General features: G+C 50.0%; 2 protein-coding genes, 2 long non-coding RNA genes and 1 other non-coding gene across 6 annotated transcripts; 3 read left to right on the top strand and 2 right to left on the bottom strand.

Annotated features, from left to right (window-relative positions):
* Window positions 1–28,409: 28,409 nt before the first annotated feature.
* Window positions 28,410–54,423, bottom strand: C26H10orf143 (chromosome 26 C10orf143 homolog). 2 transcript variants are annotated; one of them, XM_070363330.1, is made up of 4 exons: window positions 54,038–54,380; window positions 39,143–39,316; window positions 38,989–39,051; window positions 28,410–28,946 (listed from the first exon to the last, which is right to left on the bottom strand). In XM_070363330.1, exons 1-4 carry the CDS (start codon window positions 54,104–54,106, stop codon window positions 28,917–28,919), a joined length of 336 nt encoding a protein of 111 aa, XP_070219431.1. In that variant the 5' UTR covers window positions 54,107–54,380; the 3' UTR covers window positions 28,410–28,916. The 2 variants fall into 2 exon arrangements, with proteins under 2 accessions (XP_070219431.1, XP_070219432.1); XM_070363331.1 differs by lacking the exon at window positions 28,410–28,946 and adding an exon at window positions 35,640–37,720 and having other exon boundaries at window positions 54,038–54,423.
* Window positions 54,253–69,142, top strand: LOC138985776 (uncharacterized). Its single transcript, XR_011462730.1, has 3 exons — window positions 54,253–54,318; window positions 67,057–67,149; window positions 68,611–69,142. It is a non-coding gene; the product is annotated as an uncharacterized lncRNA (long non-coding RNA).
* A 2,877-nt stretch (window positions 69,143–72,019) lies between these two features.
* TRNAC-GCA (transfer RNA cysteine (anticodon GCA)) lies at window positions 72,020–72,091 on the bottom strand. Its single transcript has one exon. It is a non-coding gene; the product is annotated as a tRNA-Cys (tRNA).
* A 1,475-nt stretch (window positions 72,092–73,566) lies between these two features.
* Window positions 73,567–104,805, top strand: GLRX3 (glutaredoxin 3). The gene is made up of 11 exons (XM_070364006.1): window positions 73,567–73,692; window positions 79,323–79,431; window positions 87,617–87,691; window positions 88,370–88,571; window positions 93,357–93,529; window positions 93,998–94,059; window positions 96,157–96,214; window positions 97,491–97,543; window positions 99,753–99,792; window positions 99,900–99,992; window positions 104,545–104,805. Exons 1-11 carry the CDS (start codon window positions 73,604–73,606, stop codon window positions 104,593–104,595), a joined length of 1,005 nt encoding a protein of 334 aa, XP_070220107.1. The 5' UTR covers window positions 73,567–73,603; the 3' UTR covers window positions 104,596–104,805.
* A 7,419-nt stretch (window positions 104,806–112,224) lies between these two features.
* On the top strand, window positions 112,225–125,814 carry LOC138985801 (uncharacterized). Its single transcript, XR_011462768.1, has 3 exons — window positions 112,225–113,012; window positions 123,717–123,875; window positions 124,810–125,814. It is a non-coding gene; the product is annotated as an uncharacterized lncRNA (long non-coding RNA).
* The last annotated feature ends 16,091 nt before the right edge of the window (window positions 125,815–141,905 follow it).

The following is a 141,905-nucleotide window of genomic DNA, read 5'->3' as shown; positions in this document are numbered from 1 at the left end:
GTTCTGCTCCCTTTGAAGAGTGTGTGGGGATGTGAGGTTGACTTCATGAAAGGTCATCGTCTCTGGTGGTCCAAGAACTCCCAACCCAGGGAGCAGGGAGGGCTGTGGCACTGGTCTAGGGCAAGCTGGCCAGTCAGATGGGAATGGCCCTCTGAAGGCACGGGCTTTCCAGGTCTACAGAACAGCTGTCACTGTGTCCCCCATCCCGGATGCCTGCAGGGCCTGGGAGGACCTGCTGGACCCAGCACGGCAGCATCTCTCATGGCTCCACATTGGCCAAATGGCTCCAGCAGCTGACTTTGGCTCCAGGCCAGGCACTCGCCCAGGCCTACAGAGAAAGGCCAGGCACTCGCCCAGGCCTACAGAGAAAGGATTTCCAAGTGACCAACATTAGCCTGTGCTGTGATATGCTTAGTCACTCAGTCGTGTCCAACTCTGTGGTCGCATGGACTGTAGCCCACCAGGTTCCTGTGTCCATGGGGATTCTCCAGGCAAGAATACTGGACTGGGTTGCCACGCCCTCCTCCAGGGGATCTTCCCAACCCAACCCAGGGATTGAACCCAAGTCTCCCACATTGCAGGCAGATCCTTTACCATCTGAGCCACCAGAGAAGCCCAAACATTAGCCTGGTGGCTTCTAAATGCCATCCCGGAGCCAAGCGAGCCCTGAGTGACGGTGGCAGGAAGCAGACCCTCCAGATTTACCTGCCAATCCCTCACCTTTCCATGGGCAATTCCTTGTCCTCAACTGCCCTCCAATGACTCATCCTGGCCGATGAGTCTCTGCCCTGAGGTTTTGGACTTGGAGTGCTGTTGACCCACTTGGGGGCCACTGGCAGTCACGTGGGGAAGGCTGATGTGAAGCAAGGTGAAGGAAGCCAAGTGCAGGGAGCAGAGCGGCAGCTGGAGGGACCAGAGGCACCGGTGGCCGGGGATGTCCCATCCAGGCCTGGCTCATTCTTGCTCTTTAGGGGCAAGTGGCTCTTGGAGACAACTCCAGGTCCTAGCGATAAGTGCCTGTCTGCTTAGCCAGCTCCCATTTCGTTCCAACCACTTGCAGACAAATGAGTCCTATTAAGTCGTGATTAAACAAGCACGATCTAACCTGAGTGGTCAAAGGCGCAATAAATGTAGAGGAGAGAAAGGGCCAGGAGTGGCTGGGGGACCACAGCCTCAGGAGCCCCCTTCTGATCTGTGGCCCCGCCGTTCTGGGCTTGGTTTTGCCACCCCTGCCCGGGGGAGAAAGCGCCTGCTTGCCTTCTGTCCCTAGGGAAAGGAGCAAGAAAAGAAACACCTTCAGAAAACATGGGACTTAATATCACATGCTGCTTTGGGGTATTTCAGGGATGAATGGCAGAGTGAGAAATAAGTCCCCCCCAACCTGGGGCAAAGGGGACTGCTGTTCACAACAAACCTCCGGCACAGGTTGAACAGTGTCTCCCCAAACCTCTCACGTCTACCAGGACCACGGAGGTGATGATGTTCAGACGTAGATCTCTGCAGGTGTAGTTGGTTAAGATGACGTTGTTCTGGATGGGGGGGCCACATCCAGTGACTTGCGTCTTTGTAAGAGAAGACGGGCACAAAGGGACAGAACACGCAGGGGAGACGGCCACGTGACGAGGAGGCAGCTGTGACCCGTGGAACCCCGGCCACCAGCAGGAAGAGCCCGTGCAGCGTCCTGAGGCCTCAGCCCTGACCACACCGGGACTTCTGCCCCCCAGACTGCGAGAGAACAGAGATTCTGTTGTTTTAAGGAAGGCTTCTTCCTCTGGACTCCCTTTGCCTTGTGCAGAGGCCGCTTCAATGACGGCCTCTGAGGGCGTCAGTGCCCGAGTCTACATCTGCGTCCCTCGCCCGCTGAGCTCCTGGTGGTGACCCTGGCCCCCGCCACCTGCACGCCTGGCTGGAGAGGCATCTCCTGAGTGGGTGGCCAAGTCTGCTCATGGGTGGAGCAAACCTCGGACACACTTAAGGAAACAGCAGGTGGGGCTTCGCTGACAAAGCCGGGATCTGAATTGTTCCTGTTGATCATGTGCTTGACGTACATCAGCCATGCTGCAGACTCCTGTTGCCTGGTGGATTCATCTCTCCTGCTCTGATCCCCATTTGCTGGGTCAGGTGACGGAGGCCCAGCAAGTCCATGGTGACCCTGGCATCCCTGCCAGGAGCTGGGACCTTCAAGCGGCAACTGAGGTTACAGGAGGTCATGAGGTCATCCACCAGGACTGGCATCCTTATGCGAAGAGACACGGAAACACAGAGAAGAGACCTGGGAGGACGCACACATGAAGACGCGGGAGAAGGCGGCGTCCACAGGCAGGGACAGAGCCTCAGGGGACCCAGCCCTGCCCACACCTTGGCCTTGACCTTCCAGTCGCTTGGACTGTGAGAAGATCCATTTCTTTGCTTAAGCCCCCAGGCTGTGGCCCTTTGTTACAGCTGCCCTAGCAGACAAATACTCAAGCCTCCCTGATCTTATTTGTCCTTAACATTCAGTTTTTAACATAGATTCGTTGATTTTCTGCCATCTTCCAAGATGGATATCAGATCAGATCAGTCGCTCAGTCGTGTCCAACTCTTTGCGACCACATGAATTGCAGCACGCCAGGCCTCCCTGTCCATCACCAACTCCCGGAGTTCACTCAGACTCACGTCCATCGAGTCAGTGATGCCATCCAGCCATCTCATCCTCTGTCGTCCCCTCCTCCTCCTGCCCCCAATCCCTCCCAGGATCAGAGTCTTTTCCAATGAGTCAACTCTTCGCATGAGGTGGCCAAAGTACTGGAGTTTGAGCTTTAGCATCATTCGTTCCAAAGAAATCCCAGGGCTGATCTCCTTTAGGATGGACCAGTTGGATCTCCTTGCAGTCCAAGGGACTCTCAAGAGTCTTCTCCACACCACAGTTCAAAAGCATCAATTCTTCGGCGCTCAGCCTTCTTCACAGTCCAACTCTCACATCCATACATGACCACTGGAAAAACCATAGCCTTGACTAGATGAACCTTTGTTGGCAAAGTAATGTCTCTGCTTTTGAATATGCTATCTAGGTTGGTCATAACTTTCCTTTAAGATGGATATAAGTGTTTCAAAATCTATGTCAACAGGTCGAGGGACACCATGGACGTTTTTGGAAGCCCCCTCCCCGCCCCGGGTGTGAGAACGAGGCTGTCTGTCTCCAGCACGTGGCTCAGGTGCCCAAGCTGTGCACGGTGGTCCCACGGGTGAACAGTGTCTGCTCGAAGCCCTGATGGTGGGTCACCGGGGAGAAGATGTCACGACCCCACGTGGACGGGTCACAGGTGTCATGTCCGGGGCGTTGGCAGTGTTCCTCGGGCTTCACACGCTTGCCTGGTTCACAGCAGAGGGTTCTGACCTCTGAGCGCTTCAAGTCCTTCACCCACAAAATCTAGGAGGCACCCCCATGCCCTTGCAGAGAATTCTCTGTCAGGCAATTCCAAGGGATGTTCATAAGGGAGACTTTTCCTCTCTCTTTAGAAACGCACTTGGAAAGGGTTGTGTGGATGAGGCTGGGGATTCCAAATGCTCCCAATTACTGGAACATTCCCCTAATTTGAAATATTTTCCCCTCAAGCTCCCGAGGATTTGTGCAAACGTTCCCAGCATTCAGGTTTGGATGCTGGTGGGAAGCGGAGCAGGTAATTCAGCGTTCTGTTAAGGTGATAAAGACCTCCCCGCGCACAGAGAAATACAGAAACAGGGCACGGGCCCAGCAGTCAGCAGCTAAAACGTTGCCTTGTGGGCCTCAGCGAGGAAGAGGCCTGCTAGTCCCACGGATGCACGGAGGGGACTCCAGTGATCCAGGACCTCGTGCTGGGGTCCTCCGGGCTTAACTCCTCCTCCAGCGATGCTCCTGGGCAGGGGAGGGCTTGTCTGGGGACTTGCCCACACCTGACCCTCGCTGGCCATAAAGGAGGCCCCGTGAAGCCCCAGACCACTGAGTGTGAACAAGTGCCCGTGGCAAGGACTCCAGGCCCAAGATGGGCCACAGACCACCGCTGTCTGCCAGCAGGAGGCACGTTCCCTTGTGACATCGGCTGACCACACAGAACAGTGGGGCACGGTGACTCGCAGCGTCCCAGCCGCTCACAGGACTAAGGAGTCCTGAGTGAGGGGAGAGCCGCATGCCCTCACCCCCAATTCCTTCGTACCATCCACCATGCTCGCAGCCCTCGGGGCTGTGAGATGAATGTGGAATGGTGGTCTAGGGGATTGCAGGGCGACTGAGAAAAGGGGAGTTCATTCGTGGGAACAGTTTTCCCTTTGCAAGATGAGGAGCTTTGGAGACTGACTGCACAGTCGTGCGAACGTACTCAGGCCTGGTAAATTACACCAAAGATACTGAACTTTAAGTGTGCGCACATGCTCAGTCGCTCAGTCGTGTCCTACTCTTTGCGACCCCATAGACTGTAGCCCACCAGGCTCCTCTGTCCATGGGATTCTCCAGGCAAGAATATTGGAGTGGGTTGCCATGCCCTCCTCCAGGATGTTAAGTGTATTTCCCCATAATTAAAAATTAATTTAAAATAACAAGACCCAGCTATAACAGTCATCTTAAGTAGGTTCCTTTAAAATAGTTACTTGAAATATGAAAACTTGGGCTGAGCATAAATCGATGGAAAAAGACCTACCCTGAAACCAGGAAGCAAAGAGAGCTGGTGTGGTTACACCAAAATCACACAAAATAGAACTCAAGAGAGCTGTACAAGAGAGAAGGAGGGGCATCCCCAGAACTCTGGGCTCTGGGCTCGTCAGGCACGTGGACTCAGAGCTGGAACCCCGATCACCACCTGTCCATAGGTAGTGTCTCTGCCTGCTTTCCTGCTCTGACCCCTGCACCCCAGGTCAGGCAGAGTGGTGGGCTGACCCCTGCACCCCAGCTCGCTGGGAGACAAGCTTTGGCCATGTGTCAGGAAGGATGCCCGGCAACATCACGAGAGCTGGCCCTGCTCCCAGGCTCGCCCCCAGCCGGCCTGCTCGGGCCCAGCGCCCCAGACTCGCAAACAGCATTCCAGGTGCAGCCCAGAGCGAAAACCAGAGGGGCTGGGCAGCAGTGGCCAGGCCTGCCAGGGCCAGGGAGCTCCTGGAGGCTGTGCCCTGGGACGCAGAGGGACGTGGGAGAAGGGGACAGCCCCAGTCCTCAGTCTGGGGTTTTCCTTCCTGTCTTTAGTCAAGGCAGGTAATGGCGTGTGAGAAGTGGACTCAGCCTGACGTGTCTGCCCCTTGGGGCTCTGAGCAGGGTGGAGGGGTGTGCACGCCCCTCACTCAGTACTCAGGGCTGTGGTGGAAACAGCATAAGGTCTTCAGGGTTTATCTGTGTTGTAGGTTGTGTCAGGATTTCCTTTCTTTTTAAGGCTGAATAGTGTTTCCTTTGGAGAAGTCAATGGCACCCCACTCCAGTACTCTTGCCTGGAAAATCTCATGGATGGAGGAGCCTGGTAGGCTGCAGTCCATGGGGTCACGAGGAGTTGGGCACGACTGAGCGACTTCACTTTCACTTTTCACTTTCATGCACTGGAGAAGGAAATGGCAACCCACTCCAGTGTTCTTGCCTAGAGAACCCCAGGGACGGCGGAGCCTGGTGGGCTGCCGTCTATGGGGTCGCGCAGAGTTGGACGTGACTGAAGCGACTCAGCAGCAGCAGTGTTTCCCTATATGTAACAGGCCGTGTACATGTAAAACGCACCATGCTTTGTTTCTCCTTCCCTCCACTGATTGACAGATGGGCTGTCACCCTCGTTTGGCTATGGTGACTAATGCTGCTGTGAATATAGCATCTGTTCATGGCCTTGACTTCCATTCTTTTCGGTATGTATGCAGAAGTGGCATTGCTGGATCATATGTAACTCTATTTTTGAGTTTTGAGCAATCACCACAGTGTTGTACATTGTAAACAGCTGCCCCTGACGGTGCACAAGGACTCTAACTTCACATCATTGCAACCTGTCCCTTCCTGGGTTTTTGACTGTAGCACCCTAGTGAGTATGAGGTGTGGGCCTTGCTTTTTAAAGTCCATTCTGACAACGTCTGGCTTTTAATTGGCATGATTAGTTCACTAAAATTTAACATGATTTTTGACGTGGTTGGATTTAGGTCTGCTGGTTTATTATTTATTTTCTCTTTGTCGTCTTTGTTTCGTGCGCCTCTGCTCCTCATTTTCTGCCTTCTTCTGGGTTTCTTGAATATTTTTTTAAAAAATCCGCTTTAATTATCTATGTATTTTACCTGTATCTCCGTACCTTACCCTGTTGGCTCAGTGAAGAATCTGCCTGCAATGCAGGAGACATGCATTTGACCCCTGGGTCAGGAAGATCCCCTGGAGAATGAAATGGAAACCCACTCCAGTATTCTTGCCTGGAGAATCCCATGGACAGAGGAGCCTGGCAGGCTACAGTCCATGGGGTCACAAAGAGTCAGACACGACTGAGCAACTAACACTGTACCTTAGACTATTAGTTGTTGCTTAGGGATTAAAATATACACAATACCTCCTTGACTTTTCAGTCTAGTTAGAGTTAATACTGTGCCAGCCTTATAACTTTATCGGTCCATATGTAACCCCAGACCTTTAATCTATAGTTGTCATGTGTATTATATCCATATACATAATAAACTGCAGAAGACAATGTTATAATTCTTTGCTTTAAACAGTCATATATTTTAAAGAAATGAAGATTTCAAAATTCATTTACATTTTCCCATGTATTTCCCAGTTTTGACATTCTTCGTTACTGCCCTAAAATCCAAATTCCTAACTGGCATCATTTCCCTTAAAGAACTTCTTTTAGTATTTCTCATAAGTAGCAACAATTTCTCCAAGTATTATTTAATCCGAAAATGTTTTCCCTGGTGAAGGGACGCTGTCCCTGGACTCCTAGGTTTAATGGGTTTGTCTTTCAGAATCAGACATGTTCCACTGCCTGCTGGCTTCCATAGTTTCCAATGGGAAGTCTGCAGTCACCCAAATCCTATTTTTGCATAGTATATGTACATCAGTTCAGTTCAGTTCAGTTCAGTCACTCAGTCGTGTCCGACTCTTTGCAACCCCATGAATCGCAGCACGCCAGGCCTCCCTGTCCATCACCAACTCCCGGCGTCCACTCAGACTCACGTCCATTGAGTCCATGATGCCATCCAGCCATCTCATCCTCTGTCGTCCCCTTCTCCTCCTGCCCCCAATCCCTCCCAGCATCAGAGTCTTTTCCAATGAGTCAACTCTTCGCATGAGGTGGCCAAAGTACTGGAGTTTGAGCTTTAGCATCATTCCTTCCAAAGAAACCCCAGGGCTGATCTCCTTTAGGATGCACCAGTTGGATCTCCTTACAGTCCAAGGGACTCTCAAGAGTCTTCTCCAACACCACAGTTCAAAAGCATCAATTCTTCGGCGCTCAGCCTTCTTCACAGTCCAACTCTCATATCCATACATGACCACTGGAAAAACCATAGCCTTGACTAGACAGACTTTTGTTGGCAAAGTGATGTCTCTGCTTTTGAATACGCTGTCTAGGTTGATCATAACTTTTCTTCCAAGGAGTAAGCGTCTTTTAATTTCATGGCTGCAGTCACCATCTGCAGTGATTTTGGAGCCCCCAAAAATAAAGTCTGACACTGTTTCCACTGTTTCCCCATCTATTTCCCATGAAGTGATGGGACCAGATGCCATGATCTTCGTTTTCTGAATGTTGAGCTTTAAGCCAACTTTTTCACTCTCCTCTTTCACTTTTATCAAGAGGCTCTTTAGTTACACACACATATACAATGTGTGTAGTTCGGTCTTCCCTAGTGGCTCAGATGGTATCTGTGTATAGTTTTTCTTTGGCTGCTTCAGAGACCTGCTTTCTTATTTCTATTTATCCTGTTTGGGGTTGACTGAGCTTTTTGAAACTCAAATTTATATCTTTCACCTAATTAAGGAAATTTCTTGGCCACTATAACTTTGAATGTTTTTTCTCCTACATATCTGTGTTTTGTCTCCTCTTGGGACTCAAATTTCATGTGTTAGACCTTTTGATTTTGTCCTAGAGGTTTCCAATAATAATTCCTTCATTATTTTCAATCTGTTTTCTCTCTCTTTTTCAGATTAGATCGTTGATATTCATCTATAGTGAAGTTCACTGACTCTTTATTCTGTTATCTCCATTCTGGTAATAAGCTAATCTCCTCCATTTTTAATTTCAAATACTGTATTTTTTCATTTCTAGAATTTCTTTGTGGTTCTTATGTTTACATTTCTATTTCTTAGTTGAGATTTCTTATCTCTTCTTTCACTGATAGCATATTTTTCTTTACTTAATTGAGTATAGCTGTAATATCTTCTTAACAGTCATCTCCTAAATCCAACATCTTGGGATCATCTCAGGATTATTCTCAGTGGATTGACTTTGTCTCGAGCCTGGGTCACATTTTCCTGTGGGTTTTTTGTGTTTTTTTTTTTTTTTTTTCATATCTCAAGTGATTTTAGATTGTATCCTGAATGCCATGTGTTGGGACTGTTGTATTGCAGAAATCCTGGAGTCTACTCTAATCCTCCAGAGAATGTTGACTTTTTTGTTTGTTAGTTTGGGTAGACAATTAACATGATTGGATTCAAACTGCAAACTTTGTGTCTTTAGCATCAGCTCAAATCACAGTACAGATCTTTTATTTTACCTAAACTGCCTTGAGTCTGCCAACAACCCTGTGTGGGTCAGGGACCAGTCAGAGATTTGGGTAGAGTTTTCTTTTATTTTGCAGAGTTTTTAGTTTTTATGTGCAAGAGGGTTACGTCCAGTAGGAGTTTACTTGGCTGTACCTGCATGCTTGTTTCTAAAGCAGAGGTGTTTTGTACGCCTGTCACAAAGCTGGGAGGCCTCTGAGCAGGTAACTTAGTGATGGGTAGAAACACCTTCAGAAGAGATTAAGGAATAAAATGCCAGCTTTGGGCAAGCCTGCCTTTATTAGTCTGCTCAGGCTGCAACCACTTTGTGGCTTAAACAACAGAAAATTATGTTCTCACTGTTCCAGAGGCTCAAAGTCCAAAAGTAGGGTGTCAACAGGTTTGTTTTTTTCTGAGGTCTCTCTTCCTTGGCATGTACTGGGTTAGCCAAAAAAGTTGATCTGGGTTTTTCTGTAACACCTAACAGAAAAATCTAAAAGAGTTTTTTGGCCAACCCAATGGATGGCCATCTTCTCCCCGCGTGTGTCTTTCCCCTCTGTGTATGTCTGTGTCCTAATCTCTTCTTATAAAGACAATGGTTGCATTGGATGGGGACCCACCCTAATAAACCTCATTTAATCCGAAATACCTTTAAAGACTCTTTCTCCAAATAGAGTCACATTCTAAATTACTGGTAGTTAGGGCTTCAGTGTATAAATTTTGAGAAGGAAGGAATTCATCCTGTTACACCACCCTTCAAAGGCTAAGGGCCACCCTCTCTTTAAAGACTGTAGTTAATTCAGTGGATCCACTCAGTGGTCCCATGCTACCCCCATATTCTGGTAAGGATGCAGGCTCTGGGAGATGCAGCCATGGAGCTGCTGAGTGGCACATCTGGTGCCCACTTCCCACGTCAGCCTGTCTGACCAGGAGCCCAATTTAGGTGTTGGGCTCTGGTCCTCCAAGCCCAGTAGGTCATGAGCACCACCAGATCTTATAACCTCCCATCACAGATCCAAAAGTACCAGGTGGGACAGTTCCTGTGTTGGACAGAGGGGTCCAGATGGCTCTGTGGGCTCTGTCTGTAGCTCAGCACTGCCTCCTGGGAGCCCCAGTAGCCTGATTCAGAGGCAGGCAGCTCTCTGAAGCTCCCAGAACCAGGGCTGGAGCCTGTTTAAAAGCCCTGCCTGGTCCCTCACCTGAGAGCAGGGCTCCTTGCTCATCAGCAGCTAACTCCATCCATGTCTCAATGGTCCATATTTGATGTCAAGACAGAGAAGTAGCTGTGGCTCCATGTGGGTGTGAATCACTATACAGTGTCTGAGTCCCTAGAGCATGGCCTGGCTTCAAGACAGCTAAACAGCTCACTCCAGGGAACAGCCACAGAAATGAAAACTTCAAGAGCTCTGCCGTCTATGGAACGGGGTTGGCTCTTCTGAGTTGCACGTGGAGGGAAGAAGCAACACCTGGAATGAACAGAATTGGAATGTTTTGGAAAACTTGGCTTCAGTGTCATTTCCTTCTCCAGGGGATCTTCCCCACCCAGGGATCAAACCTGGGTCTCCTGCATTGCAGGCAGATTCTTTAGCATCTGAGCCATCAGAGAGGTTTTAAAGTGCAGACAATATTGAAGAGCACAGGCCAGCCCTGAGCCTCCAGAGAGTCTGGGTGGATGGGCGGGAGAGGATGGACAGGCAGAAAGCCTGCTGGCTGTTACAATTCTCTGCAGCCATGTTGCTGGCTCATTTTAATGTCAAAGAACACTTTTAACCAGGCTTGATTCATGCACCCATATTGATGCAGCATATTTATGCCATTTGCCTCAATTACACTGTCTAGGGACCAGCTTGACAACCCATTCATCCCCTGGTAAAATATTTGATAAACAAAATCAGAGATGGATCACTTAAAATCCTGAATTTCACTCCCATTTCGCTCCCATTTTCTGAAAAAGGAGTCAGAGTGCTTGACCTTCTGGGAGGAGGCAGTCAGCTTTGTCCTGTGTCCCAAGAGCCTGGCCTCCCCACGGTCTGGCCACTGCCAAGTCACCCCTGGCTGAGGAGGGGCCACCGCATGTACGCGAGTGCCTTGCCACCAGGTAACTGTAGCCCAGCATGTTGCCCGGTGTAGGTCACAACAGGAGGATGTGCAATTAAAGGGACAAAAATACCCCAAGGAAATCAACGCGGGACTTATTAATATCAGACCCGTAGGTGACAACTGTCAGACAATCGGTCAACAAGGGGCCCGTGTCTGCATGATCCCGGCTAACCCGTTATGATCTTTATGAAGTGTCCTTCTGGGGGGTCTGGATCTGCAGATATGAGGGGGAGCCCCTTCCCTTTTATTAGCAGCTAAGCTCTTTATACTTGGACCATATTGCAGCAGGTTAGAAGTCTAAGCTTTATTGTCTTATGTTATTGAAAATCCAGATTCCGGCAGGCTTCTCCCTCAGGTCACGCTTTGTCTGCGAATACATTCTCATTTTTCCATGTACAGAGACCGTCTGGAGAGAGGCAGAAAAAGATTAGGACTGTAATATACTTAAATCCAATTTATTTGCCAGGCCAGAAACTTCCACCCTCCACAATTGCTTCCAACTCAAGATGCTGTCTTTAATTCTTTCGTGACAGGGAGAAACACGGGCGCCAGCTCCGCTGGGTCCAGGCGAAGAGGAAGGACCGGGTCCTAAGGCGTCCGGGCCAGCGGGGGGCGGGGGGCCCAGAGGGGGTCCAGACTGAAGTTTCTGGTTCAGACCTTCTCATTTGTTTTTGAGAAACAAATCTTCAGTTGCGTGTCATTCATCGGAAGAGAAACGTGCTCATTAGAGAAGAAGGCAGGTCCGGAAAAGCCCGCTGGCCTGTGAGTCCTGTCCCGGCCGCTCCTTCGTGCCTGATGGCATCAGGACCACCTGGCCCCTCGCCCCAGCTCCTGCCCAGGTGTCAGCCCAACCAGCAGGGTCCCTACGGCCGCTGCCAAGGTCCATCTTAGCCTGCAGTGACTTTCCCTCCAGACTTTGCCTCTGGACACAGGCAGGAAGCCTGGGAGGGAAATGATCTGTGTGGGTTTTTTGTTAGCTAGTGTGCTCATTTTAGGACTTTCCAGGCTTTACCACGACTCAGATGGTAAAGAATCTGCCTGCAATGTAGGAGACACAGGTTTAATCCCTGGGCTGGGAAGGTCTCCTGGAGAAGGGATTGGCTACCCACTCCAGAATTCTTACCTGGGGAATCCCATGGACAGAGGAGCCTGGCGGGCTCCAGTCCTTGGGGTCAGAAAGAGTGGGACACACCTGAGCGACTAACACTTTCAGCTTTTTTGTTTGTTTGCTCAGCGTAAATGATAGGATACCAAGGCCCACAGGGCAAGTGCGGAGGGCGAGGGGGTGCCCTGGAGGTGCCCTTCCCACTCCCGCCAGGCCGAACAAAGTGGGTCCCTGCCTTAGCCCTGGACAGCCCAGGTCGTGAATTTGGCCTGGGCGGCCCCCGATTCCTGTCTGCTAGCCCTGCCTAAGTCAGTCCAGTGTGGCTCAGAGCACACCGACTGTGTGTGCCCTTCCATGCCAGGCTTTGACAAAGGGAGGATGCAGAGATGGCAGCCCAGACAGAAGTGATCCACTGGGGGCCTCTGAGCTCGGGGAGGAATGGGGCGTGGGGACGGTCCCAGTGGCAGGCAGCACCTAGAGAGGAGCTTGGGAGCTGCTGCCTGGTGACCAGCTGGGGCCGGCTCGCCTGGAACATCCCTGTAAACACTGAGAGTCACGGGTCCCAGGAAACGCTCAGTTGAAGACAGATAGGGCAGTCAGCCGCCCTGGAGCCAGAACCCAGCTCAGTGCTGCTATGTCCCGTCTGCCCATCTGGGTGACCCTGGAAGTCAGCTCACGACCTGGGCCTGTTTCCACATCCAGAGACCGCAGACGATAGGAGGCCTTTCACCTCAAGGAGACCTCTCGGCTTTTCACACACTGCTGTATCTGGGCCCGTGGCCTCCCCCCGTGCACTCTGGACGCCTTTAAGGAAGACGGTGGGCTACCATCAGTTTGCCATCGCCAGAGCGCCGATGAGCGTGATTCATTCAGAGATGCGGCAAGTCACACAGCCTTGATGGTCCAGCGCTTGGGACGGGACACTGGCCGGCCTGGGAAGCAGTCCACGGTCAGCAGGAGACAGCCTGGGAGCTCCAATCTCTCGACAACTCAGCCAGTCAGGGGGCCCAGGTGGCCTCCTGTCCTCTGCCTCTCTCCCTCTTCATGGGGCGAGGGTGAGAGTAGACACACAGATGAAGGCACGAGCAGTCTGAGCCTGGGTACCTCCTTTTTAGGGAATGCTGGGAAACTCAGTTGCCAGCAGCACAGAAGGCCCAGGTCCCTGCACCCTCAGCCCCTCGTCCCTTTTGAGCTAAAGGGCGGCCCCTGCCAGCCAGCCTGTGCCGGCAGTCCACAAGGAGCCCTCATGGCTGTGTGGCAGCATCTGCTGGTCTCTGCAGTGCAAGGCACATGTGAACACTGGGGTTTCTCCAAGGTGAAGGTCGTGACAAGGCTGCTTTTACAAAACATCTCAGGCAGTGGGTCATTTGGCTCATGGACTTCAAATTCTGTACCAGCATCACATTCTCCTTACTAGAAACGACAGCAATGGAAGTCCTCGGTGATTCTCCCCTGGCCTGGCCCACGTCGCCTGCATCCTATGGAATGGGCCTTCTTCAAAAGAACAGAAGGAGAAAAGACCGCGGGAGTGAGCTGGAGACCCACAGAGAGGGGGCCCTGAGAGCTGTGGGGGACTGGGGGTCACTGCATGGTCTCCTGGTCCAGAGCACCATTCCTGGGCACGGGCCGACATGCAAAGGGATACTTGGGTCTTGGTCAGACCTCCGTGAGGCCTCCTGGGGTGGGTGAGGGATGCTGTGCCCTCCTACGTGCTTGCATCCCTTCCTGCCACCAAAGGGCAGACTTGGGGAAATCTGTTCCACTTGGAAGGAGACAGGCTTCCAGGCTGACGTCCTGCCAGGAAGATGCTATGTTTGAGACAGAGACGGGACATCTCGAGTGCAGGAGGCTTCACAAACTGGAACCTCCAGGGGCCTTGACAGGTGTCATTGTCCCCACATAGGATGTTTGACCCCAGAAGGGAAAGAAGACAGTGGTCCCTTCCAGAGGCTCAGAATGCAGCTTTGGGCATAAACCTGTGCACAGAATCAATTTTTTAGGAGGGTGACGAATTGAGCCAAGAGTAGGGGCGTTTTACACATCAAAAGATTTTGCCGAATTGTCTTCCAAAATGACTGCAACGCTTTTCTTTGCTCTCAACAAGGACTGAATGCCAGCATCTTCACCAGCACCGAGTGTTTTACTTTTTAAAACTTCTTGCCAACTTGACAGTAAAATATCTAATAGCTCTGACTTTCATTTTTAAACTTACAAGATGCAAAAACAAACAGCAAAAACTCAAGCATCTATCAACAGGATACCAGCAACATGAATTATGGCTCATATAATTATATGTGGGTCTTAAAATAACGAGCCATATCTGTGCTGATGAGCTATGCTCACAGAAGGGACATCCAGAACATAGTGTTAAATGGAAATGGAAGTTGCAGGAGCTTTATGTATAATTTTAACAGTCTACACACATGTACACACACACTCATGTGTGTGTGTACACGTCACACTCATACACACGCCCTAGGCGGAGGCATCATTGGGGATCAGGTAGCGGGGAAACATCAGACAGAGCTGGCCCAGCATGAGGGAGGCCATTGCCTTGGATGTCAGGGCTGGACTAGTGTCGGTGTTAAATCAGAAAAAGTGCTTGGAGTCACCAGATAGATGCAAAGGTCATCCTGCAAGTGTTAACCAGGTAGGGCAGTTTGGAAGGAACCAAGGTAACTGACTGAGGAAATACACTAGAAAATGCAAAATCCACCAACGGTATTGAACATACTTTCTTAGAAGAGTCTGTAAATGGATACGCATGAGTGCATTCCTGCTGTCACTGGCCGAGGCTCAGCGGGATATGCCGCGTCCCAGCGCCCGCCCCGCAAGAGGGCTGGTCAGGCCTGCCAGTCAGGCCCCCAAACTAGCATCCTCTGCTGCCTCTTCTCTATGGGCTCCAGGGCTCATTAGACCGTGGGCAGGGCAGGGGGCCTGTCCCGGTGAACAAAGCCCACCCCCTGGAGAAAGTGTCGGACCCCATTCAGAAGTTTTGGCTTTCCTGGAGGGCGGGGGCCAGCTCCGTCAGCTCAGGCCCAGCCCCTGGGGGCTCTGATGGCCTTCCCTGCAGAGCAGGCCGTGAGGGAGGCATCTCGCCTTGAACTTGCATGAAAGGCATGCCTCTTCCTTCTTGCAAGGCTCAGCCCATGTTCCTCAGAAGACGGCCTTCCCAAACCATGACAGCAGGGACTGCTTCCGTGGGCCAGGCTGTGCCGCCAGCACGTTTGAGAGCAGAAGGGGCACTCTACATGTGTTGGGGGTCTGGCACTAGTCGTTGATTAAAATAGCACGGGCCCCACCCGGGTGTGCTGATGGCAGGGCCAGCCACAGCCCTCGGGCGCTCCAACACTGGACTCGGCATTTCTGCGGCACCCCGCCGGCCCCGAGCCGGCATCGTTCGCTTAGAATCCACGGCAGAGCGCCGATGGGAGCTGCGTGAAGACCTTCATTCCAGAAACGTTTTTCTTCTGGGGAATTTTCACTCGAAGCAGAGGCTTCAAAAAAAATGAATGCAGACAAGCAAGTGTGATGAGGCAGCTCCAGCGTGCCCAGCCACACCCACACGATGGAGGTGAAGTCACGACTCAGAAAGCTATGTCCAAGAGAGGCGGGGATCACGGATGCAAACACTGGTGTGTCTCGTTTGCGAGGCGACCGTCCCCTAAACATATCAAATGCACTCCCGTATTCCCAGGCAGACTGATAAAGTAGTTTGATACAAATCAGTTGTAGATTAGATTCTGCAAAGCACGTTTTCCTAGGAAATCCAATTGCACCTGCTTTGGTTTCTGGGGCGGCATCCGTTATCCGGTGATGGTACAGGAATTGCGCTGCAGCTCTTTGAGCGGGAAGGGCGAGATCCTTCATCCGACGGGGTGGGATGAGACTGCTCGAGGGGGTTCCGCAGGGAAGGGGCTCCAGTGGGCACCCTTGGGTCCCAGGCTGGCTGGGCAACCTTGCCAGGCCCCTCGGCTGGTGCCTCCCCCACCAAGACCCACCCAAGGGGCCCAGCCTGCAGGCCATACATCCGAAGGCAGGCGTTCGGTGGAGCTCCCCGCAATTTATTTTAATTACGTGTGTCATAAAAAGACCACCTACAGATGAGACAATGCTGCCGTAAGAGTCTCAAGGTTACTGTAGGGAATACTTCATGACTGAAGTGTGTTTTCCCCAAGGACTTATACTACCATTTGATTTAATTTTTAATTTTTACATTTTAATCAAAAATAGATCAAATGGTGGTGGTCTCTCCGGGGAAACATACTTCAGATAGGAAGCCGGCCATGCTCCTTTTAAATATGTAAAGCTGCCATCCTCCTATAAGTCACGGACGGCGCCGGCTGCCAGCCGCCCCTGCCACGCGCTGGGCGTGTTTCCCGAGCATTGAGGCCGCTGGCAGCTCCACCTGCTCCAATGCAGCATGAGCGTTAGACAAAGGACGAGAAGGTCGTTCAGTCAGTCCCCTCCGCACCGCGTGTGGCCTCAGGTCTCCAGGGAGAGGCCAGTTGGGTCTCCCACGGGGAGGCCCCTTACCTTTCCAGGGTGGGGTGGTGGGCAGTGTGAATTGCATCTCAGGGGTGTGTGTGTGCGCACACCTGTGCACACTTGCCCTGTGTTCTGAACGACAGGCAATAAAACTCTGCAACTGCAAGGAAAGGCACACACTCTCATCCAGATGGGTCTTCCACCCACGAGGGCCGCCCTGCTGGTCACATTGCCACCTTGCGGGTGACCGCACACCTGCTGATACCCAGGTGGGCTCCAAGAGCAGCCACTGACCTACCGCGTGACCTCAGATGACCCACATGTGCACTCTGCAGCCTCTCTGGACTTGACGTTCTCACCTGTAAAGTGGGGACAAAGCTGGCATGTGCACTGTCGTGCGGCCCAAGCGTCCATCAGGGAACGCGATCTTCCCGCCGCCAGGGTAATAAAGGTACCCTGCTGTTTCTCTCCTCCTGAGTGTCCCCACAGGACCCTGGAGGCTCTTCTCAAGGCAAGGCTGCGTGCCTGGTGGGGACACAGCCAGCAAAACAGGGGGCACCAGGGCCCCAGCAGCCCTACGCTTCCCAGGGGCTGCCTCAACCCTGGGCAGTGCCCACAGCTCTGCACCTGCCTGGGTCTCCCGTTTATAAGTAACCCAGACCCCAGCCCTCCAGGCTTCCAGGCTCCAGCTGCCACTGCAAAGCAGACCCCAGGAAGCTGGGGGGACGCCGGGAGGGGAGCGCCCCACCCATCCTCTAACCCCTGTTGCTGAGACTGGCAACACCCTGGCCACGCTTCCCTGTGTACATTTAACACAGCCCTCTGGTGCCCCAGGTGATGCAGTGGTAAAGAATCTGCCTGCCAATGCAGGAGACACAGGAGACAGGGGTCAATCCCTGCATCAGGAAGATCCCCTGGAAGAGGGCATGGCAACCCACTCCAGTATTCTTGCCTGGGAAATCCCATAGACAGAAAAGCCTGGTGGGCTGCAGTCCATGGGGTCACAAAAGAGTCAGACATGACTTAGCGCCTGAGCACACAGGCGCTGGAGCCCCAAGTGGGGATGTTCCCCACCTCCCGTCAAGGTCATTTACATAAACATCCACTGGAGGCGTTTCTTCGGAATTAGCTCCAGGGAAATGATGCAGTTCTGAAGAACGTGTGTGCTTCACCTCTTCAGACCCTCGGGGCACATAGCAGACCACCTCTGTGCCCTAGAAGCCCAGAGAAAAAGTTCCCGCTCACGTCAGCGACCTGGCGCCCCGGCCCGTCTCCTCCGCCCTGGTGCCCGGTTCGTTGTCTGCCTTCATCTCGGAGCTCGTCACAGACGAACTTTGTGGTGGGCTGCCCAGCGCCCTGTGGCGGCTGCAGGGCAGGGAGGCGTGTGAAGGCTGGTCTGGCCGTGTCCCTTCTCTGGCCCTGCCCACCAAGGCTGAGGGGGCAGCCTGCCTCTCTGGGCACCCCACCCGCTGGGCAGGCCGGCAGGTTGATTGGGGGCAGGCAGCCTCTTCCCCTCCGCCCTGCCCGAGACCATCACCCCTGCACCCCGACCCCATCACCGCCCCGGCAGACGGGCTGAGTCCCCTGTGCCCGCTGCTGGGGCCACCACAGCCTCTTGCATTTGCTCGGGCTGCGGCCCCGGGACAGCTCTGTGGGCCCCCGAATCGGGGTGCAGGGTGAGAGGGTTTGGCTGTTGCTCCAGACGCGGGGGTCGGGGGAGGCTAAGGCCTGCAGGGAGCTCAGTCAGCTTCAGGCCCTGAGGACCACTGGGATCCGCCTAGTCACACAGGTCCCCGAAGTCCACGGGATTTTCTCATGGAGGTACACAGCCCGTGCGTCGTGGAGAGAGCTCACGCGTGACACAGGGAGCTGGGACACGAGCTCTTACTGGACTGTGTTACTGACGCAGAGGCCCCCGGCTGGACGCCCTGGAACTGGGGCTCCACCCTCAGCGCGGTCCCAGCTAAGTCCCTGGGGGCAGCCAGGGTGGGGAGGAGGCCCAGCCTGGGCCCACACTCTCCTTGCGTGTTTGATCCCAGCCCTCGGGGCCGTGAGGAGCAGGCGGGCACCTAGCGCGGCCTGGACTCCTGCCTCCAACCACCTGGCCCTGGGCCCCGTGTGCTCTGTGTTCCCGGCCTCCGCAGTGCGCACGCGCGGCTTTTCTCAGCAGGCCAGGGTCACCCTGGACAGAGGCAGGGAGGGTCTGGGGACGGGAAGCAGGTGGTGGGCTCGGCCGGGAGGTTGGAGCTGTGGGAACAGGACCAGGAGCCGGACCGGCCTCGGAGGGCCCCTCCCAGCAAGCCTCCAGCCCCCGCTAGCTGAACACACAGCCGGCCTGGGCTCCTGACTTTCAGAAGCTCATTAGAAATCAGTTCTCCAGGCTCCCCTGCCGGCTCAGTGGTAAAGAACCACCTGCCAATGCAGGACAATCAGGATTGAGCCCTGATCTGCGAACATCCCTTGGGGCAGCTCAGCCCGTGAGCCACCACTGTGAGGCTGTGCTCCAGGGTCTGGGAGCCGCAGCCCATGAACCTGCAGCCCATGCCCGAGCTCTGCAATGAGAAGGCCATAACCCACACGGACGAGGAGCCCCAGCTCGCTGCAACTAGAGAAAAGCCTGCCTGGCAACGAAGACCCAGCACAGACAAGAGTAAATTAATAAATTTTTTTAAAAGAAATTGGTTTCAGTTGACCTTGCAGATACTCACTGAAGCGGCCTGGGGCCGGGAGCCCTGCCCAGCTCTGGGGCACCGATGAGCGAAGCACCATCCTCGCCTCCACTCAGCCCGAGCAAACCCCACCCCCACCCTCCAAGGCCAGCCTCCCCCAGGGCTCTGCAAGGGGACCGGTAGATAGAGGTGGACGGGCACCCTGAGACTGGATGGGGTAGGGGGCAAAGACACCGTGACCTGGCCTCATCCATAACTTACAAACATCACTGAGCCATAAAGGCAAAAGGAGAAGGGGGCGGCAGGGGAAGAGATGGTTAGATAGCATCACCCACTCAACGGGCATGAGTTTGAGCAAACTCTGGGAGGCGGTGGAGGACAGGGAAACCTGGCGTCCATGGGGTCGACAACATACAGGCAAGGTGGAGGAGAAAACTAGGTGTCATCACAGTAAGACGTCAACACATACGGTTTGTAAAAGGAACAGAGAATCCACGTGGCGGTTTCTGCCTCAAAGAAGACGGAGCCACGTGAACTCACTTCACATAAGCAGTCCAAGAAACACTGAGTCTGAGTGCCACGCGGACGGCACCCTGGACCGTCTTACACATTTATATGAATTGTCTCAATGTCTTTTTTGTTAAGACCCAAGTTTCTAAAGAGAGGCAGAGCTTGAGAGGATGTAAATGAGGCTCAGTGGCCTTGGGGCCTCTGGGAACTGCTGGGCCTGTCACCATTGTTCATGTGGTCTTGGGGACACAGGTCTTCCAGGGGGAGCCTCTGGCCTTTCCCAGAGCAGGGTTCAGACCGTGATGGCCCTCACTGGGGTATGTGCATCTGTTCAGGTTCTGCTGTTGAACGTGAAGTCGGAGGCCCAGCTTGCTGGCCGTGGGATGCGCTGTGGGCCGGGTGGGCACAATGGCCAGCCAGGTGGCTCCAGAGCCTGGACCTGTGGACCAGGGGTCGTGAGCGCCTCTTTCAATTACCCCGGATGCCAAGGAAACCACAGCCTAAGTGGAACCATCTGGGGGGACAAAGAGGCTTTGTGGAAAGTCCCCTCCCGCTCTGGTTGAGGAGAAGCCACTGACCATGCGGAGAGGGTGGAGAGGGCCTTCGGCGGCCACCATGGAATGCAGGACCCAGCAGGGAGGGGCAGCACCGGGACTCAGAGCAAAGACCAACTGCGAGGGCAGCCCTCCCCGCAAGGGCCCCGCGCTCTTTCTAATTTTATTGTGGTGAGAACACTCAACATGGGATCTGGCCTCTCCAGGGCTTCTCGTGTGCAACACACACAGCATGGTGGACGCGGGCACTGTCGTGCAGCACAGCCCCGGGGCTCGGCTGCCCTGCAGATCCGAAACTCTGCCCGCCCGGCACCCACCGCCCTGCATTCCTCCCCCAGCCCAGCAACCACCATTCTGTTCCTGGCTTCTATGAGCTTGACTCTTTAGTTTCCTGATATCGGTGGGATCAGGCAATATTCATTCTTCTGTGACTGGCATATTTCCCTTAGCATAATATCCTCCAGGGTCATCCATGTGGTCACACAATGCAGGATTTCCTTCTCTTTTAAGGCTGAGTAATATTCCACTGTGTGTACGTACCACATTCTCTTTATCCATTTATCAGCTGATGGCCATTTAACTGGGCTTCCCCAGTGGCTCAGGTGGTAAAGAAGCCACCCGCAATGCAGGAGTCGCAGAAGACGTGGGTTTGATTCTTGGGTCTGGAAGATTTCCTGGAGGAGAAAATGGCAAGCCACTCAAGTATTCCTGCCTGGAGACTCTCATGGACAGAGGAGCCTGGAGGGCTACAGTCCATGGGGTATCAAAGAGTCAGACACGACTGAAGTGGCCGAGCACTCATGCACGGCCATGTAGCTAGTCTCCACGCCTCGCTGTTGTGAGCTGTGCTGCAGTGATGATGGGCGTGCTCTCATTTCGAGGTCCTGACCTCCATTCCTTTGGCTGTATACCCAGGACTGGCATTGCTGGATCATCTGATGGTTCTATTTTTAATTTTTTAAACTTTTACTTTTTTTGTTCATCATGGATTTTTTTTGCATCAATTTAAAAATATTTTAAAGCTATTTTTTGGCCACACTGTGTGGCATGCATGATCCTAGTTCCCCAGCCAGGAATCAAACTCTCACCCCAGCAGGGGAAGTGTAGAGTCCCAATCACTGGACTGCCAGAGAAGTCCCTCTGTTTTTAACTTTTGGGTGAACCTGCATACTATTTTCCACAGCACCTGCATCATTTTGCACTCTTATCAACAGTGCATGTTTCTAATTTCTCCACATCTTTGTGAACACTTAGTATCTATTGCACCCACTCCAGGACTCTTGTCTGGAAACTCCCATGGATGGAGGAGCCTGGTGGGCTGCAGTCCATGGGGTCGCGAAAAGTCCACACGACTGAGCGACCTCACTTTCACTTTTCACTTTCATGCATTGGAGAAGGAAATGGCAACCCACTCCAGTGTTCTTGCCTGGAGAATCCCAGGGATGGGGGAGCCTGGCGGGCTGCCATCCATGGGGTCACACAGAATCGGACACGACTGAAGCGACTTAGCAGCAGCAGCAGCAGTATCTATTGCTCCATCCCAGCAGGAGCTCAATGCTATCTCAGTGAGGTTCTGCTTTGCATCTCCGTGATGATCAGTGATGTTAAGCATCTCTTCATACGCATCTCTTCATCACACTTTCTGATTTCAAAATATATTACAAAGGTATGTAATCAAAAAAAAAATATATGTACTGGTATTAGGGCAGACGTATGTAGCAGAACAGAGAGCTCAGAAGTAAATCCATGCACGTAAGGGTCAAGTGACCCTTGACACAGGTGCTGAAAACACAGAGTGGGGAAAGGACCGTGTCCTTAACAGATGGTGCTGGAAAACTGGGTATCCTCACACAAAGTAAGAAAGCTGGACTCTGGGGAAAGGACCGTGTCCTTACCAGATGGTGCCGGAAAACTGGGTATCCTCACACAAAGTAAGAAAGCTGGACTCTGGGGAAAGGACCGTGTCCTTACCAGATGGTGCCGGAAAACTGGGTATCCTCACACAAAGTAAGAAAGCTGGACTCTGGGGAAAGGACCGTGTCCTTAACAGATGGTGCCGGAAAACTGGGTATCCTCACACAAAGTAAGAAAGCTGGACTCTTATACCACACACAAATCACCTCAAAATGGATTAAAGATCCAAAACTGCAAAACCTCTAGAAGAAAACATAGGGGAACGCTTCATGATACTGATCTTGGCAATGACACGGTGTGGCGTGCAGTGAAGTGAAAGGCACTCAGTCGGTTCTGACTCTTTGTGACCCCATGGGCTGTACAGTCCATGGAATGCTCCAGGCCCGAATACTGGAGTGGGTAGCCTTTCCGTTCCCCAGGGGATCTTCCCAACCCAGGGATCAAACCCAGGTCTCCCGCACCGCAGGTGGATTCTTTTCCAACTGAGCTATCGGGGAAGCCCCGTATGGCATACGACACCAGAAGCACAGGCAACAGACGCAAAGCTAGACAAGCCGGACGACATCAGAGCCAGAAAAAAAGAAGAAGAAATAATAGCGTTTGCAGCGACATGGGCGGACCTGGAGACGGTCATGCTAAGTGCAGCGATCAGACACCACGTGGTATCGCCTATTACGTGGAATCTAAAAAAATGATACAAACGAACCTCTGTATCTGTAAGAAGGACTTACAGATACAGAAAACAAGTTTATGTCTACAACAAAAAAGAGGAAAGGTGGGGGTGGGATAAATTAAGAGTTTGGGGTTGACATATACACACTGCTACACAAAATAAACAAACAGCAAGGACCCACTGTCCAGCAGGAGCTACACTCAGTGTCTACAACCACCCGAACGGGAGAGGCGGCTGAGGGAGGACGGACACCTGTATACATGTAACAGTCACTCTGTGTGCATCTGACACTGATACAGCATGGTCAGTTAACTATACTCCAACATAAAATAAATTTTTTTAAAATAGTAGGAGAAAACATTACTTTCAGCACCATTGTTTTGCTACGAATATAAAGAAAATCCATTTATGTGTATAGGTTATGCTTCAATAAAACATTTCACAACCTCCCCTCCAAAAAGAAGAATTGGTTAATATTTGGAGAAAAACAAAGTTAGATATATCGCCCTTTATGCCCTAAAACTCTGTAGCTAAAGCACAAAGTTTTATGTGTTAAAAGTGAAATCAGGGGCTTCCCTGGGGGTCCAGTGGTTAAGACTCTGTCTTGCAATGCAGGGGACACCAGTCTGTTCTGGCCCAAAAGATCCTATATGCCAGGAGCAGCCAAGCCCGAGAGCCACAACTACTGAGCCTGTGCTTTAGAGCCCGTGGCTCACAAGAGACCACCTCAGTGAGAAGCCTGCACGCCGCAAGAGCAGCCCCCGACGCCACAACCAGAGCACGGCCTGCTGACAGTGATGAGGACCCAGTGCAGACAAAAAGAAAGTTTAAAAAATGAAATCAGAATCATGCAAAAATGTAGGCCATAATTTACGTATCAGTTCATGTAACGCACATCATCTTGGGGAAAGGAAGGTCTTTCTTGAATGGCTCCAAGGCTAGAAACACGCTACAAGGAGGCTGAGAGTTATGACGGCTAAAACCGTCCAGGAAATGATGCCATGGACATCACTGAAAAGAAGGAGAAAAATTATAAATGGGGAAAAAATACGGGCAACAAATGAGAGGAAAACAGACCTAACAGCCTTAATATCTAAAGAACTCCTCAAAATATAACAAAGAGAAGCACCCCAACAGAAAAACATCCAAAGACGGGTCATTCACAAAGGACAAACGTGGCTGATAATACACATCAGAAATGCAATATGGGACCCACACGTTAAAACCACAAAGTCAGTGCAAAGGTCAGGCTGGCAGGGATTAAGAGAGAACTTTTGCCAAAAAAATCAAAATTGAATCTGATCAAGCTTCTGGATCAACAGCAATTACAGTAACTACCAAGATCTCAGTTCCCTGACCAGGAACTGAGGCAGGCTGATGTTGCTGCTCAGTGGCTCAGTCGTCCGACTCTTTGCCACCCCGTGGACTGCAGCACGCAGGCACTCCTGTCCTTCACCATCTCTGGGCCCATTGAATCAGCGATGCCATCCAACCATCTCATCCCCTGTCACCCCCTTCTCCTCCCACCTTCAATCTTTCCCAGCATCAGGGTCTTTTACAGTGAGTCAGCTCTTCATATCAGGTGGCCAAAGGACTGGAGCTTCAGCTTCAGCATCAGTCCTTCCAATGAATATTCAAGGTTGATTTCCTTAGGATGGACTGGTTTGATCTCCTTGCAGTCCAAGGGACACTGAAGAGACTTTTCCAGCACCACAGTTCAAAAGCATCAATTCTTTGGTGCTCAGCCTTCTCATGGTCCAATTCGCACATCTGTACACGACTACTGGAAAAACCAAAGCTTTGACTATACACACCTTTGTTGGCAAAGTGATGTCTCTGCTTTTTAATACACAGTCTAGCAGTGACAGGCTTTCTTTTCTGTGTCCAAAATCACTGTGGACGGTGACTGCAGTCATGAACTTAGAAGACACTTCTCTTTGGAAGGAAAGGAGCAAGGAGAAACCTAGACAGAGGCAAGAGCAGCAGGTAAACTTGGGAGAGGCAAAGAGCGACATTTCGACACAGACTGTACGAACAAACTAGCCTCCTGAAACTTCACTGCAGAGGAGTAAAGGGGGAGGAAGAAGACCCTCGATCAGAGACTCAGGATGGATCAGCCAGCCTGGTACATGGACCCTGTATGCATCCAACTCAAACACGCTGTGAAAAACCGAACAAAATGAAAACAATCATCTATGAAATTGAAGAGGCAGAGGGATTTGATCAAAGACTAGAGATTTCATAAATAAGGAATTATTGTAAATTTTGTTTGAGGGCTGACTATTGTATTGTGGTTATGCTTTTTATGCCGCTTCTTTGGGAGGACAGATGGAAATAATTATAGCGGAACTAGTATTATGGCTAGAGTCTGTTCCCAGGGCACAGGGAGGCAGAGGCGGCGGGCAGGACTGGCCACGGCGACCTTTGTTGGCAAAGGTCAAAGGCTACAGGGTCTTTGTACTATTGGTTCTGCCTACGTTCCTCTGTGTTCGAGATGTTCCAAGTTAATAACAATAAAAAGAGTGGGTTCTATTTGGTGTTGGTGAGTGGGAAGGGACATGGGACCACCTTTCCAGATGGCAAAAAATCTGAGTAGACCCACTGACGCAGCAGCACAACTTCCAGAATCTTCTCTTACAAATTCAAAGACCTTATAAAACTGTATACCTAAGACTATTTATCCAGCAATTTTTGTAACAGGCAGATGAAAAAAAGGACGAATGAATGAAAAGAACATAAATTCACATTAGGGAGCCAGTGGGGAAACACACTGTGCGTTTCCAGTCTGTGGAATTAATACCGTGCAGCATCCTAACCCAACCTTTTTTTCCTTTTTTGCCTCGATGCATGGCCTACAGGATCTCAGCTCCCTGACCAGGGACAGGCCACGGCAGTCAGAGCACCAAATCCTAACTACAGAACCACTGGGGAAGTCCCCATGCTGACGTGAGCAGACGTACGTGACGGTAACACCCAGAGGGCAGGTAGACATGTGTGCTCACACAGAAGTTTTGTGAAGATACACAATGAAATGTGAGCATTAGTTATCTTCGTGTAATACGATTATAAGTTACTTTTATATTCATATTTCATTTCTACCTACCTATGGAAATTTGAGGGATCTTTGTGCTTTTTTTTTTTGGCTGAGCTGCATGGCACGTGGGATCTTAATTCCTTGACCAGGAATCAAACCCACACCCCTGCACTGGGAACGCGGAGCGTTAACCTCTGGGCTGCCAGATCAGTCCCATGGTAACATTTATGGAATATGTGTAAAAGACAAATTTGAAGACTAAGCTACATTTTAAAAGGAAGCAAATCATTTCAGGTGATGCTAATGTGTCTGTGATAAGCATTTACCATGCTTCTGAAGTTTCTGAGAGCTTTGTAAGTTGTTTCAAGCTTTAGAAACCAATATAAACATATTTTGTTAAATGATAAAAGGTATGTATTGGTATTTTCATCTCTACACAAAAAGCAAGGACAGATCATGTTTAAAGAACGAATGGAAAATTTAATGGGTATCAACTTATGTGTAAGTGTATTTAATACACACACAAATGCCTGGTCTGTTTCCTAGGGTGCTCCTCTTTTTTGGCAAGAACACAGAGACGGAGCACTTTCAAGGTATAATCACATTTCATGCTTGTCCCGGGTGTGTCAAAACCCAGTTTCATGGAATCGGTGCAAGTTTTGCGTCTGCCTAACCTGTTTCGGTACCTGTGGGGCTGACAGATTGAGGTGCCGGGAGAGGGGGTCCCTGTGTGAGGTCTGGGCGGTGGGTCCGCCTCCTGCCTCTCACAGCCCCTCACATCCAGGCAGGACAGAGCGGCTCCCCGACGCTCACCTACACGCTTAGAGCCAGCCCTTCCCGACTGATGGCAGTTAGTGTCAGAGCCGTGAAGGTGACGGCCGCTCGTCCAGAGGCGGGGTGCCCCGCCACTTTTTTTAAGTAACATTTTTTACAAGTTTTACTTATTTTTAAACATTTGTTGGCTGTACCCTTCAGCACGTGGAAACCTTGCTCCCCGACCAGGGACCAAACCCACACCCACTGCATTGGAAGCGGGGAGACTCCACCACCGGACCACCGGGGAGGTTCCCCTGCCACCTCTTAAGACGATGCTTTCCCACAGTGACGTGGAGCCTATTCGCTCGGTAACATTCGGCTGGAAATAAAGAAGTCCGTATTCGGACGGGGGCGGCCCCAGCAAGCCCAGGGTGGACACGCGGGGTGAGGTGGGCTGTTCTCTCTCTCTTCTACATGAACAAGCATATTTTTATAACCATAAAAATGCCAATTAAGAAAGTTTTACCAAAACACCCTCTCCTTCATCCGTTTCAGACTGCAGGGCCCAGAAGGAAGTGGGCTGACGGGAGAGACGGGGACGATTAGGGGGTGATTCTGGGGCCTAGTGAAGGCCAGGCCAGTAAGGCAGAATGCCCACAGGTCGCCCCACTGGACTTTCTGTGCCTGGGGTCTCTCTGGGCGAGAAGGCCAGATGGCAGGCTCCAAGGGGCACAGAGAAGGTTCCGGAAGCCTAGACCCTTGGCGTGATCTGCTGCAGGCCTGTTCTTAGTGAACAGAGAATGGAGGCCACGTCCCGCAGGGCCCACCAGCTCCGCCATGCTCTCCTTCCCACCTGAGAACTGCAGGAGTTCAGGATAAAGCTGCTGGCTCCCACATGCCAGCTGGCTTTAAAGCACCCCTCTCGTCGGATTCACGCTGTTAGGTGCCCTCATGTGCGGCTTTTCCATAGAAGACCCACTGCTCTGGCCTCAGAAGGGCCGTGGGGCCGGGGCCGGATGCCCAGCAGTGGCCAGGCCTCGTGTACTCAGGTCTCATACCAATGACAGCCCCTGGGTCCTCAGACCCTTGCATACTTGAGAGTGAGGCGGAGATGCTGGCGGGCGTGGGGAGGTGAGTCCGCCTGGCTCCCCCGCAGGGGTGGCTGTCCTGCACCAGGCCAGATGCTGCACAGGGGCTTCTTCTCCCCCAAAAGCTTTCAGTCCATGTAAATGGCTGGGGTGACCCGTGTGCCGTCTCAGTGACCAAACACTCGCTGTACCTATGTGGACACCCCCTCTCCCCACGGATCTGGGGGGAAAAGGAAGAGCTTATACACAAAACACCAGGTTGGGATCTGAGCACCTTCATGTCTTCCATACAAATGAAGATGTCGATCTCATTTTGAGGAGAAGCAAATTAACGCATTTTAAAAACGTCTTTTTAAGGCCTCGAATCTCAGCTCCTTCTCTCCTGTGGCCTGGACCTTGCTTCATCCGGTCACAGCTCTGCGAGCTTATTTGGGGTTCACTGTCCAGTGGCTCCAAAAACGCTGGGGGCAGAAAATGCTTTCCGTCCTGCGGCCTGGCAGCACCCTGTGCCTGCAGGTAATCTGTCCTACAGACGGGGTTTGCTCATCTCCTTTCTGCAGCCTGTCTTCTGGCCTCGTCTGTCCAGCCTGAACCCCTCGCCCATGACTGCACACCACGATCGCCTACAGATCAGGCTTCTGAATGTGGATGCTGTGGGCCGGCTGCTGGCAGAGGACACGGCCACGTGGACGGCCCAGGAAACACGGAGAGCTGGGTGGGAGGGGAGAGGGCCTGTGAACAAGCTGCCGCCTGGGGTTTCGCTGGGACCCGTCTCGAGGTGACAAGGGCATCCTGGAGGAGCCTGCAGACCCCAGGGAGCACGCCAGTCTCCACAGTCAGACCAGACACTGAAAACCCAAGAGAAGATAAGAAACTCCCATTTTAATATAAAAGTGGCCCTGCACCTGGTAACTTCAGTTGGGGAAATCACACAGAACAGATTGGATGCTAACATTTAGGAAAATTCAGTGTAAAATTACAGAGCATTTTCAGTATAAAAATAAGACTTTTAATTAAAAAAAGAGCACATAAGCAGCTCTGGATACACCCTCGAAACAACAGAGAAGTACGGAGCTGGGCTTTCCATTTGGACGTGGACTCTCAAACCGCACACGACGTTTGATGCCGGATACTTTCAACTCTCAAATAAAGCCATGACCTTCCCCAGCAGGCTGCGCTGGGAAGGCAGCTGCGGGAGGAGCGAGGTCTGCAGGCTCTCTGGCTCTGGAGTGAGGAGGCGGGACCTCCCGCCGGGAGCACAGCGGCTGCTGTGGGGACAGGGGGTGCCAGGTCCAGCCAGGGGAGCACATCTGCCGCTGCACGAGGGCTCGAAACCATGACTGCGCCCTTCCTCTCCCGGCGCGGTCCTCTACCGGTCCTCCGTGTGGTTAAAGTGTCCCTACAACGAGAAAACAGGGCGTCGTGGGAAGGAACCTACCTTGGCTTCAGGTTCACAACACTGAGCTCTGCCTTTCAATTGGCTGAGCTGACACACACTCTGAGCTAAGCACGTATTTACAGAACATATATAAAATACCATAATTAAGATATTTAAAGTGCTTCCTACAGTGCTTGGCACATAGAATGTTCTCGATAAATGTTACTTCTCTCCTACAGTTCTATGAGAGGGGAAAAAAGAGAATGAAAGAATCATTTATAAATCCATAGTTTTTTTTCTAATGATGTCTGAATACTGAATATGGATTCAGCACAAGTGCACTGCAGCAGGCTCCTTGCAGGGGGCCCGGGGCGGGAGGTAACCCAGCTTCTCGAGGATCCCACTCGGGCCTGGCCTCCCTGCCCTTGGAGCAGACTCCTGCCTCCCCACCTTCACACAGAAGTGCTGAGATGTCTCGTTGAGCCACCCCACCCCACCCCACCCTGCCTGGATGGGGTTTGTCTGGAGACACACTGGAGGCAGAAGAAACAGGACACGGGACAACCAGACACACGGACAAAGAGAGGACCAAACCTAGACTCTCCTCCACAAAAGAACCCACAGGAACCACTCACTCAAACCTCTCACCCAGTCTCCATCCCCTGACACGACCGCATTTTCCAAATCCTCAGGCTTTTCTCCCCAGGGCCCAGTTTGCCGATGTCCCTCTCCAAGCTTAGACCCCTGTCCCTGATGCAGAAGTGAGGTCTCGTGTCCCCAGACTCTGAGGCGGCCACTGGTGGGGACCAGCCACTGGAGCCATGTCTGATGCAGGGTCTGGGCACTGAGCCCAATCTGATAAAGTCACGAAGGAAGAGGACAGCTGTGCCTTAGACGTCAGTCTCACTGTTGGCAAGCCGTATGTCCACTGCCTGGCTGAGCAGGCTTGAGAAGATATTAACGCAATGGTGGGAAATACGACACTTCTGATAAAACAGTTTCAGTATTTTTCCACCAAGCAAGAGAAGAGTGTTTTTTTTTTTTCTTGAAGAGAGTTTTGTTTTGTTTCTAACACTGGGATCAAAAGAGAGTAAGGTCCAAAAGACACCTAGGTACTTTCGAGTAACACTGTCAAAACCCAAGGCGTCTTCAAAGTGGAAAGAAAGAAATGCCACATCAGGCTCAAGGGATCCTCAACAAGATTGACAGCTGATTTCTCAGCCCAATTCAGAGTGCTGAAGGTCAACCAAGGATTTTGTATCCAACAAAACTATCCTTCAAAAATGAGAAATTAAGACACTCCCAGATAAACAAAAACAAAAAACCTGTCGTTAGCAGACCTACCCTACAAGAAATACTGATGAGGCTCTTTCAGGTTAAAACTAAAGGACCTTAGATGGTAACTCAAGTCCACAAGAATCCATGAAAATGGCATTTTTCCCCTAATTACCACCTATGAGTCCCCCCTCCACTGAAGCTGTCTCATTTCAACAGCACTCTCTCTGCCTTGGGTCGAAGCTTCTGAAGGACCTCCTCTGGCTGCACCTCTCCATGGACGCCCCCCGCCCCACCCTCCAGGTCCCGTCCCCTCCAGAGCCTGTCCCCTGGCTGGGAGAGCCTCCCCACCAGGTGTCCTCTCCTAAGATCAGAGACCCTCTCTGACATGCTTGCTGCAGGCTGAAAGGTCCACTGCTGGGAGGTGGGAGTGGAATGCGGATGGGAAAGGACACGTCTGTGTGCCTAAGGCCTCCTGTCAGTCAAGACAGGGCCTGGGCTGGGAACAGGGTGGGCCAGGGGCCAGCTTTCCCTCACTGCACCGGATCCCAGCATGGAGCTCCAACAGAGTCCACGATTCTCTATTTGAACCTCGCCTTCCACCTTGTTACGAAGGCTTGCTGGTCAGTGTAAGTCTGCAGCAGCTGGAGGCGTGCAGAGCACACACCAGGGAAAGAGAAGACTGGAACCCTGAGGGCAGGTTCTGCCTCCGCGCTGGACGGTCCTGACGCTCCCAGGCGCTGGAGCCCGTCCCAGCCCAGTCCACAAATAGCCTTCTGGGGCGGAAGTGGATGGTGGGGACAAGGCTTAGGACTTATCGGTGCCCAGCAGCAGCTTCTGGCGAGCAGCTCAGAACAGCAGCCAGCACGCTGTTCTCAGTCTCCTACCAAGTATGTCCAAAGGGATCAAGCCTGGGAAGCGATGCATCTCGACCAGGGGAAGGACACGTGGGTGGCACGGGAGTCAGGGGGAGGTGGGCTAGAGCAAGGGGACACCCCATGACCATCTCTGCTCCTCGGAGGCTGAGTCAGGGGCTCAGGCTGGGAGGGAAGAGGAAAGCACAAGCCCAGGCCCGGGATTCTGAGGGGTGGGCCCCCCTGCCACAGTGCTGTGATGGGCAACACTCCTGCCCCAGACACGCAAGGATCAAGAGCTTCACAGAGGAGCTGTGGACAAACAGGCAACTCTAAAAATAGGGTATAAACATGCATGTATATTCCAGGAAAAGCCTTGAGTTTAAAACTAAAAAAAAATTGTACACACAACTTTCCTGGACTTCCAAGGCAGGCATGGAGGACACTCTCCAAAATCCACTCAGGCTGTTCTTGTGCATAAATTCGTGTTATCTCAAACTCACCACCGTGGGCTGGAAGGGAGGGACGGCCTGGCTCCTCAGCAGAGATGCTGACCCTTAAGAGGTCTGAGGACCCTGCTCTGCAAAGAGTCTGAGGGGCTTAAAGGGCCCACTTACCCGCTGCTGCCGCCGCTTTTAAAACAGATTCTTGTTGCTGTTTTCATTTTTACCTTTTGACTCCCTTCACCAATTGCTCCCACCCCTCACGCACTGTCGCTGGCAACCACCAATCTGTGAGCCTTTTTTTGTTTTGAAGATTCCATGTGTAAGACAGAATCTGTCTTTCTCTGTCTGACTAATTTCATTTAGGACAACGCCCCCAGATGCCATCCATGTTGCTGGAAATGGCAGCATCTCCCTCTTTTATGGCTAATATTCCACTGGATAAAGAGCACAATATCTCTATCTCCTCCTCCATCCTATTTTTGCAAGCTCATCTTATGGTCAACAATCTTGCTGAATATTAGTTTTAATAGTTTATCTGCAGATTTGCTTGGATTTTCTATGTAGATGATGTCAGGAAATAACAATTTAGTTTTCTTCCCCTTCTAATTCTTATAACCATTGTTTCTTCTTCCTTGTTTAACTGTCTGAGTTAGAAACCCTACTAAGCAGAAGTGGTGATGGCAAACAAATTTGCTTCTCTCTTCATCCAAAGAAACACTCCCCCTAAGTGCAGAGACCTTTCAACATCACCAGGATAAGCCCTCTATTTATGGTTTTATCTTGAGTGGGATTTGGAGTAACTGAGCAGTTGCTGCCTCTATTAAGATGACAGTTTGATTTGTTTCTTTTTTTCCTCCTTTGATCAAACAATGTAGTTCTTTTTCTAAAGCAAGTCATCTGTATGTTCCTTTAAGTAGAATTTCTTTTAAACTATAAAACCATCTGGGATGGTAGCTTTTGAGAACTTTCCCAAATTATTCCATTGGGATTCTCTCTTCTGGAGTTAGTTCTGGCAACTGAATTACTGTGAGGGCAAGGGAATTCCCACTGCACTGGTCTCCCAGCTCTGAGCATGTTACAGACACATGTTCACACGGGACAGTCCCCTTAGCATCGCACAGCATCATTCCAAGGTCCTTGGCGTCTGTAACTAATGGGTGGTCTGCTGTCACTCAAAGCACTGTTCCCTCATGGCCATCAGTGGTTTCTCTCCAGCAGCTCTCCAGAATCCTCTTTCACCATGATACATCAGACATGCAGATACATCAGGTCCAAGACTCACCAGGCCTTTTCAGGAATACAAAAAAGTATAGACAGCAATATAACAAATATACACGAACCATTACGTGGCTTATGAGATAAAATGCCACAGGTGAAATGTCATCCATTCTCACCGAAGTGTATATTTACTGAATAAATACATGCCAATCCACTTACGTTGGCTCAGTTGGTAAAGCATCTGCCTGCAGTGCAGGAGACCCAGGTTTGATCCCTGGGTGGGGAAGATCCCCTGGAGAAGGAAATGGCAACCCACTTCAGTATTCTTGCCTGGAGAATTCCATGGACAGAGGAGCCTGGCGGGCTGCAGTCCATGGGGTCACAGAGTCAGACAGGACTGAGCGACTGAGCCACGTATCTCTTCTCCTGACAGGTGTGGATGTGGTTTCTGGCTTTTTGCTAAGCAAACAGCGCCCAAGTGCTCTGCACACATCTCTGCGGGCCGACTGCAGGACCAAACCCAACAGAGCCAAGTCCTGACAGAGCCTCGGGAGCACGTCTGCATCTGCTGTCCTGCTTCTCTCTTCATCTATGACATGATTAACAGCGTACTTAATGTCCTTATCTGTAGCATACATTAATTTAGTCCCACACGCGTGCAGGAAATCTAAACTCCATTTAAAAAAAAATATTAGCTTTTCTGTGAAAATCCGTTTCACTGTCTCCTCATAGTATAACATTTTATCCCCAGAGAAAAAAGTTTTGGTTTCGTTCTTTAGTCACCTGAAGGCTCTCTACTCCTTCAGAACCTGAAATGATCTCAACAACACAGTAAAAAAAAAATTTTTTTTTAACTAATTTTCTGGCATCCATATTCAGAGGAAACATTGTCAGAGATTCTATCGGAAGATTCTGTCGGCAAGTCTATGCAAACTCCTCTATTTGACTACACCAACACAGCCAGACTCCTCCTTGGCCCGCTGCCTCTCCCACCGTCTGGAGGACTCAGCCCTGTCTTGGCCACAAAGCCCTCACGGTTCTGGGAAGGACGTCCACGAAGCCCTGTGGCCTCACAGCTGTCTGAGCGCATCAGAGTGGGCCGCCACCGTGCCCGGTGCAGAAGTGACGGGGCCACAGACCAGCCGGGACAGCGGGCACAGGAGGCCTACACTGCGGGCTCGGAGCCCGGCCTCCCCACTGACCACAGCGTGGGGCGGGCCGGTCACCCGGCCCCGCAGACCGAGTTCCTTATCAGCAACCTGACCGCTGACCGCTGGGGTCCCTGCTGAACCTCGGGGAAGTGCACTGGGCACTCTGTTTCCTAAGGAATGATCAGTGAAATTCCCGGTGATCCCTCTGTGACTGTTGTCTTCTCTCAGGACGTATGGATAAAGGGCTGATTAGATCTAGCTGCTGCTGAAACAGAGAGAGTGACCTGCTGCGCACGCATCTGTGTTAATCCACATCAGAGTCTGCCGTGCCCACCCCGGCCCTGGCTCTGGGCCTGACCCCCAAGCCAGGTGGCACTGCCCCCATCACCACAGGCAGGGGGACAGAGACTCCTGTCTGCACCGGCTTCTCCCCCACCCCTGGGTCAGGGCAGTATTTATAGATGCTGTGGATGCAGGGAGCAGTTGCTAATGAGACAGACAGGTAAATAAAATAGAGCAAATACTTTAAAGGTCACCTGTGTGGAGATAAGATGTAGTACAGGGGAAACAGGCATCCATCTGGAATCAGAATGACCATCCTGGGGCACCTCCCTCCGCCCCCAACGGTAGGCTGGGGACCCCTCCCCGGGACCACCCCTCCCGCCCCCCGCCCTCCACTTCTGTCCCCACATCGCCCACCTCTCTTCTCCCAGCCCTCGTCAGCACCCCTTTTTCTGAGTGGCACCTGCCGCTGGTGTGCTGCAGCTCCTCAGGGAGGGGCCACTCCCAGACTTCATGGGTCAGCGTGGCAGTCACCCTCGGCGCCGTTCCCTCCCCTCGTCTCCCCCGACCCCAGGCAGCCTCCCCGCCCCTCCTTCCAGGGTCCCAGCTCCTGAGGACTTGGCCTGTTGTCAGGAAATGGGTTTCAATGTCAAAAAGGGAATAACGTAGAAGCTCATTGAGATGCTCCCCTAGTTTTTGCCCTCAACACTAATGAACAGGCTGTTAGCCAAACCAATTTGTTGGGGATTGGGAGCAGCGGGGTCCCCAAAACCAAAAACATCATTTTGCATGTTGGCTCTCACGTAGTAACTCACTATCGGCTTGGGTAAAAACTCAATCAGATCAGATCAGTCGCTCAGTCGTGTCTGACTCTTTGCAACCCCATGAATCGCAGCACGCCAGGCCTCCCTGTCCATCACTAACTCCCGGAGTTCACTCAGACTCACGTCCATCAAGTCAGAACCTGAGAAAAACTCCAGCAGAGGGGACCGGCTCCCAGATGCTGAGCTTGCTGGGCGACCAAGACCCCAGGCCTAGTTAAAGACTGCAGGCTTTCTGTTCTCAGGAAGATCTGTCCACTCCTTAGCTGGTTAGCCCAGGTGGGGTCCAGTCAGAACAGAGACTCAGGTGAGGAATGTGGGCTTCAGCGTCACAGATGACGGAAGAAAAGAGGATCCACGGGGGGAGGGAGGCACGTGTTCCCCCAGGAGGGGCCCCCCTCCCAGCCTGGGGGCAGCTGGGAGGATAAAGGGAAGAGATGGGGTGACCGCAGAGCCCGAGGGCTGCCACCCAGAAGGAGCTGGGAGCGAGGGGGCCAAGTCCTCAGGAGCTGGGACCCTGGAAGGAGGGGCGGGGAGGCTGCCTGGGGTCGAGGGAGACGAGAGGAGGGAATGGTGCCGAGGGTGACTGCCACGCTGACCCATGAAGTCTGGGAGTGGCCCCTCCCTGAGGAGCTGCAGCACACCAGCGGCAGGTGCCACTCAGAAAAAGGGGTGCTGACAAGGCAGCACTCCCCCTTGGCCAGCATCCTGAACCCGTTCTTCCTGTGGCTTCCAGCCTGATAATGCCCCTTCCAAGCATTTTCATGTGGTTATCCTGCAGACCTCTCACAGCCTCACGAGGATGCATTTAATGGGAAGAATTTCTAAGAAGAGCATGATTTCATGGCACACTTGGCTACCATGAGCCCCTGGGCCAGGACTGCTGAGCTGAGCAAGGAAGGAAGTAGGCTGCATGACAGCCCCAGCCTTGGGAGCACTCAAGGAAGGAAAGGAGCCTCCTGCAGGTGGAGACCAGCGCCCTGACCCTGTAGCCTGGATGGTGCACAGCAGAGGGCCACCCACCGGGCGGCAGAGCGGACATCCTGAATGACATAACACCACGTCCCAAGAATCAGGGATGGCCTCACCCCAGCTGTCAGTACCATGAGCGGGGTGACGAGGAGCTGCTTCTTAATAACAACGTGTACTAGGAGCTGAACCTGAACACTGATCACCCTAAGACATCATCAGTGAGCTGCAACGGGCCAAATGGGAGGTTCGTGTGTCAGCCTGGGGAGTGAGTTGGAGAAGGTCTACAGGAAAAGTCCTTGCAAGGACTCACGATAACAATCAGGAAAAGCTTCGTGGGAGAAAGACAACAGGCCCAGGCGGTGAGCTGAGACGGCCACGTGAGAATTCTGAGCAGAACCAACTGGGTCAGCTGATACCTGCTGCGGTCAGAAACACAGCACAGAAGGGGGACCCGAGGAGGTTCTCAGGGAAAAGCGTCCAGCTCACCGAGACACCAAAGCAAGCTTCCTGTCAGCGACTCCCCGTGGGGTTCTCAGGGGCGCCATGGTGAAGAATCTGCCTGCCAATGCAGGAGACGTGGGTGCAATCTCCGGGTCGGGAAGACCCCCAGAGAAGGAAATGGCAACCCACTCCAGTATTTCTGCCTGGAGAATTCCATGGACAGGGGAGCCCGGTGGGCTACACTCGCTGGGGTCACGGAGTCCGACGCGACTGAGCACGCACACACAGGGCTCCCACACAACCCCCAGCGTGACCCCTGCTGCTCTCTGAGCCAAGCTCACCAGCGGCATCAGCCACGGGAACGGCGGGCCTGGACAGGCAGGCTTCCGTGTGAGTAGGGCGCACCCGTGAGCGGAACCCCGCGTTTAATGAAGTCTTCTGAAATTTGGAATTGCTGCCCATTGGTGATTTACTGTTAAGCGCTTCTCCCTGGGATCTTGCATTTCTAAAAATACTATTTGCTTTTTATTTAACACTGAGCCTCTTGATGTTCTGGAATACAAAAATAGTGTCTTATTATTTTAAAAGCTTAAGAGAGAAACTAGCCATATTATTAGAAAAAGAAGATATATGCAGCTATAGTCTGTTCAAATATCAAGAGGTGTGACTTTTCAAATTCACATTTCAATCTTTATTTACATAAGACTTTTAGAAATAGTGGGTGTAAATATTAAATCACCCAAGCCTGGGTGAAATTTTATTGAGAATAACTACAAATAAAGGGAAACTGATTTTTTAAAGTCACTTTCTGAAAATTTAGATGAAAAGAATATCGAGCATTAGAGAGAAAAATTATATATTTACATATCAATATAGGTTTTCCACGCACAGATTCATCTCCTAGGAAACATACAGAGGCAAGCTTGGGGAATCACAAGGGAAGGAAAACCCTAATCAAATAGGTGCTGTTGTTCAAACAGAACATTAGCTTAAATGATCCAATCAGCTGCTGGAGCCAAATTTTTTTTTTCCTTTAAGCTGTTCATGCCAGAAGACAACCTCTTAGAGCATTAAGAATCCGTATTACGTTCCAACTGTTCGCCCAACAGATGGGGGATTTGAAAGACACACTCCATGGAAATGTGACGAGAACGAGGAAGGTTTGGAGTCAGTCACCAGCATAACGCGCTACCCACAGTGGGGTCACGAGATTAATGATCACAGTCCAGGGCACGCTTGGCAGTTACATGAATCAACCGAAATACAGTTTACGTTGCTGGATCTTAGTTTTAACATTATTCAGGATTATTGGTGGCTCAGTCGTTGAAGAATCACCTGCAATGTAGGAGACCTGGGTTCGATCCCTGGGTCGGGAAGATTCCCCTGGAGGAGGGCATGGCAACCCACTCCAGTCTTCTTGCCTGGAGAAGCCCATGGACAAAGAAGCCTGGTGGGCTACAGCCCACAGGGTCTCAAGAGTCAGACATGACTTAGCAACTAAACCACCACCACCTCCACACCACGAAATGCAACAGGACCTGCGGAAATTTTCCTGAGGATGGAGTACGAAAGTAGGAAGGCACATCTCCATGGGCGGGTCTACCTGGCCTTGGTCTTCATACTTATCTAAGGACTTCAGAGGCTCCATGGTGGCTGGCCTTTGTTTAAAACAAAATCACTGCCTCCCCTACAAAACAGTCACCCACAATGCACCACATGAAGACTCTGCAATTTACTGACTCAAATGTTTGCTGATCAAAAGCAGCACTGAGTTTCCTCTAAAGATCTTTAGGGGGAAATCCTGAAAACACTCACTCACACACACACACACACACACACACACACACGCTCCTGGTTTCTATGTGGAAATTAAACACAATTCTATTTTATTGCAATATGAAGACTGCAAGCTTAAAATTAAAAAAAAAAAAAAGAATTATAGAGGTTTCAAAGCTCTTATTATTAGAACAAGCCCAAATTTAGGAACAAAGGTATCATGATGCTAATGTGAAGGACAGGAAAGCTTGGCGTGCTCGGGGTTCACAGGGTCGCAGAGTCAGACACGACTTAGCAACTGAACAGCAGCATCGTACACTTCCTGATCTTCTGCCCAGCATAGGGGACTGAGAATCTGACTCTGGCGACACTAAGACGTCCCATTCCTTTGAATTAATGGTGTGAATGCTGTTCATCCTTCTGAAATTTTGGATTTATGTGAAGTGTATGCAAATAGGAAAGAAAAGCTTAAGGAGGGGAAAGAAAAAGCAACACTGATTCCCATTTGGGTAAGTAAATGAGTTAAGGACATTTCTCTAAGACGTCCGCAAACTAGCTCTATTTTAACCATTTCCAGGCCCTGTTCCCTTCTCTAAACCCTGTTTTTAGAAAGAATTTAAAATGTATATTCAATTTGTAGTCTCAGTCTGAAGCTGGAAGAACATCAGTTTGCAGCCGAGTAGAATGCTCAGAAAACCAACCTGTACCTTTCAATTTACACCCCTCTTCCTTAGGAACGAAACGGCCGTTTCTACCACCCTTGTCCTACAGATCCAGGATTTAAGGACAGGTCTTTCACGTCACAGCGAGCAGGGGAATGCACTTACAGACTCTCCCGCGATGCACCTCGGGCAAGGCTGGGCCCGGATCCTTCCGCCATCCAGAGGACCCTGTTCAACAAATCACAGCCACGGATGAGCCAGGGCAGCGGTGATTCACACTGAGCAGGTAAAGGCTGGTCTGGTGGGAGCAGGAACCTACCCCCACGCCTGGTCGGCCCTGGCCGCTGTCGGGCCATGGTGACGGCAGGCGGCCTCTGCGCTGGGCATCCAGGCACTCGGGCTCCTCGCTGTCCCCGGACACTGGGATGCGCACCCTCAGCTGGGGGCAGTCCCGCTCGGGCGCCACGGCGTCCAGCCTCCTGCACAACCGCTTCTGCAACGACAGTCTCACTTTAGATGGCCTCGGAAAGCACACGGCGCTCTGACTGAATCTGCCTCTGAGAACCTCGCTGCAAACACAGACCCCCGAGGAGCTCAGAAAGTTTACAGGATGTTGGGAGAGACAACTTCCAACTTTATCTTCCAGGAATAACCACCATCACTTAACCTCATTACTTCCAGCACAGTCTGATATTTACTTAGCTTTACAAGTTTAAAATAATCATTTGAAGCAATTTTGGTCAAAATTCTTATAATAAACTGTTGTGACTGGTTTATCAATATCGAGAATGTACAAAACCTACGAATTTTTGTTCAAGAATCTAGTCATGCGCTTCGATACTTTTGCCAGGTAGGTACTTTCTTAACACAATATCAAGCTATGTGCTTCCTTAATACGATATGAATAATCCCATGTGGATAATTCTTTGTCTTCCTGACACTGAGGAGTGGGCTGGTTTTATTTATTTCACAAGCTGCACACACAGCCCATAAGGGATAACCTGCAGGAAAGGCATGTGACGTTGGCATTCCCGTGAACTAAAGACGAATTACAGAAGCAGCCTTCCAAAGCTGAAGGAAATGGCTGACTCTCCACGTTCCCAGTCTGTGCTCCGCGGGGTAAGGATGTGTTCCGCGACACAGAGCAGATGGGTAGGAGGCCTCTGTAGGGGACAGAAGGTCCACCCTGTCCTGGGTCCCCGCTGCTGGGCGGTGCCCGCCAGAGTCAGGAAACACCCCTGGTTCACGGGTGGTCCCACACCCTCCTCAGTCACCGGCAAACCATCGTCATGATTTGCGCCAAATCTGTTCACGATCCATTCCATTATATTCATTATTTTCTAAATGGGCTTTTTATTTCATGGATTTATCTAATATAGAAACCTGGTGTCGAGTGCTAGTTTTACTCCTCCCTAACTAACATGTCTTAAGATAGATACCTGAGGAGGAAAATGGTAAATGCTGACCTCTGAGCCCCCAAACCAGAGAATATGCCCTGGGGTAAATACAGTGCAGGCTCCGGGAGGCTGAGACAAGGGCAGGGCAGCCAGCCCCCCATCACCCAGCGCCACAGTCCTTCCCAAACATAAGGAAGTCCAGAAAGGTCACAGTCACTGCTGCAGAACCACACCCGGGCACAACCTGAATCAGAGAATGCAGACATCAGAGAATATGGCCAGGGGGACAGAAAAGCCAGGATCCCAGCGCAGGTCCCCTCCGCTCCAGCCCACACCTCCAACGTGGCCCTGCCCTGAGAAGGGCAGGAGGAGATGCTGTGAGCGGGACAGGACAGGGTCACCAGCGAGGGAAAGGCGCCCGGATGCGCAGCGAGGAGGAGCCTGAGCCCCCAGAGCCCAGAGGCGGGCAGGGGCTCCACAGTCTGCACAGTGAAAATGGACAGAGCACTTACAGAGGTTCTCCTCCGAATTCAGCTCCTGGGAGGGGCATGGGCAAAGGGGCGGGCCAGTGCCCCTGGGGCTGGGTGGTGGCGAGGAGAAAGAGAGAGAGGGCAAGTTTGGGGTCTGGCAAGTGAGGGTGCCCATCATACCAGGGGGCTCACCGCCACCCCGTCCACCAGCAGACACCTGCTCTACCTGCGCTCAGCCACACCCACAGCGGAGGTGCCTAACGGCAATCTTTAAAAAATACCCCAAAACATAAAAATTCCTCCTGAAAAAGACATGAGTCAAAAGGAGATTGTAATACTCTTAAAAACATAATTAGACACTCAAAAAAACATGTGAGGATATGAAAAACCACCCTGAATTAGCGATGTAAAAACAGAAAGGACAAAAATGGGGAGAAGCCAAGAGAGACTTGGATGATTCGGGAAAGCAGTGGAGGGAAACGAGGTATAAACTATAAAGTGCACTGAAGGGGATAACTTCAAGTGAAAACTAACAGAGGACACCAAAGAAGGGCAGGAGCACAGTCAAGAGAAGGAGAACGGCATAAAGAAAACAGGGGGGCTAAAAAAGGGCAGCAGCAGGAAGGGAAGAAAAAGCAGCAAGAAATGTTCGCTGAGTCAGAGTTCCGCAAAGAGGAAAGCAAAGTAACAGCAAAGCTAAGGCTGAAAACTGTAGCCCGAGAAAGCTTCATGGAAAGAGGAGACTGACTGAAGCTCAAAATGGAGGCTCACACGGCACCTGGGAAAATTAACCCGGAATGAGCAACACGGAGACGTCCTAATAAAACCAGGAGACTTCAAAGATGAAGACGAAATCCTCAAAGCCCCTGGGCGCGCAGGTCCATGAGGGTGAAAAGGAACTGGAACGGCATCAGGCTTTCCAAGGCCACACGCGAGAGAGACGATGGAGAAACACGCTTTCAAACTCAGTGAGAGAAACACAGACCAAGAATGTAAAATCTACCACGCTGTCCTTCAAATGTCAAGGTTACAGAAATAGCATTTCAACATAGGTGAATTTAGAGACCACTACAGCCGTGAGCCCTTCCAGAGGATTCTACGTGAGGGTAAGCTTCATCTAACTAACCAGTGATGACTGGGGAAATTCCAGGGTAAGGATTTTTCGTAAGCATCTGAAGGTACTAAGATGTACATCTCAGACTAAATTTAAAATAAAGGTGGAATTAGGCTGACAGACAAATGTGCAAATGTTATGTCCTCTGACATGGTGGAAGTAATTCCACTAAAACACGAGAGATGAAGGGAGAGGGAAAGTGGAAAAATTCTGTAGTACAGGTCAATACTGTACAGTGACAGTCGTGTATCAAAGGGCACCAGGAAAAAGATTAGTAAGTGTTAAATGAATGAGGGAAAGACAAAATCATCATGAAGTAAACACACAGTGAAATGTATTTTAGGCAAGATTTACTAATAGATGCTAACTCAGAAGGCAAAGGCTTAAGAAGAAATACGCTTTCTCCCCCAAGGTATTTATTAATTTACAAAGTTTCAGTTTTATACATAAAACTGTTTTACATATAGTTTCAACAAATATTTTCATGTTTCAACGTATCTCCCCCAAGGTATTTATTAATTATAATAAATAATTATAATTTAATTTTATAAATTAAATATAATTTAAGTGCAGTTTCAACATATCTCCCCCAAGGTATTTATTCATTATAAAGAAAAGACTGGTAACTTTACAGGGTATGAAACCATCTTCATCCAGAGACAAGGTCAGCATCACAGTACTGAGACATCTTGGCATCACAGTCCCCATAAGATGCACGAAGAAAGCATAACATCACCTCGCGATACTCGTGCCAGAAAGGACGAGGTCTTAACCTCATCACAGAAGATGCTGGACAACCCACATGGACGGAGAGTCTTCTGCCAGATAGCTGACCGCTGCTCCGTAGACGTGCCAGGGTCAGGAAACCAAGGACGTGTCAGTGGCTAGAGGGGTGAGGACTCAGCACAGTGTGGAGTCCTGGAGGGACGCGTCAGTGACTAGAGGGGTGAGAACTTCCTGAAAGGACATGTTGGTGACTAGAGGGGTGAGGACTCAGCGCAGTGTGGGGTCCTGGAAGGACGCGTCGGTGACTGGAGGGGTGAGGACTCGGTGCAGTGTGGGGTCCTGGAAGGACGAGTCGGTGACTGGAGGGGTGAGGACTCGGCGCAGCGTGGGGTCCTGGAGGGACGCGTTAGTGACGGGAGGGGTGAGGACTCGGCGCGGTGTGGGGTCCTGGAAGAGACCCAGGACAGGAAAAGGGTGCGAGCGGGACATGAGGCGAGGCCGGAGTACGGCTGGAGCCCAGGCGACGGCTGTGCACGAGGCGAGCCTGGCCGCCTGCCAATCGTACTGTGCCCACGTACGTTGTTCACGTGAATTCTCTATATTACAGCTGCTTTTCCCCAACCTTTCTGTAAGTCTAAAACTACCTGGAAATGAAGTTTTAAAAATGAAGATAAAAAACCTCCTGCACCTGCTCTAGTGTATACCACACATCTAGGAATGAGGATATAAGCCAAGTCACCTTTCCACAAGCCTAATTTTTCCCTCCCGAGTGACATAAAGGGTGACGTGTGTAAGACAAAAGTCCTTCCCACGTGTGAAGATGGTTCTTGGATACCTCTGAGGCTGCTTCTCTCCGACCAAGCATTCCTGCTCTCTTTCACTCTCCCATATCCGAGAGGCTTTCCAGAATCTTCCTCTTCTAGACACCATGTCCTAGAGTTTCTAAATCGTCATTATTCCTCCTGAAACGAACCATGTAAAATACCCCCAACACGCTGTCACCACCGCGGAGGAGAGCAGAGCTCCCCCCTACCTCCACGACGTGGTCCCAAGTCCGCAGGGAAAAACTCCGGCTGAGGGGCCCCAGCAACCTGCCACCTGGGTCCACACGAGGCCGGCACCCCCCCAGCTTACGTCTGTCTCCCCTAGAGGACGCACAGCCCGTTCCTAGGGACTACTGAGGGTCCTTCTGGTTTAAATTTAACGCCAGGCTCTGCTACGTAACCCTTAAGTTTAGTTTCCAGGTCTAATCTGATTTCCTTGCTATTTTCCAGTGTATCAAAGTACTGCCAAATACCGCCATCATCATACGAATCGCCTTCGTAATTGGAAATGGTGCCGCCTTCTGTGTTCCGCCTGAGTCAGATGGAAGGGTTGAGGAAGAAAAGACCAAGGACCACGACCTCCGGTTACTCAGGATCTGCTCAGCCTTCACATTGTAGAAAGGGGCATGCTGTGTAAAGGGGTGTCCTGCCAACTCCCAACTATCTGGGCGGGACTTGCCTGGTGGCCCAGTGCGTAAGCCCCTGTGCGACCACCGCAGGGGGCCTGAGTTCCATCTTGGGTCGGGGAATAAAGATCGTGCATGCCATGCAGTGCGGCCAGAAAAAATCGGGCAAAGAGAAGTGGGGATACTGGCTGTGCCCCGCGTCATCCACACGCAGGATGTGACTCTCCTCCTGTGGTCACATCACAGCCCCGTGCTCCTTTCTGAGGAACATCGCTTGCCAAACAGGAGGGCAGAGGGGCGTGGACGGGCAGGAAGTGTGCTTCTAGAGGAGGTCTCACACTCCATGTTTCTTGATGAGTTAGACGGATTCTAACTTCTTTGTGGGGTCAAACAACACCTGGCACAGCGGGTCAGCAGACCTGTGGCCACCCACGGTGGACACTCCTCAAGAGGCTCCGGTGGCGGGGGCTGGGTCCCCACGTGGCGGGGGAAGGGGAGCCACACTGACCAGTCAGTCGTTGAGGGCTGGGCTCCTCCAGGGAACATGGGGCCCTCCGCTGGCCGAGGGGATGAAGTCATTCATGTTTTCTGCTTTAAACAGGGATTAGTGAAAGCTGGCTATATGTGACACTGACTCACATATTTACTCGGCAAATATTCCAATTACCATGGACTGGCCTGGACCACGGGAAAACTGGGGCTGAGAGGCACTGAAGTCCAGGACGCGTGTGTTACATGCCTCGCTCTCCCCCACTCCCTTCTAGAGACGCTTCAGTCAGCCTTCATCAAGGCACGTGAAGATTTACCATCTGGCCGCAGACAGTGACTGCAGCCATGAAATTAAAAGATGCTTGCTCCTTGGAAGAAAAGCTATTTAGACAGCGTATTAAAAAGCACAGATATCACTCTGCCAACAAACATCCACCGTCAAAGCTATGGTTTTTCCAGTAGTCACGCAAGGATGCAAGAGTTGGACCATAAAGAAGGCTGAGCACCGAAAAATTGATGCTTTCGAACTGTGGTGCTGGAGAAGACTCTTGAGAGTTCCTTGGACTGCAAGGAGATCAAACCAGTTAATCCTAAAGGAAATCAACCCTGAATATTCATTGGAAGGACTGATGCTGAAGCTGAAGCTCCAATACTTTGGCCACCTGATGCGAAGAGGCAACTCAATGGAAAAGACCCTGATACAGGGAAAGACTGGGGACAGGAGGAGAAGGAAACGACAGAGGATGAGATGGTTGGATGGTATCATCAACCCTATGGACATGAGTTTGAGCAAACTCTGGGAGATGGTGAACGACAGGGAAGCCTGGCGTGCTGCAGTCCATGGGGTCGCAGAGTCAGACGTGACCAAACAACAACAAATGGCTCTGGCGCCGTGTAAACAAAATTCAAATCCTGAATAAACACAAAGACCCCGTTACTTAATACCTACAGAAGATCTATCAAGCAGCAATCTCGCCAGAGAAGAGCTGAAAAAGAAACACAGCTGAGTAAGAGAAGACCCTTGACAGGAACCCCCTCTGGAAACCCGTTTCCCGACTTTGCAAACAGAACGTGGAGGGTAAAGAAAGAAGAGGCCAACTTCCTTGAGTGCTTTGACAGAAACATCCTGTGAATTCTCTTCAGTCGGCACAGCAAGGAAGTGGCAGGTTCTTGAAAAGCCTTAAGTCAAGCACTTGTAATATATACGCTAATATATGTTAAGCACATATACTCTAAGTTAGAATACCAATGTAAATTGTCAGAGTTGGTAATGCAATTAAAGGTAACTCTCCAACTACACACATACACGCACAATAATCTCATCTTTCATTTGAAGGTATTTTAAGGATTTTTATTGACCAGTGGAATTTATTCTAAAGATCACTTGCATCATAAATGTGTGATGCTGACTGAGTCCCAGTTATCAGAAAGTTGCTGAGTGAGGTATTCTAGTCTAGTTTAATCTCTGTCACAGTAAAGAAAGTTCACTTTGGCTGGAGTAGCTGACACGGACATCCACCAGCTCTGAGACAGAACCGCTAGGGCTGAAGAGCAGGATTGAAGAGGCCTGCAGACTGTCGCCGAGAAAGAAAGCGTGCAGAGATCCCCCCTCAGGGACAGTCGCTTGGAAATGACCTTGCGCTCTTGGGGGTGTTGCTTTCTGCAGCACAGACCGAACCACAGAAACCAGCAGAAGCAAGGGTGCCTACTCTCAACCCCGTGTGGCCAGGTGCCCTGGGACTTCAGCCACAGGGACCATAACATCGGGATGCTGTGCATCATCAGCTGCCCTTTCCAGGAGACTCCTCCCCGTCCCGGGCACGGACCTGCGTCCACACCCCAGACAAGTCCTGCTCAGGAAAGAGAAAGCAACCGATGAGGAGACAAGCGAGGTAAGCCGTGGGCACCACTGTGATTCCATGAAAGCTGGCTCCCCAGAGGAAGGTGGTGGAGGAGAGCAAAGAAAAACCACTCTTTTACTTTCAATGAAAATGAAAAGACATAAACACACACTCTAGACTGAGCACTAATTTTGCATGCATGATTTACAAGGACAGTATAAACCTAAATTATAAAAAAATCTATTTACCACAGGTGGGACCTAGTAACTGTCCTTGCAATGATTAAAAAAAAACTACAGCATGGAGTGTTTCTATATTTGTTATTTCAGTAGCAAAGTAGAGCCCTGTGCTGCCAAAGCAGGGCATTTTACTTCTATTCTGCACGTGAAGAACGTGAAGTCCACCAACCCCAGCTAACTTGCCTGAAGTCCAATGACTGGAAAAGCCAGACCTGGGGCTCAGCGTGCGTTAAGTCAAACTGGGCAGACAAGACTGAGACATGTATTAAAGAAGCACTAAAAACTGAAAAATGCATGAAAAATATATCAAAGCTTAACATAAAGCTACAGTGATCAAGACAGTGCAGTAACGGCACAGGACACACACAGAGACCAATGGAACAGAAACGGGAGTCCAGGATAAACCCTTCCGTTTACCGTGAACTAACTTTTGACAAGGCTGCTGAGACAACGCAACGGAGAAAGAAGAGCCTTCATAAGAAGTGGCGCTGGCGTAACTCTATCCACATGCAGAAAGAGGAATTCAGGGCCCTAACCACACAGAGATGAACTTGGGATGGATCAGAGAGCTAAATGTAAGAGCAGAGAACATTAAATTTTTAGAGGAGAACATAAGACAAAATCTCTGTGATCTTGAGCTTGGCAAAGATTTTTTAGATACGACACCAAAAGCATGACTCATAAAAGAAACAAATTCATAAACTGGATTTCATCAATATCCAAAACTGCTTACTGTACGCACGCTAATGGACTTGTCTCCAGAATATATAAAGAAGTCTTTCAACTCAACAAGATGGCACAATTTTTTAAACAGGCAAAGGATATGAATAGGAATTCTGCTGACAAAGATATACATATGGGCAGTAAGTACATGAAAAGATGTTCAACATCATTAGTCATTACAAAAATGCAAATCAAAACCACAACGGGATACCATGTCCCATCCACTGGAATGGTTATAATCCAAAAAAGTGTTGGCAAGGACGTGGAGAAAACAGAACCCCCATTTGCTGCTGGTGGGAATTCAAATAGGGCAGCTGTTTTGCAGAACAGTTTGGTGATTCCTCAAAATGCTAAGCACAGAGTTACCTAATAACTCTGCAATTCCACAACGAAACACCTGCCCAAGGGAGATGAAAACACACGTCCACACGGAAAGCCTGTACCTGGACGTTCACAGCAGCCTTCCTCAGAAATCCCCGAAGAGCAAGCAACCCGAACGCCCATCCACGGAGAAATGCTTAAATAAAACGTGGCATTATTCATACAATGCAATATTTAGCGACAAGAAGAAATAAAATACTGATATGTATTTCAATATGGATGAACCGCTTACGTTAAGTGAAAGAAGCCAGTCACAAGAGACCAAATATTGTGTGGTTCCATTTACATGAGATGGCCAGGACAGGACAGTCAGCAGAAGACAGAAAGTGGACTGGTGGCTGCTCAGGGGTGGGTGAGCAGCAGGACCGGGGACCAGGCTTCTTTTGGGGTGATGAAAATGTCCTGAAATCAGGTTGTGATGGTGTTTACACAACTCCATACTATACTAAAACCACTGATCTGTGCACTTTCAGAGTGAACTTCACTAGGATACAAATCTGCAAAACTCCCATTTATTATATATATACTTATTATTTATTTATATAGGTATATATGTCTAGTCAAGACTATGGTTTTTCCAGTGGTCATGTATGGATGTGAGAGTTGGACTGTGAAGAAAGCTGAGTGCCGAAGAATTGATGCTTTTGAACTGTGGTGTTGGAGAAGACTCTTGAGAGTTCCTTGGACTGCAAGGAGATCCAACCAGCCCATTCTAAAGGAGATCAGTCCTGGGTGTTCTTTGAAAGGAATGATGCTAAAGCTGAAACTCCAGTCCTTTGGCCACCTCATGCGAAGAGTTGACTCATTGGAAAAGACTCTGATGCTGGGAGGGATTGGGGGCAGGAGGAGAAGGGGACGACAGAGGATGAGATGGCTGGATGGCATCACTGACTCAATGGACTTGAGTTTGAGTGAACTCCAGGAGTTGGTGATGGACAGGGAGGCTTGGCGTGCTGCGATTCATGGGGTCGCAAAGAGTCGGACACGACTGAGCGACTGAACTGAACTGATAGGTATATAAAAAATATGTACATTACACACAGACACACACACATATACATAGTCATTCAGGTGACCAAAATGTATTTTTAAGATACATCAGGTTCCTGGACTGCAGGTCCCCAAACCCCTGGAATTTCTAAGCGACCAGGACAATGGGGGTATTTTCTGTCGCAACACGCAGTCTCTAGTCCTCAGTTCCTGAGGTCACTTCAGAGCCATAAAGGTGAATGGGTGCCCTGTTACTCACGCGAATGAAGTGACTTTTGGCAGGCACCTGAGGGGGTTGGGGGGACTGGCTGCCTGAGGAACCAAGAGGAGCTGCTTGGGACTTTCAGTGCTACCCTCCAATTTCTGGGGAGTGGGGAGGGGACAGAAGCTGCATCACAGAGGCCGCCGTGCAACCCAAGAAAGAGGGGTTCCGTGTGCTTTCAGGACAGGACCGGGAGCCGGTGCGGCGTGTGGCCGGGCCCCAGGAGGACAGAGTTCCTCTGGGCCGGACCCCGTCTTCCACGTGCCTCCCACGGCTGTGGACTCACATCTTTCGATACCCTTTACAGATAATTCATCATCTGGTGAGTCGAGGGCTGCCGCAGTTCTATGAGCGGCTCCAGAGGTCACTGGATCTAAGGAGGGGGTGGTGGGGACTTCTGACTTACAGCCAGTGGTAACAACCTGAGCTTGGAGAATATTGGAGTGGGTTGCCATTCTCTTCTCCAGGGGAACTTCCCAACACAGAGGTCAAACTCAGGTCTCCTGCATTGCAGGCAGATCTGAGCCACCAGAGAATGTATGTTAAAGTAACTCCTTCAGGAAGAAAACCAAAAATTAAACCAGATGGAAATAAGAATATACAAAAGACTGAAGTGCACTGGAAATGGTAACTCTGTGGGCAACCAGTATTCTGCCCAGAGAGCCTGCTCTTTACAGAGCTTTTTTGGAAAAAGAGTCTTTAGGGAGATAGAAGGCTGAGGCGTAGACATGAATTTTTGGGCGTCTGGGTTGACATATCCATTCTGAAAGGTGCGGTGAGTGTGGTGGTTAGGGACTGCAAGGAGCCAGGCACTGGATGCCCAGTCACAGGGTCGACCTAAGCAAGGCCTCACTTCTCTTCTTCCAGAGCCTAGAACAGTGCTGGTACACAGTAGGTGCTCAGAAAAAGAATTTGTAAAAAGTCTATGCAACAGAAAGGATAAGCACTACTGCTATGTAACTGCCACCACATTCACTGACCTCACCATCATCAGGACACTCCCCAGAGGACAGGAGAGACTCCTGGCCCTGGCTCATGAGAATCCTCATTCCAGAGACGGTCCTGGTGGCCGCAGCTCCTGATCTCTTCTGCTGGCTTTAGCACACCGGGTGCAGAGCCACTGGGCTGTCACAGAGGTACGAAGGGACTCATGCTTCCCGAGTAACCAAACTCTGAACAGGTGTGTATGAGAGAGATGGAGAACGAGAGTGGAAAATGGAGGGAAGAACATGGCTACTTTATGAAGCTCAAGCCAGATTGTCAGATCAAAAACTAGGACAAAAACAATGTTGCAAAAACAATGCAACATAAAGGAGGACTCTATCAGATCAGGAGACAGGACACACCCCAGCACTGCACGCCCTCATCCTGTCTGGTAACAGTCTGGAAGTGCTGGAGCCTCAGCCTGGGCACCTCATCCCACCAACTCCAACCTGAAAGATCACTCAAGGTTTCCTCTACTAAGCCTTTCCTGTTTCCTCAGATCAACAGTGACCTATGGCTCCCATCCCTGACAGTCTGGCGCATCATACCTTTCATCAGTTTATGGCCAACTTTGGACTTCGTTTTCAAGTCTCATGTTTTAGTTCCACAAGCCCCCTGGAGGAAGCTGTATAGCCCAGTGGTTAAGAACACAAGCTTTGGAGGGCGTTGGTAGGGTTTAGGACCTACTACCACTACTTGCGGTAGTTACAACTGCACTCATCTCACACGCTAGTAAAGTAATGCCCAAAATTCTCCAAGCCAGGCTTCAGCAATATGTGAACCATGAACTTCGTGATGTTCAAGCTGGTTTTAGAAAAGGCAGAGGAACCAGAGATCAAATTGCCGACATCCGCTGGATCATGGAAAAAGCAAGAGAGTTCCAGAAAAACATCTATTTCTCCTTTATTGACTATGCCAAAGCCTTTGACTGTGTGGGTCACAATAAACTGTGGAAAATTCTGAAAGAGATGGGAATACCAGACCACCTGACCTGCCTCTTGAGAAATCTGTATGCAGGTCAGGAAGCAACAGTTAGAACTGGACATGGAACAACAGACTGGTTCCAAATAGGAAAAGAAGTCCGTCAAGGGTATACATTGTCACCCTGCTTATTTAACTCCTATGCAGAGTACATCATGAGAAACGCTGGACTGGAAGAAGCACAAGCTGGAATCAAGAGTGCCGGGGGAAATATCAAAAACCTCAGATATGCAGATGACACCACCCTTATGGCAGAAAGTGAAGAGGAACTAAAAAACCTCTTGATGAAAGTGAAAGTGGAGAGTGAAAAAGTTGGCTTAAAGCTCAACATTCAGAAAACGAAGATCATGGCATCCGGTCCCACCACTTCATGGGAAATAGATGGGGAAACAGTGGAAACACTGTCAGACTTTATTTTTTTGGGCTCCAAAATCACTGCAGATGGTGACTGCAGCCATGAAATTAAAAGACGCTTACTCCTTGGAAGGAAAGTTATGACCAACCTAGATAGCATATTCAAAAGCAGAGACATTACTTTGCCAACAAAGGTCCAGCTAGTCAAGGCTATGGTTTTTCCTGTGGTCATGTATGGATGTGAGAGTTCGACTGGGAAGAAAGCTGAGCGATGAAGAATTGATGCTTTTGAACTGTGGTGTTGGAGAAGACTCTTGAGAGTCCCTTGGACTGCAAGGAGATCCAACCAGTCCATTCTGAAGATCAGCCCTGGGATTTCTTTGGAGGGAATGATGCTGAAGCTGAAACTCCAGTACTTTGGGCACCTCATGCGAAGAGTTGACTCACTGGAAAAGACTCTGATGCTGGGAGGGATTGGGGGCAGGAGGAGAAGGGGACGACAGAGGATGAGATGGCTGGATGGCATCACTGACTCGATGGACGTGAGCCTGAGTGAATTCCGGGAGTTGGTGATGGACAGGGAGGCCTGGCATGCTGCGATTCATGGGGTCGCAAAGAGTCGGACACGACTGATCGACTGAACTGAACTGAACTAACCACCACTTGCTAGTTGATTCATCTCTCTGTACCTCAGTTTCCTCGTTGGTCATATGGGCATCTCAACAGGCTGTTGTGATACTGATAACCCACATGGTGGCCACTGGAGGACTGGCAGAATCTGCCACACCTCAGCTAAATGTCTCCAAGATGTCCCCTCCTGCGGTGACAGCACCACTGCACACCCAGGAGCTCGAGCCACAACCCTGGGGGTCACCTGGACTCCCCCATTCACACTCCCTGCCACACCCACTCACCAGCAAGACCTGCCGGCTCTTCCTCCAAAACCCACAGCCACGTGTGTGTGCTGCCATTACACTCCCCTCAGGCTGAGCCTCTGACACCTCTCACCATCTATATATTGTGCCTCCCCTCTGACCACCATCCCCTTCATTTCCCACAAAGCTGCTCTGGGGAAAGGGTGGCCCTTTAAATGTCAGGATGATCGTGTCACTTTCCTATTTACTTCCCACCGTCTGGAGGATGGGGCTTCCCAGGTGGCTCAGTGGTAAAAAATCCACCAGCCAATGCTGGAGACACAAGAGACATGGGTTCGATCCCTGGGTCAGGAAGATGCCTTGAAGCAGGCAACCTACTCCAGTATTCTTGCCCAGGAAATCCCATGGACAGAGGAGCCTGGCGGGCCACAATGCACAGGGTTGCAAAGAACGAGACACAGCTGAGAGGTTGAACACACACGTGTCTGGAGGACAGGGGGCTGCTGAAGCCACGGACAGAATGAGACTGGGTGCGTGGATGTCTTTGATCTGGGTACCACTAGAAGGCACGAGGAGAAGGGGATGACAGAGGATGAGATGGTTGGATGGCATCACCGACTTGATGGATGTGAGTTTGAGTAAACTCTGGGAGTTGGTGATGGACAGGGAGGCCTGGCCTGCTGCAGTCCATGGGGTCGCAAACAGTCCGACACGACTGAGCGACTGAACTGGACTGAACTGTTCCACTGCCCTGGGCTCACCTCCATACTGCTATGCACAGAACCAAACTCCCCTCAGGTCTGAGCCGGGATGGTGTGAAGTCTCCCTGTTACAGAAGCTTAGCCTATGCCCTGAGGTGGCACCAGGTGGAGGGGCGCTGCATCAAGAACATAAGTGAGACTAGCTCACGGTCAGGCAGCGGGCAGCGAAGAAAGAGGCTTCAAGGGAGAAAGCGCCTCACTCCTGACAGGCTGTGCAAAACACTGGAGAAAAAGGTTGCCTGTTCTAACTGGGAAGGCACACGCCATGCTTATGGAGCCGGGAGGAGTCGAAGAAGAATATAAATAATTCTGTTGCTCGGTATGGCGGCACATGGCTGCTGCTCTTAGAGGGATCCCTGAAGTAAACAAGACGAAATCAGAACCGGCGATTCGCAGGCAGAGTTGTTGGACAAGAGCGCAGCTCAGAGGCTCTGCCCTCATCCCAATCCCACAGGGCTTCTGTCGGTTCCCTACGTACTTCCTACCCACACTAATTTTCCCTTCAAGCCTCGCATAGTCTCGACGATGCACCCACCCCGAGCTTGATTAGGGACCCTCCCATTACCCATCACCTCTTACCCTGCTCTTTCGCAGCAAACGACTGGAGTGTCGGCTGGCCTGGCACCCATACTACACCCAGCCCAGCGCCTGCACGTGGCGGTTTGACTCAGGAACAGCTGCGCGCAGAAGGCGGGAGGACCCTTGACTTTGGACACTGAACCTCTGAGGCCTCCGCTGCAGCCCTGAACCATGTGACCAGCCCTGGGTTTCCAGGACACCGAGGTGCCCGGGTCTGCATCTCTGCGCAGGCGCATCCTGAGGGGCGACCCGCCCCACCCAGGCCCCACACAAGCGGGCGCACACCGCCCGCCCTGGCCCGCATCTCTGCGCAGGCGCAGTCTGAGGAGAGGGCCGCCTCATCCAGGCCCCGCCCACTGCACTCCGCCCAAGCGGGTGCGCTCTGCCCGCCCGGGCCCGCAACTCTGCGCAGGCGCGGCCTGAGAGGCGGTCGGCCCCACTCAGGCCGCGCCCACTACGCTCCGCCCAAGCGGGCGCGCGCAGCCCGCCTGGGCCCGGCCTCCTCCTGCTTCAGGCGCCAGTAGTCGCCAGACCCGGTGGGCGTTTGCCCAGCGCTGCCGTCTTCCCTTTCGCAAGGCCCGGGCCCCGGGGGACTCACCGCGTCCCCCGGGACCTGCAGATCCTCAGGCCTCCGCCGTCGCCATCGGCCCAGCGCCAGGGTGTCCATGCGACCCCAGGCCCCAGGCGGCCGGGCCTTCCAGCCGCCGATAGCGGTCAGGTGCCGCCCTCCCGGCCCAGCCCGGGCTGCCGAGACCACGCCCTCTTAGCGCACGTGCCCCAAGGGAGCCAATAAAGTGCTGGGGGCGGGGCGCCGCCAGGAACTCGCGAGCTCTGGCTGGCGCGGCGACAGGCTGGAGTAGCGGAAGCCAGAAGTTTGAGGTGATGAGGAGATTTCCTCCCTAGGTCGTTGGTTCTGTTACTTTTCTAGTCACTGTCACTCCCCTAAGTCGTTGATTCTGTCATTTCGCCGGTCACCGTCACTGCCCTAGGTCGTTGATTCTGTCTCTTCTCCGGTCACTGTGTCGGCCTTGGGGCTCCAGAGAACCTGTTTAGGGTTTCGCCACGATTCGACTTCGGGCCTGCGATCGGCAGGAGGAGCGCCTGCCTCTCCTCTTGTGATTGGTCCCTGAGCCCCGTCTGCTGTCGCTGGTTGGCTGATAGGTGGCGCAGCGGGCCTGTCAGAGCGGAGGAGCGCTGGCGTCTCTGGGAGTTGTAGTCCTTGGGAGTCCGCCTCGCTTCCGGGCGGGAGCCACGCTTCAGCGCGTGGTGTTCTCCAGCCTGGTATTGCCCGGTGCACGGTGGCTTCTCGTCCAGAGGCGCTGGGAACACCCTCGGTTATCTGAAGCCGCAGCTCTGAGCTGCCGGGGCCCTCGGGCCGTGCGGAAGGAGCAAGCGAGGTCGTGCTTTCCGCGGCCGTCGTGCGGTGTGGGATTCGGGTCTTGTGCCGTCCCACCCGCGGAGCCCTGGGCCTAGCTGCGCCTCCCTCTTCTCAGAGGGCCGAGGCGCAGGAGTCCGCCAGTATGTCCAGGCTGGACCGTGCATCCCACCGCGGAGCCCCCGCTACGTTCTGCACCAAAGCGTCGAGCCTGAGATCCTTTATGCTTCATTAAAGTTGGTATAAGCTAATCCTTTGACAGTGATGGGCTGATGGGTCTGTTGGTGCACGGCTGTCTCTAGGACAGATGTTCTTCCCTGTTTAAAGAGGGATGTGCCCCCAAGGTCCCCCACAGTCTATGTACTGAGCTCTAACTGACTTTTACTGTTCTGTTAGTTTACTGTGTACAATGCAATGATCTGATATATGTATATACTGCAAAATGATCACTAGAATGAGGTACAGTCAACATATCCAACACCTCACACAGTTACAGTGTGTGTGTGTGTGTGTGGTGTGAAATGGTTTAGAACCTACTTTTAACCATCTTTTAAATACACACTACAGCAGTGTTAACTATAATCACCATGCTGTATATTACAAGCCCAGAGCTTAATCACCTTGTAAAGACCGGGAGCTTACTGTGGCACGGATCATGAACTCCTTATTGCCAAATTCAGACTTAAATTGAAGAAAGTAGGGAAAACCGCTAGACTGTTCAGGTGTGACCTAAATCAAATCCCTTACTATTATACGGTGGAAGTGAGAAATAGATTCAAGGGATTAGATCTGATAGACACAGTGCCTGAAGAACTATGGACGGAGGTTTGTGACATTGTATAGGAGGCAGGGATCAAGACCATCTCCAAGAAAAAGAAATGCAAAAAGGCAAAATGGTTGTCTGAGGAGGCTTTACAAATAGCTGTGAAAAGAAGAGAAGCGAAGGTCAAAGGAGAAAAGGAAAGATACACCCATCTGAATGCAGAGTTCCAAAGAGTAGCAAGGAGAGATAAGAAAGCTTTCCTCAATGATCAATGCAAAGAAATAGAGGAAAACAACAGAATGGGAAAGACTAGAGATCTCTTCAAGAAAATTAGAGATACCAAGGAAACATTTCATGCCAAGATGGGCAAAATAAAGGACAGAAAAGGTATGGATCTAACAGAAGCAGAAGGTATTAAGAAGAGGTGGCAAGAATACACAGAAGAACTATACAAAAAAGATCTTCACCACCCAGATAATCATGATGGTGTGATCACTCACCAGACATCCTGGAATGTGAAGTCGAGTGGGCCTTAGGAAGCATCACTATGAACAAAGCTAGTGGAGGTGATGGAATTCCAGTTGAGCTATTTCAAATCCTAAAAGATGATATTGTGAAAGTGCTGCACTCAATATGAGAGCAAATTTGGAAAACTCAGCAGTGACCACAGGACTGGAAAAGGTCAGTTTTCCTTCCAATCCCAAAGAAAGGCAATGCCAAAGAATGCTCAAACTACCGCACAATTGTACTCATCTCACATGCTAGCAAAGCAATGCTCAAAATTCTCCAAGCCAGGCTTCAACAGTACGTGAACCGTGAACTTCCAGATGTTCAAGCTGGATTTAGAAAAGGAAGAGGAATCAGAGATCAAATTGCCAGCATCCATTGGATCATCAAAAAAGCAAAAGAGTTCCAGAAAAACATCTACTTCTGCTTTATTGACTATGTCAAAGCCTTTGACTGTGTGGGTCGCAACGAACTGTGGAAAATTCTGAAAGAGATGGGAATACCAGACCACCTGACCTGCCTCTTGGGAAATCTGTATGCAGGTCAGGAAGCAACAGACCTGAACGTGGAACAACAGACTGGCTCCAAATCAGGAAAGGAGTACATCAAGGCTGTATATTGCCACCCTGCTTATTTAACTTACATGCAGAGTACATCATGAGAAACGCTGGACTGGATGAAGCACAAACCGGACTCAAGATTGCCGGCAGAAATATCAAACCTCAGATATGCAGATGACACCACCTTTATGGCAGAAAGCAAAGCACTAAAGAGCCTCTTGATGAAAGTAAAAGAGGAGAGTGAAAAAGCTGGCTTAAAACTCTACATTCAGAAAACTAAGATCATGGCATCTGGTCCCATCACTTCATGGCAAGTAGATGTAGAAACAATGGAAACAGTGACAGACTTTATTTTGGGAGGCTCCAAAATCACTGCAGATGGTGACCGCAGCCATAAAATTAAAAGACACTTGCTCGTTGGAAGAAAAGTTATGACCAACCTAAACAGCATATTAAAAAACAGAGACATTACTTTGCCAACAAAGGTCTGTCTATTCAAAGCTATGGTTTTTCCAGTTGTCACGTATGGATGTGAGAGTTGGACGATAAAGAAAGCTGTTCAGTTCAGTTGCTCAGTCGTGTCCTACTCTTTGCGACCCCATGGACTGCAGCACGCCAGGCCTCCCTGTCCATCACCAACTCCCAGAGTTTACTCAAATTCTTTTCCATTGAGTTGGTGATGCCATCCACCCACCTCATCCTCTGTCATCCCCTTCTCCCACCTTCAGTCTTTCCCAGCAGCAGGGTCTTTTCAAATGAGTCAGTTCTTCACATCAAGTGGCCAAAGTATTGGAGTTTCAGCTTCAGCATCAGTCCTTCCAGTGAACACCCAGGACTGATCTCCTTCAGGATGGACTGGTTGGATCTTCTTGCAGTCCAAGGGAATCTCAAGAGTCTCCTCCAACACCACAGTTCAAAAGCATCAATTCTTCAGTGCTCAGCTTTCTTAATAGTTCAAAAGCAGCTTATGAACCAACCAAAACCAGCAGCCCACCAATCTTCAGATTTCTTGTCTCATCTCTGATATTTGAGTCACTGTAAGTTTACTCTTCTGCAGTTGGAAGCTGTTTTGTTACAAAGACCTATCCTTATCCATTGTGGTGAAATGCATGAAGCCCTACTCAGCTGGGCTACTTGCTACATGATACTCAGCAGGTTAAATAGCTAATTACCTCAGTTTTCTCGTTTGTAAAAGAGGATGGGCTTCTCTGGTAGCTGAGTTGGTAAAGGATCTGCCTGCAGTGCAGGAGACCCAGGTTTGATGCCTGGGTTGGGAAGATCCCCTGGAGAAGGAAATGGCAAACCATTCCAGTATCCTTGCCTGGAAAATCCCATGGGCAGAGAAGCCTGGTGGGCTGTAGTCCATGAAGTCGCAGAGTTGGGCACAGCTGAGCCACTAACACTTTCACTTTCACATGGTATTGGGAGGATTAAATGAGGTACTTACATAAAGTACTTAGAACAATGACTGATACAAACTGAATACTCGATAGTACTGGTAATATTTCTAGGACTACTAGTTAATCCTGTGCCAACAACCATTGGGACCTTCCAGTGACGAGGAAATTAAGTTCTGGGCTTGTAATATACAGCATGGTGATGATATGGTTAACAGTGCTGTATTATATGTTTCAAAGATGCTTAAGAGTACGTTTTAAAACATCTCACACCACACACAAAAAATGTAACTCTGTGAGGTGCTGGATGTGTTAACATACCTTGTTCTAGCAATCCCTTTGCAGTATATACGTATATCAGATCATTGCCTTGTACACAGTAAACTAAGAAAATAAATGTCCGCTGCTGCTGCTGCTAAGTCGCTTCAGTCGTGTCCAACTCTGTGCGACCCCATAGGCGGCAGCCCACCAGGCTCCCCGTCCCTGGGATTCTCCAGGCAAGAACACTGGAGTGGGTTGCCATTTCCTTCTCCAATGCATGCAAGTGAAAAGTGAAAGGGAAGTCGCTCAGTCATGTCCTACTCTTAGCGACCCCATGGACTGCAACCCACCAGGCTCCGCCATCCACGGGATTTTCCAGGCAAGAGTACTGGAGTGGGGTGCCACTGCCTTCTCTAAATGTCCGCTAGAGCTCAGTAAATATGCGTGTGGGGGACCTTGGGGCCAGATGTGGTTTTGGAATTCAAAGTTTTTTGGATTCTGTTTTAAAGGGCAGTATATATACAACAAGAAACTTTCAGTGGGGTCTGGAACCACATATAATCAAAGACAGTATTTCTGTAGCAAAAATGTGTGAATAGTCACAAATATTACCCGGAAATGGGATATATAAAGGCTGTAAATAGTCTCAGTCTCCATGTTAGTTCAAATGAGTTTGCTCCAAACTTAGGGCCTCCCTTGTGGCTCAGCTGGTAAAGGATCTGCCTGCAATGGAAACCTGGGTTCGATCCCTGGGTTGGGAAGATCCCCTGGAGAAGGAAAAGGCTACCCACTCCAGTATTCTGGCATGCAGAATTCCATGGACTGTATAGTCCATGGGATCGCAAGGAGTCGGCCACGACTAGGCGACTTTCACTTTACTTTCACTTAGGGGAAAACTTCTAAGTCTTAGAACGTTTTGCATTTCAGAATTGAAAGTAAAGTATTATTGTAGACCTATATTACTACCTCTACTTTAAAAGCTTTGTATGTGTCTTGCAGTTGAGATTAAATGACCTGCTTGGTCATTCAGTTTCACTGCTCTTTGCACCTAGGGCTGCTTTTTCAGATGCTTGATCCAAACGTTGGCTAATAGGGGCACAGAAGCTTAGTCCCTGAGGAAGGAACAGGTGGTCTCCTTGACCAAATTCTAGTCAGGCTTCTCTGAATCCTCTTATCAACTAGGCTGTGACCTTCAGGCTCCCAGGTTCACCCCTGCATTTTCCAATTTTGGCACAAATTCTGCTGAGTCAACTTAGCCGGAAGCCCTCGCCCCTGGTCTCTGATCACCCTTGGTCTCTGATGGGGCTCCTCATCCTCCACCGTCCCCCAGGGGATGTCTGATCATGGTGCTCTGCGTTCAGCAAGAATGCTGCTAGGTTAACTTAGCCAGAACCTCCCCTTATACATGATGTTTCCTCTTAGAAAGTTTCCATCCACAACCCCACTCTCCCTACCATGCTCCTTGGCTATAAATTCCCCCTTTCCCTTGTGTTTAGCGTTGAGCCCACTCTCTCTGCGCTCACAAAATTCCATTTCAGTAGTCCCTATACCTGTCCCAGTGGTCCCCCTGCATTAAGGCCGCCTTATTCTTTAACAAGTGTCACGATTCTTTTTTCCTTTAATACAATTGGTATGTTTGGAACGACACAGTTTAGTGTAGCACACTACCAAACACGGGCCATCTGGGTACCAACCAAAAGATGTGCACTAAACCTCTCCTGTTATTTACCTCATATATTTAGATTCTTGTATCTTAAAACTTAAGACTTTAAAAATACAAAGTATCTAAAAAGTGATAGTTTGAAGTATTCACTATTCTAATGTATTACATACAATAACAGAATAAAACAGGAGAAAGCTTCATGACATTGGATTCTTGCATATGATGCCAGAAACAGTCAATAAAAGAAAAATTAGGTAAATTGAACTATATAAAAATGTAAAATTTTTGTGAAAAGATGCTATTGCACAGTGAAAGGCAACCCCCAAAATGGAGTAAATATTTGCAAATTATATATTTGATAAGGAGTTAATATCCAAAACACATAAAGAACTCCTACAACTCAGACAACTTGATTAAAAAAAGGACAAAGTACTGGAATAGATGTTTCTTCAAAGGTAATATACAAATGGTCATGAGAAGATGTTCAACATCACTAATCATTAGGGAACATGCACATCAAAACCACAATGAGATACCTCTTCATACCCATTAGAAGGGCTATTATAAAACTAACAAGTGTTGGCTAGAATGTGGAGAAATTGGGGCCGTTGTGTGTTACAGATGAGAATGTAAAATGATGCGGACACTATTAAAAATAGTATGGTATGTCCTTAAAAAGTTAAAGATAAAATTACCATATCCTGCAATTCCATTTCTGAGTATCTACACTGAATAATGAAAAGCAAGGAGCAGCACCACTCACAATGGCCAAGGGGTGGAAGCAACCCAGGTGTCCGCAGGTGGGTGAAGGCGAGCAAAACGTGATCCAGCCATACAATGGAATATTATTCAGTCTTCAAAGAAAGGAAATTCCAGCACCGGTTTTCAACATGAATGAACCCTAAGGACATTATGCAAAATGAAATAAGCAGGTCACAAAAGGTCAAGTGCAAAAGAATTCTACTTCTGTGAAGTAGTAGAGTAGTCAGACTCACAGAGACAGACAGCAGCGTGGTGGCTTCTGGCGACCAGGGGAGGGGGATGAAGAGTTTAACTGGGGCAGAGTTTCAGTGCAGTTCAGTCGCTCAGTTGTGTCTGACTCTTTGCAACTCCATGACCTGCCGTACCCCAGGCTTCCCTGTCCTCCACTATCTCCCGGAGTTTGCTCAAACTCACGTCCATTGAGTCGGTGATGCCATCCAACCATCTCATCCTCTGTCATCCCTTTCTCCTCCTGCCTTCAATCTTTCCCAGTGTCAGGATCTTTTCCAATGAATTAACCCTTCAGTTTATGCATGTGTGTATTTGCCAGTTCATGGCAAATAGAAGGGGAAAAAGTGGAAGCAGTGACAGATATTCTTTTCTTGGGCTGCAAAATCACTGTGGATGTCGATTGCAGCCACGAAATTAAAAGATGCTTGCTCCTTGGAAGGAAAGCTATGACAAACCTAGACAGTGGGTTAAAAGGCAGAGACATCACTTTGCTGAAAAATGTCCATATAGTCAAAGCTATGGTTTTTCCAGCAGTCATATATGGATGTGAGAGTTGGACCATAAAGAAGGCTGAAGTGAAGTGGAAGTCACTCAGTTATGTCTGACTCTTTGCAACCTCATGGACTATATAGTCCATGGAATTCTCCAGGCCAGAATACTGGAGTGGGTAACTTTTCCCTTCTGCAGGGGATCTTCCCAACCCAGGGATGCAACCCAGGTCTCCTGCATTGCAGGCTGATTCTTTACCAGCTGAACCACAAGGGAAGCAAAGAAGGCTGAGTGCCAATGAATTGATGCTTTTGAATTGTGGTGCTGGAAAAGAGTCTTCAGAGTTTCTTGAACACCAAGGAGATCAAACCAGTCAATCCTAAAGGAAATCAACCCTAAATATTCATTGGAAGGACTGATGCTCAAGCTGAAGCTCTAATACTTAGGCCACATGATGCGAAGAACCAACTCATTGGAAAAGACCCTGATGATGGGAAAGATTGAAGGTGGGAGGAGAAGGGGTGACAGAGGATAAGATGGTTGGATGGCATCACCGACTCAATGGACATGAATCTGAGCAAATTCTGGGAGATAGTGGAGGACAGAGGAGCTATGCGGTCACAAAGAGTCAGACACGACTTAGTGACTGAACAAGAACAATCGTGTGTGTGTGTGTGTGTGTGTGTACTGTCCCTTCTGTAGTGGGGCACTCCGAGTTTACTGTGAGACCCTGTACAGTGCCCAGCATGATGTGTGGTACTTGGCACGTTTGCAGTTCACCGTGGCTGGTGGGAGGAACCTCTAGTCTTTCCTAGCCAGGCACTGGATCATTCAGAGTCCAGGAAGATTCTGGAAAGGTTCTGTCTGCTTAACTAGTGAGGTATGTTGAGAGGAGCGTTCACAGCCTCAGTCTCCTCATCTATAAAATGGGAGTAAAGCCTCTCAGGGATGTCAGGGCTTCATGGAGTAGCTGTGGGTTGCCTTTGATAGCATGCTCTTCACAGTCTTTCTAATGGGTGGGAGGTTGTGTGCACACATACATGTCTTGTGTGTCTGTATATGTCTTGTGAGAAGGGGGTGAGAAACTTTTGATTCACCTGTTGCAAAGTCATTACTTCTACTTTTCCACCGACTTAAACTTCCTCCTTTAAATCTTTAATGACATTTGTAAAAAATAATACTGCAGTGGGTGGCCATCTCCTTCTCCAGGGTATATTCCTAACCCAGGGATCAAACCCACGTCTCCTGCACTGGCAGGTGGATTCTTTACCACTCAGCCACCAGGGAAACCCCTGTTTTACATACTGATGGCCAGAAGCACAGAGCCTGGCACATAGTTAGTATTTAATAAATGCTCTTTCCTTTCTTCTTGCCCTCTTATTTTAAAAAATTTCCCAGAACTTCCTTGGGCACTAGTATAGATTATTGACTATTTCATTCCTTTGAAATTCACAATTTCTTTAGATATTCTGTGACAATGCTGTTTATCATCTTTGCCTGGAAAGGCGTCTCCCTAAAGGGCAATAGCTCTCCTTATTTTCCGGAGCTTGAGGAAACCATCCCCTGCTGAGAGAAGCTAAGCCCCACCCCCACGCCGTCTGCCTGACTCCAGCCCCCAGGGCAGTCGTCCTTGGGGAGCCAGCTTCTTTCTTTTCAGTCCAGTGATGGTCTCTGTGCCCCTGGAGGGCTGGCCTCCCCGGGGCGGAGCCTGGCCTGCAGTCGGCGCTCGGGAAGTCCCCGCCCATCGGTCGTTAACCATCTTTAGTGGTCACTCCTGCACCCTTGATTTGCTTGCTGTCATTCTCGCAGCAAGGCTGCATATTTCCCTGGTGGCTCAGACGGTAAAACGTCTGCCTACAATGCGGGAGACCCAGGTTCCATCCCTGGGTCGGGAAGATCCTCTGGAGAAGGAAATGGCAATCCATTCCAGTACTCTTGCCTGGAAAATCCCAAGGATGGAGGAGCGTGGTAGGCTACAGCCCATGGGGTCGCAAAGAGTCGGACACGACTGAGCAACTTCACTTTCGCAGCAACGCTGCAGGTCTGTCTGCAGGTTCGGATAAAGAAAGAGACGTCAGCCTCAGAGACTCGGCTGCACAAGGTTGAAGGGCGGACCTGAATTCAGACACAGCTCCGTCTGGATGTCTTCTCCTGCCCTGGCCTTTCGTTCCCGTGGAAACCCTCCTCCTTTTGTCGCAGGTCTTCCTGAAGCCCAGTGAGTTTGGCCAAGCAAACCACAGCAACAATTCAACAAACAAAACAGCTCTGCTAGTTGCCCCAGGGGCCTTGATGTCCCCGCACGAGGTTCCAGGCACGGCTGGTGGGTACAGAGCCCCCGTGGGCTTCCTCAAGGGGTGCCTCTGCTGTGCACGGACGTGAATAATCTTTATTCTGACCCACCTTTGTGCTCAAGGTGGTTCGCGCGTGGGAGTGTGCGGCCAAGGGCTTCTCTTTCTAAAAATCTGTGTCCCCAGTGCCCAGCACAGAGGAGACCCAGCGAGGGTGCTCAGGGCTGAGCCGATGAATGAATGCGTTCAGCAGAGGTAGTTGTGTGGGGTCACCTGCCCACTCTGGGCTGTTTTCAGCTAAAGACAGCCGACGTTTCTGGGATGTTAGGTGGGACAATGAAACAATGGGAATGCACAAGCCATCCACTAGCTCACTTCTTGTCTTTGTGATTTTATCTTATGCTTCCATGCCCCAGTCAAAGTGTTACTAAAGAGTGGCTGGTCAGGACTGCCTACAGGGCCCCACGGTCAGCCGCCTCTCCTGCCGTGGTCTTCAGGTGGACAGCACATGGGTACCTCTAGGGTCCCATTCATCATGGACAGCTGCTCCATCCCAAGGCGATTAGAGTCCGAAGGATGCCCGTCTTTCTAGAAAGTCAGCACATGTTCGTCTTCCTAAGGGTCATGGTTTTGTCTCCACATTATTTTCTCTCAGGTTATTATTATTTTTTTTATGGCAAGACTCAGTATAAGATTTTTCTAAATGCAATCCTTATAATGATCCAGGTTTATTTCATTAAGGCAAATCATAATGATAATAACAATAATAATAAACCACCATTTTCAACTTTCAAAATAATGCCCCTACATGGAGCCCTTTGGGATCTAAGCCATTTCCCTATATTATTTCCTGACATTGTACATGTGCTCTTCAGGGATGATCAAAAATAGAAAATTATTTGAAAGGCTTTACAACTAGTGCAAATTAGAGATTTGTACGATATTGTAAAACATATGTGCCTCCATCCATCCCATAACGGGACTGTAAAGACTTGCTACATACAGTGGGCAGGGATTTTATAGTCTGTCATTTTGCATTTTCTGCATAGGTGCTGTATAAAAATTAAAATATTAGTAAACCACATATGTGCTTGAAAAAGTATTAACTTTAGATTTGAACATTTTATCTCATTCTAACTTACCTCTGCTTCTAATTGCTGCATAATGATTGTCAAATGCAGACACGAGTGTACTTTCTGTGCTGTGCTATGTTTCGGCAGTAGGTGGAAACTTTAGCACGATGTTATATATTTCATCCTAAAATTTTTTTATTTGCAAGCGTATGAAGCCACATTGGCTATGTTTGACAATCCATTTTTGGCATGTATTTTCATATAAATTATAGGGTGTTCTTGCCTCTCGGCTCTCACAACATAGTAAGGAGAAAGCCCCAGGCTGTGGAAATATGACTGAGGCTGCGTTAGCATGTGGGTTGGAAATAATAAGGATTATAAATGACTCGGTAGGTAGAGAAAACAAGGGGAGAAGACTTATTGGGGAGAAGTAAAACAGCTTGCTCTGTTTATGCGCAGCTGAAAGAAGGCTCCCTGAAAGATATATCACTAGTCACCTTCTTTTTATTTCTGAGGGGCTTTTATTAACCCCTTTTTATCAATCAAAATAAATTGATTGCCAGTGAATGCCATCTTTTCTGAGTGTTTGAAATTATAAAACAAAAGCAAAGGCACACAAACTCACATACTACATCTTTCGGTAAAGAAGAGACAAATCCCTCCATAGGGATTGCTAAATAGTGTTAAATCGCTGTCCTTAAAACAAAACATCTCATTTAGGGATCGGAGTAGGCCTCGGGATTCTTCTAAACTCAACTCCCCTAGCTGCGGCAGTGGACGGGAATTCCAGAACACTGTTATTTAATATTTATGTCCCGTCGTAAAAGGACATGTTTCTGTAGGGTAAATACAGTTATGCCAAATAATAACTCGGTGCGGGGTAAGACCTGATACAAGGGGAGAAAAAAAGCAAGGTGGCCAGGAATCCCTGTGATGCGCATCTGGTCATTTCTAGCTGTGAAGCTGCGACAGAGGATGTGCGGAAACTGGAAAACCAGCCTCTCATCCAGGTGGGCAGGAGCCCCCTGCGGGTCCTCACCCGTCGGAGAGAAAGGCCTGAGAGTTTGGGGCAGTGGGCGTCCGACACAGCGGTGCAGGAGGAGGGGCTTCCTGGGGGGAGGGGCTGGGGGCGTGGCGTAGCAGGACCTCCCTGAGGCCCCCGGAGCCTTGCTTCGTCCTTCTCAGCCTTGGGGACGCTGCGGCCTGACCTCTGAGGGGCTCGGCGCCTGGCAGAGCCAGGGCTGGGGGCCGTGTTTGCTTCCTCCCTCAGGTCCACACCGTAAAGGGCTGCCTGCTGGGAGGTCCCGACTTCTCCTCTTATCTTAGGAAGGAGACCTTCCCCGCCGTGTATCTCAACAGACCACGGACTGAAAAAAGAACGTGTGTCATAGCTGGAAAGTCTGAAGGTCATGTGGGCATCGACATGTTTCTATGAGATATTTATTCTGATTAAAATAGTCAAGCTTATTTCATAAGGTTTCTGCTTTGCTCTGAAGGAGGTTTGGCTGCTTTATCATGAGAACGTGAAATCCTGACCCAGGTTTACTTTTATCTTTTCAGACTTTTGTGTTTTATTTCAAAGGTTGAAATAAGACAAAATAAAGGTCCGCCAAGTCATAGGGAAGGAACATGAGGACACCGAGGGTCAGGAAAAGGAGAATGGTGGCACTGGTACAGACACGGCAAGAGCAGAGAACTCGAATCCCCTGGATAAAGAAACAAATGGGCAAAATGTGTTTTGAATATAAGTTAAACTTACTTGCTGTTCAAGGTGATAAATGCTTGCAAGAGAGCACTCACCACCCCCAAAATGTGTGTGTTTGGGAGGGTGGACACTAGTAATGGGGCAGGAACCGACCCATTTATTTTATATACATACTACAGGGGACTTCCGTGCTGGCTCAGCTGTAAACTCAACTCCCTAGGTGGCTCATTGCAGGCTCAGCCTGCAATGGGGGAGATCTGGGTTCAATCGCTAGGTTGGGAAAAGAAAAGGAGGAAGGAGAAAGGAAAGGCTGCCCACTCCAGTATTCTGGCCCGGAGAACTCCATGGACAGAGGAATCTGGTAGGCTACAGCCCATGGGGTTGCAAAGAGATGGACAGGACTGAGTGACTTTCACTTTCACAGGGCAATAGAGCCTAAAGCATCATTTAAAAATCATTTGCTTTTCCCTTTCTTGTTTTGTACTAGAGGAAGAAATTTAAAGTCAGAAATTTTTCTTTCTTTTCTTTTTTCTTTTTTAACAGAAAAATCATCCTAGCCATTGTAATCTGAGGTGGGTGAGCCAGCCGAGAGACCATGGGAACTGGAAACGCTTTCAGAATCTGATGCAAATCCAGGTCTGTTCCCTTCACGCGCGGTTATTGTACTATTACACCACCTTCCTGGAGTTGCCCCTGAGCTGCAGCAGGAGCAGCGGCTGCCACACTGTGGGGCGGGGGGCTCCCACAGCTGCTCAGCGGGAGACCACCAGCGTCCCTGCCTGTCCTGCCTGCTGGACTCCAGGGGGCTGTGGCTGGCCAAGGCTCACACAGCCTGCCCGACAGCACTGGAGAGGTTCAAGAATACAGATTTCTGAGTCGTATTGATGGGTGGCAAAAACCATCACAGTATTGTAAAGTGATTATCCTCCATGTGAAATAAATAACAGAATACAGATATCAGATGATTAAAAAAAGATAGTTGGTGTTCCTTTGCCCTACACCTGGAGGAAATGCCACCGTTATTGTTTAGGTAACAGAGAGGCTGGGAAGAAGGCCTTTGTAGGTGTGGCAGACTTGTGAGGCATTTTGTCGAACATAGGATTGTTGTGTCACTGGTTAAACCAGCTAGCTCTCCCGGTTGGGACGGCTCTGTCCTCGTGTGGGAGAATCACCGACTGGCCGTGGCTTGGCCCCCAGCACTGTACAGGAGGGTGTATTCTTTAAGGGGTGTGTGTTCTCAGCATACCCTGAATTCCTTGCACAGGTAGGAAGGGCCAGCTCTGCTCACGGCGCTTGCCGGATACTCCAGACATCGGCTCTGTGAGGAGAGAGCTAAACGCAGAAGTGGCCCTCGAGAGAGCCAAGGTCAGTGGGACGGAAGGCCTGTGAACTCCAGGGTGGAAGGGTCCCCTCTGAGACAGGACATCTCAGAGCCACATAGCCCCAAGGGGCTTACTGCTTAAGACTTCTTAGCTCGCTTTAGAATTACCTCGGATTTTACAAGGGATCTTGTTTGTGACAGCAAAGCCATTTATATCCTTAAACAAGAATTACAAACAGCAACAGAAAATTAACTCCAAAATAACCTGGAGAATAAATACACAGACACACCTGCACACACACACACACACCACTGTTTATATGTAAAATGTTTGACTCAAGATTACACACAGCTGCGGACAAACGTACAGTGACTCTGTACACTCATGATCAACAAAGTGCCATTACAGCTGTATCTGGGTGGTCACGCAGAAAACCAAACCGTCAGGTAGACAAAGGTGTGCGTAGCAGCGTGTGCGTGAGTTTCTCTCCCCTCTCACCGCACATCCCAGCCCCGGCCCCCGTACCAGCCTTTTTCATCTGTACAGGACAGACTCAGTACATTTTACAGCACCTCACATACGCTGCTGGTTGAACTGAGAAGGCAGGAGAAGGTATTAAAAATTGGCAGGTCAGGGGTGAAGCATGTTTTCGGAGGATCGACAGAGCCTCTACAGATAGAGCATCAAGATAGGGCATCAGTTTGGGTTAGTTCTGAATTGCGGCGTCTCCAGGTTGAATAAAGGAACCACTCAACAAAGGATGCTCCTTCCCCAGGCTGAAGAAGCGGCTGGTGCCACCTACAGCCTGGAAACCGGCTCTACAACCCGCACCTGCGGCCCTGGCTGGTCCCCGAGGAAGACAGATTGGAACCGATGCAGAGGATGGAAAATGGGCTGTCTGCTCTCAAGACAAATTTCCTCTGATAAATTGCTAACAACTAGAAGTGTGTTTAAAAATGATTTTGGCTAAAGAGATTCTGAAGATTGTAGCAATTAGATCAAGGTTTGTGAACTTCATTTCTTGTAAATATATTTCTTCTAAAGTGCGCCTTATGAGATGTGGTCACATCTTTTTTTTTTTTTTTTGACATATAGCACTCCCAAATCATTCAGCCTAGTCCTGGATTAGGTTAGTGGGCACATACGTATCCACACTGTCCTACCTTCTTAGGGGAAACGGGATTACTAGGAAACCATCAGAGAGCACACACTTCTGAAAAGAAATGAGATGTATTTTTATTGGCGGAGCCAAGATGAAGTATGTCTTGAAATCTGTTTTACAAATAAACTTGCCCATAAATTGTCCATTCACTGCTTCAAAATCTTTTTTCACATTTGAGGAGCTGTCACAGGGTCCCTAATAAACATGAGTCTTATTTAGTTTACTGGATATGTAATTCTTCTTTTCTTTGAAAATAATTATTTTTCAAGCAAGTGCAGCAAAAATACAACCAATAAAAATCTTGCTATGGCAGCATAAACAACCTTTATAGCCAGCATATACATAGAGTTCTTCCAATAAAAGCAGTTCCTGGTAAGGAAGGGGACCGAAAATTGGCCAGACTTTGCCAAGATCGCATGCAGGGCTCCCAAGGGTTGACAGAGGAAACCTCACACCCGTTTCCACCTCCCTATCCCAGACTAGTTCTTGGCTATGAGGATGACAGTTGGAGCATCTCAGTTGCCGAGGAGGCCCTTGGGCCACAGAGAACAAGGGGTGGTCACTTGGTGGGACCCCCGTGTGTCCAGTTTATCTCAACATCATTTGTGAGGCAACCTTCCCAAGGCCCATTCTCAGAGCCCTCAAAGCTGATGGATAGTGGGGTGCAATTCCCTGGGGGCTCCCAAGGGGCAGAACACAGACCGTCCACCTCTTAGTTACCTCATTCTCATTCCAGGCCCCTCAGCAGGATTGTGCCCTGGTGGGTGGCAGGGCTGGGGCCGTCCAATGGGGGTGACCCTTTGGGGCTCCTAGGGAGGAGCGTTTGCTCAGCCCTCCCAGGCCTGCGGCCAGCTGTGGTCTGTGGTCACACCACCACTACCCCCCCAACTCGGGGCCACCCCAGGGGACAGCCCCAGTCCGGGAAGACGCCTCCGGGAGCAGAGGTGCTGGTGCTCATTTATGCCTTTTACAGTAGCTTGAGAAGATGTTATCGCAGCTTGAGAACAGAAATTAAAGCATGTATCCTTCAGGTGCAAATCTACTGTACTTACAGCTTTACTGTTTCTCGGCAGGGGGGCTCCATTAATCTTGTAACAGTGAAATTCCTGAGGAAATTAGTTTCCTCCAGTTGGGTTATCCTCAACTGGTCTTTGGGGGAGGAGTAATTAGGATTTAAGACTCCCTCTTAAAGCAAAGGAAGTATTGGCCATTTTACCAGAGTAACAACACTTTTCAGTGCCATGCTTTGCCCATTAAAAACCTGTGTGTCTCTCAGCTCCTCGACACAGGCTCTGCAAAGATTTAGCCAGGTGGGAACCCAATTCCAAGTCCTCATCTATCGTGACCAGGTAGTCTGACCCAGACTCCGCCTGGGTCATTTGTGCCCACCTAGCACTCAGCACTCTGCCCTGCTGGGGAGTAACCCCTGGGCCCAAGAGGGAATAATGTGCTCTCAAAAATGGGATGGCTAAAATGCGTCCTCACCTACTCAGAAGCGCTGAAATGTTAGCTGTCACCAAACATAATTACACCTCAGCCACACCCACGTCTCTCTTTGAACTGGGCTCAGTTCACAGACGCAGGGTGCCGCACTTTTGCTTCAATAAATGCTGCACTTTTCTTTCCCCCACAAAGAGGGGGTGTAGATTGGCTACCTGGGGCCGGTAGATGGGCTTTACCGTGGGCAGGCAAGCAGACCCAAGTCTGGTTAGGTATCGCAGGCAGTGATGTTTTTGCATCATGGACTGGAAAGAGCAAGGGCTTTGGAAGTCTGAAAAGCACCCTGTAGCTGTGTATAACCTTGTCTGCCTGTAACTCACATGTGACAAGCCCTGGTACATGATTAGGGCTCAGGGCTTCGTGGAGTGGTTTTTATTGCCAAGCTCAGAGATTCACCTGCTGAACATTAGACCTGTTGATGTCAACAGTGGTAACTGCAAAAAAGGAAGACTGTTCCAAGGAGAGGACATCCCCGGTGGTCAGAGGCTAAGATTCTGTGCTCCCAATGCTGGGGGCCTGGGTTTGATCCCTGGTCAGGGAACTATATCCCACATGCTGCAACTAAAAACGTGTATGCCACAACAAAGAGCCAAGATCCACTGTGCCACCACCCCTGAGACCTGGCACGGTCAGATCAATGAAAACTAAAACTCCCCTGCTCTCACTCTCCGGGAGCAAGCTCTCCTGACTCCTTGGGGGCACATCCTTCTGAAGACGTTTTCTTTGCTACATTCACCTATATAGTAATATGTCGTATTTATATAATTCTGTTTAAAGTTGGTCATCAGAGCAAACATCTTGTGTTGCAACATGCTGTTTTCTCCCCTTTTGTTGCATTTTTCATAGTAATGTCTAGATTTTATTTACTTTCTAATAAAAATAATCTTTTTATTTAAAAATAATTGTAGGGTCACATGCAGTTACAACCCATTCTGGTATTCTTGCCTGGAGAATCCAATGGACAGAGGATCCTGACAGGCTACAGTCCACAGGGTTGCAAAGAGCTGGACATGACTGAAGCGACTCAGCATGAAGACAGTTATAAGAAATAACACGAAGAGATTCTGTGTATGTTCTTCCCCAAGGACAGCATCTTGAAACACTGTAGTATAATATTGTTATTAGGATGTGGATATTCATACAATCTGTCCATCTTTCCTCCATTTCCTCAGCTTTACTTTTTGTGTGTTTTTTTGTTCTATGCTATTTTGATCACATTCAGGTAATTTACCATCTTCAGTTGCATCTTCTCAGGCGGAGGCACACATGTAACTAAAGGCCCCTTTCAGTCACTGGCACAATGCTGCCCAAGAGAAAACACGAAGTGAGCCTAAAACGAGTCACCTGCACACTTTAAAAATCTCTAGCAACCACGTTTAAAGGGTGAAAGTGAAAAGTGAAAGTTGGTCACATAGTCATGTCCGACTCTTTGCGATCCTATGGACTGTAGCCCACCGGGTCCTCCGTCCATGAAATTCCCCAGAGTATTGGAGTGGGTTGCCATTTCCTGCTCCTGGGGACCTTCCCAACCCAGGGATCGAACCTGGGTCTCCTGCATTGCAGGCAGATTCTTTACCAACTGAGCTACTAGGGAAACCTCATTTAAAGGGTAGAAAGAAGTAAATCTAATTTTAATAATACATTTCACACAACCCAGTATATTTCGACAGGCAATCACTGTAAAGACTATTCACCGGATACACTGCATGAACTTCTTTTGGCAATGAGTCTCCGAAACTCCATAAGTCCACTTCGCCCCCCCTCCCCCTGGTCCCAAGTAGAGAACATGGTTCACAGCACCTAGGAGGCTCTGGGATGGAGACACAGCTCCCGCCCTTGATGCGAGACCACAGACGCTTCTAACACCGTGAGGTGTGCCCGCAGCCCAAGGCGTGCAGGAGCCCTGAACACCTGAGGGCGGCTCCACGGGGTCTGTCCTCCAACCCGGTACAGAGCCAGAAGAGCCCAGGAGGAGCCCCACGTGTCTGGGTTGAAGCAATGGCGGTAGTGAACCTGGGATCCAGGAGGAGGGGCGCTTTGGAGACAAGGCCGGGGCTGGTCTGGGAGGAACCTTAAAGAGACCACCCCTCCCACCCCCGGCCCTCTCCCAGCCATGGGCACCGGAGGCAAGGGAAGGCGCTCTGCGGGAGGTTTCCCTGGCGATGGAGGCTACCGGGACCATGGACAAGGTCACTCCAGGAGAGGAGTGCGAAGCAGTGGTGGAAAGGTGGGAGGGGACACTGCCTGGAGCACCAGCATCAGGAGGTGCCGAGGGAATCCGGGGGAGGACTGAGGTTAGAGGGGCGCGGGGCATGGGCGAGCGGGTCCTGGAGCCTGGGTGATGGTGGGCCACGTGCTGACGTGGCTTCAGGTTCTTCAGGGCCCAATTCGAAACTCCTTGTCAGCGTTGAGGTTCGGAGAGGGCTCAACCTCCCTTCCCCCGATCTCCCATTCTTCCATCCCTACCTTTTGGATTAAAATTTCAGCTTGTTAAATACACGTTTCCCTGGTGGCTCAGATGGTAGAGCGTCTGCCTGCAGTGTGGGAGACCTAGGTTTGATCCCTGGGTAGGGAAGATACCCTGGAGAAGGAAATTGGAGAAGGAAATGGCAACCCACTCCAGTATTCTTGCCATGGAGAATCCCATGGACAGAGGAACCTGGTGGACAGAGGAACCTCGTGGGCTGCAGTCCGTGGGGTCGCAAAGAGTCGGACACTACTGAGCGCCTTCACTCATTCAAATATACACTAACATCACACGTACACACACACACACACACACACACACACACGCATACATCCTTCTCCCAGCTGCCTTTGGAGCTTCTAGGATCGCAGGAAGCCCTGACTTCCAGGAGCTCCGGAGGGGAGCTTCCTGAGAGTCCAGAGCCCCGGGGGTCAGGGTCCTAACTGGCCGGCCGGCCGGACGCCGCAGCCCCAGGGTGTTCACCAGCTCGGGGCTGGCACGCGGCCCTGGGGGGCGGGGCGGGGCAGGGCAGGGGGCGGGGCCGCCGGGACGGCTGGGGGCGGGGCTTCCTGCGTCACCGCCCGCGCTCCGCCCCCATCGGCCGCCCGCGCTCGATTGCTCTTGTCTGGCGGCGGCAGCATGGCGGCGGGGGCGGCTGAGGCAGCGGCGGCGGTGGTGGAGGTCGGCTCAGCTGGGCAGTTTGAGGAGCTGCTGCGCCTCAGAGCCAAGTAAGCCAGGCGGCGGGCGGCAGGGGTGAGGGGACGCGGCGGGGCCGGCCTCACGGGCGCACTGCTCTGCTCCCTCACGCGCGGCCCAGCCTGGGCGGCCCGGACCCTGAGTCCGGGTCCCCGCCCCGGTGAGGGAGCAGGTCCACCGCAGACCCAGGTTTCGAGGCTCCGGGCGCCCCGCGGCGCCAGGCCCGGCGGCCCCGGGGGGCGGTGACGCGGGGCCCCAGCTCCCGGCCGAGGGTGGGCGCGGAGACCCCGGCCCCTCGCCGCGTCGTCCCGGGCGGGCGCTGCAGGGAGGCCGAGCGGGGCGGCAGTTGGCGTCTGAGGGCGCTCGTGGTCGGGCCGCGCTGCCTGCCCGGGCGCTGGACGGGCTCTCCCGCCTCCTGAGCGCACTCCGCCGCCCTCGGTTCTGGTTTGGCCCGGCTGCCTCTCGCCTGGGGGGAGGCCTCAGGAGAGCCGCGGGGTGCGGTGGGCCCGTTCGGCGGTACCCGGAAACACCGCTCCCCGGCCCCCGACTTGCGGGTCAGCGCCGGCGGGCGCGCGGGGCCTCGGGGCGGTCTCTCCGCCTCGGCTGAGTCGAGCCCTCGCCTGGGCACCCGCCCGGCGCTCAGCCCCCTGCCAGCCCTGGGCCGCCCCTGCGCTCGCGCCCGGGTCGGGCCGCGGTGTCCTCTGCGGTGAGAGGGGTCAGGGCCGCGGGCGGCGCGTGGCCGGCGGGCGGGAGCGCCCTCGGAGGCTCCGGGGGCAGAGAGCCTGCGCGGAGCTCAGGGCGGTGGGGCGTGCGGACCTGATGCGGCCCCGAGTTTGAGCTGGAGGCCGCTGGGGAGCTCCCTGGGAGCGTGGCAGGGGGCGGGTGCCGAAAAGTGTTCATCAGAACTGCTGCTTCGGCGTTTCAGGTTCACTTGGTAAATTGTTGAAAGAGGTGGGCCCGGGGAGGCGGGTGCGTGGGGAATGACGTTGACTCATTGATGAAACGGGATGCGGCCCGGAGGCGGCCTCTGGAAGGAGCCGGGCTTGTGTGGATCTGTCCTTAATAAACGGGCTTCCCTGGTGGCTCAGACCGTAAACTGCCTGCCTGCAATGTGTGAGACCTGGGTTCGATCCCTGGGTCGGGAAGATCCTCTGGAGAAGGAAATGGCAACCCACTCCAGTACTCTTGTCTGGAAAATTCCGTGGACGGAGAAGCCTGGTAGGCTACAGTCTTTGGGATCGCAGAGTCGGACAGGACTGAGCAACTTCACTTCACTTTACCCATCTTAAGTAAACAGCGCCTGACGTCATGAGGACAGAAACCCGAAGCAAACATAAACGCGGTCACCCTCTCCCGGTGAGGATGGAGACTATTTTGCTGTTTGTGTGTTTGGCATTTTTGATCCTGTGTTATTTTTTTTTTTAACGTAAAAGTCCTTAAGACGTCGCAGTCGGTTAAAATGTCAAGTGTTAATACCGTTTGGATGCGTTCTTACCACTGGCCTGTAGGTGACATGATCCAAGTACAGAGCAGTGGCAAGAACGCATCCAAATGGTATTAAGTGAAATGATGCCTTTAGATGGGCACGTGGGAAGTGGTGCTTGGCATCTGGGGAAGGAACAGATCTCTGCTCCTTTTGGTGGAAATGGCAGCATTTCAGAATATGAAGTAGTACTTGTTAATGCTATTTAACGTCTGTTTGACAGATCATTGCTTCTCAATTTAAAAATTTCATGTGAATTGAAAATGTATTTTGCCTAAGTTATCACATGACTTAGGTTTATATGTTTATATGGTTTATATGTTAGTCTACACAGTTGGGAATAATTAAGGTTTGCAGAATAATTAAGGTTTTGCCCATTTGTAAAATATTTAATATAGTCTAATACTACATGATTTTAATACATGGTAGTTAGTGTTATCTGTACAGGAATAACTTCAGGAGCAGAACATCTGAAATAACAGTGAGACAGCAGTTTATTGACCACTAAATATTTTACTGACAAAGAACGGAGGTTCATTACATTGTTTAAAAGCACAGTAGTTAGGATTTGAGAAGGCAGTGGCACCCCACTTCAGTACTCTTGCCTGGAAAATCCCATGGACGGAGAGCCTGGTGGGCTGCAGTCCATGGGGTCGCTAAGAGTCCACACGACTGAGCGACCTCACTTTCACTTTTCACTTTCATGCATTGGAGAAGGAAATGGCAACCTACTCCCGTGCTCTTGCCTGGAGCATCCCAGGGACGGGGGAGCCTGGTGGGTTGCCGTCTGTGGGGCCTCACAGAGTCGGACATGACTGAAGCAACTTAGCAGCAGCAGTTAGGATTTGAACCTCGTCTTCTCTTAAAGGTTTTTCCTTAAACAGTGCACCCTGCACATTGAGCTGTCCCTGAAGATGGAGAGAGCAGTGGGCCATCAGGAGAGGGTGACAGCATTTGTTTGTTTCAGGTTTATGTCCTCATGATATTAGGCGTTGTTCACTTAATTGGAAAGTAGAAGTTAAGCATCTAAATTTGAGAATAACGTGGATAATTTAAAAGAACATTAATATCATTCTTTAATATTTTTAAAGGGCTTACATATTTTTGTTTGATTTTCCCAACCTCTCAGGGTATTATTGCTGTTTCACAGATGTAGAAGTTAAATTACTCTTCAAAGCCGCGTTAGTAATGATGGAATTTAAGTTGTATATGTGTACTTTTTCTTTTTACTTACGTTGGCACATACTATTAAAAAGTTTTGTAACCTATTTAATTTTTTAAAAATGTACTCGTATTTTCCCATGTTATTAAATGTTCTTTGAGATACAATTTTTAATGACTTTATAATATTTTATGACCATTAAGAAAACTATGTTGTTGAATAATAGATTTTTACAGTTATTTGCTATGTAAAATACTGGGGAAGTAGTCATATACATACATCTTTGTCTCTTTAATGACTTCTGTAGGATAGATCCTTGAAAGTGGTACAAGAAATTTGTGAAAGTTTCCAATTGAACTTTTACCAGTGGGATATAAAAGTGTTGTCTCACTTTATTCTTTTTATCATTGAATATTTTGATTTTAAAAATCATTTTTCAGTTTGATAAGAAGTGTTAATGTAGTCCAGCTTCATGCGTGAGAGGAAGAGGAATCAGTAACTGGTGAAGTATCAGTACTTCCTCCATCGTCTCTGCCCATGCGCCGAAGCTCCTGAGTTCTAGCTCCAGTGGGGCCCGTGGAGTGGGGGCCTGACTGTGTGTTCCTCCCCTGCCTTCGGTGGCTCTTCCTTTGGAGCGTCCTGCTTTCTGTGTCCCAGGCAGCTGTCCCTTCTTCCTCTGTCCTGGCTGTGGCCCTTGTCCTCTATTTTCCTTTGTTTCAGCACAAGACCTTGCTTCCTGCCTGGGAAAACAGGACTTCAGTAGCCTCATCAGGCTGCTGCTTCTACTTGCCCCTCCCCCAACACAGCGGATTTGCTTGTAGCTTTTCCCACTGTAGGGGCTTCCTGGTGCCTCAGACGGTAAAGAATCTGCCTGCAATGCAGGAGACCCAGGTTCGATTCCTGGGTCAGGAATATCCCCTGGAGAAGGAAATGGCAACCCACTCCAGTATTCTTGCCTGGAGAATCACGTGGACAGAGGAGCCTGACGGGCTACAGTCCATGGGGTTGCAAAGAATTGGGCACGACTGAGCAACTAACACTTTCTTTCACTTTACCCATTCTTGATTCCTTTGTTGCTGACCTAGAGGAGACTGTCTTCTCGTGTTGAATTCTTCTCTGCTCTAGATTTCCCTGTCCTGCCACCTCTGAGAGCTTGAATCTCATGTCTTCAGCCTCTCCCTCTCACTTGCACTGTCCCCTCACAAAATAAACTGTGAAGATGTTCTTGCATTGATAAAAGCCCATCCCTTGATCTGTCTGGATCCTCGCTTTCTCTCTGTTAACAGCCCAGTCTCTTACCTAGTAGGTTCCTAGCAGTTTCCTTCTTCATTCTCAGCTCAGTGGTCCACACACTGCTTCTCTCACCTGCTGAAATGACTGCCCACTGCTGGTCACTCTTCCTGCTCTGTTTGATGGTTGTCCCCCTCCCTTCCTGACTCCTGTGAGACCCCTGAACCTTCTCTGGTCTACTGCCAGGACTCCTTTCCCTCCGTCGCTCTTGACTTGGTGGTGACGAGCCCCAGAGGCTCTGCCCTTGGCCCCTTCTTTATTCTCCGGCGTGGATGAGGGTGGTGCCCGCTATCTCTTGATTCGGAGATCTGCGGATCAAGCGTGGACTTCTCTCCTGAGCTTGACTGTCACTAACAGCCCACTAGACTTCTTTCCTCCCAGGTTGCCAGCTTCTGGACTGTGAATCGTGGCGAGTGCCACCACGACCTAAGTCACTAAGCCAGAAACTTGGCGGTACTGGGCCCCTTCTTTTCTCAGCTGTATTGTTTTAATGGTTTAACGGTTGATTACTTCTTTCCTTGCCCAAGTTTAATTGTCCTTGTTTTTTTCCTCCTTGTAACATATTTTTCAATGTGTTTTCCTGAGTTTTCAGATTTTTTGTAGTTGAAAGTGAAACTCGCTTGCTCAGTCGTGTCCTAAGTCGGGTCCTACTCTTTGCGACCCCATGAACTGTATAGTCCATGGAATTCTCCAGGCCAGAATACTGGAGTGGGTAGCCCAGCCCTTCTCCAGGGGATCTTCCCGACCCAGGAATCGAACCGGGGTCTCCTGCATTGTAGGCGGATTCTTTACCAACTGAGCTATGAGGGAAGCCTTTTTGTAGTTGAGAGAGATTGTATTTGAATTTGAGTTTCCCAGGTGGCGCTGATGTTAAAGAACCTGCCTGGCAATGCAGGAGCCATAAGAGACTCAGGTTCTCTCCCTGGGTCGGGAAGATCATGGCACCCACTCCAGTCTTCTTGGCTGGAGAATCCCGTGGACAGAGGAGCCTGGTGGGCTCCAGTCCATGGGGTCACAGAGTTGCACACGACTGAAGCAACTGTTTGAATTTATAATTCTGTAAAAGTGAAGGGTTTTTCAGTTGAGTATGAGGTTAGACTTAAAGGTATCTTTGCCAAGGTAGTTTTATATGAAAATAGTTAATAGATGTATACTGAGATTTCTAAGGATTTTATCAACAGTTTATTAGTCCACTGTTCTGTCTGTTCATACTGTCAGTTTTTAGAAAATACTTTGTAGCATAAGAAAGTTTGTATAAAAAGCAGTTCTATTTTTTTCCTTGTTTTCTGCTTATATACTTCATTTGCCCCATTTTATTCCTATTCCTATGATCACTTCATCACAATACCATGTTTAAAAATACTAACATTAATAGTAGTAACGCATATATCGTCATTTTTCACAAACATTGTGCCCTGACTGCAGAAATCTAGTTTCCACAGGGTCTCAAAATAGAGTTAATTTACATGGCTGGTAGTTGAGGTGGATGAATATTCAGAACCACTTCATGTGAGCTAAGTATTAATTCAAAAAATGTCATTAACTGGAAAATTCATCCAAAAGAAGTCCTTGAAATCATATTTCAGCCTGTGTTTAATACAAGATTCTAGCAGTACAAAAACAATTCAGGCGGTCCTTGAAAGGTTTCTTTGGTAATAGAATTTATCCTCATTTGCTTATTTCTAAAGCTACTGTGTTTTCAAAATCTGTGTTTTACGGATTTACAGGTCCCTTCTTGTGGTCCATTTCTGGGCACCATGGGCTCCTCAGTGCGCTCAGATGAACGACGTGATGGCAGAGCTCGCCAAAGAGCACCAACAAGTTTCATTTGTGAAGGTACTGTGTTTTCAGTGTCATGTCTTAGGGATTTAATTCTGATTTATGGGTTAGACTACATTTTATTGACATAGAAAGGAGCGGTGGTGTGGGATTCCTCATATTCATAGGTAGTGTTGGAATCTGTTATTTTCACAGTAGATTATTCTTAAAAACCTTAAAATGGTTTTATATTTTTCAAGCAGGGAGTGGTGTAAAACTCACTACCCTTTCCTGAATACAGGCTTGGGTGGGAGGACAGGATGGGCAGTCAGGAGAGGGTTTATGTGGGCACTCGCAGGTGAGATCATTCATTGTGGGTAATTGTGGTTTTGTACAGTAGAGATGTTAACAAGACTTGCTTCATTGAAAAGCTAAGTGGGACGTGGAAAGTGATTCAAGAAAGGTGTGTGAGGGCTGCAGGGAACAGGGGGGTAGGGGGAGCTCGCTGCCAGGGGTCCGGTAAATGCAGGCTTGCAGGGAAACCAGAGTCTCTCTGTCGCGCTGGGGAAGCAGAGGGAGAAGGAAGCAGCCTGGCTGCCTTTGTTTTCATTCACTTTGCGTGTAGCCTTCTTTGTCCTTGCTCTGGTGCTCCAGCCTCCTCATTCCTGGTGTCTTTCTTGGGTGGGCAGGGCTAGGATAATGAGAGTTACAAAGGACGAGCTCACTTGGTTTTAGCACATTTAATGTATCAGTCAGGACTTAATTGAGGCAACATGGCCAACATGTGAGTTGAGTGTTTTAGAAATGAACTTTTGGGAAGGGAGGCATACCCTATATTCAGAAGCTGAATCTTTAGGTTTTAAAAAAGCAGACAAAAACCCTATTTTAAAAAATAGCTAGAGGATATGTTGGCAAGTATATGGAGTTAAAGGTGATGTCAACTGTATTTGTATGTGTGCCTCTTTTTATGTAGACTGAAGACCCAGAATTCTGACACATTAATTTATTTGTATAGCAGCTGATATACTTTTCAGACAGTTTCTGTTTAAATATGTGTCCTTTGAACAGGTATTGATTGTGTTTAGATGGTTCAAAATCAAAACACTGCAGGAAGAAGTCCATTGAGAAGGCCCAGCCCACTCCCTCTCGCCAGCCTTGCCGTCCCATCCCATAAGTAGCTCTTCTATTAATCTTGTATGAATTCTTGCAGTGTTTCCTTAAGCAGATAGAGCATGTATGAATAGTTAGCTTTTTAAAGTTTAAGGACTTATTTAAAATTCCAATGAAATGTGTAATGTAACCTTAGAATACAACCTTAAAATGTCCAATATAAATAATAGAAGTGGACATTAAAACTGCATGTTTGGTCAGTGATAAAAGATAACGATTACAAGTGAAATAAATGATTAAACATTTCAATCGTAAGATTAATCAAGACAATGGTAATTGTTGTAAGTCTGCTTTTATGTGTATCACGTTACTGGTTTAGGTAACGCATTGTTCTTAGCTGCCATTTGAATGATTTATTTAAAGTGACTATAGGATTACTTCTCACATCAGTACCGGACTCGGCAGTGAGATTTTAAGTTGTTCAAGTGCTTAAATGTCTCGGCAAGCCAAGGGTTGGGAGCCCTTATCTGCTGGGGATACCTGACCCCGACTGTACCTGCCGTTCAGAGAGGGTGGCAGGTTTCCATGGGTAGTTTGCGCAGGTGTTACTTTCTGGGAGGTCACTCTGTGGCATAGTGTTTCTTTTCTTAGACACCTTCAGAGGCAAAGATCATTTGCATGGAGTTCGGAAGGTAGGTGATTTAAAGGGCACAGTGCTGAGCAGTAGCCAGCCTGGGAGAGGTGAAGTGCTTGAGAGCGGCGGTGGCATTTTCCAGAGGAGGGGCATGTGGTTCAACTACACACAGCTTACTCGGTGAGAGCTCTGTGACTCTTCCAGTCTATAGAAGCGACATCCTGGTACTCTCTGTTTCTCACAATTTGATTTCTTGGTCTTTTTATTTTTTTAATGACTGCAGTTGTTTGGCATTTTTGACTTGAAGTATAGAGATTAGTTCATTCTGTGACTTAGATTTACAGAACCATTGCATAGAACGATCTTAAGCACTGTGTTTTTAATACTTTAATTCTAAAGTTTTGTGATCATCAATTCCTTATTTTGTAGAACATGGTAAAATACCATCTGAGAAAACCTAGCATACGTTTTTTTTGTTTTTTAATCCTAGTAGTTTGTGCCCATTGGAATAGGTTGCTGAAAGGCAAGGTTTTCACTTACTGTGTTTGAATCCCCTCACTTCCTGGACTGATGATACGGCGATAAAGAATGTGTGCTCCTTACTGTTGCCACGTTTAGGCTGCCTGCCGTTGTGTTCGCCTGCATTGGCTGCCCCGTCGGTCGGGTCCTGGGGCTGGGTTCTTCCCTGACTTCACACCTCCAAGGGCTTGGAGGACATAGGTTAGTTATGTCTGTTGCTTGAAGTCTCACAGAAACCTTAAATTTATTCAGAATAAGATTAAATAGCTAATTAAAATGTCAAGTGTCTTTGCATTTCAAATTATGTAAAGTCAGTTTGTTAGCACTTTAACAACAACGGGATACACATTTATCATTAAATCAAAATTGTTTGGTCAGTAGACTATTTCAGGATACAGTGTCTGGTGGTGGTGTGGGAAAGAGGAAGAATAGTTTTGGGTGGTGAAATTGGGGCCACTGGTCAAATTCATGGTCCAAATCAAAGCCATTTAAAAAAAAGTTAAATTCTTATATTTGGTATTATTATTACTTTTGCTTTTAAAGTAAAGATTGTGTGTATTTAAAGTGTACAACGTGATGATTTAAATCAAACCCATTTTGTGTGATGTCTTTTCTGTGTACCCCCGTGACTTTTTTTTCCCTTTCTTCTCTGAGCTCAGTCTGTTCCATTGGCTGGACTGTCAGGGAGTCTCTTGTGTTTTCATCGGCTCTGTCCTTGCGTTTTGTCCCTGTTTTGTCCCCTTCTTGACTAGGTGGTGAGACGCTTGAGGGCGGGGCCTTTACCTGGTTTGCTGTGTTTAAGTTGCTTTTCTTTGTGCAGGTGGCTCCCACCTCACGTGCCAGCCCTTTCTCCTCTTTATTCCCTCCCCCTAATTCTAGCTGAGGCCTACTAGGCTCTGATACTGAATGTACCATATATTGCACTTTGGTACAGAAATTTATTCTTGAAGTCAGACTTAGCAACGACCTGGTTGGTGAGATTTAGTATTATTGTATTTCATTTACTATTAATCTTGTTTGTATGGTAGCTGTTCTTGCATTTTATGTGCATGGTATCTTCAGATATGAAATCAAGAGTACAGAAGGAATTATATACTTACATTTTTTTTTTTGATTCCTTAAAAAGGAATCTTTATAGTTTGATATATTCTTAAATGTGCCACCATCTTAAAGAACAGCTTACACTGTAATTTCTAAAGGTCTGTACAGTTAGTATAGATAATTTCTGTAGCTTACACTGTTTAAATTCGAAATAATCTTTGTGAACAATGTGTTTAAGCAGAAAATGTAGGGCAGTCTCCAGAAGGGTGCCAACTAGCTGTAAAACTAGGTATTGGCTAACTGGCTGTATAATTAGGTATCGGCATCGGCTAACTGGTTGTATAACTAGGTATCAGCTGAGTATCTGAACTTGTTTTTTTTGTGTGTCAGAATATTGATCAGTTTATTTAGTGTCTTACAGAGCATATGTAGGATTCCATTTTTTAGGAACTATAGAAATGTCTCTCAGATAATTCTAGTAGGATGGTTAAATCTTAAAAATAACCTAGTTTTAATCTGTGCTGTCTTGGTAAAAAAAACAAAACAAAACATAATTAACATAGTTTATTAGCTGTTACTGGGTAAAGTTTGGCAAAGTATTATAAAAAGTTATTAGAAATGTTCATTTAAATACTATTTTGAAATTTATGTTTGACTTTCTGGCAAACAAAGAATTTGACTTTGAAAAACTCGCCTTTCGTAGCACGTCACAGAGTGAAAAGAAGTCCTGTGTGAGGCGTGACAGAGAGTCCCAGAGTGTCAGGCGCTTTTGTTTGCTTGCTTGTTTCCTTGAAGTCTAGTTGATTTATATTGAAAGGTTGAGTTTTCTCATCCTTGCCTTTACCTTGGAGCCTCTGCCGCCACTGGCGAGTAGTCACTTGTGTTTTTGGCTTAGGAATAGTGACTACTGTTCAGCATTCTGTTTCTTGGACACTCAATTGTATGCCACACCGGATGCTAGTTACTGGGAATGCAGGACAGTAAGGGTGTAGACAGTAAATGGGTAACACAGTGCCAGGGTAATCTCAGGTGGTGGGAAGTTCAACAGAAGAAATAAATAGGCAGGCTGTGAAGAGGGGTCTTGGGTAGGCGGGGTGCTTTTATGTAGGTTGTGCTGAAAGCGTGTATCTAACAAGTGAGAGTTAAAAAACGCAAAGATGACAGTCACTGGAAGTGCTGGCAGAGAGCCTTTAGGTAGAGGCTTAGCAGGTGCAGACCTCAGAAGAGCAGTGGGCGGCCAGCGGGGCTGGAGAAGAGGGAAGGGGTCGAAGCCCTGACCGGAAGCTGCAGAGGCAGGGAGGGCCACGTGGCCTTGTGAGCCATGGTCGAGTTTTGGTTTTATTGCAAGTGCAGTCTGATGCAGTCTGATTCCTAAGTCGATTACTGTGGCTGCCACATGGAGAATGGTTTGAAGTGGGTAAGAGTACAGACTAGAAGCAGGTCTACCAGTTAGGAGGCTGTTTCACTAGGCCAGGTAAGAGATTTCTTGGACATTAGTGGGGAGATTGTTGAAATGCTGTTGTTGTCTGCGTCGGCTTATATTTTAGAGGGGGCACCCAGGAGACCTCTTGATGGATTGGATGTCAGGGTGGAGGAAATAGATCAGTTAAGATTGTCTCCTTTTTGATCTGAGCAGCTTGGTGGATTAAATGAGATCGGGTCTGCCCTGGGGAGGAACAGGTGCAGTGGGAAATGTCTAGTGGGGATCTGCGGGCAGATGTCGAGTGTGTGGCTTGGAGGTGAGAGGAGAGGTTTGTCCTGGGTAGAGGTTGGGTGGCGGTGCCATACTGGAGTTCCTTAGAGCCAGGGTGTTGCCTGAGACCACTCTGCTAGGAAAGTGAGTATAGGTAAGAGAAGCAGGTGCAGAACCAAGTCCTGGGATGTGCAGCAACATCGTGGTTGGCAAAGGTGAAGGAGGAAGCCAGACACTCAGGCCAGGAGTTAGAGGAAGAGAAGACACGGAAAGCCAAGGGAAGGGAATCCGAGAAGGCAGCTGTGGTCACGCTTACCGAGTGAGACTGCAAGGTCAGTAAAATGAGAGACGAGGAGGAACCATTGGGTGTGGTGAGCTGGTAACAGGGCTGTGTAGAGTGGACTGTGCCTAGAGCCAGACTGCCTCACCCCCCGCTCGGCAGTGAGGGACCTAGAAACGGGCTGCGATGACAGCACCCGCCGTGAGGGCCCCTGCGGGGGCTCAGACGGTGAAGATCCTGCCCGCGGTGCAGGAGACCTGGGTTTGGTCCTTGGGTTGGGAAGCTTTCCCCAGAGAAGAGATTGGCTACCCACTCTAGTATTCTTGCTTGGAGAATTCCATGGACAGAGGAGCCTGGCAGGCTACACTCCATGGGGTTGCAAAGAGTCAGACATGACTGAACGACTAACGCTCACTCGCTCACTCACCGTGAGGATTAAATGAACTCAGTATGTGAATGCACTCAGAATGTTGTCTGGCTTAGAGTACACCATAGCTCTTAGCCATTACCATCACGGTGGTCTTTGGGGACCCCTGATATATCAAAGGAGATGATGGAGATTCCTTCCGTCTGGATTCATCCTGCTGTAGTAGAGCTCCCCTGCCCTCCTCCCCTCTCCACAGACACACAGCACCCTGGGTGGGAAGGGTCCAAGTTTGAGATTGACGGTGTAGGAAGCACGTGGTTCCCCCAAGGCATTCTGGCTGGGAATCCATTCTGGAAGTGTCCATGTCTGTCTGGTCCTGAAGTCATATATAATCCTGTCTTTTAAATTTGCTGTTTCTTACTTGTTGTGGTAGAAAAGGTAACCGTAGCATAATGAGAAAAGCACAGGGTTTGTCGTCAAACAGACATGGGTTGGTTTCTCAGCTCTCCTGCTAATTAACTGTGTCTGGAGTGACCTCTCTCCTGGCCCCTGTGGAGCTGAGATGATAACGCGGGCCCTGCTTTCCAGTTGTGACAAGTCTGGTGTACAGCACAGAGCAGGCCTCCAAGGAAGGTAGCTCTTATTGGCCATCTTTGGTCTCTTCAGAATGTAGAAGAAAATTGAAATTAAAAGTTTTGAATATGTATGCATTTATCTTCTACTTCCATTGTTATAACTGTTATGTTGCTTTACATCCATCAGAAATATTTCCAAGGAGTTTTAGTGCTGTGAAGGTTTTCGGACTTCAGCTGCCCTTGCTATTCTGGGGAGCGGCTTTGCCTTTAATGGCCCTCCTGGTCTGGACTCAGGAGGATTTGCCTGTCACTGTTGCCTTTGTCTTATTAAGCTCCGTCTTCTGGGAGCTCATTTGAGGGGAGGCACGTGTAGTGATCCTCCTGGCTTCAGCAGGAATTTTGAGAGCATCATTTGCTTCCCAGAAGAGTTGTCAGTAAGGGGCCCTACTGGAAACCAGCAGACATATGAGAAGAGATCAGCTTTTAAAAGCATATAGGAATTTGATTTTATGAGTCAGGATGTGACTTGTTTTGTTCTGTTTAAGACTCTGTTATCTTGCTTCTACTTAGTAGCACCTGTTTTTTGATTCGTATTACTTTTCTGTTAGAATCCCGGAGTGCGAGTGATGGGGATCTTCACTGAGCCTGGCCCAGTGCCCAGAGTGTGGGGGGCACTTACCAGACGTTAGTGCTGCCTCGGTCACCACCTTTCTGCTCTTCTTTGGTCTAGTGTGGAGTTGTCTGAAAGAATATGGTACAGAAGTTCCTTAGACTTTAGAAAGAGTATCTTCTGAATAGCTGTCTCCAAATGCTTAACCTTCTCTTTGTTCTTTTTTTCAGTTTTATTGGACAGTTGACATTGATTTTAAAATATATGTGGTTTCTTACATTAAAAATGAAAATAATTTAAAGTATTGTTTCAAAAGGGTGTTCTAAAGAAAATAGAATTAAGGCGGTAAAAGAGCACCCAAGAATATACGAGATGGACGATACAAGCCACAGACATGGGATAGCCTCCCCCTGTGTCATGGTCATTTTTATGGATAGAAACAGTGGATTGGTTAAAGCTCTGGATAAAGATAGTATTTTAAGCCCAGTGGAAATCTTTTACTCTTGGAAAAACACAGTGTATATATTTTAAAAATTCTTTAATAACATAATTTATCAATAAACTTTATTTCCTATAGGTATAATGTGGATACAGATTTTTATTGGTTTTAAAAGTTTGTATTAGCATTGACAGTCCTGTGAGGGAAAAACACAATATATCTTGATTTTTCTCAAAGTATCTAAAGTCCACATAAAAAGCTTATAGTAATTTTATTCTCATTTAGAGAACGTGTTACTAATAAATATGTTTATGTGTCAGATATCACATCAGATCTTGTTGAAGGGCTTCAAGGAAATTTTCAAATAGAATGTGGTCATCTTATTTAAAATGCATTTAAATGTATGAACAGACCCAGAAGCAAGTAACCTAGCAAGATATCTATCTGCTTAGGGTTCAGCAGCCTTGCAGGAGTTAAAAGTAAAATTTATCAGACATCAATAGTTTATTGAAGAAATACTCCTTTTTGCTTCATAATTTGCAGAAGGCTGCAACTGTCAGTCATGATGTACTGCCTCTTGAAATTAGTCAATAGAGCAAACAGCAAGAATTGCTGTGGGCAGAAAATAAGCACTGTAATCATGACATAACTGGGGTCAGTGATTTATGGATTTCAATATAGTAGTAGCTGCATATGATTGAAAATTTACTAGGTCACTAGTGCACCAAAAATTTTATTCACAGCCTCCAGGCATCTTTTGAAATGTGCAACAAAATAAAAACCTCTGAACCTGTTTTGACACCGCAGACTCAGTGGATGACATGCCAGCCCAGTGAGTCTCATTTAAATGTAAATGTGTCATAAACTTTTGTACTGTGCTCTTTTAAAAACGTCAACTACCTGAAGGGATAATGCATGTGAAACTGATTTACATGTGAAGTAGTTAAAAAGAGAAGACCTTTTTATAATCATGCTTAAATTCTTTTATTTTAAAGTTGGAAGCGGAAGCTGTTCCTGAAGTATCTGAAAAATATGAAATTAGTTCTGTTCCCACCTTTCTGTTTTTCAAGGTAAGGCTAAAGATGGTGGAAGAGATTGCGGAGTACCGCGGGGCTGCCTTCGCCGGTTCCTTTCCCCTTTCCCCTGATGCTGAGCACCAGGTGTTTGCCTGCTCCTCGCCCTGACCTGTCTTGTAGTCTCACTGCTTGCTTGCCCTTGGGGTCCTGGGAAGGTGACACGGACTGTGGAGGTCCACCCACCAGAAGGCATGGCTGTAAACCCAAACTGTTCCCTGAGTTGGGTCAGAGGTTGGTTGGTTGGGGCATGTGCTTGGGTATGATGAAACATCTTGCTGCTTCTGGTTTGATTAGTGACTCTCTTAGGAAGTGGGTGCAAATCTGTGTTTCTGGGCACCCCTGGGTGTCACCAGAGTTCCCCAGGTACCTCATCTGTACTTCATAACAGCTTGACCGCAGCGGGGGTGGGGAGAGCCTGTCTGATCTGGTTTCAGGAGTGGTGCTGCCTTCCCAGTGTTTCCAAAAAGGAAAAAAGAAACCAACTATTCATTTCTAAAATTGACATGCGTGGCAGGCAGTTTGTAATCCAAATTTCAAAAAATTTCTCCAGTGATAGTGTTGACCTCTTTAAATACTGGCTAGAGCTATGGACTTGTGCTTGTTATAATTTTGGAGCCTAAAATAGATGATGAAGAAATGTACACATACTCTGAATGACTTCTTTAACTTTAGAATTCTCAGAAAATCGACCGATTAGATGGTGCCCATGCCCCAGAGTTGACCAAAAAAGTTCAGCGACATGCGTCTAGCGGCTCCTTCTCGCCCAGTGGTAGTGAGCACCCGAAGGAGGACCTCAGCCTGCGCCTGAAGAAGTTAACCCACGCCGCCCCCTGCATGCTGTTCATGAAGGGGACGCCTCAGGAGCCGCGCTGTGGTAAGGGCCTGCTCCAAGCTGCGCCACATGTGGCTTGGGCTCGAGACCACGTGCTCTGTGCAGACTGCGCTGGACACCTTCTACCGATGCTTGCGATCAGACACCCTTAGAAGAGCAGAAAGGTTGTAATTTCCAGTGGACTCAAGTTAGGTGACGAGAACTTGTTTGCAGTGTAGACTTGGGGAATGTTGAAATCAAAAGACATCTTGGAAATCATCTAATTCAAAACCTTTGTTGTCTGCCTAATTCCCAGTGAAGGCGATTTGCCGTCACTGAGTAGCAGAGTTGGGATTGAGTCCTGGCCACTGTATTGCTGTCTCCATTAATAGGCTTTTGGTCTGTTCAGTTAATCTTGCTCTTAACACTTACCTTCTCTTTCTTGGCAGCCTCCTTTTATTCGTATGGTTCAGATTCAGCAGTTCAGAAATGCACAGAATTACGGTAGTGTTCCAGTGTCCACCCTGTATGCTTTTGCCTCCTGTTGTCTCTCAGTGTCTGATGACACTGTTCACCCATTGCTGTCATTTCCAGTTCATTGCTTCTCGGGATTTAAAGATTGCTAATTCTGTGGCTGACAGTCACTCTTCCCGTCTTGCCTCAGATGTGCATGGAGTGTTGTCCTTAAGTAACTTTCAGAGTCATTTGGCCCCTCAGGTGTTGGATTCATATTGTGTTCTTTTTACTGTGCCTCGTGTAACATTATTATGCTGCATAATCGAGCATTTAATGCCTTTCGATGATGCTGTTGAGAATCTAAGAATGTTGCTTTAACTGCGCAGGAGGGATTTGTTAAAGATAGGTGGCAGGGAAATTAAATGTGTTATTGATGTCATTACTGCATGTCCAGTGTGACTTTATAAATACAGCCAAACTTCCACTATAAAGTTAGTTACAAATTCTTCCCTGTATAGTTAGCAAATTACCTATTAAATTATGAAAAAGTCTAGTTTTAAATGTAAAGTTTCACGGTGAATTCTGTCTTAGAGAAAGAAATGGTTCCTTTCTTTCTCAGTTCTGCTTGAAAATTTTCCTTGCCAGCAGTTACGTGTCAGATGCCTGCTGTGTATATACGGAAGAGCTAACTTAGTCCGTGTGAGAGTTAACCAGAGGGAGCCGCAGAGAGGCTCTGGGTGTTGGTGGTTTGTTCTTGATGGATGCTGGTTCGCCTCTCCCCGTCAGGCAGGGGCGCTGTTTCTGGCACTCTCTGTGCTGACCTCATGACAGCAGTCCCGTGGGTCCCAGTCAGGACCGTTATCAGGCTGTACGGCGCGGAGCAGCCTGCATGACAGGTTATGCACAGTAGGCCCACAGTAAAACCAGTAGCATGGTATCTTCTTTGGGAGCAGAACACTGATACTCTCTTAATTAATCTTCTGAATGAAGAGCTTCCCCGGCAGGTAAAACTGGCAGTGGTGAAACTGCAGTCGGGGAAGGTGGTCTGAAGCGGCAGCGGGGAGGGGTGTCCTGGGATGCCTCGCAGACCGGATGCCGGGGGCAGGCCGCCTGTGACTGTGCTGCCCTGACACCTCCAGCTTCACGTCGGCCACCCTCCTCGTGCCTGCAGTTCTTTCTTCATAGTGTCAGAGGTTGGAGTCAGCCTCGGAGAGCCATCCAGATGCGGAATGAGTATTCAAATAAAATAGAATTACACTTAGAAGTAATCATTTTTCTGCTTACCATTTACTTTATTAGGCTGAATTTATGAGGTATTTCTAGCCGTCTTTATATTAACCGCCTGAGTGGCATTTAGAAGGCTGTACAAATAATGAGTTAGAATGAAAAAGAAGCTTGGAAACATTTCAGAGCAATATATTATTGCTTTATATTATACACTATAATATACACTATATTATATGCATTTAGATAATATTTGGAAGATATAAAAAGATTTTTAGATACATATGATAAACACAGTTTCATTCTTCATTATTTTTATATATATGTTATATAGAATGTTTATAACTACATTTTAGTAGGCTTTTCTGTTTCCCAGTATTTTGGTTTCTGTGACAGCATGTCTTTCTATCACATATAGTAAATAGATTATTTTGGAGTATTGGTATTCTTTACAAAAGCATCTAGTTAAGGCTTAGTCGGGAGTCTTCTGCTGTGACTGTGCCCTGCTGCTTCCTTCACTGGGGCTGCTCTCTAACTGTTTGCCCTTGTCTGTGTGCATGGCTCCATACACTGTCTTTATCTTGAAACTGTTCTCTTACAGGAACATACACAACTTTTACCCTCTTCCTTTCTGAGCTTGTTTAGTGGAAAATTGCTTTTGCTTTTCTGATGGTACATTAGAGATGAGGCCTAGGAAAACTCTTCTTTATCAAAGAATGGCCATCAGCTCCCATGAACTCAGGTGGCTGGTATTTCCATACTTCGCACAGAATTCACTTTGAAAGCACTACTGTCATTAACACGCATTACTCCCTTTGGACTCCCTTTGGGAGTAGAGCTACACTTGATTTTTGATTAGCGGGTCCACACCTTGCATTCAGTAAAACAGAAAACCGTGAATGAATAACACTTAAACTTCCTATCAAGGAAACCTTGAAAGCCGTTTGAGCGTCTGCCCTGGATTCTCCTTGGACTCAGCCCAGCCCCTGCACACTGCACATCTGTCTTCTCAACCCTAACTTTTGGGCTCTACCTGTAGTATGCTTAGTGTCTCAGGAGCCTGGCATGCTGATAGGGTCTCAGTCGTCAGAGGATTAGACTGTCCTTTTTCTGTGCTGCCCAGGAGGACAGGAAAGAAGGCTGTCGTGCTGTAGGATGATTTTTGAGGAGCACTGAGATGCACATCTTTTAAAACAGAATGATACATCCTTGATCTTGCAGGTTAATTAAGTTATCTGGGAGCTCTCAGGTTTGTTTGCTCTGACAGCGCTTTTAGTGAAGCAAAAGGTATTTGAACCACAGTGCAGATATTTTCCTGCAGTGAGTCATCTAATTGGGTTTTACTTTTTAAATCAGACATGGAAACATTACAGATTCCAAAGCATTCTTTAGGGTTTTATTGTTGGTAGATAGTGATGAAATGTGGCAGTTAGGCTCCTTATTCATGTCATCTGTCATGAGTGGAAATGATTGTGGAGAAAAATGGTGGTTCTATAACAGTTAAACATGGTTTTTCTATTTCTAAATAGTTTTACTGCATTCATGCATTTTTCTTAAAAAAATGTGTGTAAATATTTTGTTATTAAAGCCTTCTATTTTATCCTTAAGCATAACATTTCCAGTCTGTCACTTTAACCCTTAAAAATGAAACACTACCAGTCAATCTCTCTAGTCTGCATGTAATTGCCTAAAGCAAAAATAAAGCTTTTTCTCAGTCAGTTACAGTAGAAATGAGTTAATATATTGGCAACAGAATAACCATCAGCAATCAGCCGTTAGCTGTTTACTAATGAACTCCCAGATGAATGAAAAAATTTCAGAATCAGTGTTTTACTTCAGGCTGTACATGAACTTAACACTTCAGTTGTGGGAAAAGCAACTTACATGCTATACAAATAAACACTGGTGCTTCATCCCAGTGAATGGCAGATCTCAGATGTCTGGAGCTCAGTTATAGATCCACATTCTAATAGTAAAAGTGCTTTTGCATGACATCAGGTAAAGCCTATTCATGATTTGATTTTATTTAAAAATAATTGCAGATGCTATTACCTTCTAGGAATTTTGAATCTGAAGAGTAGTTTATTTTCCAGTGGATTACGACTGTATTTGGGAAGAAGAATGATGGAATGTGAATGAGTGGAGTACAGAGTGTTGAAAAACAATCAGGAAGAATTAGCTTATAGGAAGAAAAATACCCTCTTTTCAGACAAGACTAAATAGGTTTATAAAAGACTGATATGCACACTCTTATTCTTCAGTACTAAGGTCATAGTAAGAAAATGGTGTCAAAAAAGCACAGAACAAAAATGTGTCACAAAAGTGTAATAAAATCAGGGAACATGAGATCGTCACTACAGTGTGGTTAAAAAGAAATCACATTACGTGCTTTGGGGAATAGAAATAGTTTTAGAAAAGAAACTGTCAAGTAATGACACGGGACGAGAAAGGATACTGCCAGTCTACTGACAGTTCATACACAACATAGAGGAGATGCCTTTGAAATTCAATGTGCTATGTCATTTTAGACTAAAAGAGAACATATTGCTTTCTTGATTTTTGATGTATTCTATTTAGGGATGATGAAAATTGAGAACTATTGAAATGGATGCACAGGAAGTCGTAAAAGGACAACAGAGACCAGACAGAGTTGGGTTTCCCAGTGTGGTCCAGTTGTAGTGGAGAATAGCAGTTGTAGAGTTTTCTCTTCCACCTACTGCTGCTTCTCACAGATTGACAGAACAGCAGAGCTTGGGGGCGGGGGCACTGGATGGGTGCCCGGGCCAGTCTCCCGATTGATAGCAGAGTGCAGGAGGGCGAGGTGGCCTCCAGGCCTGCACGGGGCCTCCGCTCGGTGAGCGCAGCTGGGCGCCTGGGCTTGAGGTCTGTGTTGTTGGGCCGGCACCGTTTCCTCTGCTATGAAAACATACCTAACATTGAAGAGGAACTCGGATAAATAAACACACCTAAAAAAACTCTGGTTCAAGGCCAGAGAAGGGGTTCTTAGAATTGGTTTCCTCCTTACACACTAGTCAGCCATGCTAATCATCGGTAAAACAGAGGTAGATTGTCTGTGTTCAGTAGGTAGTGTACACTCTGAATTAACATAAAATTGTATGTATGTGAGAGAGAGAAATAAAGTTCTTTATTTTCTTTTTCTGTGTGCAGGTTTCAGCAAGCAGATGGTGGAAATTCTTAACAAACATAACATTCAGTTTAGCAGTTTCGACATCTTCTCAGATGAAGAAGTTCGTCAGGGCCTCAAAACCTACTCCAGCTGGCCCACCTACCCCCAGCTCTATGTTTCTGGAGAGCTCATAGGAGGACTTGATATCATTAAGGTTAGAAGTGAGAAGACCATTGTAAAGAATTTTCATGTTTATTGTTGTTTAGTCGCTAAGTTGTCTCTGACTCTTTTGGGGCCCCATGGACTGCAGCTCACCAGGCTCCTCTGCCTGTGGGATTTCCTAGATAAGAATACTGGAGTGGGCTGCCGATTCTTCCTTCAGGGGATCTTACCAACTCAGGGATCGAACTTGTGTCTCTTGCAATGTCAGGCAGGTTCTTTACCACTGAGCCACCAGTTTGGTATTTTCATATTTAAGCGTACTTTTATAAGTGCTGTATTAAATCAAAAGTATACATTTTTGTAGAATCTACATTTATGAATCTGGAATAAATACAATATTTCTGATTCACTCCTGTAAATTCACTAATGAATTTACTAATAGGTGATACACTGATATTATGGTATGACTGAGGAGATTTGTTACAATAAATGTATAAATAAACATATGTGTTTATTTTAGGAGCTAGAAGCATCTAAAGAACTAGATACAATTTGCCCCAAAGCCCCCAAGTTAGAGGAAAGGTAAGTGTGTTTAAAGTTTCAGTTTGCTATTATTTTAAAAATATTTTTGAGTTTTCAGTTTTTGTATTACTCTTTCCATATGGAAATCAGAGGTTTGCTATTGTATGCCCAGGTCATAATTGTTACATTGTTACAAAGTTAACCGTGCAAACTTGGAAAGGTCTCATTTGGACTAGAGAAAATGTTGCACCAGTTTGATGATTATGTGGAGGATATTCTTGGTTTTGTAGAAACGTCACTGTCACCATGCAGTGACCAAATTGCAGTTCTCCTCTGCATTTTGGAGCTGGGCTCCAGTCTTGGTGGTAGGTTTTAGCGACAGTTCTGCTCACGGCTTGAAGCTGCTCATGGCTTGAAGCTCACGGCCTCGGGCTGGCTGCTGTCTCCATCTTGGTAGAGCTCTGTGAGACGTGTTGAATGTGGAAGGCAGAGGCTGTGCGTGGAGGTCATGTGGAGACTCTGGGATTTCTCATTGCCGTTCTTAGGACCGTAGTAACTTAAAATTGAAGGAGGTTTTGTTTGGAGCTGTGAAATTGCTTTGTCTTATGAAGGGTCTCAAGCTGCTTTTAGAGATTCTGTCTTATAGAAAGTTTGGACTTGGGTCTGTAGGATTTTAATTTTAATAAATATTAATTGTAGTAAGTAGTTATAATAAATATTAATGTAGAGGATTAAAAAGCAGTTTATTTTCAAATACAGCAGCGTATCAACCATTCATAGTTGGGGCTTGAGTTTATAAGGTAAAACTTTCTCTCGTAATTAATTTTCTTCTCATTTAACATTTTGGGATTTTCTGCACATGTTCACTTACCTGTTTTGGGTAGTACAGTGCTCCTCATAGTTGGCGTGTATGTCGAGCTGACCTGGAAGTGCCACGTGCTCTCAGATGGCGTGCACCCTCAGGTGGCGTGCACACTCAGCGTGCACCCTTTGTGCCTTCGTGGCAGGCAGGTGCGGCTCCAGGCCCCTGTGGCACTCTCGTGTCCTGGGCTAGGGTTTGCTCAAAAGCCTGGGTGGCTCGACGAGGGCCGTGGCCTCAGAAATCCGTCTCCAGATGTACTTGTGTTTTCTTAGTTTACTTCCCGTGTGTTGAGCGCACCTTTGCTGTTGTTTGGGTCCCTGCTTTCATTAGGCTGCTCTTTCCTAATTTGCTGTGTTCAGGCACTGGAAGATGGCTGGCTGGAATTATATAGAAGGTAGCAGGCAGTACATTTTGAGTCATAATTTAAAGGGCTCCTGGAAAGCGCGGTGTCGGGCCCGAGTCCCTGGCCTCGGCCACGTCTCTGTGGCACAGAGGGGCCTGTTTCGGTTCCCTGGATCCCAGTAGTTGGATCTCCAGGTGAGGGAGTGGGCGCTTCCTGAAAAGTGGCTGCTTGCACCATGTGAGAGCGTGTGTCACGCAGCTTTGTGCATGATTTGCGTGCTTCATTTGTGAGACCATTTTCCTCTGAGGAGATTCGGAGCCGCGAGTGTTCCAGAGTGTGTGGAAGGAGGAGAGCGCAGTGCTGTGACTCCCGTGGGGCCCCTGGTCCTGATGGAGGTGGGCCCTGAGAGCCACTGTGGACTCCAGGGTGTGTGCAGATGGTCAGCGTTCCGGACAGCAAGCTGGATCAGGAGGTTTGAAAGATGGTATAAAGTTGAGAGGAGAGCATTAGACTTCAGCAACTGATGCTGAGCGTGTCTCCCTGCGGGTGGGACCTTGTGGGTGTGAAGAGTGTGGGGCTGTGCTGGCCTCGTGATGGGAAAGGACACACGAGTCTAGCTCTGGGAATTCCGGGCAGGCTCAGCCTGTACGTCCCTTATTGAGCAATTCCTTACTGAGTTGGTTATTATTATTTTTTTAGTTCTGTGAGTTGATGGGCTTAAATTTGCAATTTGAAGGCACATTCGTTGCCTTAAAAAGCCATATCGTGCTTTACAGTGGCTTAGGGAGACGGTGAAATAAGGGGAATGTCAGTGCGTTTGCTTGTTTAATACACTCAGTGCTGTGAACTCTCATCCTGCCGTCCCTCAAATGTGCACGCTATCTGCGAAGCGGAGCGAAAGTGGTGTTTAATAATTGAGCTGAGCCCTTTCATATCAATTTTCTCTCTTCAGGCTCAAAGTACTGACAAATAAAGCTTCTGTGATGCTCTTTATGAAAGGAAACAAACAGGTAAAGAACTCAAAAATGGTTTTATTTGTAATTTCTTTTGATGTTAACATCTGCAACAAGGGGACACTTAAATCTTTTTTTCCTAGCTGTAGCTAATGAAGCTGTAGTGGTAGCAGGAAGTTATCCAGGCCTTAATTGGTGCTTATGGAGATCAAACAAAGTAATCTACATTTTCCTTGACTTTATCATCAACATCTCAGCGGGGTGCATTTCTTTCTGCTGCCAAACTTTGTCAGCGGACGTGGTCAGCACTGCTAGCACTGGGCGGTTCCGTTAGCTGCTGTCTACTCCCAGAGCGTGCACTTCGGGGCTGGGAACCTCACGGTTTCTTGGTTTGCAGCCCTGGACCGTGGTCTAAAGTGCTGGCAATGCAGAAGGGAGCAGGGCTCAGAACTTGCTTGGTGGATGTGTGGGGCGGTTTGACAGGTGTGATTTGTGATTGGGTGGTTCTTGTTGCTCTGATGGATGAGAGTTATGTTGATTGTGCATCATTCTGAATATCAAGTTTGATAGCTCACCCCTACTGATAGGGTGATCAGAACCATCTATCCTGAGTATCTGAATCAGATGGGTGATCTCTAGAAGCCAGCCCCTGTTACCATCCTTTGTTCTAACCAGGCGCTGAGGCGGGCAGGGTTGGCAGAGGACAGGTGGATCTGGAAGGCTGGGCGGAGGCGGTCAGGACACTGCCGATCGATCTGCCTCACCTGTCGAGTGGGGTGTGTTGGGCAAGCCACTCGCCCCAGAGCTGCAGTGTCTCCTATAGAAAAGACAGTGTCCCCAGTCTTTTCTATAGGACTGGGATTTGGGATCCTCTGGCATGAAAAAACCTGTTAGACTTTTCTATAACCTCAGAAAAGTTTGGTACTCCATAATGTAAACATACGTTTAAAAAGTGAAACTAGGAAAGGGATGATTCCAACCACTTAAGAAAGGAGGCGTTGTGGCTGTGGTCTGTGTGAAGTGGAGCAGCGGCAGCAGCAGCAGCAGGGTTTGACTCTGGAGGTTTTTGATCACGAGGTGACAGTGTCAGAACACATCTCCAGTCGTGACAAGCCCAAGTCAGGCTGGGGGCCGTGCGCCTGGGGTGACGTCTGGATGGGTCCTTCTTGAAGGGGCGGGTCTCATCAACCTACCGGCTCTGGTACGAGGAGGCCCTGGGAGCCGGCCGTCTTCTGCAGTGCCGTCCCCCGGATAGAGCCTCAGACAGGGCCGTGCTCATGGGCTGTGTTGGCATGCAGTGCATCCTAAAGTTTGTGTTTTTTCCTAAATTTAGGAAGCTAAGTGTGGCTTCAGCAGACAGATTTTGGAAATACTAAATAGTACTGGGTAAGTAAATCTCATTTTCAGAGGGTATATTTAAGAAATTCTAACTTTTCAGTTCTGACACTGATTCTTCTTAGTTGCTATATCTTTTCATGTATTTTTATCTATTTATTTTTGCTGTAGCATTTTGTGAATGCTTTAACGTAGACCACAGTAGAATTTTTTGACCAATGTCAACGTATTGGTAACATAAAGGAGGTATTTTGGCAGACATTGAGATAGCTATTTGTCTACTTTCCCAGAGGAAAATTAATAACTGAGTTCTTAGCATGCATAAAGATATTTTAGCGAAAGTGTATTATAGGTTTTTAATTTTCTTTAAAAAAAAATATTCTAGTTTCCGAATAGTTCGTGAAACAGGAAGCACATGAAGGTCTGTTATCTGGATCTGAGAGGTGGTGGGTTAGACTGTGGTGCTCGTGCTTTTGATCTCAGTGATCTGCCAGGTAGGAAAACTGGAATTGTGGTCAGACCACTTTAGAGATACTTCGCACATGTTCTGTGTTGCGCACTGTTTTTGCTTATTTTTCTTCCTTATTCTCAACTGCCTCTTTTCAGTATTGTAAGGATTCTAACTGTAGCTTTAGATAGACTCGCCAACCCTATGACATGACAGGGAGAGTCACCTTTGAAGTGTGTGGGCATTCTTGGGCTGGACTGAGTAACACAGCCCCAGATGCAACTTTGGGGATAAAAGAACAGTCATTCTATTCAAGTGACTTTGATGCTTCACAGAGGAGAGACAGGTCGCTGTTGTGCTCCAGCCTCCAGCTGCCCTGTCCTCACCCTGCCCTGGGCTGCAGGAGAGGCTGGCTCCGCTCTGGTCACTTTCTTCCCTTTGCCACATGTCCTGTGAGTCACCCTCAGGCCACCTGTCCTTAGCGCCAGCTAGTCCCCTGGGGTTCTGAGACCAGGATGGGACAGTTCTGGGCCCATTACAGCCTAAGTATTTGGTGGAAAGTCTCCATCACTTACTTTCTGTCCCATGTCTGTGTAAGGCGGATTGGGTTGGAAGCGCCAGTTCCCCCAGAGCAGGGAGCTTCTTGGGACAGAGTACCCTCCCGACTCCAGGCTGGCTGCACACCTCCTAGGGTCTGCTAACGTGGAGGACTGTGATCCTGCTGGAGCTGTTGGAATGTAGGGGGCGCTTCTAGCGCTCTATTCCTTTCCTCCATCCTTGCTCTTGTCTGTTCCTTCCATAGAAAAGACATGTGCCCCGAGGGGCTGAGCACCCAGTGTGCATTGGGGTGTGGGAGGCGCCCTTTACAGGGAACTTCAGGAGGCGTACTGGCAGCTGTGACTCGGTATACCTGTGTACATGTAGGCTCAGCGCTTCTTAGATCCCTTATATCAGTGGGCAGTTCCAGAACTCAGTATTTTTATGATACTGTGTCAATTAGGAGATCTGCCTCTTTAGTTCAACTTGAAGGGAGACTTAAACTGTGGTTCTGTTTTTCTTTTTTTAATCTCTTTTGCTCTTCTTTCAAACATTACATTCTTGATACTTGTTGCTGATTTATCCTGTCAAGTTCTTTTTTTGACTCTTTCTTGCATTATGGACCATTTTCTTTGGAACTTGTGTATTAAGTAAACAGGATTTCCCTATGAAAATGGCTTTGGTTTTATGGACAATGAAATTCATTTTTTCATATGTGGCATTTTCTTTGGCCAGGTTTTGAAATTGCACGTACACTCAGTCTTCCTGCAGGGATCCAGTCATATATGCTTACTAATTCCTTGACCACCTTGTAATGAAATTCTCCTGAGTAGATGTGGTTGAATTTTCACTCATTTATACAAGTAGCGTTCATCACACAGCATAAAGCCACAGCACTTGCACTGGTTGTGTGCGTCGTGGAAATAGCACGTGTGTTCTGAAGTAGGTCATGCTCTGTGGAAGGCTCATTTCCAGAGGGGAGCTGGCTGGGGGTGTGTCCCCCAGCTGGTGAACTCCCAGCCTCCATCCCTGGGCGCCGCAGGGCTGCTCCCTCCTGCTCCCAAAGCAGAGAAAATCCAGAAAAATTTGTATCTTGGGATGACTTATTCTGTCAAGTACAAGACAGATAAAGAAGTAAAATAATTTGTTTTCCCCCAAATTTTGTTAGCAACAAAATAGTTTTACTTTTCTTGACTGTTTTTGAAACACCAAATAGAGTTTATAATTTTTGTCTAAAACTGTATTTCTTGTTAAAATGTTTTCTCCTTTTTGTAGGATTGAATATGAGACATTTGATATATTGGAGGATGAAGAAGTAAGTTCTGTGTTTTAGGTTTTGTCTTTTGTCTTAGTTTTAACCATTAGGATTGTCATTTATTCTAATCTGATAGGGCCATTTCAGAGTTCCTGTTGTTTCCATAGGTTCGGCAAGGATTAAAAGCTTACTCCAATTGGCCAACGTACCCTCAGCTGTATGTGAAGGGCGAGCTTGTCGGAGGACTGGACATCGTTAAGGTGAGGTCAGGAATCACTGGGAGCCTGAAGGAATGAAAGCCTGAGCGTGTATGAAAACTGTCGTTTCACTGGACTTGTCCTGGGCCTCGTGTCTGATCACTCCAGCCCAGAACTACCATCTCTCCGACAAGAATATCTTGTCTCTTACCTCTCACCTGAGCCAGTCACAATCCGCCCCTCACTGTGTGGCCTCTCCTACCCACTAGGCCCTTTGCTCTGGCTCTGAGCAGCTGCCAGCCAGGGTCCCCAGAGAGACTCAGCACTCAGAGCAGCTCTGGGTGTGCCCAGTCTCCAGCCCTGATTCACTCACACTGTACTACGTTCTCCCACGTTTTAGCTTCTTTCCACCCTGTCTCTACTTTGAATTTCCTTGCATAGTCCATATTTAAGTATGCTTTCTGTATCCTTCAGGCTCGTCTTGTCTGTGAATCTTAGATTTTTTCAGCCAGAAATGTTTGTTTTGCATCTGCTTCTGAAGTTCTCCTGCCCCGTTACATTTCTGTTACTATAATTTTATTACTTTCTGGTGTCATTTCAGTCGCCTTACTCACATGTACTTGGTGACGGAGTAGAGAGTGCCAGGCCAAGGGCCGGGGCCTGGGACACAGTGCTGGCCTGGCCCTGCCAGCTGTGCCACTGAGGCCTGAGGTCACTGACCTCAGGACTGCATGAGGCCATTTCCAGGTCCCCCACTGGTTCTCAAATGCTGGGAAACGAGACCTGTGTCAGGTTGTCAGTGTATTTCAAGGACTCTGTTTCTTCTATGTGCTTGATGATGAATTTCCTTGTTTGGTTGGCTTTCAGTTCAGTCACTCAGTTGTGTCCGACTCTTTGGGACCCCATGGACTGCAGCACAGCAGGCTTCCTGTCCATCACCAACTCCCAGAGCTTGCTCAAACTCATGTCCATTGAGTCAGTGATGCCATCCAACCATCTCATCCTCTGTCGTCCCCTTCTCCTCCCGCCTTCAGTTTTTCCCAGCATCAGGGTTTTTTTCCAAGGAGTTAGTTCTTTGCATTAGGTGGCCAAAGTATTGGAGTTTCAGCTTCAGCATCAGTCTTTCCAATGAATATTCAGGGCTGATTTCCTATAAGATTGACTGGTTTGATCTCCTTGCAGTCCAAGGGACTCTAAAGGATCTTCTGTAACAACACAGTTCAAAAGCATCAATACTTTGGCACTCAGCTTTCTTTGTGGTCCAACTCTCATATCCATACATGAAAACTGGAAAAACGATAGCTTTGAGTAGATGGATCTTAGTCGGCAAAGTAATGTCTCTGCTTTTTAGTATGCTGTCTGTGTTGGTCATAGCTTTTCTTCCAAGGAGCAAGCATCTTTTAATTTCATGACTGCAGTCACCATCTGCAGTGATTTTGGAGCCCAAGAAAAGAAAATCTGTCACTGTTTCCATTGTTTCCCCATCTATTTGCCATGAAGCAATGGGACCAGATGCCATCATCTTAGTTTTCTGAATGTTGAGTCTTAAGCCAGCTCTTTCACTTTCATCAAGAGGCTCTTTAGTTCCTCTTCACTGTCTGCCATAAGGGTGGTGTCATCTGCGTATCTGAGATTATTGATATTTCTCCCTGCAATCTTGATTCCAGCTTGTGCTTCCTCCAGCCCAGCATTTCTCATGATGTGCTCTGCATAGAAGTTAAATAAGCAGGATGACAGCATACAGCCTTGATGTGTTCCTCTCTCAATTTGGAACCACTCTGTTGTTCCATGTCTGGTTCTAACTGTTGCTTCTTGACCTGAATACAGATTTCTCAGGAGTCAGGTCAGGTGGTCTGGTATTCCCATCTCTTGATGAATTTTCCACAGTTTGTTGTGATCTACATAGTCAAAGACTTTGGCGTAATCAATAAAGCAGAAGTAGATGTTTTTTTGGAACGCTATTGCTTTTTCTATGACCCAACGGATATTGGCAATTTGATCTCTGGTTCCTCTGCCTTTTCTACATCCAGCTTGAACATCTGGAAGTTCATGGTTCATGTATTGCTGAAGCCTGGCTTGGAGCATATTGAGCATTACTCTGCTAGCGTGTGAGATGAGTGCAATTGTGCGGTAGTTTGAGCATTCTTTGGCATTGCCTTTCTTTGAGATTGGAATGAAAACTGACCGTTTCCAGACCTGTGGCCACTGCTGAGTTTTCCAAAATTATTGGCATACTGAGGCAGAACTTTCACAGCATCATCTTTAGGATTTGAAATAGCTTAACTGGAATTCCATCACCTCCATTAACTTTGTTTGTAGTGATGCTTCCTAAGGCCCATTTGACTTCACATTCCAGGATGTCTGGCTCAAGGTGACTGATGATACCATCGTGGTTATCTGGGTCATTAAGATCTTTTTTGTACTGTTCTTCTGTGTATTCTTGCCACCTCTTCTTAATATCTTCTGCTTCTGTTAGATACTGGCTTTAAGTAAATTCTAAGTGAATTTTAAACAGACATGACTTTGCTTATAGGATTTCCAGTCCAGAATGTAGGCGCCCCACCTGGTAGCATGCATGTGTCCTGGAGCTCTCCAGGGCGGCCCAGGACAGCAGGGCAGCTGCGGCTTCAGCACCATGGACGCCTCCCTGGAGCCCCCTCTGGAGCCGCAGTGCGGGAGCGCGGTGGCAGCGGCGAGGCTGCGGGGCGGCCTCATGGAGGGGGGAGGATCGTATCTGAGGCCAGGTTCTTGATGTTGTAAGTGGAAAGCATGGAGTAAGTGCTGCTGCCTCTGGTTGTCTTATGACCTGCTGTCGCCTCTCTACGTTTTGACTTAACGCTGTCGTCCCATGAAGGAGCTCTGGCCCAGCCCTGGGGGCCTTCAGCGCTGAGTGCTGGCAGCTTTTCTGAGTCACAGAGCTGCGGTCCTGCGGTTTCACTGCCCAGGTTTTATCTCCTGCTGAGTTCCAGGTTTGATGTCACGCTTCTTGAGGAAGCCAGTGAATCATGTCCCCAGTAAACTCTCATTCCTGGAGGGAAGAAAACATACAACATAGTAGCTGTGAACAGCCCCGAGGCAGCAAAACTCGGTCTGCGTTTGTTGTTCTATATCTATTTGTGTTTGTGTGAGACACAGGCAGTGTGCGGAGCCCAGACGCTCCAGAGCCTGTTCTTGTCTGAAGGTCTGTAGCCTGTCCCTCAGCCACTGCAGCTCTGGGGGAGATGCAGTCAAGATGTCTCATTTCACCCTGAAGCTGAGCTGCGTGGGCAGCTTCTTTTCAGGTGTGTAACAGTGTGTGTTACATGACTTCTTGTGTTCACCTGCTAAGAACTTACACGTCTGGAAATTTGTGATATTGGTAACAGTTTTCTGTGAGAAGGTAACGGGTTTGATGTTATGTTGCCATGTTGGTTTGTTCTGGCAGAGGGCAGCTCTTCATCTTTATGTCACTTAAAGCCTTAGCTGTGCTGCTGACGGCTCACCCCTGGCTTCCTCAGCAGGAGCCGTGAGTGCTGGTTTGGTTGAATGAGTGATAAGTGAATGGATTATCTGGTGACTGAGTGACTGCCATGCTGATGTCTGGAGAAAAACGTCGACTGGTTAGTATAGATGCAGAGAGCTAACATTAGCTCTGAAGAGTGGACAGTGCACCACTGCAGAGTTTGGGACACAGAATCAGTTGAGAGTCAGGTGCTTCCCATAGGTCACTGCCTGACACCCTCCCAGCAGGTGAGGAAACAGACGGAAGTTAGGGGAGTGGTGTGCCCCCTCCTGGCCAGGGAGCCGTTGAGTCCCAGTCTCATGTCAGGACCACCACCCACCCAGCCATCGAGCTGCACGGCCTGCTGCCTCCGAGTCGTGTGCTCCGAGGAGTCGTGCATGGCTTCTTGATGTCACCGGATGTGTGCTTGTTAAATGGGTACAGGATCCCAAGACCTGCCTGTCTGGGTTTAATCCAGAGAGAGTGCCAGTGGGTTTTAGTGGTTTGATTGATTGATGTTCATGAAGCTTAAGAATAACCTGAAATGTCCTGTCAAATTGTTTATATTAAACTAGAAAATCTTATTTATCCTCCACCATCACATTTTAAACTTGATGGCTGTGTTCCAATTTTAGATCTGAAAGATAGGCACAAACCCTTTCTGAATACTTAGCTTTTTAATGGTTTCTAGCCTTTACATGTACATACCAGTGCCTGGCTTTTCCAGGTTGGGTTGAAACCAAGAAGCCTCGTTACTGCCTGTTGGGCAGCAGGCGTCCTGTGCATTGTATCTGAGTGGACCTGATGTTCCTTCAATCACTTAAAAGTTCATTTTCCCTGTTAATTGCTATTGTTTACATAGGAAGCTTCACTGTTTTGCTCCAATTGCTGTGTTTGCTAATGCTGAAAAATCTGTGGGTTTTCGAACATCTTTTAACTCTAATTTTGTAAGGTGATAGTGTACCTGCGGTTTTTATGGTGGTGCCCTTAGTCTGAATGCGCTGGTGGACTGGAGTTTGCATCCAGTAAGGTGCTTCTTCAGGTTCTCTGATACAGATGCAGTCTGCCATTGTTTAGATGTTTTCATTTTCTATCTATACATATGCATGATATGGTTTCATTCTTTATTTTTAGGAACTGAAAGAAAACGGGGAGTTGCTGCCTATACTGAAAGGAGAAAATTAATGAACAGTAGACTTGGTGCCCACCACCGCAGGAAGGCTTCCTCCAGCGGAGCAGTTCATGATTTAGTCCTCAGGAATGGACTAGGAGGAGAAAATGCTCATCCCCGGTTACGCTTTGTGTGTTTCACAAGGCTGTGCTAAATAACGTATGTGACCTTTTTTCCACCAAAAATAGAACGCAATAAACATCTTCAAGTTCAATTAAAAATAATTGTGTAAAAAAGTGTGTCTTTATAGTGATGTTAGGTTTGTAGTTACTGTAACTCACCCACTTTTCATCTCTTTTTCATCATCTGTGGGCATCTTGCAGTTAAGACATAGTCTTCAGAGAGTGGGGAACTTGAGAATCTGAACCACATCAGCATTTAGAGCCACTCATAGAGCAAACCAATGGCTCCCCTCACTGGCCAAAGATCTTTTTACAGCTCAGAAAATCCTGCTGCAGGCCTTTTTCTGAGCATCACTGAGCTGGGCCCTGGTGAAACGGCTGGGTCCACGTCGGCGTCTGTAGCCTCAGGACCTGTGTCAGCTCCAGCAGCGTAGTACCTGGGAGCCTCCCGGAAGAGGGGGCTTCTCAGTGGGGTGTCAGCAGGTTTCTTTCATAACTTGTCCAAGGATAAGGTAGCCTGGCAGAGAGCAGGATGGTGGTGTTGGGTTGTGTTACGCATCACAACATACTCTAATATTTGCACTAAAAATACTAGTTTAGTCCTTAAATAAGTTGAGAACATCCAGAAGTCCATGAACATTTCAGTAGTATTTTTGATTCTGAATCTAACATGCTGAAAAAACAGTTGTTCCTTTAGGTCTCTGCTGTGCATGCCTTAAACAGATGGCTGAGTCCGTTGCCATGTTCTTAGACTCTGCCGGTACCTGAGGCACGTGTTATCCTCATGGAGTTTTCCCTGCCTGTTGAGCTGGGTGGCTAAGGCTCCAGAAAATTGGTGTTTGTAAGGAAAGGGGCGCAGCAGCCAGCAGTTGGGGTAGGAGAGACGGGAGGAAGCGCAGGTAGTTCCGGCGCAGGTAAGGCTTCGCTCACCAGGGCGCTGGCATTTCCTGTCTCTCACGCGGCAGGCCGTCTCCCTGCTGTTGCATCGTGCAGAGAGGAGAGACGTGCTCCCGTGTGTCACACGTGGCCTTGCTTCCTGCCAACGCCCCTCATGGCTTAGTGTCTTATTGCCACTGTGTATAATTAGATGGGGCTCTTTTGGGCTCTTTTTTAGTCTATGAACTATGTTTTTCCACTTTGAAAATAACTGTATAAGCAAAACCTCTAAAATGCAGATGGAAATGCATTTTGACTGAAATTTTATTAAGCCATTGGCTCCATGGATGTGCGTGACTCATGGAGGGGCCCTGATTTCCTTTATCCCAAACCCAAACCGTCTAAGCCCCATGCCGCTTTCGTGACTTCTGCGCTTTCCATGGGCGCTGCCTGCCCTGTTGTATTTTCTACTAAGTCAGATTTTAACCTCACCTTATCCCAAGCAAAAGTATCTGCTGTCACAACAACGTGAAAAGAATTTTTTTTCCTCCTCCTCTTGTATATTCAAATAAAATGCGTAACTTTTGGCAAAAACTCTGACCTCCAATTAGGGAGCCACCCTTCTGCTCAGAGGTGTTACTCTGATAGTGTAAGATGCCGCATGCGTTTTAGGACAGACTCCCTTCAGGGGACTCTTGCCTGATGAAGAGCTCTGGCATCGTCCTCGGTTGAGCATCCGGTTTGAGTTGGGAGAGTTTTTGGGGAGTTGTCCCCGTGCTGAACATGAGGTTGACCTCTTGAGCCCTGTTAGCTGTTGGCTCCGTGGGCTCCAGGTATGTTGGAGTGACACTGGGGCAGATTTCTACCTTGCAGGTGTTTCTGGCTAGACGTCGGGAAGGCCAAGAGACCTTTGTGCAAACTGAGCCATTCCTCGCTGACTTCCTGCATGTATTTTGGGAGTAAGGCAGGTGATTCCTGTGCCCAGTGGAACTTCACCTTTCACAGGTCGACCCCGATCAGACTGCCTAACAGTCGCGCCTGCCCTAGTCATCACCTTTTGTCAGAGTTGTTGTCTTCTCTCTGGAGACAAAGTAGTTCCCAGCATCCGAGAGATGTCAGAAGGCGACAGGGTGTCATCCAGATGCTACCTGAGGCCGAGCTCTGTTGGGAGCAGACCACGGGCTGGTGCTGTGTGAGGGCTCTAGTGAGCTCACATACTTGGGGAGCTGGTGTGCATGTGGATAGAATGGAGCAAGTCTATCCATTGCTGTCTGCCAGGGAGCAGGAGCCTCCCCACAGGCCGGCTCCGCCAGCTCCTCGCCTGCACAGTTCCCTGTGCTTGAATTCACTTGGGAATTCGGGGAGGCATGCTGGGCTGAGGGCTCGTGCCGGGCCAGGGGCTGGGAGTGGCAGGTCACTGCACAGGTGCTGAGGCCGCTGGCAGTGACTGCTGCTAGGACTTCATCTCTGGACCCTGGGGAGCCAAACCTCCCGTCGTCCGGGTTGCTCTTCCGGGAACCAGGAGGGCTCACTAGGGAAGGGCAGGCAGCTCCGCTCTACCGTGTGTCCCGCCCTGAGGTAGCCTCCTGGTGAGGGTTCCTGGGGGATTGGTATCCACTTAGGGGAACAGCTTGCAGGAATGGACTTAAAAAATCCCAATAGGATTGCTTGATTTTTGAAAGGAGTTAGGAATTCAGGTGAGGAACTCAGGGAAATACGAGACTTATTAGCGTCAGGACCCGGTGCAGGGTTGGGCTTTTACATATGACTCCAGTATTGTACGACCCCTGAGACCTGAGGCTCGCCCCTTCCATGAGGCCGCCCCACCAAGGTGGATGGAATCAGACTGCCTTTCTGCCTGTGATGAGAAGTCCGGGGTGACTGGCCAGCACGCTCCGCTCTGGCTGTCCCTCTCCTGAGGCAGTGCGTCCTCAGGGAGGCAGTTCATCCCACCTCCTCCTTCATCGCTGTCACTCCTGTAGTCCAAGGACTGACCTGAAGAAGGCTGTAGGCAAATGCGTTGAGACTTGCTCTAATAATGTCAGTGGTCCTTGGCAGGTTAAAGGACGGGGTGACCTTGCCCTGTGGTGACGGAGACCTCCTGTCATTCTGGGTCAGCGGGGCTCTTGACCTCTATCAGGAGCTTCAGGTCCCGCCCATCTTGACTGATGGAAAACTTGCTCAAGAAGGAAGAATTATTCTCCATTTTCAGACACCTACTGATGAGTTTGAAATAGAGACTAAATTTTTAAAAAGCATATTTTTATAATTAGAAAATCTCAATTTTTGTTTTTTAAGAAAACAACTTTCCAGTCATGCAGAGCAGTTACAGTCAGTCAGTTGAGTCGCTCCGTCGTGTCCAACACTTTGTCACCCTGTGGACTGCAGCACGCCAGGCCTCCCTGACCATCACCAACTCCTGGAGTTTGCTCAAACTCACGTCCATCGAGTCAGTGATGCCATCCAACCATCTCATCCTCTGTCGTCCCCTTCTGCCTTCAGTCTTTCTCAGCATCAGGGTTTTTTCAAATGAGTCAGTTCTTGACATCAGGTGGCCAAAGTATTGAGCTTCAGCTTCAGCATCAGTCTTTCCAATGAATATTCAGGACTGATTTCCTTTAGGATTGACTGGTTTGATCTCTCTGCAGTCCAAAGGACTCTCAAGAATCTTCTCCAGCACCACGGTTCAAAAGCATCAATTCTTCAGTACTCAGTTTTATTTATGGGCCAACTCCCGCATCCATACACAACTGGAAAAATCATAGCTTTGACTAGACGGACCTTTGTCGGCAAAGTGAATGTCTGCTTTTTAATATGCTGCCTAGGTTGGTCGTAGTTTTCCTTCCAAGGAGCAAGTGTCTTTTAATGTCCTGGCTGCAGTCACCATCTGCAGTGACTTTGTACCCAAAGGAAAGTCTGTCACTGCTTCCATTGTTTCCCCATCTATTTGCCATGAAGTGATGGGACTGGATGCCATGATCTTAGTTTTTTGAATGCTGAGTTTTAAGCCAACTATTTCACTCTCCTCTTTCACTTTCATCAAGAGGCTCTTTAATTCTTCTTCACTTTCTGCCATAAGGGTGGTGTCATCTGCATATCTGAGGTTATTGGTATTTCTTCTGGCAATTTTGATTCCAGCTTGTGCTTCATCCAGCCCAGCATGTCTTATGATGTACTCTGCATAGAAGTTAAATAAACAGGGTGACAATATACAGCCTTGATATACTTTTTGCCCAATTTGGAACCAGTCTGTTGTTCCATGTCCAGTTCTAACTGTTGCTTCTTGACCTGCATGGAGATTTCTCAAGAGGCAGGTCAGGTGGTCTGGTATCCCCATCTCTTGAAGACTTTTCCACAGTTTGTTGTGATCTACACAGTCAAAGGCTTTGGCGTAGTCAGTGAAGCAGATGTTTTTCTGGAATTCTCTTGCTTTTTCGATGATCCAATGGATGTTGGCAATTTGATTTCTGTTTCCTCTGCCTTTTCTAAATCCAGCTTGAATATCTGGAAGTTCTTGGTTCATGTACTGTTGAAGCCTAGCTTGGAGAATTTTGAGCATTATTTTGCTACTGTGTGAGATGAGTGCAATTGTGCAGTAGTTTGAATGTTCTTTGGCATTGCCCTTCTCTGGGATTGGAAGGAAAACTGATCTTTTCCAGTCCTATGGCCACTGCAGAGTTTTCCAAATTTGCTGGCATATTGAGTGCAGCACTTTCACAGCATCACCTTTTAGGACTTGAAATAGCTTAGCTGGAATTCTATCACCTCCACTAGCTTTGTTTGTAGTGATGCTTCCTAAGGCTCACTTGACTTCACACTCCAGGATGTCTGGCTCTAGGTGAGTGATCACACCATCATGGTTATCTGGATCACTAAGATCTTTTTTGTACAGTTCTGTGTATTCTTGCCACCTCTTCTTAATATCTTCTGCTTCTGTTAGGTTAAACTTCTGCAGAGAAGTTTAGTTGACCTCAGAAATACCTGTAATGTGTTTAAAGCACTTGACACAGGTGATCATTACCTGCCTCATTGGAAGGAATTACAGAAATAAGACCAATCCTGTGGCCAAATCTGGAGAAGGAAATGACAACCCACTCCACTATTCTTGCCTAGAGAATCCCCTGGACACAGGAGCCTGGTGAGCTGCTGTCCATGGGGTCACACAGAGTCGGACACGACTGAAGCAACTTAGCATGTATGCTTGCATGGCCAAATCAGAAGTTCATAGCTTAAGACCAAAATATGAAACATGATTTCTGGCTTAATTTTTAATGAAAGTCAGTTTTCTTAAACTTGACAAAAGATACATGTTACCAAAATTCAAACATTTTTTTCCCCTGAAGGTGAAAGTGTTGACTCTTTGAGACCCCATGCAGCCCACCAAGGCTCCTCTCTCCATGGAATTCTCCAGACAAGAATACTGGAGTGGGTTGCCATTCCCTTCCCCAAGGGATCTTCCCTACCCAGAGACTGAACCTGGGTCTTCTGCATTGCAGGCACATTCTTTACCATCTGAGCCACCTTGCAGATAAATTCATTTTTTATACCACATGTCAGATGGTGAGTTGTAATGGATATATAAGTTGTTGCCTCATGCACCAAAATGGGTAATTTCAAAGACAGGGTTTTATAGTTCGTAGCCCCACACTGGTTTCAGAATTCCAGGGGCTTTTGCATAGAGGTCTGTCCGTTATCTATCGATGTTCAGATCCGGAAGATGTGAGTTCAGCTGGCCACAACAGGGAGGGTGTGTGTGGGGCATTGCCGGGCTCGCCACGCACCAGCTCAGCTGAGAACTCAGCATCCTCTGAGGTTGACTACAGGGTGTCTAAGTCACTCTGCAGGGGTCGGGGGCTGGCAGTGGGGTCTGAACCAGGAAGATGCTGACTCCAGCCCTGGGAACTGTGCTTTGGGCATCTTGATATGACAGCTTCAGCCGGAGGTCTTGGGCTTCCAAAATGACAGGACTTTTACATCCATCAAGAATACTGTGGGTTTTTAAAATTAGGGGCCAGGACTCAGCACTTAGGACCAAAAGGGCCTCTCCTGTGCTCCCCCACCTTCATCTGAATGACTACCATTTGTAGATAGTTTTTAATTATCTCCTAGGACAACACATTTTGTGTGAGTAAATTACAAGTTTCTCGTATGAATCCCTGGAGGTCAGAAGGGCAGACAGGGTTCCTGGTCACGTGTGGCTCTTAGAACGCCATTACCTTCTTTCTGTGTATGAAGTAAGTTGTGGTCCGAGTGGAAAGCATGGCCTCGGGGCTGTGGGGTCACAGGTGTAACACGCACCCCTGCGCTTGCTCTGAGTCTTGAGGGCGTCCCGTGCATGGGGCACTGGGATTCTGTGCTGTGTATGAACGGGGGGCAGGGGACATGTATGAATGCATGTCGTGGGCACCTCCTGTCCATACACATACGCTTGTCCTGTAGGACTTCAGTCGCTCAGTCGTGTTCAACTCTTTGCGACCCCATGGACTGCAGCACGCCAGGCCTCCCTGTCCATCACCAACTCCTGGAGTTTACTCAAACCCATGTCCATCGAGTCGGTGATACTATCCAACCATCTCATCCTCTGTCGTCCCCTTCTCCTCCCGCCTTCAATCTTTCCCAGCATCAGGGTCTTTTCCAATGAATCAGTTCTTCACATCAGGTGACCAAAGTATTGGAGTTTCAGCTTCAGCATCAGTCCTTCCAGTGAACACCCAGGACTGATCTCCTTCAGGATGGAGTGGTTGGATCTCCTTGCAATCCAAGGGACTCTCAAGAATCTTCTCCAACACCGCAGTTCAAAAGCATCAATTCTTCCGGCGCTCAGCTCTTGATAGTCCAACTCTCAAATCCACACCTGGCTACTGACTATACATACAGGACTATAGTCCAACTCTCAGATCCACACAGGACTTCACTTAGCAAACCCAAGTCCAAAGGTACAGTGATGAAAAATTTCAAGGTGACGGGAGTGTTGAACAGTCTGGGTTCCCTGAGGGCGGGCCTGCCAGGGGTCCCTGCACAGGCCGAAGAAGCCTTGGGCGTGTGGTCTGTGGGGGATCAGTGTTCTTCCCTAGGGATCCTGTTAAAGAACCACAGGGTAACCACCAGCCTCGAGTCTTCTCTTTGAACTTTGAACTGTTCTCCAGGGAAACACAGCTTACCTTCAACATGGTCACTGGGTCCTGGCTCCTTGCTCAGTGTGCATCCCTGAGTTAGTGGCATGGTGTAATGACAGCTAGCCCCCACCCACCTGGTGCTGATCACATGTTGAGTCCTGTCCTATATATTTGATTCCATGAATCACTACTTCTCACAATAACCCTGTGAGGTGGGCATCATCAACCGCATTTTATACTTGGGGAAACAGCACGGAGAGGGTAAGCCACCTGCTCCAGGTCACACAGTACCCGGTGGAGCTGGCGTTTGGCCCTGGGTCACCTGGCCCCAGAGCTCATCCTACACATAGTGGAGTCACTGAGTCAGCTCCTTCCCCGGTGACGCAGAGGGAAGCCATTCATGTTTCCAGGCGTCCAGAGGGGACTGAGCACAGGGCAGGGCACTGGCCTGCTGAGCGGTCCTGCTGCCCTAACAGGGTGGAGAGCTGGTGTGGGGTGGGGGTGGGGGGGTGGGGAGAAGACTGGATCAGAGGAGCTGCCTCCGTGAAGGCTAGTCTGTGGGAAGCCTGGGGCTTCTCGTGTAGAAACTGCTGAGGACTCGGCACAATGGGTGTCACAGGTGTCGTTTTTGTCGTGGGGGGAACAGGTGCAGAAATTTGCCAAAGTCTCCCCTCTAAGAGGGTGGTTGAGCTCCTAGGCCCCGCGCCTCTGGACTGCAGCACAGGGTCATCACCAGCAAGTGCTGTGCTCAGACTGGGCTCCCGGCCAGTAGCCCCTTGGCTCTCAAGCGGCGGCTGTCGGCAAGACACCGTCTCTGTGCAGGGCGAGCCCCTCTCTGCCCAGTGGGTCCCGGCCGGGCGCGGTCACCCTGGCTGGGGCAGCCTGGGGAGCAGCAGGTGCTGATGGAGCAAGGCTCCCGCCCTCTGTGCAAACACTCAAGCGCTGTATCTAGGGAACACAGCGTTACTGTGTGTGTGCTCTTAACCTGATACATACCCAGCCAGTGACCCGGAGGCCTACCCTTGAATTAACCCTTGGAGAGCTGCTCGGGGGTCGTGGCAGATCGCCCCGCCCGGCCGCCCACCCTGTTTCCCTGGCCATCCCAGAGGGCCGGTGCCCGGACTTGTGCAGGCCCTGACCACCCAACCCCGGGACGGGTGTGCGCCCTTGGGGGTGCACGGGGAAGGGGCACGCCGAGCACGTGCGGGGGGGGCAGTGGGGTAGAGGGGTGCCGCACAGACAACTTTCTGGAGGGCTCGACCGCAGTGCACCCCGTCCTGGAGAGGTCAGCCCCAGGCGCTCCCTGCCTCTGGAGAGGTAAGTCCCGGTGAGCCTCTCTTCTTGGGGGGTGGGTCCCTGTGCGCCTGCCTTCTGGAAGGGCCGGCCTGGGCGCGTCCGTGCTGGCGGGGTTGGTGGGTGGGTGAGGGGTCTCCTCGCCCCTGGGGACGCGCAGCCCCTGAGCCTGGCCGGGGGGCCGCACTGCCCAGGAGGCCGCGCGCAGATACCGGCCCTGTAACCAGAGGTCGGAGAGCGTGGCCGGCTCTGCCTGGCTGGGGCGGGTCCCTGCCCCCGGACCCCCGTCCCGCGCCCCGCGTGCCGCGGTCGTAGCTCTACAGGGACGCCCCTCTGCTCCAGCCACAGGGCCCGGTGACCGCAGGCGAAACCCAGGGCCCCGCGTGACGCCCGGGCGGCCTCGGGGGGACCAGGCCGGCACTGATGGTCACAGGCGCCAGGATGTCCTCCAGGGGCTCTCACGCGTCCGTTCTGCCGCCTGCAGAATCGCCCAGGCCGGCGCGCTCGCTCTCTAGCCGCTCCTGGATTGCAGGGCTCCGCGCTGCTCAGCGGCCGGACGTTGGGCCGGGGGAGTGACGTCCACGTGGGCGGCGGCCCTCCGCGCGGGCGGAGACGGCGCGAGTCCACGCGGGGGCGCTGCTCTCCGCGCTCGGGGTTGGTGCGCGCCGCCCGCAGGGCCGGGCGCCGGGCGCCAGGGGGCGCGCGAGGACCGAGGCGCGCGTGGGAGCGGGTCCGGGAGCGCGCGCCGGGCCGTGTGCGCACGCGCGCGCGGGGGTTGGGGGAGGCACCGGAAGCCGGAGACTCTCGCGAGGGCGCCTCGCGCACTTGTTTGTGCAGGTGTCGCTCGTCGGCCTTACCTCTCTTCAGGCTTCCGCCCTGGGCCCGACCGTGGGCCTCATTTCCAGGCGAGCACACGGAGGCCGCGGTGCCCAGGGAGCCGGGACGACGACGACTCAGCCCCGCTGCCCCCCCGGCCCTCGGGGGTCCCAGGGACCTGGTCCCTCGGAGGCCTCTGGTCGGGGCGCCAGTGTCTGGGGAGCAGGGCGCCCCCACAGGGCGGGCACCTGAGACCTCCGTCCTAGGGGGTCCTTGGGCGTCCCGGGGTCTGCACCTCTGTGGGGGAGCACCCTGCGACCCCTCCTTGCCCGGGTGGCCGCGGGGAGCCCCAGCCGGCACCCTCACAGCCCACCTGGTTTGTCCAGACGGCTCTTGGGGGGTGGGGCGCCTCGCTGCTGGTGACCCGCAGGGCCCTCCCAGGTGTGCTGCAGCGCGCAAGGACGGGCCTGGCTGGCCTCACCGCACACAGACCTCTGGCTGTTTCGGGTCAGCTTCCCCCGCCCTGAATCTTGTATTTTAGCCTCAGAAGACCTTCCCTGTCCTACAAAGGGGGAGCTGAGGGACCTGGGGGGACAGTCGGGACCATCAGGGGTTAGTTGTTTTTTTTTAATTAATAGGCTTGATTTTTTTCAGACTAGTTTTAGGTTTACAGAAAACTGGGGCACAAAGTCCAGAGGGTTCCATATCCCCGTCAACACCCTGTTTTCTGTGTTATTAGCGTTTTACACCAGTATGGAAGATTTGCTATAATTAATGAACCAATATTGATACATTATTATCAGATATAAGTTCATACCTCATTCACATTTTCTAACAATATGGACTTAACAGAAGCAGAAGATAAGACGAGGTGGCAAGAATACACAGAACTGTACAAAAGAGATCCTAATGACCCAGATAACCACGATGGTGTGATCACTCACCTAGAGCCAGACATCCTGGAGTGTGAAGTCAAGTGGGCCTTAGTAACCATCACTGCAAACAAAGCTAGTGGAGGTGATGGAATTCCAGCTAAGCTACTTCAAGTCCTAAAAGGTGGTGCTGTGAAAGTGCTGCACTCACTATGCCAGCAAATTTTGGAAAACTCTGCAGTGGCCACAGGACTGGAAAAGGTCAGTTTTCCTTCCAATCCCAAAGAAAGGCAATGCCAAAGAATGCTCAAACTACCGCACAATTGCACTCATCTCACACACTAGCAAAGGAATGCTCAAAATTCTCCAAGCTAGGCTTCAACAGTATGTGAACCGAGAATGTCCGGATGTTCAAGCTGAATTTAGAAAAGGCAGAGGAACCAGAGATCAAATTGCCAAATTCTGTTGGATCATCGAAAAAGCAAGAGAATTCCAGAAAAACATCTACTTTTGCTTCATTGACTACACTGAAGCCTTTGTGTGGATCACAACAAACTGTGGAAAAGTCTTCAGGAGATGGGAATACCAGACCACCTGACCCACCTCCTGATAAAACTGTAGGCTGGTCAAGAAACAACAGTTAGAACTGGACACAGAATAATAGACTGGTTCCAAAATGGGAAAGGAGTATATTAAGGCTGTATATTGTCACCCTGCTTATTTAACTTCTATGCAGAGTACATCATGCGAAATGCTGGACTGGATGAAGCACAAGATGGAATCAAGATTGCCAGAAGAAATATCAATAACCTCGTATATGGTAGTTGACACTATCCTGTGGCAGAAAGCGAAGCAGAACTAAAGAGCCTCTTGATAAAGATAGGAGAGTGAAAAAGCTGGCTTAAAACTCAACGTTCAGAAAACTAAGATTATGGCATCTCGTCCCATCACTTCATGGCAAATAGATGGGGAAACAATGGAAACAGTGACAGACTTTCTTTTCTTGGGCTCCAAAATCACTGCACATGATGACTGCAGCCATGAAATTAAAAGACGCTTGCTCCTTGGAAGAAAAGCTATGACTAACCTAGACAGCATATTAAAAAGCAGAGACATTACTTTGCCAACAAAGGTCCATATAGTCATGTACGGATGTGAGTTGGACCATAAAGAACTCTGAGCACCAAAGAATTGATACTTTTGAACTGTGGTGCTGGAGAAGACTCTTGAGAGTCCCTTGGACTGCAAGGAGAGCAAACCAGTCACTCCTAAAGGAAATCAGCTCTGACTATTCATTGGAAGGACTGATGCTGAAGCTGAGACTCCAGCATTTTGGCCACCTGATGGGAAGAACTAACTCATTGGAATAGACCTGATGCTGGGAAAGATTGAAGACAGAAGGAGAATGGGGTGACAGAAGATGAGATGGTTGGATGGCATCACTGACATGAATTTGAGCAAGCTCTGGGAGATGGTGAAGGACAGGGGGGCCTGGTGTGCTGCAGTCCATGGGGTCACGAGTCAGACAGAGCTGAGTGACTAAACAACAAAGTTTTTACCTAGTGTTCTTTCTCTGTCCCAGGGTCCCATCCAGAATCCCACATTGACTCTTAGGGTTGTGTCTCCAGAGGCTCCTCTGGGCTGGGCAGTTTCTCAGACACTCCCTGTTTTTGATAAACTTAGCAGCTTGAGGAGTGCTGGGCAGGTGCTGCCCAGGAGTGCCAGGCAGGTGAGACATGTCTCTGTTGGGATTTGTCTGAGGTTTTTGTTGTGCTGAGATGAGGCTAAAGGAAGGGGGTGACAGAGGATGAGATGGTTGGATGGCATCACCGACTCAATGGACATGAGTTTGAGTAAACTCCGGGAGTTGGTGATGGACTGGGAGGCCTGGCGTGCTGTAGTTCATGGGGTTGCAAATAGTTGGACACAACTGAGCGACTGAACTGACCTGAGATGGGGCTGTGGTAGGAAAACCAGAGCCAAGTGTGCTTCTCATCATGTCCTACCTAGAGTATGGTCTGCATGTAACGCTGCTGATGGTGACTTTGGTCGCCTGGCTGAGGTCTGTCACGCCTCCACAGTCAAGCCACGGTTTTCCCTGGTCAGTGTCCTCTGAGAGAAAGCCATCTGTACGGCCCACGTGTAAGGGGTGTCGTTAGGCAGAATATTGGAGTTCTACAAGGAGATTTTGGGAGATTTGTCTCTTTTCTCCATTCATTAATTTTTCCAATAACATATTTATGTCGGTGTGGACTCGGGTATTTATTTTACACTTAAAAGGGTAGCGGGCAGTGTGATTTAAGATTGAGAAAGGCTGGTGGCCTATACATGGCTTTCATTGTATGAGCCACGGTTCTTGTCTGTTTTAAATGTTTCAAGTGAAGTGAATGGGAGATGAGTGTAGGGCTGATGTCCTGGGGCTGAACCAGGCTGGTGGACAGTCACTTCCCCATGTGCCCCCTTGGCAAGGATGACTGTACCCGCCCCTTCTCCCTGGCCCTGCCCCTTGTCTGTGGTCACGGCCGGGGTGACTGGGATGCAAGCCTGCTGCCCCTTGGCATCCAGAACCTTCTGTTTTCAGGGTCCTCACTCAGCTGACACAGCTTGAGAGCGAGTCTGGGCCCTGCCGGTCCAGGCCGCCTCCCTTCCAGGTGCCCTGACTGGGCACTCGCCCTGCCCCGGCCTGGTCTGCATGGAGCCCGTGGGGGGCCGTGTGGCCTGGCAAAGCCCTGGGCTGGACCCTGTTCCTCATATGATCTTCGGTCAGGTCTGTGTGCCCCAGCTGGAACCTCTGCCGGGGTTTGGGCCATACGGCATCCTGAGTGAGGCGCGTCTGCAGGGGCCTGGCCCCTCTGCTGAACCTCCCACCTCACTTGGATGGCTGCCCGCCTGTGCTGAAGGATGTGGACTCATTATCTTGTCTGTCTTGAGGGATGGTGTTAGCTTGGCAGTTAATAAAGGATTTTAATTAAAGAGGGAAGAATCATTTTGGCAAACTAGCCTCATTCACAAACTCAAATGACCCGTCAAAGTTATAAGTTGGGTTCATTTCCATCTGAGCCTCTGCTGTTTGCGGGGAGCTCAGCACAGAGCCTGGGGGTGATGCGGGCACCTGGGGGAGCCTGACCCTGCCTCCTCCGCCCGAAGCCCAGGCAGCCATGCCATCCTTGCTGCTCCTGGCCTGTGGCCCCCGGCCCCCAGCAGGCCCCCACCTGCTCATCTCTTAAGGGATCCATCCTCCCTGTAGCCTTTTCTCTGAGTGCTGGCCGGCGGGGCTTTGACAAAACTGGAGATAACGGTAGGCTCACGAGCAAGGGTAAGAAGTAACAGGAGTCCTGGCTGTCCCTACCCGCTGCCCACGCAGGGTCAGGCTGACGGCCGCGACTCCGCCCTCTGACCTCCATCAGATCTCGCCTGTCCGTGTGCCCTGCTGTGTGCCTGTGTGTGTGTGCTCTTGGGGGCCCCCGTGCATGCATGCGTGTGTGTGGGCACGTGCACGTGTCTAGTTCTCTGCCCTTTACCACACGTGTGAACTCATGCACCCATGCCCACTGGCAGGACACAGAACAGCCTGTTCCCCACGGGGCTCCCTGCTGCTGCCCCTGCGTGCCCAGGGCCACCTCTCCCGCCCCCCTCACCTGGCCAGTGAGGCCCCTTCTAAGCAGATCACTGCCCTCCCCAGCTCTCGCCTTCCTCTCCTGACCCTTGATCCTCCTCGGCTCAGCCCATGGCACTTGGTGATGTGACAGTTGCAGCCCTTGCCTCTGCGCTGACCAGGGGGCTGGGCTCTCGCCTACCTGCCTTCCTGCCCCGCCCCCCCTCCCCGCCCCTGCTGCCTGCAGGAGGGGACAGGAATGAGCCCGGGTCCGGGTCAGCTGCCCCCTACGCCTTGGTGCCTTTGCCCGCGTGCCCACTCCCTTTCTCCCGAGCGCTGGCTCCACTGAGGCACGAGGCACGTCCTGCTTGTCTGTGTCCAGCATCCGCGCGGGTCCCTTGGGTAAGTGTGAGGCTGGACCTCGACCACGCAGAGGGCCGGGGAGCCCCAGAGGCCACTGGACAGTGGCTTTGGGAACTTCACCTCTGCTGAACTAGATGGGCCTGGGAGGGGAGGCAGGGGGCGCCATGCCAGGGAGGCTGGCCTCAAGGAGGCTGTGGTGGGAATCCAGGTGTGGGCAGCTGGACGTGGCTGTGGACAAAGCGATGGAAGTGGTAAAGACCATGCTCAGGTGTGAGCCCAGGTTGGACAAGACCCCAGGGGCCGTCCTCTCAGCGCCCCAGGTGGGGGGCGGGTTGTGCATCAGTGTCGGATGGTGCAGGCCCACTCCTTGCTGGGCGGGCGGGTCAGAGGAGGAGCCCGCTCCCTCCTCGGGAGGAGAGCAGCTCCCTTCCGGTGTGGTTCTCGGCAGCCTAAGTGTGGTCTCCTGGCCCCGCTGTTGCAAAGCCGCGCTGGGCCGGGCGGCCCTTTCCTGGTATCGCGGCAGGACTCTGGTTTCAAGGCCAGGGAGCCCAGCGTCTGACGAGACTCCTCCCTCCTGCGCGCCGCTGGATTTTGGTTTCGCTTTCGTGTAAGTTGCACGGTTGTTGGTGTCACCGCCGGGCCAGCGCGCACCCCGCCCTCCGCCACCCGCTCGGGGTCTCTGGTCCCGCCTTGGCCTCGGCTGGGGGTGATGGGTCTCACATGCATGGAGTACGTGGGGTCGGCTGGGGGCTGCCCTACGGGGCCCCTCCTCACCCCCCTGGCCAGCCTAGGCTTGTCCTCGCGGTGGTCACAGGGCAGAGACGGCGGGCAGGCGTCTAGTGCCTCCGGAACCCGGGCTGGAGCTGTGCCCTGTCCCCTCCGCAGCTGCAGAGCCGGCCCGGGGGTGGACAGAGGGGACCTGTCTTTTCAGTGGGGCCGCTGGGCAGGGTCCACCGTGCTGACCGGGGCAGCTGAGCTTCCGGGGGGACGGCAGCCCAGGGTCCCAGGCACTACCTAGGGAGACAGGCCGGTGCGTGTGTGGGTGCACGTGTGCGTGTGTGGGAGTGCGTTGTGCCCACAGGCATGTGCACACACGCTTACGCATGCAGCTGTGTGGGAAGACGCAGCCCGTTTCCGACCCGTCTAGTGGGCCTGCCGCTGCCCTGGGCCGTCTTGTGGGGACGGCATCTGCGTCCACACCCAGCCGGGCAGGAGCTGCCGGCCTGGGCGAGCGGCCTCCCAGAGCGCAGTCCAGCTTGGTCGCCCAGGGAGCCCCGGGGCTGCTCGTGCACGCCCCCTAGCGGTGGTGTTTCTGGGAGCGCGCTGGAGTGACCGTGCTCCGTGACCGATCCTCCAAGGGTTTGTGGGCGCAGCGGCCGCAGGTGCTCTGAGCCCTGGCTTGTCTGACTCTGCTTGGGTCGGCGTCCGGCTGCCCTGTCCTCCCCACTCTCTGCTCGGGGCGTCTGGGCCCCGCCTCCCTGGGCTCCGGGCAACGCTGACTGGGCTGCCTCTTCTCAGTGGACGGGGCCTGTGGGCCCTGAAGTCGGGGGGTTGGGGGCGGGGATGGTGCCCTGACCCCCACGCCGCCCGCCCGCCCCACATCTTGTGTCGGCTGGAGTCAGTCGGGTTTGCTGGAACTTTCTTCTCCCAGCCCAGGGAAGTCGTGGGAACAGAGAGGATCTTTTATGAGGAAATGAAAATGGAAGCGATTTCTTTCAGTGCCTGTGGCTGAGACCCTCGGCATAGAACAGGAAAGGGGTAACCCTGCCCCCAGCTTCTCCACCACCCCTGACGGGAGAGCAGTCTTCTTAGTGTGGTCGCCTGGCTCTTGCAGGGTGACCTGTGTGGCCCACGCGGAGGAGCTCCTCCAGGTGGTTCAGGGGTCAGAACAGGTGGCCAACGAGGCGGGATGCTCTTGACCACAGAGGGCAGTGTCCCAGGGGGGTGAGTCTCACAGCCTAGTATGAGGGCTACACACTCTGCCCTGGAGGGGCTCTCTTGTCCTTGGGGACCATGCCCTGAGCCACCGTTATCATCATCGCCTGGGCAGGAAGGGGGTGGAGAAGCCCCCGGGACCCTTCATGAGGGGACCCCTTTCCTGTGCCCAGCAGGACATCAGACAGCTCCCTGGACCTCAGCCAGATGGGAGACGTGGCCCCTGAGTCCACCTCTGGCCCTGGGGAAGGGGTCCCATGAAGGCAGTGGCCAGTCTTAACTCAGCTTCAGGGCACGGGGCTCCCTTCCTGGTCAGGGTTGCCCAGTGAGCGGCCTGAGCTGGCCAGAAGGAAGGGGTGCCTCGGGGTGTGTGTGTGTGTGTGTGGAGCCACTTAGAGGAGAGGGGCTTGGGTGTGATGGGGGCAAAGGGGAAACCAAGGCCCGGGAGAGCGGCTGGCCCGGGGCTTCCGGGAGCTGATGGCGGAGCTGGGTGGGCTGGCCACCCCGCCCTGCGCGGGAACCAGTCTGGAGGTTGGGGGAAGGGGATGGTTGGGTGCAGTCTGTCCACGTGGATCGGCGGGGTGAGGATGAGCACGCCTGCCCTTGCAACGTTCCCGTCTCCTTGAAGCAAGAGCTTTGTCTACACTGGAGAAGAATCAGAAAGGCAGCTAAGATCATCAGGGTTTTGATGCAGAGGTGTCGTCCACGTCCGTTCTGAACCCTCAGCCACTTTCTCCAGCCACATGCACAGGATTCCGGGTGGGACTCTGAGTTATCTGTACAGCTCAGGGTCCGTCTGTGTGCATGGATAGTCTTACTCAAGGGTTTCACCCTCACGTGCCACAGGGCTCACAGGATTCCAGTTTATGGGGCTTTTTCAAATGTGGATGCCACGAGAACAAACAGTCCTGCCCCCACCCTCCAGGCTTCCTCCAGGCCGGTCCCCTCGTGGCCCATTGCGTGTCTGCCTGTGTTGTGTGAGATGCGCTTCTGTCTGAGTGGGTGGTCTTACAGCCTTCCGCAGCCAGGCCACTCAGCTGCAGAGGAGGTCACTGGCCCTGGCAATGGGCAGAAGGGCCAGCTGGCGAGAGCCCAGCGCCAGTACCCGTCGCCCATCCACTGTGCCAGCCGGGGCCCCAGAGCTGCGCTGTTCCCCCTGAAAGGCCACCCAGAGATGAGCGCCATCTTTCAGAATTAACTTCTCCTCCCAGTGAGTGTCAGAAGTCCCATAACTTCATTAGGAGCGATCGGAAAACTCCATTTGCTTTTATTAGTTTGAAAGCTGCTCTCAGGGCCAACGTGCGGAATAGCCCGGGGGACAGGGAGGCTCCCAGCACAGAAGGAGAGTCCAGCCCAGTGTCAAGGTCACGGCTGCCATGACCTGTGCCCCGGCCCGTCGGATGCCTCTGACCTTGAGGCCACCTTGGAGGCTGAGGATCGCGTTCTGTTTTGTAAAACCTGCCTGCCTATGTGCAATGGAATATTATTTAGCATTCAACAGAAAGCAGTTCTGACACCTGCTACCACGTGGATGAACCTTGAGGACATCCGGCTGAGTGAAGTAAGCCGGACACAAAAGGATAAGCAGCAGGTGATTCCGTTTCTGTAAAGTATTGGAAATAATCACATTCGTAGAGACAGGAAGTAGATGGTGGGTGCTGGGGCCTGGGGGAGGGGAATGGTAAGTTAGTGTGGTTTTTTTTGGTAAGATTTTTTTTTTCTTTTTTGGGTGTGGACCATTTCTAAAGTCTTTATTGAATTTGTTACAATATCATTTCTGTTTTGTGTGTTTTTTATTTTTTGGCTGCAAGGCATGTGGGATCTTTCCTCCCCTGAAAGTTCTGGAGATGGGCAGTGGTGATGTCATCAAGTCCAAGCTTGTAGTCCTCGCTGTATGATAGGCCAGTTGATGGAAGATGAGGTGTCGGGACAGCAGAGAGTGGCTTTATTCAGAGGCTGGCAGACCGAGAAGGTGGCGGACTAGCGTCCCAAGAACCATCTTCCCCAAGTCAGAATTCAGGCTTCTTTTATACTCAGAGGGGAGGGAATGAAGGTCTGCTTTAAGCTGGACTCTGGAGGGAATATTAATTTCTTCCTTCCTGAAGCCTTCACAGGTGGGTCTGGTCAGAATGTTTCCTACGAGCTAAGCAAGGGTATTTTAGCTTAATGCTCATTACCTGGGATGTAGGACTCCCAGAGATGGGCCATTATGAGTAATTTAAGCTTGTAGGCACTATCCCTCTAGTGATGAACTTGAAATAGGATATGAAGGCCCTTCCCTGTTTTAGTGACAGTTACACGGCCATGAGAACATATTTCATACTGAACTGTGCACTTAAAGATGATCCATTTTATGTTCTGGATTTTTCCCCATGATTTAAAGGATAGGAAATAATGCATTCTCTTCATCCTTGACCACTTGAGCCCCAACTAAACCTGGAAATGCATTAGCATATGTGATAAGCCAGCCTTAGGTCTTGGACCAAGCTGCAGCGTGGGCACGGAGAGCTTCCGCTGCAGACATCCAGGCTGCCTGGGCCGTGAGCCTGGGCACGTCACTGGCCCATGAGCCTCTGACCTCCTCCTGGGACGGGGTCGGCCCTGTCAGTGTCTTAGCAGACTCGGAATCTGCATCAGATGCGCCTTTTCTTCTCAGTCCCCAAATTCTCAGGTGGCATCCCTGTAACCAGGGTGACCACATGTCCCAGCCTGGCTGGCCCATCCCAGTCCACACCAGCAGAGTGCTGGGTGGGCCTCTGGCCGTCCTCCTGGTGCAGGTGACGTCGTAGGGTCGTCCTAACAGGAGGTGCCTGAGTGCCCTGGCTCCTCTTGGGGTGCGAAGGTTTATGCCCTGGCTGCTGGGAGGCTGCAGCCAGTTCAGCCCTCTCCCGGAAGCGCACTCTGTCCGCCTGTGGTCACGGCAAGGGGACCCAGGTCTCCGTCACAGGGGCTGCTGGCGACGTGACCTGGGGACCCTCCTAGCTGAGCTGGAGAGGTTGTGAAACCACCTCCTGGAAGTCAGCAGAGACCTGATGCCCCCCTGCGAGTTGGTGGTGTCCCTCTGAAGGCACACGGAGTGCCAGGGAGCAGGCAGTCTCCATGATGGGGACGGGTTAGTCCCATCTGAGCTGGGGACTTGCATTCCAGGGCAGGGGTAGAAGATGCCAGAGCCACCAGCGTCCACCCTGGGGGCTTGGACACAAGCACTCAGGCTGTGACCCAGGAGGGCACTGGGTCAGCCAGGATGAGATACCACCGGCCGGTGAGGGAGATGGCAGACCCGAGGAAGTGAGGGGACCTGAGGAGGTAAGAGGGGGACCCGAGGGGGTGAGGGGGACCTGGGGGAGGTGAGGGGGACCTGAGGAGGTGAGGGGGACCCGGGGGAGGTGAGGGGGATCCGGGGGAGGTGAGGGGGACCTGAGGAGGTGAGGGGGACCCGGGGGAGGTGAGGGGGACCTGGGGGAGGTGAGGGGGACCCGGGGAGGTGAGGGGGACCTGAGGAGGTGAGGGGGGACCCGGGGGAGGTGAGGGGGATCCGGGGAGGTGAGGGGGACCTGAGGAGGTGAGGGGGACCCGGGGGAGGTGAGGGGGACCTGGGGGAGGTGAGGGGGACCCGGGGAGGTGAGGGGGACCCGGGGGAGCTGAGGGGGACCCGGGGGAGCTTAGGGGAACCCGGGGAGGTGAGGGGGACCCTAGGGAAGTGAATGGGGGGACCCTAGGGAGGTGGGTAGGAGGGGACTTGAGGAGGGGAGGGAGGGCAGTGAGGCACTGACGGTTCAGCTTGACCACTTCCTGCTCCCGAATCTTTTGATTTATCGTTTAAGTCGTAACATGCACACAACCTGAGCTGTATCCTCTTAGCCGTTTCGAGTGTACAGTGCAGTGATGTTAAGTATGTAATACTGTTTTGCACTCTTTGCCCCAAATCTCCAAGGTCCCAAGGTCCTGCAGGAGCCCCAAGGCCTCGGTTTTCATAACTCACTGTCCCATTTTGCTGGCGGCTTTGTGGGTCCTTGATGGTCGGGGAGAAAGCCACAGCCTCCTCCTGGCTTCTCCACGTCTCCACAGTAACCTCCTGCAGTTGAGACCCACGGTGACCATTAGCTCATAGGCCTTAATCGGTTTTTAACACATGAGAGAATCTTACCGTGACCCTCCCCCGAGGAATGCTCAGCTTTTTAGAGAGCTCCCAGAAAGTCAGAATAATTCCCATTGGTTGTTTTTAACTCTCTTGTTATAGGAGTCGCACAAGGAATAGTCAGCAGTTGGATGTAGTTTTTCTTCTTCAAGCCCTGGGGCTGTGTCAGCTCTGGAGAGCCCGGCCTGTCCACCGCCCCCTCCCTCCCTTCCACTCCCGCCTTCTCCCCTCTCCCTTGCCTCCCTGGGTCAGGGATTGCAGATGTGAGGCTAATACACACGGCTCTTCACGTGCCGCCCTGTGTCTTGTGCCCGATGCCCTGAGCAGCAGATGTTATTAAATGCTGGCTGTGGTCCAAGCGCTGGTTGGTGGGTGCCCACTACAAGGCCCAGGGGCAGACCTGTGCTTTGGTGGCAGCTCTCAGCCGCTGTGCCTGGCTCGGGCCTGCCAGGCGGGCTCAGGGTTGGCATCTGGTAGAGGATGTCTGTCCAGTCACAGAGGCCAGAAGCCCAGCATCCTTGGTGGGGCCTGGAGTTCAGGTGGTTTTCTGGACCATTGCCTCATTCATGAAAGCAGGTCCTCCAGGCCTCCGGCCACAGTGGGTGATGACCAGGGCCAGAGGCATCCTTACTGTTACGGGCACAGCCTGTTGGCAGCCTTGGGCTCCCAGCCATGTCTGGTGTGCCTGCGGACCCCTGGTCTGGCCCGCGCGGGGTCCTGCCCCAATCTGCCCTCAGATGAAGATGCTGTGGTACAGGGCTTCTGGCTGCCTGTCTTTCTGACCTTGGCTCCAAAACCCATTGAAACTCTTATGTTACAAACTCCTTCAATACTCCTTATTTTATGTTGAGAATGCTGGCCAGGAGACTTAACCAGAGTCTTGAAGGTCATAAGGGTTTATGAAGCCAGTGTGGAAAGGTGCTTGTGATGAACACAAACTTCCTGGACACTTTTCTGTTTCTTGTGGATTTTCACTATTCAACAGGCAATGAGATTTATCTCACAGTTTTGTTCTCATTTTCCTCTAAAGATAATTATGTATGATACACTTGGGTGTGCTGTGTTCCCCTTTCTGTGTTCCTTGACTTTGAAATGTGAAGGTGTTATAAATTGTGCAATAAAAAGCTGATTCTGTAGCGAATGAAACAGAAAGACTCTCTTTCTAATTGTATCTGTTAATCTCGTACACATCTTCATTAGGGGTTTTAGTATATTGAAAAGATGCATCAAAGTTGGCAATTAAGGAAGCGTCCTCATCAATACGGGTTAGTAGATTTTTCTGTGTCGGGGGCCAAGGGTAGGGTTGCACCCAGGACACAGCTCCAGTCTGCACGCAGTCCCTTCCGCACTCTCGGCCAAAACGAGCATCCGCTTCTCGGGGTGCGTGGACCGGAGGCTTGGAGCCGGGCGCTCATGTGCACATAGCCTCCCAGCATGACTAAGTGCTCACCCTGACTGTTCTGCAGACAGGGGAGCAGGTTCAGAGAGGTAAGGAAAGATGCAGAGTGCAGGTGCAGATCTGAGCCCAAACCACAGGCCTCCCTGAGCCCGGCAGGTACGTGCCCCAGAACAGTCAGGAAGCAGGGGGTCTGTGAGTTGTGTCTTAGTTCTGCTTTCCCTGCTGGGGACTCACGGTCCACGGCTGCCTCTGGTCCCCCAGCTGGTCAGTGGAGGAGCTGGCTCCACGCCAGGCCCTCTTCCGGCAGGTCTGTCCAGCACCATGGACAGAGGCAGGGTGAGGCGGCCCCCTGAGTGGGTGTGGAAAAAGACCGGGACCAAGAACTGAAGACCTGCTGCTGCTGCTGCTAAGTCGCTTCAGTTGCGTCCGACTCTGTGCGACCCCATAGACGGCAGCCCATTTCCTTCTCCAATGCATGAAAGTGAAAAGTGAAAGTGAAGGCTCTCAGTCGTGTCCGACTCTTCGCGACCCCATGGACTACAGCCCACCAGGCTCCTCCATCCATGGGATTTTCCAGGCAAGAGTACTGGAGTGGGGTGCCATCGCCTTCTCTGAACTGAAGACCTACTTGCTGCTAAATGTAGACATTTGGTTTCAGGGTCTGAGAGTGAGGAATTAGGAGAAGTTTTAAGGGAAAAACACTTAAGTAACAGTTTATGGGTCTAGTCGGGGAAAGAATGATGGGAATTTATTTTCCTAAGGAGCAGTTATTTAATCAGAGGCTGATAAACAGGCTCAAGTCTGACTTGGAATTTTGAGGGGCTATATTTTCCTTCCGCCTCTGCCATGGTGAGCGGCTTAGCTCATGGCTTAGCTCATTCTGTCTTTCTCATTATTTTCATTCTGTTAATTAACTCAGCCAGCCAGATGTGACATTTATAAAAAGCATCGGGAATGTTCTGTGCAGAAGACATGCCTACCTGTGAAGGCGTTTTGCTGTAAGCAGGGGGTGGCATTTTCATGCAGAGGTGTCATGAAGGGGCCACGCGCTTGCCTCCACAGGGCAGGGGTCCTGAGCCTGGTGGGCGGAAGCTGGGTGTCCAGGCAGGGGCCCCCTCCTCTTGTGTCAGGGTGGGCAGTGCAGATATGATGTGTTTTCCAGCAAGAGCAGGCTTCTGGAAGGAGCATCCTTGGGCCTGGGAAGTTCTGGAGTAACTTAATGGTCAGCATAGATGGCGTGTGCTCGGCCTGCCCTTGTGCAGCTGGACCACTTGGGAACTGGGTGGGTGGGTTGAGTCCTGATGTGTTACCAAATGACGTACACCTGCCACCTAGTTCAGGCAGTAGAGGGGGCCACTGTAGCAAACACACGTGTACTTAGGCTGCATGTTCAGACGCTTCTGCGTGGCCAGCACCGTGTGCAGTGTCCTCACGCGTTCTGTGCTTGCTGTTCAGTTGCTCAGTCATGTCACATGACTCTTTGTGACCCCATGGACTCATGTCACATGACTCTTTGCGACCCCACGGACTGCAGCACCCCAGGCTTCCCTGTGCTCCACTATCTCCCGGAGCTTGCTCAAACTCATGTCCATTGAGTCGGTGATGCCATCCAACCATCTCATCCTCTGTTGCTCCCTTCTCCTCCTGCCTTCAATCTTTCTCAGCATCAGGGCCTTTTCCAATGAGTCAGCTCTTCGCATCAGGTGGCCAAAGTATTGGAGCTTCATCTTCAGCATCAGTCCTTCCAATGAGTATTCAGGACTGATTTCCTTTGGGATGGACTGGTTTTATATCCTTGCTCTTCAAGGGACTCTCAAGAGTCTTCTCTAGCACTACAATTCAAAAGCATCAGTTCTTCAGTGTTCAGGCTTCTTTATGGTCCAACTCTCACATTAGTACATGACTGTTGGAAAACCCATAGCTTTGACTAGACGAGGTGATGTCTCTGCTTTTTAATATGCTGTCTAGGTTGGCCATAGCTTTTCTTCCAAGGAGCAAGTGTCTTTAAATTTCATGGCTGCAGCCACTGTCCACAGTTAATCCTCAAAAAATTCTGTGAGGTATTGTTCTTTTTCCCTTTTCCAGATTTTCTTTTTTCTTTAGAAATATGTACTTGTTTCTGGCTGCACTGGGCCTTTGCTGCCTTGCACGGGGTTTTCTCTGGTTGTGGCGAGTGGGGGCTTCTCTCCTTTGTGGTACGTGGCTCCTCGCTGCAGCGGCGTGTCTCATTGCAGAGCGCGGCTCTCGGTGTGCGGGCTTCAGTAGCTGTGGCTCCTAGTTGCCCCGAGGCTTGTGGGGTCTTCTCGGGCCAGGGATGGAGCCCTTGTCCCCTGCATTGGCAGGTGGATTCTTAACCACTGGGAGCCAGGGAAGTCCCTGTGAGGTATTGTTCTATAAGATGAGAAAGCTGACACTCAAAGAATGTAAGAATCTTGATCCAAGCCATGTAACTAATAAGCCAAAAATCCGGGACCCACAGATATTCTAAGTAATGGGCTTAACATATAATGTACATCAGTGAATATGTGGAATGCATTTGAGAACATACAAGAATGTGTTTATTGAGTGTTTTCTAATGTCAACTATTGTGGGATTTTCAGGAGCAAAGGTGAATGAGGCCCGGCCGCCTGGCCCTCAGGCCCCCATAGGACCAGGGTGGATGTGTGTCCGCTGGGGTGTTGGGGACAGCCCGTGAGGGAGGGAGGGCAGCTGCTCTGGACACTGGACAGCCCCGTGTACCCCAAAGTCATTGGCACAAACAGGCTGCAGACGCCCTCTGCAGGGCAGGGGGTGGGCGAGTGGGCTCTGGGCTGGGCCTGGATGCATGCCCTGGCCAGCGCGGCTCTTGCCGTGTGGCCTGCACAAGTTCTTGGCCTGTCTGTGGTTCTGCCTTCCCGCCCGTTACAGGACGTGGTGACAGTGGCTACTTTGAGTCTCAGTAATGTGGGCACCTGGCCTCTGAGCACAGGCCGGGAGGCAGCACACACACACGTGGGCACCTGGAGCTCTTCTTCGTCTGCACATGGTTTTGGAGACTGTTTCCCTTTGCTTTCTAAATTACAAAAGTAACACATGCTCATAAGTTCCAACACCATTTATTTAGTCACTAAGTCGTGCCGTGAACTGTAGCCCACCAGGCTCCTCTGTCCATGGGATTTCAACTATAGATGTATTTTATTATAAAGGTCTGCCCCTTCCAGAGGGGAAGACCATTGTCAGCTGTTGGCAGATAGCTTCCTAGACCTTTTTTCTAGGTGTTTACAAATGTGGATCCACCATGCGCATTTACATCGTTGGAACCCCTCAGCACTCATTATTCTGCATGTATCGCAGCATATCCTGGACTGGCTTGCATCATTTGACATGCAGTGTGGACATTTACAAATGTTACCTTTTCCGTGGCTTAAGTTACCTCAATTTTTTAAAATTTACCTTTGGCTGCAGTGGGTCTTTGTTGCTGGGCACGGGCTTTCTCTAGCTGTGGTGAGCAGGGGCTACTCTGAACTTGCAGCGTGCGGGCTTCCCGTTGCCGTGGCTCCTCTTGTTGCAGAGCAGAGTCTCTGAGGTGCTGGGCTCAGTCGTTTGGTGCTTGGGCTTTGTTGTCCTGCCTCATGTGGAATCTTCCCAGACCAGGGATTGAACGTGCGTCTCTTACGTTGGCAGGTGAATTCTTAACCACTGGACCGCCAGGGAAGTCTGCCTCAATTTTTAAATCACTTTCTTACCTGGTGGACATTGAGGTGTCTGGCCTGCACTCTCCCTACCCCCATATTTCATTTAGAAAGAACTTTGCGTCAGTTGTCCCTGTATGTCCATCTTTCAATTGGAGGAAGATCTGCATTCAGTGAAAGAAATACCAGCACATTCAGTGTCTGCCCAGTGGCCCAGGAATCCGCCCTGAGCGGTGCTCCATCTCTGAGATGGTCCGGGGGGCAGGCTGGCCCTGTTGGTGAGGTCCTAGAGGGGACTGCTGGGCTGTGGGTCCAAAGCTCTTTGCTCTTGGGAGAATTTTGGCAGTGAAATTAGGCATCTAAATAGACTTGTCAATGGTACAACAAAATGGTGAGAATTATATTAAGAGAATTAAATATTAATTGACAAATGGGAGTGCATCCAGGGGAGGATTTCCAGGCTGGTGAAAGATTTCGAAACTGTATTTTCACCAGCAGGGATGTTCAGCCTGAAAAGCATGGGGACCACCATCAGGACCACCAATCAGGGATCACCTACTGGAAGGACAGAAGGAAACCTTTCCTCTGTGGTTCCAGAGGATGGAGCTAAGGCTAATGGATCCAACTTACAGGAGGCTGACTTAGACTCAAAATGCACAGACCTCTGGGCATTCAGATATCTCTGCAGAAGCCCTGGGCTGAAAGTCCAAGCCCCAGTGGGGTGGAGGGAGTGGTGGATCCAGGCATATTCCCCTCTTCTCTGCTCCTGACTCAAGTGCCTGAGAAGTGAACTGTTATAAACAAAGGAGCCACGTTCAAAAGGAAGAGGAGAGCTTCCAGCCCCAGGAGTGGAGAGAAGTCCAGGGAGAGCAGAGGCTGGAGCAGCAGGTTCAAGGGAGGTGGACTGGAGGGAGTAGTGGGACCAAGGCTTTTGAAGCCCCAAATGCTTCTTGTAAGATCTGCTTTTAACCACACAACCTGCAGGCCAGGTTGAGGCAACTGCAAAATCGGGTAAGAGGGAAAATGTCCAGGGCATGAGTTGCAAACAGAATTACAAATCACAGGAAGAGACTCAAGAAGCAGCCAGGAGACGACACATGTGGGAGAATGTGCGCTCCGTGAAACAGAAATAACAACCGTCGGAAAACACTTTAAGGCGGAGGGTTCAGAGTCAAGGAGACCGAGGAGGGGGCCGTGTTCTGTTCCCTTGAAATGGAAAAGGAGGCTGTTGGGCTAGGTCTGGTCCAGTTCCCGGGAGGCAGACTCTGAGAGGAAGGCTTCTGTGCAGGGCGTTTATCTCAAGGGCTCTCAGAGCGATACCTGTAAGGGTTTGAGGGAAGATGGGACAGACGGAGGACTTGAACGCTGACGGCAGCCACAGTGGAGGCCACACACAAGCCCACGGCGGTGGTGGGAGCTTTAGAGCTTGGGCGGCTCTCAGAATTGTCCTCAGGGAGGCAGGGACGTCTGTACCCCTGGGCAGGGTGACTGTTCAGCCAGGCTTGGGGCTCAGGGCCTGGTGCTGGCAGTGATGTGGGGGCGCTGACACTGCTTCTTCCGTGTGGACACTTCCGTGGCTTTGGGTAGGTGTCTAGGGCCCTGGTGGCTCAGACGGTAAAGTGTCTGCCTACAATCCAGGAGACCCAGGTTCGATCCTTGGATCAGGACGATGCCCTGGAGAAGGAAATGGCAACCCATTCCAGTACTCTTGCCTGGAAAATCCCAAGGATGGAGGAGCCTGGTGGGCTACAGTCCATGGGGTCACAAAGAGTCCAGCAGGACTGAGCGACTTCACTTTCTTTCTTCCTTTCTAGGGAAGATATCTCATTTCTTTGTTGATTAATACAGTACTTTTCCTGGTCCAGATGTGGTGATGAGATTTGTGTTTTTTGCAAATGTTGTTTCTCTCGTGTTATTACCTAATCAGATGGCTCCCAGCTATACAACCCTTTGAAGCAGTTATTCTAAGTACGAGGAAATTTTTCTAGCTAAAAAGCCATGCACGATAATGCTCATGTATATTTCATCACTATTGTTGTCTGAAATCATTCACAGTTAAAAAAAAAAATAGAAATCTGTTGCTTTGAAGAGGTAACAGAGCCTGAAACCAGTGGCAGCATGGAAGACTCTGTTTGCTTCACAGAGAGAACTGCAGGCCTGGTGCCTGCTGGACTGTTGGCGAAGTGGAGCTGGCCCCGTGGTCTGTGGTCGGCAGTGGGCACAGCGGGGGCAGGGCCGACACACAGTGTGACCCCCGCCCCTCCTCCCCTTGCCGGTTCCAAATTCCAGAGAACCAGGCTCCGTGCACATTGTGTGAGCTCAGGTCGTCTTAACTGCGTCAGGTCCACAGTCGGGTGGCTCTGAGGGCCCTGTCCTGTGGGTGTGGAGACTTAGGGTAAGTGGTGCTCAGGTTCAGTGTCGGCCTTGAGAAGAAGCTCTGGCCTGTAACCCACAGAGGTCTTGTTACGGAACCAAGCTCGAGTGTGCTCACCCTTGCTGCAAAGCCCATCTGCCGCCCAGGCTGTGGGGAAGGAAAGTGCAGATTTCATTGCAGGCCCCAGGCAAGGAGTCCAGGCAGCTCGTGCTCAGAAGACCTGAACTCCCTGAAGGCTTCAGGGGAAAGGCTTTTAAAGAGAGAATGAGGGAGGGGGTCTGTGGGGGTGGGGACAGCTCATGGACGCTTTTCTGACTGGCTGGTGGTGAGGTCACTGGGAGTCACCATCCTCAGCCTTCTGGTTCCAGCTGGTCTGGGGTCTGTTGCTGGTGGGCAGCATGCAGTCAGCTTCTCCTGGTGGGGGCTTCAGTATCTGCACAGCAGCTCATGGGACGTGGCTCAGAATATTACCAATAGCCCTTGCGTGTGTGTGAGTGCTAAGCCGCTTCAGTTGGGTCTGACTCTTTGCGACCCTGTGGACTGTAGCCCGCCAGGCTCCTCTGTCCATGGGATTCTCCAGGAAAGAATGCTGGAGTGGGTTGCCAGTTCCTGCTCCAGGGGATCTTCCCGACCCAGGGATTGAACACGAGTCTCTTACGTCTCCTGCATTGGCAGGCGGGTTCTTTACCGCTGGTGCCACCTGGGAACCCCCTGTCGCCCTTGAGGGAGATCTAAAGGCCCTTGGTTTGTTTAACGGCTGGGCTATTAGTGTTTTGTCTTGCCTGTTTTCCTTTCTTGCTGCATTTCTCACTTCTCTGATAACGTTTATTCTTGGGAATTAGGGGAATGCCTAGGAGGCTGAAGTTTCTGTACAGACAAGAGGCAGGTGGAGGACGTGGGGGCGGTGTCTGTCCCCAGAAGGCCCCAGCAGGTCCGGCTCTGTCACACTCTGAGTCTTTGGATCCTCTGCTGTGCCAGGACACTTCTGCCTCCCACACCTGCTCCTCCAGGAACGGTAACGCTGCCCCAGTGGTTCAGGAGAAACAGGCTTCTGTCGTCTCTCTCCTCTGTGTGGCTCTTTTCCCAGGTGTGCTGTCAGGGCCGGAGCGTGACATCTGCTGTTTGTTTGCCTGCTGGCCACACCGACGCTTGTCAGCTGTGTGAGTTTTCCGGGGGCCACGGCAACGAATGGCTGCAGACTGGGCGGTGTAAAGCGCCGGGAGTTCGTCCTCGCCCCGTCCGGAGGCCAGAAGTCTGCAGGGCCACGCTCCCTCCCCAGGCTCTTGCGCGAGGAGGGGCGTCTTTTCTTCCCTCTTCTGTGTCGGGAGGCTCTGGGTGCTCCTTGGTTCGTGGCCACATGGCTCCCGTCTCTGTGTTTCTTCCCTCTTCTGTGTCGGGAGGCTCTGGGTGCTCCTTGGTTCGTGGCCACGTGGCTCCCGTCTCTGCGTCCATCTTCCCTGTGTCTCCTCTTCTTCTGTCTCTTCAAAGGACACTTGTCACCAGATTTAGGGCCCTTGGACTGCAGGGAGATCCAACCAGTCCATCCTAAAGGAAGTCCGTCCTGAATGTTCATTGGAAGGACTGATGCTGAAGCTGAAACTCCACTACTTTGGCCACCTGAGGTGAAGAACTGACTCATTGGAAAAGACCCTGATTCTGGGAAAGATTGAAGGCAGGAGGAGAAGGGGACGACAGAGGATGAAATGGCTGGATGGCATCACTGACTCAATGGACATGAGTTTGGGTAAACTCCGGGAGTTGGTGATGGACAGGGAGGCCTGGCGTGCTGCAGTCCATGGGGTCTCAAAGAGTCAGACACGACTGAGTTGGACACGACTGAACTGTGATCATTCAGGATGGTCTCATCTCTGATGAGATCCTTGAATTAATTACATTTGCAAACACTCTATTTTCAAATCAGGTTAGCCCACAGGTGCTGGGATTAGGGTGTGGACACGTCTTTTGAGGTCTCTGTGTTTCCACTGTGTCACCCAAGATGCACGTGAGGCTGTGGATGTGAGTGCACCCCGGAGTCTGAGGGCTGTTGGTAGTTTCATGGTCTAAGGACGAGAAGGACACGGACTTTCTGGGCCAGGAGGGTCGCTTGGGCTAAGTGTGTGAACACGAGGATGCAGAAAGGGCTCACTGCACCGGCCGAGGAAGCCCGCGGAGGTGTTGAGGGGGCGGGGTGGGCAGGACTGGGACGTCCACCATGACGACGGTGCTCCGGTGGCTCCATCCTGAGTCGGACTCGACGGCCTCAGCTGGGTGAGCTGGGGGCGGCGGAGGAGGGGTGGGCCGTGCCTCCCAGAGCTGGGTGCGGGCAGGCCTCTAAGCCTGCCCTGACTAAGGCTTGGCTGGATTTGGGGTTGATGTCCCGGGTGGGAGGGCTGCCCATCAAGGTATCTGTGTGGACAGTTCCCTCCCTTTATTTCCAGCCTGTGGCCTTGAGCTGGGGAGCTTTTCCATGGCTCCTGGGGGCTGCTGTCCCTCCAAGGTGGCCGCTGAACTGTGTGGGGGTCTCGTGGTGTGAGGAGGGGTGGAGGCCATGGGAGGCAGTGGCCACAGGTGGCGAGAGCTGTGTCAGGGTCCCTGGAGATCCAGGTGAATGTCGGAGGGTGTGCTCACCTCCAGCCCCTGGGCGCGCCCATCGAGGACTGCTCTGCCTGATCCCTGCCCTCTCGGGAGCCGGCTCTCCAGCCCTGGGGCGGGGGTCTCATCACCTCTCACCCAGGGCCTCCCGCCCCCTAGGGAGCCGTCTGGCCAGGGTGTGCCCACTGGTCCCCATCTGTCCCTTCTGCAGGGGCTGCACTGGGCTTCCCTGGGCACGCGCACCCTGGCCTTTGTGGCCCCTTCCTCGGCAGAAACATATTAAAATTATATTTTACCACTATGGCAACCCATTCCACTGTGCTTGCCTGGGAAATTCACGGACAGAGGAGCCTGGCGGGCTACAGTCCGTGAGGTCGCAGGGACTCGGACAGAACTGAGCGTGTGTGCACACACACACGAGTTGGTATAAAGGCGAACGGAATGAAGAAGTGACGACTCTTGCTTGTTGGGAGAAATGGAGTGATTCTGCGGGCCCTGGCCTGAGCCTGTGGCAGCCTCCCCGCCTGCACCTCCCGCGCCCGACTCGGGGCTCCTTTAGTGACTGGACGGCACTCGCGAACGCTGGCCCCATCCACCCTCTCTCCCGCCCTGCGGGGCCCGGCAGAAACACTGCAGTTTCTTTTTATTTTTAGGTTGAAGTGTTGTTGATTCACAATGTTGTGTTGGTTTCAGGCGCACAGCAAAGTGATTTACTCTCTCCAGATATACACACATCGTATATACGTATATGTGTATTTCGAGTGATTTGCCACTATAGGCTGCTGTAAGATATTGAACATGGCTCCTTGTGCGGTACGGTAAATCCACATTGTTGTCTGTTTTATGCAGAATAGTTTGTGCCTGTTAATCCTGGACTCCTGGTTTTCCCCTCCCCGTCTCCCTTTCCCCTTTGGTAACCATGAATTTTTCTATGCCTCTGAGGCTGTTTCTGTTTTGTGTATAGATTCACTTGTTTTATCTTTTAGATTCCACATATAAAGTGACATCATGTAATATTTGCCTTACTGTGTCTGACTTACTTCCCGGGTAGCTCAGTTGGTAAGGAATCCACTGCAATGCAGGAGACCCTGGTTCGATTCCTCGGTCAGTAAGTTCCCCTGGAGAAGGGATAGGATACCCACTCCAGTGTTCTTGGGCTTCCCTGGTGGCTCAGATGGTAAAGAATCTGCCTGCAATGTGAAAGACCTGGGTTTGATCCCTGGGTTAGGAAGATCCCTTGGGTTGGGAAGAGGAGGGCATGGCAACCCACTCCAGTATTCTTGCCTGGAGAATCCCCATGGACAGAGGAGCTTGACGGGCTACAGTCCGTGGGGTCACAAAGAATTGGACGTGACTGAGTGACTAAGCATATATATATGTATATGCCACGTTTTCTTTATCCGTTCCTCTGTTGATCGACATTAAGGCTGCTTCCTTGTCTTGGCTATTGTAAACAGTGCTGCTGTGCACACTGGGATGCATGTGTCTTTACCAATGTCAGGACCATGGTTTTCTCCAGATACACGTCCAGGAGTGGGATTGCCGGGTCACATGGTAGCTCTGTTTAAAGTATTATTATTTTTTTTGGCCAGCTAGTCCCCACTTCCAGAGCTTCACCGGCTCTGCTTCAGCCTGCAGTTGCGCTGGCCTGCGCCCCTAACTGTCAATGCACGGCAAAACCCAGCACACTACTGTAAAGTAATCAGCCTCCACTCAAAATTAATTAATTAATTAAAAAAAGAAAAGAACCCTCCATACTGTCTCCACAGTAGCTGCACCAATTTACATCCCCACCCACAGTGTAGGAGGGCTTCTCTTTCTCCACATCCTCTCTGGCATTTATTATTTTTGGACTTTTTGATGGCGGCCATTCTCACGGGCGTGGGTGATATCTCACCGTGGTTTGGGTTTGCGTTTCTCTAATAACTAGCAACATCGAGCCTCTCTTCGTGTGCCTGTTGGCCATCTGTGCGTCTTTTGTTGGCTTTTGTTTCTGGCTGTGCCACAGGGCATGTGGGATCTCAGCTCCTGTTGTTGTTTGGCCGCTCAGTCGTGTCCGACTCTTCACCACTCCATGGACTGCAGCACGCCAGGCTTCCCTGTCCTTCACCGTCTCCCGGAATTTGCTCAAACTCATGTCCATTGAGTCGGTGATGCCATCCAACCATCTCAGCCTTGTTTATTCCTGACCAGGAATCAAACTCATGCCGCTGCAGTGGGAGCACAGAGTCTTAACCACTGGACTGCCACGGAAGTCCTTGTATGTCTCCTTTGGAGAAATGTCCATTCAGATCTTCAGCCCATTTTTTTTAACTGGGTTTTTTTTTTTTTTTTTTGGTGCTAAGTTGTATATGCTGTTCATATATTTTGGATACTAACCCCTTGTCAGTCACGTTGCTTGCAGATATTTTCTCCCACTCTATAGGTTGTCTTTTCATTTTATTGATGGTTTCCTTTGCTGTGCAGAAACTTTTAACTTTGATTAGGTTCCATGTTTGTTTATTTTATTTCTTTTGCCTTGGGAGACTGACCTAAGAACACACTATGCTTTTGAACAAACAAATGTCAGAATGACTCCTGACCCCAGTGGTTCAGGCGCCCACCGAGGTTTCCCAGTGCTCGTAAGTCTAATGATTTTATTACTCTAGGAATTTGCATCGCCCATTACCGGAGCAGTTGGGAACTTAATTGGCAAAATTAAGGACACATACTTCAGAGTGTGCAGTAAATATTCACTGATGGATTACCTTGGGCCAGTCCTGCTGGAGCACTGGGCACAGTCACCACTTTCCTGCCTCGATGTTTATCCTAGCGTGGGAGGAAGCTGCAGCTGCCTCCCTGGGGGGGACTTTCTCTGGCCCTGAGAGGGGGATGGCTCTAGGGAATGGGTGGGGGTGAGTGGAATTTGAATCTGTGCAAGCAGGAAGGGGAGGGCACTGAACTTAGTCCGTCATGGGAGCATCTGCGTGAGAGCCCAGGTTTGGAAAAATGAAACCCGCCCTTGCTGACACCCTGATAAAGATACAAGTGGGGGGTGATGGTCCAGGGAAGCCGATGGGGCCTCCTGCTAACATGGCCTGGGCACTCGCCATGCTGCGGTCTGTGTGCCCGCAGAGCACAGATGGCACGGAGGTGGCCTCCCCAGTAAGCACGCAGACCCTCGTGGGGGCGAGTGTTGCTCTGAACAGTAGGCAGGATTACAGGGCACTCCAAAGTTTCTAAGTCCATTTGCCCTTGAGAATTCTGAACTGACCTCCAGTAGAAGGAACACCAAGAGGGTTTTAAAAAATCGAGCAGAACCACAAGGACCTGTCCGTCATGGTCTTCTTGATTTATGCTCTGGGCACTCACAGACCCCCATGCCCACGCTGGCCAGAGCGTCTGAAGCGGTCCTTCCTGCAGGGTCCTCATGGGGTCCAGCAGTGGGGGCCCAGCCAGGTGTCCGGTCCCTCCAAGAGCAGCTGCTCCCCCCAGGGGCCTGCAGAGGGATTGTCCTCTTTCACACTGTGGATCCTTCTGTTTGGGGTTTTCCTGTGATGGGTGAGGAGAGCAGTAGGTGAACTGGATTGAATCTGTGGCTGAGCAGGGCAGGTGGCCCACCCGGGCCCTGGACATTCACCTTTAAGATGGGTCCTTTTCCTGAGCGGGTCAAGAAGGGCCTGGAAGTCATCGGTACAGTCATCAGCCCCATTCCCTGACCCAATCCTGCCTGACTGTAGCCTGACGTCCGGACCAGGTGGAGTGGGAGCGTCCTGGTGTAGGAAGGAGGCTGTTCTCAAGGAAAAGCTGCCTGATCAGCCTCACCCTGTGAATTCTGAGACAATCCCATCGCTGCATTTAGAGTCCTGAGGCCTGAATGTGGGGAGCTGGCTCTTGGGAGCCATGTTTCATGAATTTGTATTTCAACGTGTTTCCCTTCTGAAACCCAGTTGGTCATGTAGTTGATCGATTCTCAAAGGGGCCAAGCATCAGAGTCACTGGAAGAGCTTAAAAATGAGCATCTCTAGGCCTGTCCCAGAGGCTCTGAGGGACCTGATAATCTAACACAGAGCAATCTTGTCACCCTGGGCTACCCTGTGCCTGCTCAGTCGCTCAGCCGTGTCCAACTCTTTGCGACCCCATGGACTGTAGCCCCCGAGGCTCCTCCGTCCGTGGGACTCTTGAGGTAAGAATACTGGAACAGCTGGCCATTTCCCATTCCAGGGGATCTTCCTGACTCAGGGATCAAACCCACATCTCTTGCATTGGCAGGAGGATTCTTTATCACTGAGCCACCTGGGAAGGTGGCTACTCTGTGTCAGAGATCAGATCAGATCAGTCGCTCAGCCGTGTCCGACTCTTTGTGACATGAATCGCAGCACACCAGGCCTCCCTGTCCATCACCAATTCCCGGAGTTCACTCAGACTCACGTCCATCGAGTCAGTGATGCCATCCAGCCATCTCATCCTCTGTCGTCCCCTTCTCCTCTTGCCCCCAATCCCTCCCAGCATCAGAGTCTTTTCCAATGAGTCAACTCTTCGCATGAGGTGGCCAAAGTACTGGAGTTTCAGCTTTAGCATCATTCCTTCCAAAGAAATCCCAGGGCTGATCTCCTTCAGAATGGACTGGTTGGATCTCCTTGCAGTCCAAGGGACTCTCAAGAGTCTTCTCCAACACCACACTTCAAAAGCATCAATTCTTCGGCGCTCAGCCTTCTTCACAGTCCAACTCTCACATCTATACATGACAACAGGAAAAACCATAGCCTTGACTAGATGAACCTTTGTTGGCAAAGTAATGTCTTTGCTTTTGAATATGCTATCTAGGTTGGTCATAACTTTCCTTCCAAGGAGTAAGCGTCTTTTAATTTCATGGCTGCAGTCACCATCTGTAGTGATTTTGGAGCCCAGAAAAATAAAGTCTGACACTATTTCCACTGTTTCCCCATCTATTTCCCATGAAGTGATGGGACCGGATGTCATGATCTTCGTTTTCTGGATGTTGAGCTTTAAACCAACTTTTTCACTCTCCAATTTCACTTTCATCAAGAGGCTTTTTAGTTCCTCTTCACTTTCTGCCATAAGGGTGGTGTCATCTGCATATCTGAGGTTATTGATATTTCTCCCGGCAATCTTGATTCCAGCTTGTGTTTCTTCCAGTCCAGCATTTCTCATGATGTACTCTGCATATAAGTTAAATAAACAGGGTGACAATATACAGCCTTGACGAACTCCTTTTCCTATTTGGAACCAGTCTGTTCCATGTCCAGTTCCAACTGTTGCTTCCTGACCTGCATATAGGTTTCTCAAGAGGCAGATCAGGTGGTCTGGTATTCCCATCTCTTTCAGAATTTTCCACAGTTTATTGTGATCCACACAGTCAAAGGCTTTAGCATAGTCAATAAAGCAGAAATAGATGTTTTTCTGGAACTCTCTTGCTTTTTCCATGATCCAGCGGATGTTGGCAATTTGATCTCTGGTTCCTCTGCCTTTTCTAAAACCAGCTTGAACATCAGGAAGTTCATGGTTCACATATTGCTGAAGCCTGGCTTGGAGAATTTTGAGCATTACTTTACTAGCGTGTGAGATGAGTGCAATTGTGCAGTAGTTTGAGCATTCTTTGGCATTGCCTTTCTTTGGGATTGGAATGAAAACTGACCTTTTCCAGTCCTGTGGCCACTGCTGAGTTTTCCTAATTTGCTGGCATATTGAGTGCAGCACTTTCACAGCATCATCTTTCAGGATTTGGAATAGCTCAACTGGAATTCCATCACCTCCACTAGCTTTGTGCGTAGTGATGCTTTCTAAGGCCCACTTGACTTCACATTCCAGGATGTCTGGTCTAGGTCAGTGATCACACCATCGTGATTATCTTGGTCGTGAAGATCTTTTTTGTACAGTTCTTCTGTGTATTCTTGCCATCTCTTCTTAATATCTTCTTCTTCTGTTAGGTCCATACCATTTCTATCCTTTATCGAGCCCATCTTTGCATGAAATGTTCCTTTGGTATCTCTGATTTTCTTGACGAGATCCCTAGTCTTTCCCATTCTGTTGTTTTCCTCTATTTCTTTGCATTGATCACTGAAGAAGGCTTTGTTATCTCTTCTTGCTATTCTTTGGAACTCTGCATTCAGATGTTTATATCTTTCCTTTTCTCCTTTGCTTTTCACCTCTCTTCTTTTCACAGCTATTTGTAAGGCCTCCCCAGACAGCCATTTTGCTTTTTTGCATTTCTTTTCCATGGGAATGGTCTTCCTATTTCTAAAAAATCAAGGAATTTTTTTTTTTTTTTTTGCCAGATGAATTTAAAAAGGAAGAAAGAAAAAGAGAAGCAGCGGAGACACCAGCAGCTTCCCTCTTTGAGGGATGTAATCGCCCAACTCAGGGGTCACCTGACCCACCTGAGTCCTTGTTGAAAAATGCAGGTTCCAGGGCCTCACCTTGGAACCACTGAACTGGCCTGACCTGGGGTGGGGGTTAGAATGTGTGTTTCTGACACACACCCAGGGATTCTGGAACCAGTGGCCCCTGGAGGGGACTCACATCAGGTCACGGTAGCTGTGAAGGTCTCATGTGCGGCAGCCCTAAGCATTTTCCCTAAGCCAAAGTTGAGATTTAGCTGCCAGGGCCCTGACAGGGACCAGAGGATGCCCTTTGAATGTGGGCAGGATGGAGCTAAGAGCCCCAGGTTTAGCCCGTCTCTCCTGCCTCCTGGGTCCTGCCAGCCTCCTGGTCCTCCACCCGGTGGCCCACGAGATGCTCACCACCCTGCAGGGGCTGGGAACTGACAGTGGAGACATGGCCTTCATTAATAATGCAGTTCAGAGGTCAGCTGCAAGACCACCAATTAAAACAGGATCCTGCTAACTTCTGACACAAAATCAATGCCATGAGCCTCAGCAGGAGCGGTCTGGGCAGGGGGCTCTGATGTGCCCCGAGGGCTGGGCCAGGTGGCCTGATCATCACAGCTCTCTGTGCAGACTAGCTCCGGCTCCATGTGGGCCTAGAAGGTCCGGGAGGGGCTGTCCCTGTGAGTCCCCTCTGGCCTGGCCTGGCCTGAGGCCATCTCTGCACACGTGGAGGCACAGCCCCAGAAGCTTGGTCCCCTGGCCTGGGACAGTGGGTCTGCACTGAACGTTGGCTCCATGTTTACAGCAAAAACCTATCAGCTTTTGCGCTGACA

This window comes from Bos mutus, chromosome 26 (assembly GCF_027580195.1).
Source record: "Bos mutus isolate GX-2022 chromosome 26, NWIPB_WYAK_1.1, whole genome shotgun sequence".
NCBI classification, from domain to species: Eukaryota; Metazoa; Chordata; class Mammalia; order Artiodactyla; family Bovidae; genus Bos; species Bos mutus.
This window is presented reverse-complemented; position numbering and strand designations above follow the sequence as displayed.

Coding starts and splice junctions, on each gene's coding strand:
- C26H10orf143 (XM_070363331.1), bottom strand. CDS start 54,106: ATGGACACCCTGGCGCTGGGCCGATGGCGACGGCGGAGGCCTGAGGAT. Junction 39,052..39,142: donor AGGGCCGACCAGGCGTGGGG/GTAGGTTCCTGC, acceptor TTTGTTGAACAG/GGTCCTCTGGATGGCGGAAG. Junction 37,721..38,988: donor GGTGCATCGCGGGAGAGTCT/GTAAGTGCATTC, acceptor CCTACATTGCAG/GTGATTCTTCAACGACTGAG.
- GLRX3 (XM_070364006.1), top strand. CDS start 73,604: ATGGCGGCGGGGGCGGCTGAGGCAGCGGCGGCGGTGGTGGAGGTCGGC. Junction 87,692..88,369: donor CCACCTTTCTGTTTTTCAAG/GTAAGGCTAAAG, acceptor CTTTAACTTTAG/AATTCTCAGAAAATCGACCG. Junction 96,215..97,490: donor TTATGAAAGGAAACAAACAG/GTAAAGAACTCA, acceptor TCCTAAATTTAG/GAAGCTAAGTGTGGCTTCAG.